Source organism: Elaeis guineensis, chromosome 12 (genome assembly GCF_000442705.2).
Source record: "Elaeis guineensis isolate ETL-2024a chromosome 12, EG11, whole genome shotgun sequence".
NCBI classification, from domain to species: Eukaryota; Viridiplantae; Streptophyta; class Magnoliopsida; order Arecales; family Arecaceae; genus Elaeis; species Elaeis guineensis.
In genome coordinates this window covers 25,790,688-25,934,866 of record NC_026004.2, presented here as the reverse complement: position 1 = coordinate 25,934,866, position 144,179 = coordinate 25,790,688, and the positions used below count along the sequence as shown (strand labels likewise).

At 37.8% G+C, this 144,179-nt stretch overlaps 2 protein-coding genes across 7 annotated transcripts; both read right to left on the bottom strand.

The window, feature by feature from the left end:
- Positions 1-51,089: 51,089 nt before the first annotated feature.
- LOC105054618 (BTB/POZ domain-containing protein At3g05675) lies at positions 51,090-69,585 on the bottom strand. 4 transcript variants are annotated; one of them, XM_019853865.3, is made up of 3 exons: positions 69,271-69,585; positions 66,442-66,511; positions 51,090-52,849 (listed from the first exon to the last, which is right to left on the bottom strand). In XM_019853865.3, exons 1-3 carry the CDS (start codon positions 69,290-69,292, stop codon positions 51,547-51,549), a joined length of 1,395 nt encoding a protein of 464 aa, XP_019709424.1. In that variant the 5' UTR covers positions 69,293-69,585; the 3' UTR covers positions 51,090-51,546. The 4 variants fall into 4 exon arrangements, with proteins under 4 accessions (XP_019709424.1, XP_019709425.1, XP_010934481.1 ...); XM_019853866.3 differs by having other exon boundaries at positions 66,442-66,487; XM_010936179.4 differs by having other exon boundaries at positions 51,090-52,932; positions 69,271-69,583.
- Positions 69,586-93,094: 23,509 nt separating this feature from the next.
- LOC105054620 (uncharacterized) lies at positions 93,095-107,697 on the bottom strand. Of its 3 annotated transcripts, none has more exons than XM_010936180.4 (5): positions 107,352-107,697; positions 102,557-102,762; positions 100,194-100,292; positions 96,616-96,689; positions 93,095-93,436 (listed from the first exon to the last, which is right to left on the bottom strand). In XM_010936180.4, exons 1-5 carry the CDS (start codon positions 107,653-107,655, stop codon positions 93,211-93,213), a joined length of 909 nt encoding a protein of 302 aa, XP_010934482.1. In that variant the 5' UTR covers positions 107,656-107,697; the 3' UTR covers positions 93,095-93,210. The 3 variants fall into 3 exon arrangements, with proteins under 3 accessions (XP_010934482.1, XP_029123289.1, XP_073102880.1); XM_029267456.2 differs by lacking the exon at positions 93,095-93,436 and adding an exon at positions 95,292-95,555; XM_073246779.1 differs by lacking the exon at positions 93,095-93,436 and adding an exon at positions 95,292-95,540.
- Between the last annotated feature and the right edge of the window lie 36,482 nt (positions 107,698-144,179).

Genomic DNA, 144,179 nt, shown 5'->3' with positions numbered 1-144,179 from the left:
TCTTGCAGATTGGACACCAGCTTATCGCCAACATCGAGGCGATGAACAATGCTAGGAAGGAGGCCGTCCAGGCGAAGGAAGGTCGTCTAGTCAAGGCCGCCCGCTTCAAGGAGAAGATCGCTGAAGTCGTGAGTCTCCAAGAGGCACTGCAGAAGGAGGGGCAGACCTCGGCAGACTTGAGGGCCACCCTGGAGGAGGAGAGAAAGAAAGCAGAGGCCGAGGTCTCCAAGTTGAAGGCGCAGATCTCGACCCTAGTCTCGGAGGCAATGGTCCGAGTAGTGGAGGAGTTCAAAACCTCCTCCGAGATGAGGGATCTGAAGGTCGAGTTCGGCCAGGCCGCCTTCATCAAGGGTTTTGAGCTCTGCCAAGAGTAGGTGGTCGGAAAGTTTCTCGAGCTGGACCTTGGCTTCCTGAATGAAGCGTCCGATGATGAAGTCGGGCCTTCTGAAGCTGCTGCCGGTCTTCCTCCAGTCGAGACTTCTTCGACTGCCGCGGCTACCGCGGCTGACCTTCGGGGGGCGCCAAGCTCTCCCACTTCTATCCCAGAGGTCCGAAATCTCTAATTTTGTATTCTCTTTCTTTTTTCTTTGTTGCAATTTTTTCTCATTCTCTTGTACTTAAGAACTATTTAATCAATGAAATCGGATTCTTCTTTACAGAGAGCTCTTTTTTCTTATTCTACATCTTTTTTCTTCTCTTTTATTTTCTTGCACTGATTCGTGTCGTGATGCTCTTGTCTCCCAACAACAGTGCCCTGCCGAAGCTCTTCCCCGACTGAGGAAGAGCCATTCGGAAGCCACTGCGGAGGCTACTTATTTTCGAGACCTCCACAAAAAGGGCTTCATGGACTACACCCGAAGGAAGGCTGACTTCGTGAAGGAGCTTGAGAAACTCCGAAAATGTGCCAGCGACCGATCTTGGACTCAGGCTTCCAAGATCAGCTCCCTTGAGGTTGAGCTGGCGGCTGCACAGGAGAAGATCGGCCAGTTGGAAGGGAGCTCGTCCTGGCTCACAACTCAGGCCGACCACGACCGAGACTGGTCGAAGAAATTCTTCGACCTTCAGAAGTAGCTGCAGGATGTCGAGGCGAACTACAACGCCTACCGAGTCGATTGGTGCGGGCAAGTAGACGACTATCGAAGGAAGCTCAAGATGACGACCGACGAGGTTGCCCGCCTTCAGAGGCAGTTGTCCGAGAGAGTCCAGGCCATTTCTGCACAAGGCTCTGACGAGCTCCGCTCCTTGAGGGAGACCATGGAAGAACTGTCCGTGGCCCTTGGGTAGGAGAAGGTCGAACTGCAGCGACTGAAGATTCAGCTGGCCTACGAGTAGCAGGCGGTCAAGGATGCTGAGGCGGAGTCTGAGGTTCTGAGGAAGAGGCTTCGGGAGTTGGAAGGCGAAAGCTGGTGGTTCCACCAAATGTACCGAGAGATGCTTTTAAGGAAGAAGAAACTGAAAAAAGAAGTCAAAAACTTAAAGCAATCCTCGATGATGGCTGGAACCGAAAGTTCGAAGTCTGAAGAAGCCGAGCTTCCTTAGAGCTTCTTTACCTTTTATTCTATGTATTCTTTTCTTTTCTTGTCGTTTTTCTTTTTTGGCCTTCAAAGGTTTTGTAATGCACACTTTACTAATGAAATGAAAAAAAAAAATTTCATTACCTTGTCCATTCTTACATTAAGTTGTCGTTTACCGAGCTTCTTTTATCTTTTATCTTGTTCAATGTTGACGTTGTTTGAAGGTTCCTGGTCGTCACCGTGTTGATTTGCCCTTTTTGTTCATGATCGAAGGTCTTTTCGAGGCCACTCGAGTTTGACGCTTCCTTTCGATGCTTGACTTTGGAGGCCCGAACTTCTCGTTACCTTGAGGAAGTCTGTTTTCTCCGGCCAGTGTTGGGTTCCCCCTTAGAGATTGAGGGTTTTTGACAAGAGTTTCTTTCCTCGTTGAGATGAGATCCCTTGCGTCATTGGTGTAGTTCATTTTTTCTTTATCTCTGGTATGGCTCGTCGCTTTTCTTTTTTTTTCTTTCCTTTTTTTTTAATGTTTGGGCGAGGGTTTTCCCTCTGCTCCTAACGGGATTGTAGGGGTGTAGAAGAGTCATTGAAGGGGCTCTTCTCCTCATCCGATCTTAAACGACCATATCTTCATTTGTGTCAGGATGTGGTCCTCCTCCTATTTCCGACACAGTCAATTTCAGCTCATGTTAGGATGAGATTTTTCTCCTGTTCCTAACAGAGCTATGGGGGCGCATAAGGGCCATTGCAAGGGCCTCTCCCTCCATCCAGTCTCTAAATAACTGAGCCTTCGACTTTACTCATGTTAGGACGAGGTTCTCCTCCTACTCCTAACATAGCTGTGGGGGCACATAAGGGCCGTTGCAAGGGCCTCTCCCCCGATCCGATCTTTAAATAACCGAACCTTCGACTTTGCTCATGTTAGGACGAGGTTCTCCTCCTGCTCCTAATATGGCTGTGGGGGTGCATAAGGGCCATTGCAAGGGCCTCTCCCCCCATCCAGTCTTTAAATAACTGGACTTTCGACTTTGCTCATGTTAGGACGAGGTTCTCCTCCTGTTTCTAACATGGCTGTGGGGGCGTATAAGGACCGTTGCGAGGGCCTCTCCCCCTATCCGGTCTCTAAATAATCGGACCTTCATTTGTGTCGAGATGAGGTCCTCTTCTTGTTCCTGACACGCTTAATTTTGATTGTCTGAAGGAGCTACTTCCTGTCGTTACAAGCTCATGCCAAAAGAAAAGATATGCAAATATGAAACTTTTATTTAAGACAAAGTTATTGGTAATACACTCGTAGACTTTTCGAGTCCCATGGTCGCGGAAGGTCTGCTCCCTATCGGGGTCCTCCAGAGATGGTGTTGATGATCCCGATTGGAGGTCGATCTTCAGGCTGTTCTTCCCTCCTTGGTGGCTCTGACTGTGGTAGGGCCCTCAGTCGATCTTTCCTACCCTCAGACCGGCGTCGGATGAATCTGTCGAGCTGACCTCATCTGATGAGCTCCTCGATCTCATTTCGGAGCTAAATACACTCCTCCGTGTCGTGGCCGTGGTCACGATGATAGAGGTAGAACTAGTTAGGGTTGCGCTTCCCGGGGTGTGTGCGCATCCTTTCCGACCTTGGCAGCTGCTCCCTGACCTCCATCAGCATTTGGGCTTTTGGAGCATTGAGAGGGACGTAGCTGTGGAACCTTCCTGGGGGAGAGCTCTGCTGAACTCTGTGGTCCGAGCTTCTCTACCTACGAGTCCGGGGGGAGTTCGGACACGCTTGTGTCTGGGGGGAGTTCGAGAACGTGGTCGAGCTTCACTCTGTCCTTTTTCAACTGCGAGCCTGCTGGAGTCACCCGTCTGTCGCTCCTTTGTGGCCTCCTCATCCTTCAGCTTGAAGGCTTCCTCTACTCGGGCATATCCTTCGGCCCGAGCCAGCAGATCAACGAAGTCCCTGGGATACTTTTTTTCAGGAAAAACAGAAGATCGTTCTTTTGAAGATCGCTCTTCAGGGCGGCCATTGCAACTGATTGGTCCAAGTTTCAGACCTCCAATGCAGCGGCATTAAAATGGTTGACGTAAGTTCGGATGGATTCTCCCTCCTTTTACTTGATGTTGATGAGGGACTCCGAACCTCTCCGGGGATGCCGGCTGCTGACGAAATGAGCCACGAACTGGTGGCTCATCTGATCAAAGAAGAAGATAGTACCCGGCTTCAACATCGAGTACCAATTTCTTGCTGCTCCCTTCAAGGTGGATGGGAAAGCTCGGTATAGGATGGCATCTGGTGCATCATGGAGCAGCATCATTGTTCGAAAGGCCTCCAGGTGGTCAACCGGATCTGAGGTCCCATCGTAGCTCTCGAACTGGAGGAGCTTGAAGTTTGGCGGGATTGGTTCCTGCATAATCATTTGAGAGAAAGGAGGGTCAGTACAGATATCCTCACCGTAAGTAGTGGGAGCATGGCGGAGCTCTTCGATCCACCGATTCATCTCTTGGAATCTTTGATCCAGGAGGTCCTCTCGACTGCGAGTCTCGAGGATCTTCTGGTAGAACGGAGGTAGGGACCCTCCGGGGGTGGAATCGTGATCGGACGGAGGGCTCTCCACCTTCTGCTTCCCTTTTCTGGGGAAGACAGGGCGACTGGCCCAAGTGGCCCGTCCGGTTGCCAGATTTCAAACTCCGACAATGCTCTTTCCAGCCGCACATATGCCTGCGGCTGCTGCTGCATGGCCTACACTGCTTCGGTGAGGCCCCTGACCTGCTGAACCAGCAAGTCAAACTGCTCCATACCGACTGCCGTTGCTGGAGGAGGAGCCTGAAAAATTAAAGACGAGGCCAGAGCTTGCGGGTCTCACTGAGATTTGGCCGCGGAGGTCGTGGATCGCCTGGTGGATGCCTTTCGGAGAGGCATCAGGTGGAGATCTGGCAGGAAAAGAAGGAGAAAATATCGAAGAAGATGACCAAAGACAGTCCCGTTGAGTACTCATTTAAGAACAAGGGTACTGCGAAGATACAGCCCCTTCCTCTAGCGTCAATTCTGTTGGTACAGAATTCCACCGACGTCGGAGAAGCTGGAGTCGAGGAGATCGTGTCCGCCGTCGAGACCTGCAAGGAAAGTCTAAATCGGAGTTGGGGGTACTCTGGCAAGATCCTCCGATGCTCAAGTCAGTACTCTGCCTCAACAGAAATGGAGCACTCGAATGAGATTTTAGCAGAGTTTCGAGATAGAGTTTAGAGCTTAAAGAAGAACGTATCTGGAGGTCTCCTTTTTATAGATGGAGAGTATAACTGATTGACAGCGACGTCTGTAACTACCTGGTAGTGGGCCGTTCGGGGCAATGCGGAGTTTGTTACGAAGAGTAGTGGCATCAGAGGATCATTCAGAGCCACGTGGAGTTTGTTATGGAGAGTGGAGTGGTGTCCGTTGTCGCAACTTGCCGAAGAGTGGTGAGGCTACGTGGAATCTGTTACAGAGAGTGGAGTGGTGTCCGTTGTAGCGATGTGCCAGAGAGTTTGGGCCGGACGGCTGAAGCTCAGCTGAAACGTCTGATGGAGCGGACTGGCTCTCTGTCTCAGTAATCTAAGAGAGGCTCGAATGTCTCCGAGGTTGCTGACGAGTCTACTGTTGTCGGATGTCTTGGGCGCTGATGTTGTAGGCAGAAGTCATTTGCTGTAAAAGCTCGAACGGAGATTTTCTGTTGGAGAATTTTTTGTTGAAGAAGTCCGACAGGAGTCCGATTGTTAGAGAAGTCCGTCTGTATTTTGCCTGATGTAGAAGCTCGTCTGAGGACTGTTTGCCAGAGAGGTCCGATTTCAAGAGAAATCTGGCAGAGGGTCGATCGACAGTGGAGTTCGGATGGCGCTGTGGAGGTCCATCTGCTGGAGGAGTCTCGAGGACACTGAGGAAGGTCGAACGTTGGAGGAGTCCGGGATTCAATTCTGTTGTAGAAGTTCGGACGGAGTCCGATACTTGTAGGAGTCTGAAAGGAAGTCGCTTATTGTAGAAGCTCAGACGAAGACCGGTTGCCGTAGAAGCTCGGATGGAGATTTCTTATTGTAGAAGCTCGGAGTAGAGACTCGGCCGATGGAGCCTGTCCGTTGTAGAAGTTCGTCTGTGATCCATCCATTGTAGAAGTTCGGACGGAATCCGACTCTTGTAGGAGCTCAGATGAAGTCCACTTGCAATAGAAGCTCGGAGTAGAGATTCGACTGGTGGAGCCCATCCGTTGTAGGAATTCGTTTAGAATCCATCCGCTGTAGAAGTTCGGCTGGGATCCGGCTCTCGTAGGAGCTCGGATGAAATTTGGAAAGCGATCGACCGTCGTAGAAACTTGGATGGAGTCTGGTTACTGTAGAAGTCCTGCTGTTGGAGAAGCTCGGACATTGACGAAGTCCGGAAGAAGTTCGGAGTAAAGTCATTCGCGGTCGGAAGAAGTCTGGAAGAGATTCGGAGAATAGTCCATCACTGTAGAAAATCGACTGATAGTGAAGCTCAGAAAGCATTTGGAGCAGCCTGGTAGATGAATGGAGGAGCTCATTATCGGAGAAGTCTGGATGGTATTACGGAAGCTCAGACGGTCGGGGGAGTTTAGAAAGACGCCACACAAGATCGGAAGTCAGAAGAGCTCTGGAAAGGTCGGTCTTTTACGAACTTCCGCTGGGGGTATTTTATACCCAACAATTCTTATTGTTAAATGTAGACCCCAGCAACAGTGGGCTGAACCAATTCGTTGAGAAGTTGAACAATATCAACTATTGGTACTGAAAACTGTGCATGCAGGCTTACTTCCAAGGGCAAGATCTTCGGGAGATCATTGCTGGAGTGGATGCGGAGCCAGCTGAAACATCAGATAATGCTGAAGTTCGGCAGAAGTGATGAATAAAGTGCAACAAAGCTTTGTTCGCTTTAAAAGGCTCCATCCATAAGGACTTGATCAATCATGTTCGTGACATAATCGAGTCATCGAAGCAAGTGTGGGAGGCACTCGACAAGTATTCACAAAGAAGAATATAGCGAGACTCCAATTTTTGGAGAATGAACTTGCCAATATCACACAAGATAATATGATAATTGCTCAGTATTTTCTTAAAGTAAAAAATTTTTGTGCAGAGATTTCAACACTAGATCCTAAGGAACCGATTAGTGAAGCTAGAATGCATCGGTTTCTCATTCGAGGCTTAAAGAAGGAGTACATGCTTTTTGTTAATTTTATTCAAGGGTAGGCAACTCAACCTACTATTGTTGAGTTTGAGAGGCTACTTGTCAATCAAGAGGCTCTTATTACTCAAATGGCGGAAATATCTATTTTCGAAAATGATGATGCTTTATTTTCCTAAAATAAGAAGAAAGGGCATATGCAAATGAAAAAAAAAAAAAGAATAATTCTAAAGAGCAAAATAAAAAGTATGATGGTAAGAAATTTTATAAGAAGAAAAAAACTTTATAGTTGTGACAAACTTAGCCATATTAGCAAGTTTTGCAAGTCCAAGGTTGGTGAAGGCAATATAGGCATCTCAAATCAAGATGAAACAAAAGAGAAATATATTTGTGACTGGGATTCATGCCTCTCTACAATTGTCATATAGAAATCTTCCGAGCAAATTCTTACACCCACCAAACAGGAGAGTAAGAAAGAAGCCTTGACTGCCATCAACTACACGAAAGACTAGATTAGCGACTCCAGATGTTCTCACCACCTACCTGGAGATAAAAATTACTTCTCTCCAGCTTTTACAAATATGAAGGCAATGATGCTATTGTCACAGCCGACAATTCCATGCACTCGGTTGAGAAATATCAAGGTAAAGACAGACGGGTCAAATGTAGATGCCATCACAATGAAGAGTGTCTATCATGTGTTGGGTACGACTAAAAATCTTGTTTCAGTCTCGCAAATTTTAAATTCTGGCAAATATGTTCTATTTGGCCCATATGTTGTTAAAGTTCTTAATAATATTAGAGGGCTTGGTGCTGATGTCTTAGTTGAGGGAAGAAGGGTTAAATCCTTATATGTTTTATCGGCTACTAATGCCTATGAAGAAAAGACTAGTCGACAAGACAATGCTTCTTTGTGGCATGCTCGCCGGCCATGTGGTTTATGACAAGTTGAAAGTGATTTCATCCAAAACGATGGTTGAAGGGCTTCCTTTGTTATCTAATATGGTAAGGTACATTGCCTTTCATTTGGACATTCTTATATCAAAACTAGGAAACCTTTGGAGCTTGTTCATTCTGATATGCTACTCCTGTGCAGAACGGCAAGCTATAGTGGTCTTTGATACATGCTAGTTTTTATTGATGATTACTCAAGATTCATATGGGTGTTCTTTATGAAAGATAAATCTGAAGCATTATCTTATATCAAGTTTTTCAAAAAAAAGATGGAGGGGCACGTACTGTTTTGATTTGTGGCACCTAGTAGGATGATCCACCTGAGATGACCTATGAGATCTTGAGACCAAAACAGAAAATCTGATTTCAGACTGGCCAAATGAGGTGTCCCATGAAACTTCCCAATCATAGTGGGATGACTCATATAGGACGACCCATTCTAGACGAGTTCGTAACAGCTAGTTTTCAGTCTGTTTTTGGTGCCTTTAATGCACATTAAACGCTATCCAATGGCTCTAAACCAACTCTAAGACATTCTCAAGGGTAAATGGTGACTATAAATGCTCTCTTGAAGTGAAAAATTATAAGGCTTAAGCAAGCATTTAAGTTCAAATCCGAGAAAAGCTCTATCAGCCCTAAAGAGAGAAATAGAAACATTTAGTTACTTCACCAACTACTCTCCAGCAGCAATCAAAAGTATAATTCATTGAGATTGTTCAGCAAAAGCTTCTTCTCTTTAAGTATTGTATTTCTATTGCATTTATTGTGTTCATTTAAGGAGATTTTGTGCTGAAATTTTTGTACCCTGTTTTTCCTCATATTGTATTCTGATTTTTGAGTTTTGGAGGTTCCAAAACTCGGATAGGTTGATCCAAACTTGAAATCGAAGTGTTGAGGGTTGGTTTGTACCCGAAAAATAAGTATTATTGCTTGGATAACAAGGATCGGAGGTGTCCGACGTGATGTAATCCTTGAAATCCGTTTAGTAGATTGAATTCTCAAGTAAGAACTTGAGAAGTGGATGTAGGTGCAAGGTTGGCTCCGAACCACTATAAATTCTTTGTGTTTGTTTTGCTTACCTCTCTTTACTTATTCTTTGTGCCTTATACTTACAATCTTATCATTTGTGTTTGAATTTATTTTTATTGAATTTAAAATTTCAAAAAAGTCCAATTCACCCCCCCTCTTGGGCTTCATATCTGGATAATAAGTGGTATCAGAGTCTGGTGCTCGAGCCCTTACTTGATTTAACCATCAAGAGCCAAAGATTAATGGTAATCCAATTTGGCACATCTCTAGCTGAGGGGCAATCCACAAACCGACCTTCACTTTTCAATGGATCAAACTAGACCTATTAAAAAGCTCGGATGAGAATTTTCATTCAAACACTTAACTATGATATGTGGAGTATCATAGTAAATGGACCGCACACACCCACTAAATTGATTGATAGCGTGTCTCTCTCTAAGTTGGAAGGTGAATGGGATGAATTTGATAAGAAAATAGCTCAGCGCAATGCTAAAGCCATGAATATTTTATATTGTACTTTGGATGCTAATAAATTTAATCGTATTTTCACATGCAACTCAGCTAAAAAAATTTGGGATAGATTAGAAGTCACACACGAAGGCACAAATCAAGTCAAAGAATCTAAGATCAATATGCTTGTGCACAACTATGAGCTATTTAAAGTGGAACCTGAAGAATCAATAACTAAAATGTTCACTCATTTCACTGACATCATAAATGGTTTAAAAAGTCTTGGCAAATATTATCCTAACAGTGATCTTGTGAGAAAAGTGCTCAGGTCCTTACCAAAATCATGGGAGGCAAAAGTTACTGCAATCTAAGAGGCCAAGGATTTGAATACTCTATCATTGGAGGAGCTGCTTGGATCTCTCATAACTCACGAACTGACCATGAAGTAACACATTGAGGAGAAAATCAGAAGAAAGAGAATCATAGCTCTCAAGTCGACAGCTCAAGAAGAAGAAGACAGAAAAATCAGACAATAGCGAGGAACATGAGGACTTGACCCTGATTACCAGAAAATTTAGATGCTTCATGAGAAGAAAAAGACAAGGGACCAAGAGAAGACCATCAGTAAAAGGAGAGTCAAGCAAAGAAAAGAAAAGAAACAGCCAATCATCTGCTATGAATACAAGAAGTCGAGCCACTTCAGATTAGAATGCCCCTAGCTCAAAAAAAGCCAAAAGAAGTTCAAGAAGAAGAAGACTATGATAGCTATATAAAGCGACAATGATGACTCCATCACTAATCAAGAATCTCATGAAGAAGCCAATCTGTGCCTTATGGCACATGAAAATGAGGTAACATCCGAAACTCAAAATGAATTTACTTATGATGAACTGTTAGAAGCTTTTCATGAACTTTTGAATGATCTAAAAGAATTAGGAACAAAAAATAAAAATTTAAAATCAAGAAACCATGTATTAGCTAAGAAAAAAGAAGTTGATAAGAAAAATAAAAAATTACAACTAAAGAATCAGTCTCTAATAAAAAAAAAGATGAACTTTTTAGTCAAAATAAAATTCTTGTAAAAGAAAATCAAAAACTAAAAGAAGAGGTAACCAAATTAAAACCTATAGTTGACAGATTTATATTAAGTTCAAACAAACTTCAGATGATCATTGACAGTCAAAGAGCTGTATATGACAAAGTCGGACTTGACTATAACACTCTTAGAAAATAAAAATTTTTGAAAAATATTTTTGTCAATGCTTCTATAAGAAAATTGCTAAATATTACTTGTTTTAAATGAGGCAAAGTAAGACATAAAGTTTATTCTTATTTATCAAATAAATTTGATAATAGAAATGTTAAGAAAATATAAATTTTAAAAGGAACCATTGTGACTAACCCCAAAGGACCCAAGTTAGCTTGGGTACCTAAGGTTAAAACTTGATCTCATGTGTGCAGGTGTGTCTTGCATCCCAAGCAACAAAACAGAAGTGGTATCTTGATAGCGGATGCTCAAAATACATGACTGGTGATGAATCTTAATTCAGCACATTGGAAGCCAAAAATGGAGGGATGGTCATCTTTGGAGATAATGAAAAAGAAAAGATCATCGGCATTGGTAACATTGGTATCACTGCCTTCACTTGTATTGAAAATATATTACTTATAGATGGTCTTAAGCATAATCTCTTAAGTATTAGTTAATTATGTGATAAAGGTTACATAATTTTTGAATCATCTATGTGCATTGTAACTAGTCCCTCTGATGTTAGCACTAGATTCATTGGACATAGATATGATAATATATATATGGTTGATTTAGATAATCTCTCCTTACAAAACATGTAATGTCTTATGGCCATGAATGCTAAAATTAATGAGACTAGTTGACTTTGGCACAGTAGACTGGTACATATTAGTATGCATACACTTTTTAAAATCATTAAAAAAAATTTAATTTTTTGTTTGTCAAAAATTAATTTTGATAAAGACAAAATTTGTGACGCTTGTCAATTAGGTAAACAAACAAGAGTTTTCTTTAAATCTAAGAACATTATTTCAACTTCTAAACCTTTAGAGCTCTTATATATAGATTTATTTGATCCTACAAGGACAACTAGTCTAGGAGGAAAAAGATATGATTTTATAATTATTGAAGATTTTTCACGTTTTACTTGAATTTTATTTTTAGCTTCTAAGGATGAAGCATTTTCAGCATTCTCTAAGTTTTGTCAAAAGATTTCGAATAAAAAAGATTTGCCAATTGTTTCTATACGAAGTGATCATGGCACTGAATTTGAAAATAAAGATTTTAAAAAATTTTATGATGAAAAGAATATAGATCATAACTTCTCAGCACCTAAAACACCACAACAAAATAAAATTATTGAAAAAAAAATAGAATCCTAGAAGAAATGACCCGTATCATGCTATATGAAAGCAAACTTCCAAAATATTTTTGGACAGAGATAATTAACACAGCATGTTACATTTTAAACTGTGCTTTAATAAGAGCTATTTTAAAGAAAATACTTTATAAATTATGAAAAGGTAGAAAACCTAATATAGGTTATTTTTATGTTTTTGGTTGTCGGTGTTTTGTTTCGAATAATGGCAAAGATAGCTTAGACAAATTTGATGCTAAATCTAATGAAGCTATCTTTCTTGTCTATTCCACTTCTAGCAAAGTTTTTAAGAGTATTTAATAAAAGAACACTAGTAGTGGAAGAGTCAATTCATATTGTTTTTGATGAAACTAATGATCTTCCATCAAGAAAAAGAGAGGGTGCTGATGATGCAGGTATCATAGAAGATGGAATGAAAGAGCTTATCCTAAATGACTCAAATGAGCAAAATAAAGATCAGTTGGATGAAAAATATGAAGATGAAGGCATTAATGATCAGAATATTCAAGAACAACTTCAAGACACAGGTCATCTTTCAAGAAAATGGAGGTATGTCCACAATCATCCCAAAGAATTAATAATTGGTGATCCGATATAAGGAGTAAGAACTAGATCCTCACTTAGAGATGTTTGTAATTATATAGCTTTTATTTCACATTTAGAACCTAAAATAATAGATGAAGCTAAAAAAGACCATAATTGGATAATTACCATGCAAGAAGAGCTAAACCAATTTGAAAGAAATAATGTATGGACATTAGTTGCTAGACCTAAAAATCATCCCATAATAGGAACTAAATGGGTATATAGGAATAAATTAGATGAAGATAAAAATATAATGAGAAACAAAGCAAGATTAGTTGCTAAAGGATACAAACAACAAGAAAGAATTGATTTTGATGAAATATTTGCTCCTGTTACTAGACTTGAAGCCATAAGAATGCTACTTACTTTTGCTTGTTTTATGAACTTTAAATTGTTTCAAATAGATGTTAAGAGTACTTTTCTAAATAGTTATATTACTGAAGAAGTATATATAGAACAATCTCCAGATTTTGAAAGTCATAAATTTTCAGATCATGTATTTAAGTTAAACAAAGTATTATATAGTTTAAAACAAGCTTGTAGGACTTGGTATGAAAGATTAAGTAAATTCTTATTAGAAAATAGTTTTTCAAGAGGAAAAGATGATACAACTCTATTTATAAAAAGAAAAGATAAAAAAATTTTAGTTATACAGATATATGTTGATGGCATTATATTTGAATCTACTAATGAAGATTGGTACCAAGAGTTTGTCAAGCTCATACAGGGAGAGTTCGAGATGAGCGTAATGAAAAAACTTATCTTCTTTCTCGGACTCCAGATTAAACAAATAAAGGAAGGGATCTCCATCACCCAAAGTAAGTACACAAGAGAACTATTAAAGAAATTTGAAATGGAGAGCCCAAAAATTGTAAGTACACCTATGATCCCTTCCTGTAAATTAGAAAAAGATGAGCATGATAAAAATATTGATTCAAAGCTCTATAGAGGCATGATAGGCTCTTTATTATATCTGATTGCAAGTAAACTTGATATAATGTTCAGTATATACATGTGTGCTAGATTTCAATCTAATCCTAAGGAATCTCACCTAAATGCTGTTAAGAGAATTTTTAGATACTTAAAAGAAATACAAAATCTAGATCTTTGATTTTCAAAATAATCTTCTATAGACTTAATAGGTTACTCAGATACAGACTTTGCTGGATGTAAACTAGATAGGAACAGTACTAGTGAAACTTGTCAATTTTTTAGAGTGAATTTAATCTTTTGATTTAGCAAAAAGCAAAATTCGGTAGCATTGTCTACGGTCGAGATCGAATACATTGCAGCTGGAAGTTGGTGTGCTCAAATCCTGTGGATTAAGCAACAACTCATAGATTTTGGTATTGAACTTAAAAACATCCCCATAAGATGTGATAATACTAGTGCTATCAATTTGATCAAAAATTTAATTCAACACTCTAGATCAAAACACATTGAAATTAGACATCATTTCATAAAAGAACATGTTCAAAATAATGACATAACACTTGAATACATAAATACTGAAAATCAATTAGCTGACATTTTTACCAAAGCAGTTAATGAAAATAAATTTTATGAAATTAGAAGAGAATTGGGTATCTTAGATCCTTCTACCTAATTTTCAAACATAATTTCACTCCCAAAATCTTTCTAAAGTTTTTTTACATCATTATCTAAATTTTGGGAGCCATCTATCTTTTTTTTAAGATTTTTTCAAGATAATTAAAAATTATCAATGCTATTCAGATACATTCTGAGATATTTTTTTATTAAAATACTTGATCAAAAATTATATCAAAATTTATCTGAACTTTTCATGATCATCTCAATTTGATATGACCAATTTCAATTTTTTTTTGAATTTTTTCTCATTTTTAAATCTTTTTTTCATCACTTGAACTTTTTTTGGATAGGACGACCCATGTGGGACGTCCCAATTGATCGGGCAAATAGATTTTATGTGAGCCGACCCATTTTTTATTCCATTAAATAGGCTTTTGGGGTATTTCAAACCCCAAAATCCTTCCTCTCTCTCTCATCCCAAACCTAGGAATCTCATTCTAGATCTCCCAAAAACCCCAAAATCCCATAAAATCATGGATTACTTTCCTCAAATTTTTTGATCTCACGGCTCACTCTCTTAATTTTCTCAAATTCCAAATCCTAACCCACAAAATCTGTGAGAAACTCTCCAAAATCATCTTCTCCTCTTAGTTTCACTTCAATTCATATCCTTCTCCACCCTCTTGACCATTATCCATCCTCTCCTTGGGATATGGCCCCCAAAATAAGGTTACCGCAAAGAAGGAAGTCGGTTAGGTCCTTAGAGGCCGAGAAATGAAAGAAGATATAATTTGATGACTGATCGAGACATCTGTTTGATGCACCATGTAGTCTCTGAGACTCCCCTGAATCTACCTTTTCTGATAATCGATGCCATGAGCGAGGCCTTGAACAAATCCAAAGCTCTCTTGCCATATAGTATGGCTCTCACTGTGATTTTTAGGGAGTTAGGAGTGAGTTTTGAAGGGGAGGTTGTCTGTAGATTGTCATATACTGACACCTACAACAACCACTCCCTTAGGCGCATGGGTTTTGTGAGAATTGATGGCCGTTGGGTCAAGGGACGAGCTGCAGCAGTTGAGGAAGAGGATGATGAGGAGGAGCATGCTGAGCGGGAGGGTCCATCTTCACCACCTGTGCCTAGGTAGAGTCCGGTTGATCAACCCATTTTGGAGCCTGTGATAGGACCCTTAGTCAGAGTACCCCCATCGAGCCGTATTGTGCCATCTTTTAGTTTGGAGGATGATGATATAGGACTATTGGCTGAGAGAGTGACAGGCATTCTATCTGTTCAGTAGCAGTGATTTCAGGATTAGTTTCTTCAGCAGTCTTATCAGTTTCAGCAGCAGATCCTTTAGCTGGTGCAGCAGCAGCAGCAGTATCACTAGGCTCCATCGAGTTCTTTCTCTGATCTTTCCTCAAATTTTTCTATCGTGCCACATATATCTTTACTGATAGAGCTCTTGTCTGATCTGAGTACTAGACTGGAGAGTGTGGAGAGCTCCCTACTCAGGTTCAGTGACAGAATTTTTGATATTGAGAGGGAGATCAGATGGATTTTAGTTTCTCTATCGGGAGGAGCGAGCACATCGACCACTTCCTCACTTCAATTGGATGATTTAGCTCGAGAGATAGAGATACTCTACAGCCAGCTTCGTTCTTCACTTGAGCTAATTCGGACAGACATCAGAGACTCTAAAGACTTCGTATCTGCTGATTTAGATGGGCTCTGACTTACAGTGAGGAAGATCTTGTCCCAACTTGATGCCATTAGGACTCAACTTCAGTCTAGGCCCTCCGCATCCAGTGAGCCAGCCTTTGTTCAGTCCATTGCTTTCCGTCCTCTGACATCTTCCTCTCGAATCAGACCTTTCAGTCGAAAATGAGGCTGATCATGTTTCACCGGTCTTGATCTTGAGCTCGATGCCCATTCTCACTGATTTCGTCATTTTGTATTAGGTTACTTAATTATATTTTGTAGATTGGATGTATGAGAGCTCTATGCTCATGGACATATATTATGACTCTTATAATCTCTCTTTTTGTTGTAATTAATGAATGAGGTTATTATCATGGCTCACTTCTTTTTTCTTGGATGAATGAATGATTGTTTTACTTGAATAAATGCACTATTACTTTAATACCTAACATAGAACCATGAAAAATCTTACTTCCTTTAGTCCATTTTTTTTTTATGATGTCAAAAAGGGGGAGAATGGTTCCATTGCAAAGTAGTGTATTGTCTATCTAAATTTTTTTTTAAATTTAAATACTCTTTTAAATTTTTTGCTCTGATACAGTATTTTGTATTGATACGTCTCTAATTCGTCAATTTTTTTTACTCTGATATATCTATTTTTATCTTTATTTTAATACTATTTAAAAAATTACTCTGATACATCTATTTTTTTTGAGTGCTTTGGTATTTTTGATAATTTTATTTTTGCATGAATACCAAAATATCTCGATACATTTATTTTTGATTTTATAAAATACTCCAAATTTTTTTTTTAATTCTTGGTTTCATCCTTGCTTTGATATCAAAATGAGAAAAAGAGAAAGAAATATTCTTTTTACATTTATTGCTCTAATATTAAAAATAAGGAAGAGAAGAATAAAATTTTTTTATAAACCATCTCTATTTTAATAAGAAAAATTTTACAAATTGAACACTCTTTATATAAGAAGGAAGAAGATCTTTTTTAAAATGATAAAAATGATTATTTTTATCTATTTCATACAAGAATGGAAAGAATTTTAATTGACTAAGAATAATCTTTAAAAAAACTCGGATACCTTCACAAATGAGTTTCCGTAAAATGAATTGAAATATTAAAATTATTAAAAATATGTATCTCATAATTTTTTATTTTTGACATATTCCTACAAGTGCTTCACAAACCCAAATTCTTTGAGCTTTAAAGACTTATTTTATGGACACTCAAATATTTTGTCATCATCAAAAAGAGAAAAATTGTTGCTCCAAGAATTGATTTTGATGATCGCAAACCATTTGAGGAGACTACTAATGTGTTTCTTATCTTTAGAGAATATTTTTATGATATTTCAGGTAGTCCAAAAGATTAGATTTGAAAAGCTTCATCAAGTATGTCAAAATTAAAGTTTCTGTAAGTTGGTGAAGTTTTTGAAACCTTCTGTGAGTGTCCAATTGATTTGAAACCATTTGAGAGTATTTGAAAGTGTTCTAGTAAGTTTCAAACCTTAAATGCATGAAAAATTGGATTGCAACAAAATGGGATGACCCAGATGGTCATCCCTTTTCATTGAGTAGTCGGCACAGAGATGGATCATCCCTTTTCATTGAGTAGTCGACACACACTGTTTTGACTTGTGACATGCAGTGGGACGATCCATTTGGGATGATCCGTGAGATCCTGAGACCAAAATAGAAAGTCTGGTTTTCAGACTGGCCAAATGAGGCATCCCATGGGACTTTTCAATCACAGTGGAATGACTCATATGGGATGATCCATTCTGAATGAGTTCGTAACGACTCATTTTCAGTCTATTTTTGATACATTTAATGCACATTAAACACTCTTTAATAACTCCAAACCAACTCTAAGACATTCTCAAGGGTAAATGGTGACTATAAATGCCCTCTTGAAGTAAAAAATCACAAGATTTAAGCAAGCATTCAAGTTCAAATCGGAGAAAAGCTCTATCAGCCCTAAAGAGAGAAATAGAAGCATTTAATCACTTCACCAACCACTCTCCAGCAGCAATCAAGTATGAAATTCATTGAGGATATTCAGTAAAAGCTTCTTCTTCTTAAATATTATATTCTTATTGCATTTATTGTGTTCATTTAAAGAGATTTTGTGCTAAAATTTTTATACCTTATTTTTTCTCATATTGTATTTTGATTTTTGAGTTTTGAGAGGTTTCAAAACTCGGATAGGTTGATTCGAATCTGAAATTAAAGTATTAAGGATTGGTTTGTATCCAGAAAATAAGTATTCTTGCTTGGACAGTAAGGATCGGAGGTATCCGACGTGGTGTAATCCTTGAAATCTATTTAGTAGATTGAATTCTCAAGTAGAAACTTGGGGAGTGGATGTAGGTGTAAGATTGGCACCGAACCACTATAAATTTTTTGTATTGTTGTGCTTGCCTCTCTTTACTTATTCTTTGTGCCTTATACTTGCAAGCTTATCATTTGTGTTTGAATTTATTTTTATTGAAAATCAATCCTCTCTACTCAAACACTTTAGCACATTATTTTAGTACACTAATCTTTAAAATTTTAAAAAGATCTAATTCACCCCTCCCTCTTGGGCTCTATATCTGGGTAATAGGGGAGCTTCATAAGAGAATAAAATGCTTAAAAATAGATAATAGTGGAGAATATATGTCAATGCAGTTTCATGCATATTGTGAAGAATATGGTATTTGAAGACAAATGTCTTACCCTCGCACTCCATAGCAAAATGATGTAGCTGAGCGTAAGCTACGGTACTTGTCAGAAGTATATCAAAGCTAGATCTATGCGAAGAATCTGTCCAAAGAATTATGGGCCAAAGGCATGCAATGCATGTGTCACGTCATCAGTCGACTTCCTTCTAAAGTTATCAATATGAAGACCCCTTACGAACTCCTCTATAAGTTGAAGCCATTGGTGGCCTACTTTCGGGTCTTTGGCTATACTTGTTATGTGCATGTTTCAGATCAATTGAGAACCAAATTGGGTTCCAAGGCCAAGAAGTGCATCTTTGTAGGGTATGACACACAAAGAAAAGGATGGCGATGCATGGATCCAGAGACACACTAAGTCATCACATCAGGTTATGTTATATTTGATAAAATTTTTTCTTATCATGTACAACCTACACTAACCCTTTTTGCAAATAATAATGAAGAGAATGAAGATTCAAGTCCTCTAGACAATGCACCGGATATTGAGTCAAGAGGGAATGATGATCTTCCAAGTAGGGAGAGCCTAGTTGCAAATGATGAAGAAGCTTCAAGTCAAGAGCAGAGCCATCTCTTAGAAGATCTAAGAGAGTACACAGACAATCAAAAAGGTTTTAGGACTACTACATGGAGAAAGATCATTGTCATATTTGTGAGTATTTCTTTACAAATCCTTATGATGATCATGAGCCAACTTCTTATGAAGAAGCCAAGGGGATTTCAGAATGAAAATCCACTATGAAAGAGGAGATATCAGTACTTCTTAAGAATGAGACTTAGGATTTGATCCCCAGGCTAGAAGAAGTTGAACCTGTTTCTTACAAATGGGTTCATAAAATCAAGCGGAAGGCTGATGGCGGAATTGACAGATATAAGGCAAGACTTGTGGCTCGAGGCTTCACACAAAGTATGGTATAAATTATGAAGAAACTTTTAATCCGATGGCCAAGATGATATCAATCTGAGTTGTTCTATCCCTAGCAGCATCAAAGGGATGGAAGCTATGGCAATTAGATGTAAAAAAATATTTTTCTCTATGAAGAAATTGATCAGAAAATCTATATGGAGCAACCACCAGAATTTGTGGTAAAGGATTCTCAACATTATGTTTGTTGTCTAAAGAAAGCACTTTACGATCTTAAACAAGAACTGAGGGCATGGTTCGATAAGATTGCATAATATTTGAGCTTTTATGGTTATATTCCTTCAAATGATGATACTATCCTCTTTTACAAGAAAAATACAAATATGCATATTATTGTTCTATTGTATGTGGATGACATGATGATTACTGATGATAACGAAAAGGAGATGACAAAGTTAAGGTAGGAGCTTAAAATTCGCTTTGAGATTAAGGACCTTGGTGAACTTTACTATTTTCTTGGGCTATAGATCACTAATTATAAAGATGGCATTTTTGCATCTCAAAAATAGTATGGTCAGAAGATTCTTGAAAAATTCAACATGTTAAATTGCAAGCTAGTAGGTACTCTTATGGAGCAAAATATAAAACTCAAAGTTGATGAAGGAAAGGAGTTAAAGGATGTTCAGGCTTATCAGATGCTTGTTGGAAGCTTACTTTATTTGACTATTATGTGACCAGACATCTTTTTCTTAGTTGGTGTCATAAGTCAGTTTATGTAGAGGTCAAGAAAGCCACATCTTGATGCAGCAAAGAGGATACTTCAATATATAAAGAGTATTAATTCATTTAGCCTTTTGTAACAAAAACAACATTCCTTTTATTTTGATAGGTTTTACAGATGCTGATTGGGTAGGTGATCCTTCAACAAGAAGATCTACCTCAGGCTATGTCTTTAACGGTGGATCAGCAGTAGTTTCTTGGTATAGTAAAAAGTAAGCTACTATTGCACTATCAAGTATGGAGACCGAATATAATGCTGCAACAATAGCAGCACAAGAGTGTAGATGGCTCAAAAGCCTTATTGAAAATATTTCTCCTCTGTTGGATGTAGCGGTAAAGATTGGTTGCAATAATCTTAGTACTCTTTGACTAGCCTCAAATCCTATCTTCCATGCTCGAACAAAGAACATAGAAGTTTACCACCACTTTATAAGGCAGAAAATGCTTCAAGGTGAAGTTGATCTCATGAAGATGGACACTCATGATCAAGTGGGAAATATTTTTACCAAAGCTTTATGCAAATCAAAGTTTGAGAAGTTCAAGGCCATGTTAGGTGTAGTTTCTCAAGTTAGCACAAAGGGGGAGTGTTGAATTTTCTGCTAACTTCTGATTTTTGGTATTCTTGACAATTGGTCTACCAAACTTTTCATTTCATGCATGAATGGTTTCTTTTAATTTTTCCTAGTTGTCCTTTAGTTTTCCTATGTATTTTTTTGTTTTCCTAAATGACTTTTGGTTTTCTTTTTATTAAATGTATGAGAATGTGAAGAGTCATATGGAGTGACTATATATAAGGAGGATTGGCTACGGGTTGGTGTGTGCTAACTACTCAAGTGCTTAGGATCATAAGTTGTAATCATCAAAGTTTAATAGAAGTAATTCTTTTGTAATCCACTTATTCTTTCTCTACTTTTGTGTGTTTTTCCTACTGTGATTCTGGACGTGTAGTCTAGGTGCTACACTGTTGAGAGTGGTGACTTATCATTTCTCTTCAAATGTGTGCCATTTCCTAAGAGTTCACATTCTACTTGTAGAGATTAGAATAGATTAGAGAAATAGTCTCACCCCATAAGAAATCAACAAAAACTCTCTAAAATCTTGCCAAGGCAAATTTCAAGATTGTAACTATAGAAATAATGCGGATTTATGGACAATAAGTAGATACAAAATCCTATTTTTGTGGCTTAGTTATTGCACCCTACGCATAGAGGGAGATACGATATTAATATAAAGCATTATAAGACTTTTTTTTATTTGGCTTTGAAGTCATTAAATATAAAAGCAGATAGACAACAGTTTTGGGTTCTCGTGAGTTTGACCCTCTGCTTTATTATTGGTTAGCAATGGGGGGCTGACGAACGTTTCTTCCACTGTTGTCCAGTTCATCACATTTCCTATGTAAGAACTATCTAACAAGACAGCCGACAGTAACAAATCTATCAGAAAAGTTAAATCTATTGGCAAGCGAGTAGGGATTTGGCAAGTGGAAGTCAACTAGGGAGCAAGTTCTCTACTTGCATGATATCTCACTGGAGCCATGTAAGTGACCATGTATAGGATAGTTCTACTGATGCCATCAGAAGCATTAATAAAAGTAGATTAAAGCAACTGTGGGATCAAGCATATATATATTTTGAGACCTACTTTGATTGCTCCTTTAGAGAGCATGGGTTCTCTACAATTCAAGGCTCCGAGAACAACAGTTATTTTTGGTAGAACAAATGCCACTTGAAATTGCTAGTTACTATTATTTAATAGTTAAGAGTTGTTATTTGTCTTTTTATATATGGGTGTCAATGAAGGTTGATAACTTGCTATATGATTTAAAACTAGGGTTGAAAGTGGATCAAATAATATCCATCCGGATCTATTTTTTTGTATCCGAATCTATTCAAATATGAATAAAAATTCAAGCATTCGATTAGTATCTAATCTTAGACATGGATATAGATAGATAACTTTTCGATCCATATTTGAATAAGTGATTATATTTATAACCCTATTTAGGTATATATAGCACTCATAAATTTTTTAAGAGAAATAAATGGCCATATTAACATACTATTAACTTGATTTATCATCCATGAAGTAATATCTTTGATTTTATGATCTATTATATGCATCTTTATTTTTATGCTTCTAGTCTCTGACTGATATCCGTATCCATTCAATTTTTTTATTCAGAAGTATGGATATGAATTATTGTATCTGATTAACATCCGTATCTATATAAGTATTCATCAAACAAAACAAATATATATATAGATATATTGATATTTAATCCGATTTCAATCTTATTTAAAAATGATCAAAAAAAATAGAGCTTGTGCTTAAAATAGTGCTGAAGGCTTGCGTTAGAATTCTCATCTTATGGTTGTATTCTAATTCAAGTGCACCAAAAGCCTAAGATAGTTCTGTGCATGGGATAATAGGGCAAAAATTAGATTGGATATTAGAATATTCATATCCATATTTATTTTATTTAATGAATATAGATATGGATACGGGTATCAGTTGGATTCAAAAATTTATATTTATATTTATTTTAAATAGAAATAGATATAAATTGAATACTGAAAGTTTGGAAATAAATATGGATATAAGTTGGATAATTATTTATGACTATATAATCAAATATATTATTAAGTCAATGAAAAATCAATTTAATAGCATGTTAATACCATCATTTATTTCTTTTAAATAAGGTTATAAATAAATTTGGATATTCAAAAATGGATCCGATAATTGTCTATTCATATCTATCTATTTTTTATGGATATAGATATAGCATGTATATTAATCAAATACTCAAATTTCTATCCACAACTAGATCGATTCAGATATCAAAGGCTTATGTTGCAAATCATAGTAAACCATATTGAATTTTACACTGACTGACAAGTGTTTTGAAATACCTTGATGACAAAATAATTAAAGACTCGAATATCGATGATTTTGGAAGGAGGGCCAAAACCATTGTTTCATTGCCAAGTAACAATCAATGTGATTCATTTTTTTAAAAATATCAAAATATTACGATATGTTGGTTGATATATCTCAAAATCTCAGCACTACAACAAAATAGGTTATTAATGATGAAAATTTTTTGTCACTGATAATCTATTTTTATCGTTAATAGTTATTAATAACAAAATTTTCATCGCTAATAGTTCGTTGTAAATAATCATATCATTGATAATATTTTATGATGAAAAAAATATTTCATCTCTAATAACGTTTATTTACGATAAATAATTTTTATCGTTAAAATAATTTTGATAAAAAATTTTAATCATAAAAAAAATATTTACGATGAATTATAACATCATTAATAAATAAAAAATTAATAACAATAAAAATATTTTCATCGCTGTTGGATATGAAATGCCCACAGCCGAAGCCCTCAGCGGAACTGACTACTGCACAGCTCCGCCCGGACTCCTACGGGAGCCGGGCTCCGCCGCCGACATCGGCTACTGCACAGCTCCGCCCGGACTCCTACGGGAGCCGGACTCCGCCGCCGACATCGGCTACTGCACAGCTCCGCCCGGACTCCTACGGGAGCCGGGCTCCGCCGCCGACATCGGCTACAGCGCAGCTCCGCCCAGGCTCCTACGGGAGCCGGGCTTCGCCGCCGACATCGACTGCAGCGCAGCTCCGCCTGGACTCCTACGGGAGCCGGGCTCCGCCGCCGACATCGACTGCAGAACGGCTCCGCCCGGGCTCCTACGGGAGCCGGGCTCCGTCCTCAACAACGACTGCTGGTAATCTCCGTCCGGACTCCTACGGGAGCCAGACTTCGCCTTTAACTCTAACTGCAGGGAGACTTCGCCCGTACTCTTATGGAAGCCGGGCTTCATCCTCGACGCCAACAACTGCAGCCGCCAGCAGACTCCGCCCGGACTCCTGCGGGAGCCGGGCTTCGTCCTCGGCTCCAACGACTGCAGACAGATTTAGTCCGGACTTCTACAGAGGCCGAACTCCGACCGCTGCCGAGCCTCGATCAACAGATCCGCGCCCCCTGACAGATCACAATAACAACCATGATTCTGTTCCGCTTCCTGTAGCGGATTCCGCGCGGCTCCATCACCCCCTGCGACGGACCCATTACTCTCTGACAGGCTGTGTCAACGGCCACGATTCTGCTCCGCTCCCTGCGGCAGGTGCTGCACGACTCCACTACTCGCTGACAACTAGCGGCAACGGACGCCGCTCCACTACCTGCAACAGGCCCTACGTGGCAGGCTATGACAATAGCCACGGGTCTACTCCACTACCCTTCGCAATAAATTCTCCTGACCATGGGCGGCCCACGATCAGGCGGTTACAGACGTCGCCATCAAACCGTTACCTCCTCCGCCTATAAAAGGGGGACCCAGATACGTTATTCTCTAAGCTCATTTCTTATCTCAAAACTCTGCTAAATTCTCCGTTCGAGCACTCCATTCTTGTTGAGGCAGAGAACTGACTTGAGCGTCGGAGGGTCTTGCCGGAGCAACCCCACCTCCAGTTTAGACTTCCTTTGCAGGTCCCGGCGGCGACCGTGGCTTCCTCGACTCCAGCTTCTCCGGCGCAAGCAGATTTTTGTACCAACAGGATTGGCGCTAGAGGAAGGGCTGAACCTTCGCAGTACCCTTGTTCTTAAAGGAGCGCTCAACGGATCTGCTTCCGACCATCTTTTTCGGCGCCCAATCCTCCTTCCCTCATCTGATGCCCTCTCACGAGGTCTCTGCACAACTACCTCCGGCTATGATCGCCGATAAAGGGTGGTCGGATGACCGGTCTCTACCGGATTCCGTCAACGTCATCTCGGGGGAATCCCGACGGGGGGCAATCAGCACACCAGCTGCATCCCCCAAGCGACAAAAGATTGAAGAACCCATAGCCTTCACTGAAGAAGACGCCCAGGGAGTCCAATTCCCTCATAACGATGCGGTCGTAGTTTCCTTGAACATAGCGAATTACGACGTCCGTCGCATTCTCGTCGACAATGGAAGTTCGGCCGACATCTTGTTCTACAACGCCTTTTCAAGAATGGCCACTCTTGGCGGTCATCTGAGACCAATTTGCTCCCCTTTGATAGGATTTACCGGTGACTCCGTTCCGATGGAAGGGATGATAGCTCTGACTGTGACCGCAGGTCAGCATCCAAAGCAGTCCAGAGCTCTGATAAATTTCCTGGTGGTAAAGGCGCCATCTGCCTACAATGCAATTCTTGGCCGACCCGGCCTCAACGCCCTCAGAGCTGTTGTTTCAACCTACCATTTGAAATTGAAGTTTCCCACCAGCCAGGGGATCGGAGAGGTCTGGGGAGACCAAGCCCTGGCCAGATATTGCTACAACATCACCTTGCAGAGAAGCGATCGAGCGGACCTCTGTCCGGTCGATGGATTGGATGCGCGCGATGACCTCACTGAAGAGAGGGGCGGTCCAATCGAAGACCTAATACCAATTCCTTTGAATGATGGGAATGCGGAGCATGTGGTGTTAATTGGCTCCAACCTGGAGGAGGAGGTGCGGACGCGTCTTGTGAATTTTCTCCGAAGGAATGCGGACGTTTTCGCATGGGTCCCAGCGGATATGCCGGGGATCGACACAGAAGTCATGGAATATCATCTGGCGGTCGACCCGAAACATCGGCCGACAAAAGAAAAAATCCGGAGTCATGCCCTGGAGAGGCAGAAGGCGATAGCCGAGGAAGTGGATAAGCTTCTCAAGGCCAGATTTATTAAAGAAGTCAATTATCCTGAGTGGATCTCCAATGTTGTTCTGATCAAGAAAGCAAACGGCAAGTGGAGGATGTGTATCGACTTCAAAAAGCTGAATAAGGCTTGTCCAAAGGACAGCTACCCCCTTCCCAGGATCGACCAACTGGTGGACGCTACCTCAGGCCATGAGCTCCTCACTTTTATGGACGCATTCTCCGGCTATAACCAGATTAGAATGGCATCAGAAGATGAAGAAAAGACAGCTTTCATCACTAATCGTGGCCTTTACTGCTACAGGGTCATGCCATTCGGCCTCAAGAACGCAGGCGCAACCTATCAGCGACTGGTGAACAAAATCTTCAAAGAGCAGATCGGCCGAAACATGGAGGTTTACGTGGACGATATGCTTGTAAAAAGCAGGTCTTCCAGAAATCATGTCGCCGACCTCGAGGAAACTTTTGGTGCTCTTCGAAAGTATAGAATGAAGCTGAACCCGATCAAATGTGCTTTTGGGGTAACCTCAGGAAAGTTCCTGGGCTTCATGGTATCGGGGCGCGGGATTGAGGCCAATCCAAAGAAAATTTGCGCCATCCAAGAGATGACCGCCCCAAGGTCGATCAAGGAGGTTCAGTGCCTCACGGGAAGGATTGCAGCTCTTAATCGCTTTGTCGCGAGGTCGGCCGAATGATGTTTGCCCTTCTTCCAAACCCTCAAGCAGCCGAAGAACTTCTGTTGGACCTCTGAATGCCAACAGGCATTCGAAGAATTAAAAGGCTACCTTAGCTCACCCCCACTGCTGGCGAAGTCCGAACCTGGGGAGGAACTATTTTTGTACCTGGCAGTCTCTCCCACAGCCCTCGCAGCTGTCCTTGTCAAAGAAGAAATGAAAGTCCAGCGACCGGTCTACTACATTAGCCGCGCGTTGAGGGATGCCGAGACCAGGTATACTAAATTAGAAAAACTGACCTACGCCTTGATAATTGCAGCTCGGAGACTCCGACCTTACTTTCAAGGGCACACGGTGACGCTACTCACCGATCAACCGATCAAGGCGGTTTTGCACCGAGCTGATACCTCTGGAAGAATGGCAAAATGGGCAATCGAGCTCACAGAATTCGACATCAACTACAAACCTAGACCAGCAATAAAAGCCCAAATATTGGCAGATTTCATAGTAGAATGCACCATCCCAGAGGAGGCTGAACCTGAGCAAAGCAAAGTTGACGACCTGAAGACTCAACCGAACTCCCCCAACGAGGAAGCCAGTTCCTCCAATTGCTTTTGGACCCTCTATGTGGATGGATCTTCCAACATGGCAGGCGCGGGTGCAGGCCTGATCTTGGTCAGCCCAGAGGGAGTCATCGCAGAGTACGCTCTGCGTTTCGGGTTCCCCACAACAAACAATGGAGCGGAATATGAAGCTCTGATTGCAGGATTAAGGATCGCCAAAGAGCTTGAAATAGGTCAACTCCGGGCGCACAGCGATTCCCAACTTGTGGTGGGATAAGTCAGCGGGAGCTATGAAGCGCGGGAGGACAGTATGGCCAAATATCTTGAGAAAGTAAAGGAGTTTACCCCCGCCTTTAGCAGTTTCGACATCAGGCAGATCCCAAGGTCGGAAAATATCAGAGCCGATCTTCTCTCCAAGCTGGCGACATCAGCTCCGGCCGAATTGCCCAAAGACGTCCTCTTTGATGTTCTAAAATATCCGAGTACGGAAGAACCGCGGCCCGTAATGGAAATCGACCACGAGCCCAGCTGGGTCGACCCGCTGATAACCTATCTTAGAGATGGAGTTCTCCCCCAGGACGCGAAAGAGGCCCGGAAGCTCCGAAATCAAGCCTCCCGGTACATCTTTTATGAGGGCAAATTATACAAAAGATCGTACTCCTTGCCCCTCTTAAGGTGTCTCCGGCCCTCAGAAGCTGGCTACGCTTTATGGGAAGTACACGAGGGAGCTTGCGGAAACCATCTGGGAGCCAGATCTTTATCCCACAAGTTACTCCGCCAAGGATACTACTGGCCAACAATGCATCATGATTCGATCGAATATGTCAAAAAGTGTGATCGATGCCAGAGATACGCCAACATCCAGAGACAGCCCACTACCGAGCTCACACCCTTGAGTGCCCCATGGCCTTTTGCACAATGGGGGATGGATATTCTTGGCCCCTTTCCCATGGCATCTGGGCAAAGGAAGTTCCTCCTTGTAGCGATCGACTACTTCACCAAATGGGTCGAGGCCGAGCCACTAGCAAAAATCACAGAAGCAAAAGTACAGGATTTCGTTTGGAAGTCAATTGTGTGCAGGTTCGGTCTACCTAGAACCCTAATCACTGATAACGGACGGCAATTCGCGGGAGCAAGATTCATCGAATTCTGTGAAGATCTAAACATCTCCCACAACTTCACATCAGTAGCCCACCCTCAGGCGAACGGCAAAGCTGAGGTAACTAACAGAACCCTTTTGCAGGGAATTAAGACAAGGCTTGAAAGAGCGAAAGGAACTTGGGCGGACGAGCTTTATCACATGCTATGGGCGTATCGAACTACCCAGAGGTTACCTACAGGGGAGACTCCCTTTGCTTTAGCCTTTGGTACGGAAGCCGTCATCCCAATCGAGCTTAAACTCCCATCGGCACGAGTCGTGGCATTCGACGAACCCCAAAATGCACAAAGTCTCAGAGCCAACCTCGACCTGTTGGAAGAAAGACGGGAGATTGCTCAGGTTCGAATGGCAGCCTACAGACAGAAAGTTGCCCGATATTACAACGCCCGGGTCAAGAACAAAGCCTTTAAAGCAGGAGATTTGGTGCTTCGACGAGCTGCTGTCTCGCAACCTCAGGATCGGGGGAAGCTCGCCCCGAACTGGGAGGGACCCTATGAGGTCAAAGAAGTAGTTCGGCCCGGAACTTACTATCTCAAGGAGCTCGGAGGAGCCGACCTCCCACGACCGTGGAGCTCAGAAAACTTACGGATGTACTACTAGTGACTTCGTTTTAGTCAAAAATCGCATACCCATGTGTCTTTAGACAATTCAAGCAAACTGTGTCAAAAACAAAAAGGCAATCTCATAAAGTCAAAGGCCCGGTTCTTTTAGACCGGATGGGGGGAGAGGCCTTGCAACGCCCATATGTGCCCCCACAGCCCTGTTAGGGACAGGAGGAGAACCTCGCCCTAACTTGAGCAAAGTCGAAGGCCCGGTTCTTTTAGATCGGATGGAGGGAGAGGCCTTGCAACGCCCATATGTGCCCCCACAGCCCTGTTAGGGACAGGAGGAGAACCTCGCCCTAACTTGAGCAAAGTCGAAGGCCCGGTTCTTTTAGACCAGATGGGGGAGAGGCCTTGCAACGCCCATATGTGTCCCCACAGCCCTGTTAGGGACAGGAGGAGAACCTCACCCTAACTTGAGCAAAGTCGAAGGCCCGGTTCTTTTAGACCGGATGGGGGGAGAGGCCTTACAACGCCCTAATGTGCCCCCACAGCCATGTCGGGAACAAGAGGAAAACCTCGTCCTGACACGGGCAAAGTCGAAGACCCGGTTCTTTTAGACCGGATGGGGGAGAGGCCTCACAGTGCCCTAACGCGCCCCCACAAACCAGGCTGGTAACGAGAGGAGAACCTCACGCCGGCTCGAGCAAAATGGAAGGTCCGGACTCCTACGGGAGCCGAGTTCCAACGACAAAAAAAAAAAAGAGAGAAAGAGACTTCACCCGGACTCCTACGGGAGCCGGATTTCGTCCACGACGCCAAAGAAGACTTCACCCGAACTCCTACAGGAGCCGGGCCCCACTGACAACAGCAACTGCCGGTAAGCCTTGTCCGGACTTCAACGGAAACCAGACTTTGCCTATAACTTTGATTACAGAAAAACTTTGCCCTGACTCCTACGAGAGCCGGGCTACTCCAACTTCAAGAGGGATTCTCCGTTCGGGCTCCCACGGGGGCCGAACTTGGCCTCGACTTCAGTGAAGAAAAACTCCAAGCAAAAAAAAAAAAAAAAAAAAGAGGGGGAAGGCAATGGATCGCAACAACGATGATCGAAAAACAAACAGCGCACGAGGACAACGGGAGCTCGGATCCCCGAATTCAAGCCCCGGGAAGGACCCCGGACCCAAATGGCGCCGAGCGAACCTGCAGCCGTTAACGGAGCTACAACTGGGTATCTTCGAACAGCGTAAAAGTTGAAAAGGAGCTCGGCAAATAACAACCCTACGTGAATGAAAGAGGTCATCGATAACCTCGGGACGACGTGAAAAAGAAAAGAAGAAAAGAAGGAAGAAAGAGGAAAGGAAAATGAAGAAGTTCGACAGACAACTATTTAATGCGAGATACAGACGAGGTAACAAAATCTCTTTTTCATTTAACAAGAATATACGTAACAGGACCCGGTGGGTCAGGGAAAAAAGAAAAAGAAGATACACGTCATCGCAAGCCTCGATTCGGGAAGGATGAACCGGAGGCCGCTCCGAGCTGCAAACTCCTCTTCCCGTCTCTGTCCTTCTCAGTCGCATTTTCTAGTACGTGTAACAGCTCTCGCCCCATCTCGCCTCATTCTGTCTCCTAAGTCCCGACCCTAGCGAGAAAAGGGTGGGATGGATCTCCGGGGGCGGTAAGGGCAATGGCGGCAGTAGCGAAGACCTGTTTCAAGAAGAACCGGAGTCACCCTGGAAGCGGTAGCGACGCCAGAGATATGCCTCATCTCCGAATGCCCCACGACAGCCGCCACCCAAGATGCTCCGGCAAGGTCGGCATGCGCTACTTCCACCGCCCCCGCAACAAGTTCTACTGCCCCACCGTCGACGCCGACCGCCTCTGGTCCCTTGGCCCCGACGGCGTCAAGGATCCCGTCATGGCTTATGACGACAGCTCTGCCCTCTTGACCGGTATCGCCCCGCCTTGCTACTCCAAAATTCGCGGACAGAATAACTTCACCGACAGCCCCCGTTATTAAACCCCTGTAGTTGAAGGAATTCTTCCTTGAGCCCCTTTAAAACGACGGAGATTCTCCCCGGCCGCCGTTCTCCTCCTCACCTTCCTCCAAGCCCTAGAAATCCCCTCAAGAACAGATTTCTTCGGGGTAGAGGACATGGTGTAGAAACCCTCAGAGAAGAATTGGAGGGTTGAAGAAGGCGAGGACTGGTGCAAGGGAAGCAAGGCTCCCAGACGAAAGAAAGACGCCAGGATGAAGCCACGAAAGGACTAGGGGGTTTAAATAGCCGACGGATCCCAGCGCAGTTATGGCGGCGGGTATTCCTGGGCCAACTGGTGCGTGCCACGTGTCGCGCTTATCCCCTTCATCGCTATCGAGGGTTGACCGTTCGCAAATTCCCGTGGCACGGCGCTTGGGATCGCGCTCCGATGGGGGTTCCGAAAAGACTCTTCAGGTCACATTCGCCAAAGAGCGGGCTCTGACGTACGCACATTAAATGCCAAAATATCTAAGGGCGGCAATGCACAGGATTTGAAGGGACGGTTTCGACTGCGCCCATTTCTCTCTCCGTACTTCCTTCGTTTGAAATTCAAACTCGGAAGTAGGGGGACTGGTGTTGGATATGAAATGCCCACAGCCGAAGCCCTCAGCGGAACTGACTACTGCACAGCTCCGCCCGGACTCCTACGGGAGCAGGGCTCCGCCGCCGACATCGGCTACTGCACAGCTCCGCCCGGACTCCTACGGGAGCCGGGCTCCGCCGCCGACATCGGCTACTGCACAGCTCCGCTCGGACTCCTACGGGAGCTGGGCTCCGCTGCCGACATCGGCTACAGCGCAGCTCCACCCGGGCTCCTACGGGAGCCGGGCTCCGCCGCCGACATCGACTGCAGCGCAGCTCCGCCCGGACTCCTACGGGAGCCGGGCTCCGCCGCCGACATCGACTGCAGAACGGCTCCGCCCGGGCTCCTACGGGAGCCGGGCTCCGTCCTCAACAACGACTGCTGGTAATCCCCGTCTGGACTCCTACGGGAGCCGGACTTCACCTTTAACTCTAACTGCAGGGAGACTTCGCCCGTACTCTTATGGGAGCCGGGCTTCATCCTCGACGCCAACAACTGCAGCCACCAGCAGACTCCGTCCGGACTCCTGCGGGAGTCGGGCTTCGTCCTCGTCTCCAACGACTGCAGACAGATTTAGTCCGGACTTCTACAGAGGCTGGACTCCGACCGCTGTCGAGCCTCGATCAACAGATCCGCGCCCCCTGACAGATCACAATAACAACCATGATTCTGTTCCGCTTCCTGTAGCGAATTTCGTGCGGCTCCATCACCCCCTGCGACGGACCCATTACTCTCTGACAGGCTGTGTCAACGGCCACGATTCTGCTCCGCTCCCTGCGGCAGGTGCTGCACGACTCCACTACTCGCTGACAACTAGCGGCAACGGACGCCGCTCCACTACCTGCAACAGGCCCTACGTGGCAGGCTATGACAATAGCCACGGGTCTACTCCACTACCCTTCGCAATAAATTCTCCTGACCATGGGCGGCCCACGATCAGGCGGTTACAGACGTCGCCATCAAACCGTTACCTCCTCCGCCTATAAAAGGGGGACCCAGATACGTTATTCTCTAAGCTCATTTCTTATCTCAAAACTCTGCTAAATTCTCCGTTCGAGCACTCTATTCTTGTTGAGGCAGAGAACTGACTTGAGCGTCGGAGGGTCTTGTCGGAGCAACCCCACCTCCGGTTTAGACTTCCTTTGCAGGTCCCGGCGGCGACCGTGGCTTCCTCGACTCCAGTTTCTCCGGCGCAAGTAGATTTTTGCACCAACAATCGCTATTAATTTAATTAAAATTTTTTGAAATAAAATTTTTAAAAACTTTTAGCGATGAAAAATTTGCATCATAAATAATAATAATTTTTGCAACAAAAATTTTTCATCACTATTAATTTAATAATAAATTTTTTAAAAAATTAAATTTAAATAATATTAGCGACATAAAACTTATATCGTAAATACGATAATTTTTGATAAAAATTTTTATCATTAATAATTATTTACGATGAATAAATTTTCATCACTATTAATTTTATATAAAATTTTAATAATTTTATATTTATTAAAAAATTAAATTATTATACTAAAATATTTTTGGCGATCAATATTTTGTCAGAAATAATTTCATTACATTTAATTTAAATATATATTTTTTTAAAAAATTATTTATGAATATATATTTTTAATTTATATTTACAATATCTTTTATAAATTAAAAATAAAAAATTTACACAATAATCTTATAAATAAATTTTATTATTTTATTATATTAAATTAAAATTATAAAAAATTTAAAATAAAAATAAAAAATTACATGAAAAAGTAATCAAATGTCGGTATCTGGAGAATGAGATGGGGAAGGAGAGTACTCGAAAGAGCTCGGACCGGCCTACTGCTACCTCATCAGCTATATCGTCTGCTCTATCTGCACCATCCACTCTATCATCTGGATCTGGAGCTGCTGATACTCATCGACGCATGCAACCAACTCCTGAGCTCGCTACTCAACCCACTGTCAATCCTCGACAGTCTGTCTCTGCACCTCCATCAGTCGAGCCTCGTAGATAGATTGGATGTCAGTCCTAAACGAGCGTGAGGATGAGGGAGCAGTGATCCCATATCCTAGATCCCTAACATAACTGGATCTCATACTAAGCACTTGATCATAGATCTCGTCATCTGTGGATACGATCGAGCCCTCGGAATAGGCTGGGATCTCATGTCTGTCATACGGTCTTAAAAATTAAAGTTATAGCTATTTTAATTTTATAATTAAAATCAGACTGTGAATGAAAAAATAATTGAGAAATCTTACAAAGAGCTCCTGACTCCTCATCGTCTATTCCCCTGAACATCACTGGTGGATCTGCTGGTAAATATCGATCCTACCAAGAAGCTCGCCACTCTCAGCATCTCTCTGTAATTTAAGAATAATTAATTAAAAAAATTTTAAATAACTTAAAAATTATATGCTAATTAAAAATTAAAAATTATCTACCATGTACTCCATGTGACAAGCGAATGACCTTGAACCCCTACAATATGGTACGATCTGTCTCGCTCGATTCGCGACGTTCTGGACACATCTTCTCTGTATAGTTACCAGTCAAATTAGTAGATAATAAATTTAATTTAAAAATAAATGATTCAATCATTAAATTCTAAAAAAAGAAGAAGTTTGGATGTGTAACCTGATAAGCCGAATCTTTGTAATGCCGGCATATGACAGTCCAATCATCCATAGTGATACTGTCATAGGGCTGCTGCCATACTGCCTCCTCCCCATGATCCTGCACCATATGATACCAATGCTGATGCATGTGATAGCGATAATCCTTGAAACGCAACGATAAATGAGTGTCCACGGCTCACCGCACACGATCCTCCTCAAAATCAATGATGTCGAATACACCCTATCAATAACAAATATTAGAAGAATACTATACAAATTAAATATTCATAATATAATTTATTTTACCTATAAGTGGGTGTAGAAAATCTCTCTCTAAGCCGATAGAATGTGACGCCAATCGAAAAGCGTCATGGGGGCATAGCTACAGCATATAATGCCCAGCTCAGTCTGCCATGGCTCGCACCATCCCTTAATGAGCTTGGTGTAGTCGAGTGGTATCTCGATATGGAGACGCTGTCCTGGATGCTCGCATCTCCAATGCTCTAGAGCGAGATTCTTTGATGGACCTCACTCTCACCTCACTACCGATGAAGACTGACCTGAAATAATAATAAATAAATCATTAGTATGATAGCTATTAAAATAAAAGAATCAAATTTTATTATATAAAAAGTATAATAATATCACTCGAATCCATCTCACTCAGACCTGCCTCACTGGGACCTGCCAGTGCAGGACCCTTTGGCAATGGAGCCGGTGCGGCAACGGAGATCGATGAAGGTGCCTCAACCTCTGGGGTAGACTGTGAACGCGACCGTCGTCGTTTGTCTCCTGGTGCCATATCTATAATTTTTTATATATAAATGAATATAATATTGAATAATATAATAAAAAATAAATTACATTCTATTGAATATAATTATATCCATACCATTATTGCAAGAGAAGATTGAACGAAGAATATAGATCTACTCATCAATATTCGTATCTTCCTCGATGTGTAGATCCTCCTTCGAATCACAATAATCAATATATGTGTTGTCTTCTATCTCATCATTATTTATGAACTGATCGTCGCCCTCCGACTCATCAAGATTAAATACAAAATCAGTTTCAACTTCGTTGGACGGTAGATCAGCTCTATTCAAAAGCACCGTTACAAGTTCTTCATCAATAAAAAGCTCAGCTAATATTTGTTCTTCTTACTAAAAAACTTTCTCTTTATGTAAATCCGAATTTTCATCCATCTCTAATTGGGTTAGTATGTCATATATACCTCTAGGTGTTATTTTTTATATAACATGCCAATTACCTCGATACTTTAGATCCTTCAAATATATTACTTGTTTCGTTTGAGTTGCTAATATATACGGCTCATTCTGATACCATGTTCGTGCAAAATTTACACTAATAAAATGTGAATCGATATGAATATCAATCTTTTTATTACTAATATCCCATCATTCACACTAAAACAAGAATACAGAATTACTAGACCTATACTTCAATTCTACGATATCTATCAGTACAACATAATATTCAATCTCTTCTTCTCTTTCATATCCTATTGTAGCAACCTCACTATTCTGGGTCTATCGTTGCATCTCAAACTTTCTTGTGTAAAATCTCATTCCTCCAATGATACAGGATATATAGTAATTAATCTTTCGATCGAAACCACATGCTAAATCGTACAACTCATCAATCGCACCCACTTCTTTATTGAAATACTTATATTTCATCTACACCATAATATAAAAAATTATGTTGGTTCAAATAATATTATTTATAATTAAATAAATAATGTATTACTAATACAACTTACAAGATCACCAAATCATTTTATAAATTTTCTCCTATGTCGATCATCAGCATTCGTATTATTCTCTCTGTATAGTATACTCTTGTGCTCACTGCAACAAGTTATGATTTTTAATTTTACATCAACATAAAAAAATTACTTAGAATATTAAACAGTATGCTAAGATGGTACTTACTCAATGAAATCTTCAATTTCTTTATAATTATTTAGAACGTAAAAGTATGCTTTGGATAGCTCATTCACGTCCATAAATTCATATCTCCTTGCATCAAGAGGTCAAACTATTTATTTAAATATAGACAATGTCGATTCATTGTCAACCCATTCACAATCTACGTTACGATTTGTACGATTGAATCTTGTTTCGATATCATCAAAATATATCAAGCAGAATGTGATACACTCCGTAGCTACATATGCTTCTGCTATAGACCCTTTAGGTCTTGCTTTATTACGCACATACTTTTTTAAGGTACACAAGAATCTATAAATAAAAATAAATTTAAATTTTAAAAATTTATTTATATCTTATAATTGATATGATAAAATACGTATAATTTTTTTACCTTTCAATAGGATACATCCATTGATAATGTACTGGTTCGACTAAAAGAGCTTCTTTTGGAAGATGAACAGCCAGATGCACCATAACATCAAAAAATGATGGTGAAAAATTTTTTTGACTTACAAAAAATGAGTACGATATCATTCTCAGATCTCTCAAGTAAGTTAATCTTCAATTTTCGACAACACAGTTCTTGGAAGAGCACTTCCAGCTCAATCAATGCAGTTGGAACATGACTACCCAAATAGCCATGCATGATCACAGGAAGTAAACGTTGCATCATCACATAGGAGTCATGACTTTTCATGCCAGAGATATTACCGTCATTGTTTTCAACACACCGTGATATGTTTGAAGCGTATGCATCAAAAAAATTTATGATTTTGAACTATTCATAGAAATTCTTCTTTTCCTCACCAAATAGCGAATAACATGCAGGTGGCATAAAAAATCTCTTACCTCGACGAACTAAATGCAACTCCGATCAGATTCTCATTTCTTGTAAATCAAGGCAAGCTATTGCACCATCTTTTATTTTTTCTGAAATATTCAATACAGTACCGATGATATTATCACAAATATTTTTCTCAATGTGCATTACATCCAGATTATGATGAAGTAGTAGCTGCTTCCAATATGGTAGTTCGAAAAAGATACTTCGCTCCGTCCAATTCAGCTCAGCTTCAGTACACTTCCACTTGCGAGTACCCAATATTTTTTTAAATTAGACGTTTTCAATAACTTTTAGTTGTTCTAAAATTTTTGCTCCACTTAACTCCATAGGTGACAGATGTCGGTCGGACTGACCATCAAAATATTGATTATAATGGGTCCTCCAAGAATGATTACCAGAGAGAAACCGTCGATGACCCATGAAGCATATTTTCCATCCGTGCTTTAAATGTAAGGAGGATGCATCCCTATTGCATATTGAACATGTCAGATATCCTTTGGTGCTCCATCCAAATAAGTTTTCATATGCAGAAAAATTATTTATAGTCCATAGAATCGAAGCATGCAACTTAAAATTACTTCGTCTCATAAAATCATATGTCTGTACCCCATTTTCTCATAGCTCTTTCAGATCATCGATTAAAGGTCGCAGATATACATCAATTTCATTACCTGATGCTTTTGAACCCGAAATCAATAGTGACATAAAAATAAATAGTTCTTTCATGCACTTCTAAGGTGACACATTATATACAACTAGCATCATAGGCCACATGCTGTAAGAGGTACTCAGATTGCCAAAGGGATTAAATCCATCTGTCGCTAGACCAAGTCAGATATTGCGTAGGTCACTTGCAAAGTACGGATGCTTTACATCGAAGTCTTTCCATACTAAAGAGTCAGCCGGGTGGCTAAGTATGTTCTCCTCCAGAACCTGCTACTCATAATGCCATCTCATTTCTTCAGCTGTTTTTGTAAACATATACAACCTTTGAAGTCTTGGAATCAATGAAAAATATCTCAAAATCTTTTAAGGTATCTTCTTTGCTTTTCTATTATTGATTTTATATCTAGGCTCACCGCATTTCAGATATTCAGTTGCCTGTTTGTTATCTTGATAAAATAATATATAGTCACTTTTGCAGGCATATATAAAAATATAACCAAGTCCCAATTCTCGCATGTATATTTTTTCTTCAGAATATAATTTCGGAAGTCTCTCTCCATCAGGAAGAGCTATTTTAATCAATATCAAAATTTGATCAAATAACTTCTGACTCCATCGGTTCACAATTTTAATATGAAGTAATTTTATCAAAAATTCTAATTTAAAAAATTTTATACAATTTGGATAAAGTGGCTCTCGTGCATCTCTTATAAGCTTTACAAACTGTTCAGAAGTTCCTTCTACCTGAAACTGGATATTATGTTTATGATCAGAATTACTTTTAGATGTAGAAGTACTCATGCGTACATTTGAACAAATATCCTGATATAAATCATCTAATAATTCTCCTATACTACTATGTTCGACAAGTCTAGCAACATCACTATCATCTTCAGTATTGTCATCATCGCGCACCACTTCATTCAGATAACCCTCCCCATGTCATATCCAACAAGTATACTTCTTATCCATACCATAATGTAGCAGATGCTCCTCAACAAGTGTTATATGACGATATACCATATTGACACATTTCTTGCATGGATACTTTATTCGACTATCACTGTCAGTCTTATGCCGTGCAAACTCAATAAAATCTTGAACTTCTTTTTAATATTCAGGCAAAAAAATACCTCTAGCATTCATCCAACTTTTGTTGATATCTATCTAACAACAAACAGAAAATCATTAACAACAAAAAAGTTCAGTGGTATTCATCCGAACTGGATCCCGATCCGAATTTTGGATTGAATCGCAATCCAAATTTCAGCCAAAATCCCGATCCGGATCCAGACACGGATCATTTTATACAAAACAGCATATATTAAAAAATATAGACTAAACAGTAAAATAGAAAATATCATTCCATCAATTTAATGAAGTAAAAATGCATGATCCTATCCATTTCAAATCATTACTAACAGGTATGGTCCTATCCCTTTCAGAAAAGTAATAATCTTATTATTGTTATTAGTGGATATTTCATCTCATTATTGTGAAAATTTCAGCAGCATCTCTCCATTGTTCTTCAAATGTATGATGTAAATATGGTGCCTACGCATCCTATCCACCATATATCCAGAGAACAGTGGATAGATAACTATTGAATATCACATAATGGAACAAAATATCAACTATTAATGATAATAAGATTATTACTTTTTCAAAAAACTCAAATACGGGACATCTAAGAGTCGATCTCGATGAAGATCAACTCTTAAATGAAAATCTATGGCTCAATACAATTTAATTACCATCTCTGAACATACATTCGAAGATGAACTTCTAATTTATCAAAAAAAAGTAACTCTGTATTGAAATTTTTTCATCAAAAATTTTAATAGAGTTTTCTCTAAAATAAAAATACTTTTTAAATTTAATTATAATAAATAAAAGCATACAAAATAGTATATAAAATAATTAAATTATAATAAGTAACAGCAATGTACATTGTGTTAGTAGAACAAAAAATAATTAATTAAATAATTAAATAATTTCAACTGTAATACTAAAAAATTTATGCAATAAATATAATTAATCAAATAATTAAATAATTTTATTAATCAAATAAATTTCTCCCCAGCCCCATCTCCATCGACCACCAGCCACCCCCTCCTCGACCCCGTCTCCGCCCGCTGACACCCTCTCCGGCCCCATCTCCCCCGACCGCCTGACACCCCCTCCCCGACCCCATCTCCCCTGACCACCGGCTGCCCTCTCCCCGACCCCATCTCCCCTGGCCGTCGACCCCATCTTCGTCGGTCGACACCCTCCCCGGCCCCGTCTTCGGTGGCCGTCGGTCGCCCCCTCCCAGACCCAATCTCTGCCGACCGACACCCTCTCCGACCCCATCTCCCTAGGCCGTCGGTCGCCCCCTCCCCGACCCCATCTCCGCCGACCGACACCCTCCCTAGCCCCATCTCCCCCGGTCCCCCCCTCCTCGGCCCCGTCTTCGTCGGTCGACACCCTCACCGGCCCATCTCCCCAAGCCGCCAGCGGCCCTGTCCCCGGTCCCGTCTCCGCCGGCCGCCCCCTCCCCGGCCCTGTCTCCACCGGCCGACACACTCCCTGCCCCATCTCCGTCGCTGCCGGCCACCCCCTCCCCAGCCTCGTCTTCTCTTTTTTTTTTTTTTTCTTTTTTCACCTTTTTTTCTTTCTTTTTTTCCATTTTTTTCTTTTCTTTTTTTCTTTTCCCGCCCTCCTTTTTCTCTTCCCTTCCTCCCTCCCCACCACCCCCTCCCCGCCGCCGCCCCCTCCCTGAGCCCATCTCCGCCAGCCACCCCCTCCCCAGCCCCATCTCCGTCGGCCGCCGGCCGCCCCCTCTCGAGCCCATCCCCCACTGGCCACATCCTGCCCCAAAACCTCCTCAGCCCCCATCTCCGGCCCCAGACCCCATCACCACCGGCCCCATCTCAGTCACCGCCGGCCCCGTCTCCGCCACCGTCGGTCAACCACTCTCCGACCCCTCGATGGCCCGATCAACACCAAAAAAAAAAGAAAAAATCTTGAAATCGTTACCTCTGACGGATGCAGACGGTGGGAAGCCACGGCGGCGGAGGGGAAGTGACGACGGCGGAGGGGAAGCGACAGTGACGGCGATGGACGGCGGACGCAGCAGCGGGAAGCAACGGCAGGAAGAAGGGGGAGAGCAGAGAGGGGGAGGGGGGACAAGGAGATTTCACACGAAACGGAGGGGAGAAGAAAGATTTTGCGCAAAAAGACATGATGTGACGTGAACTATTAGCGACAAAAAAATTTACCGCTAATAACATTATTAGTGATGAAAACTAAATTTTCATCGCTAATAATTCAAAAAAAAATTTCCTTGGTAAAAAAAATTTCCCACCAAAAAAATTATTTACGATGAAAAAAAATATTTCATCATTAATAACTCTATTAACGACAGAAAATAATTTTTGTCGCAAATAATTCCCACCAAAAAAGAAATTTCCATTTTTGCACTAAAAAAATTTTTTCATCGAAAAGAAATTATTTGCGATGAAAAATGTTGCATCGTTAATTAGGTTATTAGTGACGAAAAAAAAATTTCATCGCTAATAATTCCTGATGAAAAAAATTATCCCAATTTTTCAAAAGATTTGCGACAAAAATGTGATATTTCATCATTAATTATCTTATTAGCAATGAAAAATAATTTTCATCACTAATTATTTTCCATAAAAAAAATTTGGATGGACATTATTTTACTATTTATATATATATATATATATATATATATATATATATATATACTTAAAAAATAATCTATTATATGATCTAGAATCCGCACACAATGCAGAGGCTCAAAATTAGTTAATAAATATATTGGATCTCAATCAAGTTTTCGCCGATCTCTATTTTTGAATTTTTTTTAAATAAACGGTAATAATAAATAATATTTATTGTAGTTGAGCATATGCACAGAGGATATTATTTTTGTAATTTGAAAAAGATATGTGATTTCATATGGTACAATTTTTTCTCTTCCTCAAGCAAGAATAAACTAAAAAAGATATTAATTTATTTTTATATATTTATTTTTATATTAAATCTAAGTTTCAAGTCTTTTTTCACTAAGTTATGCAACACATATCCACCCTATACAGTTCATATTCTATTAGTTTTATTTTTTTGTTACTAAAACTTATTTCATTTAATACTATGAAAATTATGCTTTAATAGTATCAACTGTGGTTTGAGTTAAGAGTATTTGATTATTTGAATAGAACTCATTTCAATTCTTATCAGTCCAAGTCATTCTAAGTATTTTTGAATTTGGATCCTCAAGTTGGGAACTGACTTTGGTCCTTTGAGATAACCAAATGCTCAAAATTACTTTTCATATCTTCTAATTAAACTTAAAATAATTTATGGATAACTATATATTTTAAAAAATACTAATTTATTATAAAAAATTATGATAAATATTATTATTTTGTATGATATTAATTATGCTCTATTTTTTCTTTCTTTATTAGAGTAACTTAGATAGAGATTCCATAATTAATATCATTTATCATAAAAGATATCTTACTATTTAGATATGATCAATCAATATTATAAATTTTGAACTTGATGAACATTATACCTATTATGCAGACTTAATTACATCATCATGCAAATGACTTATACAATTACTAAAAAGTTTAGAAGAGCTTTTGTTTAAAAAAGTTTAGAAGGACTAGTTTGGTATATATTCGAGAATCTTTGGATAACTCTTTTGTGAATCATGTTTTAACATATAAAGATCCAGTATCATCTCCTTTCTATATTTTTGGACAGATATAAGATCTTTGTACTTTATGATCTCTGATTAGTCCATAGAACCAACAACCTATATAAAATTAAGTAATAAAATAGATTCAAAGAAACTTAAAGGCGAAAAGTATTGTCGTAAATAATTTTTATATTTTTAATTTTTTTTTAAAAAAATATTGATGATCAAAATATTTTTATCTCAAATAATTGACTATTTATAATGAAAATAATTTTTTCATGCGCTAATAATCCATAATTTTTTGAATTTTTAAATTTTTTTATTTTTTTAATATATTAGCGATAAAAATTTTTATCGTAAATACATGAGTATTTATGATGAAAAGATAATTTCTGTCATCAATACTTAATTATTTATGATGTAATATTCATCATCGTTAATAATTTATATTTTTTAAATTTTTAAAATTTTTTTATTTTTTTTAAATATTAGCAAAAAAAATTTTATCGTAAATAGTGAGTATTTACAATGCAAAGTGGATATTCATCACAAATATATAATGATTTACGATGTAAAATTTTCATTGCTAATAATCTATAGTTTTTGAATTTTTAAATTTTTTTATTTTTTTATATATTAGTGATGAAAATTTTTTATCATAAATCACTATGTATTTATGATGAAAATTTACTTTTCATCATAAATACTCAATTATTTATGACGTAATATTTTTATCATAAATAATCTATAATTTTTAAATTTTAAATTTTTAAATTTTTTAATATTTTTTTAAATATTAGTGATGAATATTTTTCATCATAAATAAGATCTATTTGTGATGAAAATTTTATTTTTATCATCAATACTCTAGTATTTATGATGTAACATTTTTATCATAAATAATCTATAATTTTTAAATTTTTAAAATTTTTTATTTTTTAAATATTAATGATGAAAATGTTTCATCATAAATAAGAAGGTATTTGTGATGGATAATTAGTTTTCATCGGTAATACTCAATTATTTATGATAAAAAAAATTTATCATAAATAATATTTACTTTTTAAATTTTTTTATTTTTCTTTAAATATTAGTGATGAAAATTTTTAGTCATAAATAATATATATTTGTGATGAAAAATGAGTTTTTATTGTAAACACTTATATTATTTATTACGACACTATATTCATCACTAATTTTAAAAATTTAAAATTAAAATAAATACTTTATTATTTATGATGAAAATAATCATCATAAATAATATGTATTTATAATAAATTTTATTTTTATTATAAATATAGATTTATTTATGATAAAAAAAATTATCATAAATATTTTATTATTAATGATGAATAAAATTTTTTATCATAAATAGTTTTATTTATGATGAAATATTATTCCATCATAAATAAATTCATCACAAAAATATTCTTTTCTTATAGTATAGCCAAGATAAAAATTTGATGTATAATTTTTTTTAATAATATTTATGTATGGTATATACAAATTATGAAATCATAAATATCAAATAATAAAAAAATATAAAATAATTAATATTTATATATTACTTAATAAATATAATATTATTTAATTAATTATATAACAAATTTAAATGATTTATAAAATAAAATTATCCTCAACATAAATTAAAATTAAACTAATTATTAATACTTAATTTATATACAATATAATATTGGTAAATGTATTCTTATGAGTTACCTTATATATACCAAAATAGCAAAAATATGATATATTGTATTGATAGTTCTTGAAAAATTTGAAGTTGATTAAATTAAGAAATGCTCATTGAGATACATATATGTAATATTTTTAGTTTATATAATAATTTGAATATACTCAAATTTGCTATGATTTTAAAGTATTTAATTAGGACATATTATAGGCTAAATAAAATCATTTTAATTCAAGATTATTAGTTTACATTATGAAGTGTTAGAAAAAGTTGAATTTTCATTCACTTTTTGGTATAAACACAAATATGTGCAGTTACTTAATAAAGTACAAGATCTAAATAATTATGAATTGACTATGCATAAACTTTTTTATACTAATTATGAATTATTGTATCATATACTTATATGAGAAAATAATTTATTCTATGAATAATTAAATAAACTATTTTTTAATCTCAGTCGAGATATCACGATATTGAATTATATATGTCATTTATCTTGACCAAGATATCAATTAAGAAAGCTTTGGAGAGATTTAAAAAATAAATAATACTTTATTTGATTGATTGATATGAAAAAAATATCAATAATAATATCATTGTCTTGGCTTAATTTTAACTGATATTTTTACCGACCTGGCAAAATATCTCACATTATATGCCAATATTATCTTGGTGGATATATCTGATTTTATTGATTTATATTGGTTGAAATTTTTAGGACCAATACTTTTAATTTCTCGCATTGGAATATATCTAGTTCTAAGATAAACCAAGATCTCAACTGAGAAGGAAACTTATCTTAAAGCAAACTTTGAAAGAAAAAGAAATACTTTTAAACCCTTAAAGATAAATTAAAATGTCTAAACTATCGATCATACTATTTCTTATTAGTCTAATTATTTACCAATCTAATTAATTATTTACACCATATCCTAACATCCAAGATAATTGTACAAGTACTTAGGCGAAGCATCTAGAAATTGAAGCTTTGACGTCATCTGGTCTTCTAATTAAAGCACAAGCCAAGTAGTTGAAAAGTAGATTAACAAATATGGCACCCTTAACTCCTTTTAGTATAACAAATCGGGTAAGCTCGAGAATGGTCCAACATGCAACTGATATAATACTCCACAAGCTAAATAACAAGAGCATCAATGGAGATACACTGGATAACCATCAAAGATGGGCCAAACAAGGACTAGCTTATCTATGTTAAGTATAAATCTGTTCAAGTATGATGATTTATGGTCTTCCCTTATCGGCCTTGCAGAGGGATCATAATTCGATGTAGGAACTAATGGTTATCAGAACGTAGGGAGTGGAGGATGGATTAAATAGTTACTAAAATTATTGTAAAGTGAAAGTCCAAAAGGAAATCAATAGAGTAATTGCAGCTAAAGTGGTCATTGCACTAAGGCAACTTATGGAGCGATGCATGGCATCTTCAATTTTAATAGTGGAATAGATTAAAGGACTTATTGCTCTTATTGAGAGTGAAGACTATACACCATAATATGCATTGATACATATTGTGGAAAGATTAAATGACCATATTATAAGGACGTAGTCCATTGACCACCTAGTTTTTTTTTATATGAATTTTAAAGCATACCTCGTCAAAAAGGGGAACTCACATATAGGGCACATAAGGCTGAAGAAGGGGACTCCCAATGAGAGTCTACCTCTTCTTCCTAATTTTCATTGAAAATCGAATCCTAAGTCTCATCGGAGCACCAAACCTCATCTATAAAAGGAACCTCTTTCGCCCTTAAGCATCTCGCCTCTCATCGCGATCCACCATCAGCAAAATCTCTAAAGTTTTCATTGATTTTTCATTGAGATCTTTTGGTGAGCCATCGAGTATCTCACCAAAGACGAGGTAAAGGCCTCTAAATTCTCTTCTCCATCCTTTCTTGGTCCCTAGCTATTATTGCCACCTTAGATTGCCATTGGTGGTCGCCACATTTCATGATAGACTGAGCCTTCCTTTTCTTTCTTCTTTTTTGTCATCCCAACTACTATCACCAGATATGGCCTTGCTCAAACTTATTATTGAGGTTCGAAACTATCCCCACTGATGCCAAGGAATCGTCGCTCATGGGGGTCACTATCATGGGAGGTGGCCCACCTAAATTTTTCCCTCATTCCTCTATTTTTTCCCCATGAAGAAAGAGAAAATGAAAAAAAGAGGAGAAGAAAAGAGAACAAAGAAAAGGAAAAAAAGAAAAGAAAGAAAAAAAAAGAGAAGAAAAAGAAAAGGAGAGAGAGTTTCTCTCTCTTCCGTCTCTCTCCCTTCCATCTCCTCATGTGCTTTCCTTAGTTTCTCTCTATAATGTACTCTTTCTCTCTCTAATCTTTTTCTTTCTCTCTCTAGAGATCTTTTAAATTAGTGGAGGGTCCAAATATCTAGATAAATCCAAATTAATTGGTTGACTAGAGGAGGGGTCTTAGACATATAATGTTTAAATATTTTTCATAATTTTTTTCATCCATGATCATCTATAATTGATCTTGATTATGTAGAGGTGCAATTATCTACACAAAGTGTCGAGACGGAATACCTTGACCATGAGTTCATGGATTGAGGGATTTATCAATTATTATTGTTGAGTCTAAAATCGGTGGAGGGTGAGGGTCCTTTTATATGATCACCTATATATATATATTTTGTATTATGCATGCTGATTTCTAATTTTATAGATTTTTTATTATATTTGTATAACATGTTGACTATTTTGGTTATGAGAATAAAACATCAAATGCTTGAAATTGAGCAAAAAATATAACATAAAATTATTGAATGATATATTGATTATGTAAGAGAATTTAGACTAGTAATGATGTGGATTGCCGATCATAGACCGAATTGTGGCATCCTGAATTGCTAGTTATTGACTGGATCATGACATACTAATTTGCCACTATAGGCCGAAATATGGATATCTTGATTTACCATTGCAGGTTGAAGTGTAGATATTATGGTTTCCACCGAAACATGATTTATGGTTTGCCAGTTACTGGTCGAAATGTGACCACGATTAGTCCAAAACTGAAAGATGATTATTGGTTTGGATTATGATATAATGAAACATGAATTATAAGTTACAGGAACCCACTGATGATAATTATGATGGTTTAATTTTGTGATAATACATGATTTGTAACATATGTTTATATAATTATTGAGTTATATTAGATGCTTGACATGAGACATTCATGATTTATGATTTCTCTTTTTGATATTGCTTACTTATTATTATGAATTATATTATTATATTAGTATAAGTATAATAAAATTTTTACTGGACTGTAAAACTCATACCCCTGATTTTCTCTTTCCTTTCAGAATTATAGGATACATACTCGTAAAGTGATAAAGTCATTTTACAGGCCTTTCATGATCTCTAGGACTTGTCCTAGGGTTCATGTGACCGTGTCATGCAGTCGATCCAAATGATAGGTTTGGGGCATGACACATACTTACGGTAGATGAATTTGATCCCTAATTGCCATGACAAGAGGATACTGAGGTCCACAAGATATCTCTCTCAAACTTTGGCTGACCAAGAGGATGAGACTGGACATTATCCTATGAAATCCTCAAGATTTACAAACTGAGGTCAAGAGGAAATTAACTTATAAATGGATATAGGAGCAAATTTGACTTGACAGGTAATTATCAATGATGTTTCAATCAACATTAGACCGGTATTTGAGCCCGATATAGGTTTTAGCCATCTTGATCTGCAAATAGTTAGGAGAAGTGTTACTAGAATCATGCTGATATTGATCCATTTTTTTACAGTCTAGTGGTAGTAAATGGAGGAAAATAATTCAACCAGCTTACGGTGCAACCTATCTTTATTCCAAGGGATGGGGGGCAACCATCTCTAAGGAAACCACTACATCCTTTTTATCCCCAACTATGTATGCTAAATTTATATCTCAGTGGAGAATTGGTTATATTATTAGGCACCTTCTCCTCCGAATCAATCATATCCACCATATCTATATATTTAGGGGTAAGCACAGTAATAGATCTTATCTCTATCAGATTCTCTATGGTTTATACATGCTTATCATATTCGAGTTTCTCCTCTACTAGACCCTTTGTGGCTTGTATATGTTATTTATGTTCATATTTCTTTAGAGGGGAATCTATTAACCTCCTTAGTGAAGCAAATGATGGATTTACAAGATCATAGCTAGCATTTGTTTCAAATTGGCTAAACTAGATGACTACCAAGTCTAAAATTAGATTGATGGATATGATACCAAATACATCCCATCACTCTTATGATCATTGACTAATATAATGTGGAGGCATTATTTATTACACTTCCAGACTAACATTGTGATTGATCAAAAGGGTGGAACAAATTGATGGTATAAGTTAAAACACTAGACAAAAAGGATACAAGCCGATACACCAAGGGTACACACCAAATAATTAATGTATAAACTAAGAGGGATGGAAGCTATCAGCCTAATGTGAGCTAGTTAATGAAAAAAGGCTAAAGATTATGGTTAGTCAATGGGTGTAACTATCTATGACATGAAAGGGGTAGGTATACTATCCAAAAAGTAAGAAGAATGATGAAACTACCTATTATGCATGATAATAGTAGGCCATATAGTATATAATAGCAAGGATATGTGTCAAAACCAAGTAGTGGCATGCATCCATACATGAAAGTAATAGTGTATATGGTTTACAATAGCAAAGACAAATGTTTAGGTCAAGTTGTGATACCTAGCCTAATAGTTAATGTAAGCTACTTATAAATATCAAATTATAATTCAATAAAAATGAACCTTTGGCCAATCAATAAAACTAGTTTCTCTCACTTTTATCTTTAAATTTTTTGGTTTTAGTTTTTCAGTAAGACTCCTAATTTAAGAGTGGTGTTAGAGTACTTCTATCATATCTTTGGCTACATTCTTTCCTTCTATTCAATAGATAGTGAGATGATAGCTAAAGTCCTTAAAGATCGGGACACCAAGACCCATATTGCTTTCTTTCTATTTGTCTTTCTTTTCTAACTAGAGATGTCAGTAGCATATCCATGCATTCACATGTACCAATTTAAAATGGGAGTGTGTATGGTTCAATTCTCCATGGTGAAGAGAGGAGCACGAACAATCTAAGCACATACCAGTGTCAAAGTTTTAAAACTTTGGCCTCTTGTAGAGAAAAATCTTCTTGAGATAATAAGGGAAGATGGAGGAGAGGAATCTAGGCATGTTGAACTTGAAGATAGGGCTAAGTATCTAAAGACCAAAAGGCTCTTGAATTAATACATGAAGATCTACATATTATAAAATCCCCAAAATGCTCAAGCTATTCTTGCTTCTAGCAGGGGAGGGCATGAAGCAAACCAATAACTTATCTTATTGTAAAACAAGAGCAAGTTCACAATAGCCCAGTACAGATGAGGAGATTTCATAAGATGAGTTGCTGAGGGAGATGAAGGTTGAAAACAAACTTCCAAGGCTTTGTAAAGACCTTTACATTGTACTGTAGTGTACTCTAATAGAATTCTAACTAATTAAGATATCTGAAGGAGTAACCTAATCAAAGGAGTGAATTGTCTGGTGATGATATGTGATTAAACCTTGGAAGAGATGTATCAATGAGAAACCTTTGGAGAGTGCAGAATCCTGAAAAAAGGGGATTCAAACCAAAAGGGTCTTAAACTAAGTACTTAGGCAAAGCATCTAGGACTTTGATATCTTCTTGGTCTTGCCCAAGGAGCACATATACTAAGTAGCCAAGAAACAAATTGACGAATATGGCACTTTCAATTCTATTAAGAAGAATATACCAATTAGACTTTAGAATGATTCAACATGGGACCTATATAACATTCTACAGACCAAATAAGAAGAGCATCGATCATGATAGAGTTGGATAACCATCAAAGATAGACTGAATAAGGACTAGCTGTGTCAAGTTTAAGGCCAAACTAGTATGGGGATCTATGGGGTTCTCTTGTTGGCCTTGTAAAGTGATCATGATATGATATAAATCTGATGGTTATTAAGAAATAGAGTAGAAGGTGGTTAACTCTAATTATTAAACCTACCAAAAAAGTAAAAGGCTAGATGTGGATAGATGTCAATACAAGAGATGGATGATTAGTAGACCGGTTATAACCATATATAAATAGTTTAATGTAGCTCCAGGAAAAGGCACTTTGGCTAATTAAACATATATTGTTATCTTTCTCTATTTTTGCATTATTACTACGTTTAGCTTCACCTCGTTTCAGTTATCTGAGTTTATCCATAGTTTCTAATATAGAACTATAACCCTTCTTATAACCCACCTCCTCTTTGGGCAAATAATATTACAATGGTAGAAGTTTTTGAAGTTCAACACATCAAGACCTACATTACCAATCTTTCACCCTTTCTTCCTCCGAAATATTCTCCCGAGCAAAGAATCCCACAGCCAACAACTTCATGAGATCTTTTTGGCACATGATAAAATTATTATAAGCATCTCAGTATCTCTTCAACAAAAATGTAATATATAGTAAAAATTTTGAAAACTTTTAATTGCTCTAACGATGAAAGGTACATCAATTTTTTGCCTAAATGTTAACACAATATACTTAGTTTCAGATATGATCCAATTTACATGCCTACCTTCCAAAACCAAGCGCAGCCCTTAGGCCTTAAGCTTCCTACCCTTTTTTTATTTTTTTTTAAGTACTAAAAGTGCTTATAAAAATAATAACCTATAATATATTTATCATCCCATTAAAATCACATATGTGCAACAATTATAACAATAATTAACTAAGGTTATAAATACGTCAAACATAAACAAACAATACAAAAGAGGAAAAATAGGATAGGGCTTTAATCACCAATCCCGAGCCCATTCCGTTTATTAAATTGGTCTACAAGTCAAGCCCGACCTGAGCCACAGGCTTTAAAATCTTGGCCCAAGTAACACAAAATGCTTTTAACTTAGGTGGGCCGAGAAACCTCCCAAGCCCATGAATAGGTCTAATTCTAAACCACCTTGTAGCCAATCATGCAAGGAGAAATACTTTGTGTACCACGAGTAGTGTAAAAAATTCAACGTGGAGTGCACCATTTTGTCTGATTGATCCACGTAGTCACTACTTTTCAATGCGCATTTAATGTCTGCAAATCGATTTTTTTATTTAAAAATTTTGTATAACAAAAATATTCCAATCCTTTAGAAAAAAGTCTGACATCCTGTGACATATTATAACCCATAATATTATGATATGGCCCATGATATTATAATATGAAAAAAATATTTTTATCTAACCACTTTTCAACATACATTTAATACTTATAGATCGACTTTTTCATTTGAAAATTTTGAATGATAAAAATGATCCTGTTCTTTGAAAAAAAATTATAACATCCTATACATATTATGACATCCTGCATTATATTATGATATTCTATGGACAAAAATTATAATTTTCTGAACACAAGATATCATAATATAGACTTAGGATATCATAATTTTACTATACAACAAGAATATTTTAATCATACAAAATTGTAAACGAAAAAATCGATCTACAAACATTAAATGCACGTTAGAAAACAATGACTATATAAACCAATCGAACAAAATGACGTGCTCCACGTCAGATTTTCTATACCGCCCGGTGCACAAAGAATTTGCCAGCAAGATTACATGGAACGAGTAATATTTGAAAAAGCAATCCATCTCCCTCGCTACATAACACACAAGTGAGAAACTTGCTTAAGGCACAAAAATCCAACCCCCAAGAGAGCAGATGAAGCAACAAGTAGTTCCCCTATCAAAATCCATGCTTAGTTGAAGAAGTTTGCAATCAAATTATAGAAGAGATTCTGCAGTCTGAACCATGTGCTCCAGACTCAGGCTGTCTCCGCAATGCGCAATTCTTAAGCAGTACCATTTACCTTAAAATATTAAATTAACAAAAAAAAAAGAAGCATGATTGATCTAGACAACAAAGGCTATCGTCTGCTGCAACTTACAACAATGACAATTCAACCAAAATCACCCACTGATACAAGATTAAGAAATGGACTCATCAGAGGGTGATGGTCGCGTTGTCTATTGCATTGAAACCCGCCAGCAGCCTCCTCTTTGCTGATTTGGTCCGGTAACACCATACTTCAAATGCCTCACTCAGATCAGGATATTTCAACTGCTCGTCCCTCTGCATCCAATCCATAAGTATCTCTGCTTGATCACTTGATGGCAAGGCAAGCACCAGCGAGTTGATAGCCCCTTCAATGTTCTGGCACAGATCGCTGTCCATCTTGTAAGGAAATGCTTCATTATCAGCACTCTTTGAATCCAGCAAGGGCTTCAACTTCCTAATATAAGGAAGCCATGTCCTGAGGAACTGGACTCTGGATAGTGCTGGAAGAACCACATTCCCAAACCCAATGGCATCCAAAGCCTTCCCTGTCACTTCCATCATCTTCACTTTGACCGCCCACAAGCCAGAGCTGTATTTCTCATCTGGAACGGTTGCAAGCACATGATCAGAGATGCAAGCCCAGCCGGAAACGAAATCCTTCATCATTTCCATTTTTGGGAGTATGTTACACATCCACTCAAGATCCAATAGGCTCTGCAAGACTCTCTGCTCCGCTGCCTCTGGTGACTGATCATACTCTGAGGGCAGCAAACTAAGTCCCTTCTCAAAAGTGGTAAACATCTTGGCAAGGCCCGCTCTTGCCTCGTACTTCACATCTTCATCGACTGCTATTAATGGAGTCTCTTCATCTTCCAGAAGCATGTACTCTACTTGTTCCTGAGCGGAAGACTTCAGTTCATCTGTGAATGGAGGAAATGAATTTTCAATAGTTGTAGCCAAGCGAACTGCAGAGATGAAAACACTCTTAGTGGCATTGATGTTGACAGGTTGCATCCGGGCCAATATAGGCATGGCTTCTGGACCTAAGGTTGGAACAACTTCTAAAATTTCCTCCTCTTCCTTTTCATCCCAGGGCACAGCCTCCAAGTACTGGATGCAGCTCTTGGTGATTGTTTCACATTGAAGAGCCATGGAAGCTTGGAGAACACCAAGGGCAGATTTTACAGAATCCCATGAGTCTGAAACTGACTCTTCAGAGAGGTATATAAGCTTCAAGAGCTTAACATAGTGATCAGACTCTGATCCTGGGCAGTGTACTTCTATGCAGTTATTAGATTCAGTTCTTGGATCACTAGGATGCTTACAAAGCCAGTTTGCAAAGAACTTGCTCCTTTTTGTTAAAATGAACGAGTGGCAATGGAACCACTCAGGCCTCCCATCTCTATTTCTCAAGCGAACAGTGACATCACTTGTGGTCTGATCACCAAACTTGCATGTCCCAGCTGCCCTGGCTTGGTCCATATGGTTATGTAAAGTCTAATGAGATTCATGCTTTATATAGACAATAAGTCTCCAGATGATGCTATAAATCTGCAATGAAAATGTGAACTCAGCTGCTAACTATGAAATTTTAACAAATTTTAATGTGGCACAGCATGAAAATAGTATGAACTAAAGATGTAATTTCTCGGATTTCCAATATACCCATACCACGAAACTATTCAATGTCAATAAAACCAACTAGATGAGTTTTTGACTACCTTATTCTTTTCTACTCTTTCTTTGGAGAAATTTGTGGTGCAATACCTGCATATACCTTGGTAGCTTTTTAATCTTCCAATGTATATCCAATTTTCTTGAAACTTCATATCCAGAAGGGGTACTAACTATTGTATCTTGAAATAACAACTCAGATAGACATGATACTGAAAACTTGATACTTCATCATTAAATGATGCTTCTTAAAAACTTCAATTTATTAGGGAAAAATGTGCCACACTTATTAGTTGATAGAACTCAAAATGGATCGGAACACCACAATCATTTACAATAACTGAGTTGTTTTATTTAAGGTTTTAAATACCGGTACTGAGCCTTGTGCTGGTTTTGTCCTAGAACTGTATGGTACTGATACTATTATATTACATATTGTATAATATATAAATGTATTATATAAATGCATATAATATGCAAATATATTGTATATATTAATGTATTTGAGTGCTGGGAATTGATGGCCATGCAGCATCTTCTACAACTTTTTAGTAAACCCACATGTATAAAAAGAGCAAATGTAGCATCTAAATAAGAATCCTTACACTGAAGTATTAGGAGTTTATTAGCACCATTTTAGATAAAATGTTTTAATGTTATACCATCTTCCTTAATGAGCCTTAAAGTTCTAGCAATGTCAGGATACAATAGAAATCATAAACTCTTAAGATTCAAGAAATAACTCACTATGTAAATGCCACTATTTCCCTCTGCCTAAAATCAAATATTTTGTTCTTGAGTTGGGAAGCTGACTTTTTATTCTAATGGAATTTGAACTTTTAGGTACTTTTATGGAACTAAAAATCAAACGCAAGGGTAGTTCTCTATTCACATACAATACCTTAAGTAAACTGAAACCAGACAATCCAAGAAGCCTACATAGGTAACCAACCTATTATACATATGAATAGGGGCAAAAATTGTAAGCCGAGAAGAAGGAAAAAAAGACGGGGTGTTTGAGAAGTGTGCAGGTCCTTTTATATAGGAAAGCTTGGAGAAGATATAGTGGATTTAATTTGCATCATAATGCAAGCAATCTTTCCCCACACCTTTGAATTTAGTATTTGCTTTAACTGTAGGTGCTTTGAGCCTTGTAGTCATTTTTAAAGTTTATGTTCTTGAAATTCGTCTGATAACTAATTTCTACTTATGGTTTCTTCTGTATTGTCTTTACCATACATCTTGAATTCGAGTCTTAGTGTATGTTTTAAAACTTCGTAGCCAATTCCAAGCTAAGTTATTGTTTTGAAACTCTAAAACCTAGTCAATTTTGGAATCTCAAGTTTCTTTTATTTTTTCTGAACCTTTTAGTCAATTTTGAGCTTTCATGACACCTTAAAGCTCTAGCTGTATCTTGTAAATCATCAGTTTCACTCAAACTTTGGTCTCTACTCAATTTTTATGAAGTTTTTGAAACATGTAATTAGTTAGCAAGATCTAATTAATTCTTCTGGAAACCTTGGACACTGTTAGTCCAAAATTAGGTTTCAATTTCCAATTTTCTAGTTGAAAATATCTAAAATCATATGATTCCAGTTGATATTTTTGAAACTTGTATTTATGCATCCTAAACTTAAACAGTTTTAATACAACTTTTCTGACATATCATTATATTGGCATGCTTACACTCATTGGAGTTTTTCATGATAGCATATATGGATTTTTATTTAATTTTGAATAGTTATCCTACTTGATAGATATATCTGGACCTTGCCAAGTGGCGTATTTGACCTCATTGGAGTTATCAACAAGAATAACAAACATGGACCTTCTTGGTGGTATATATGTGGCCTCATCTAAGATATTATGATAAACAGAAATAGACCTTGGCTAGGTGGTACGAGCAGACCTTGAGGATATGAGTGGCCTGATCCATATTATTGGTAAGTATATATATGGTGTCACCTTCATTAGCAATAAGAACACAAGTGGCATTAAGGGCACAAGTGAACTTTGTAAGGAAATGTAATCTTATGTGAATTATTTCAACCATTTTCTAAAATCGTGTTCTCTAGTCCCTTTTATAGCATCTCATTCCTTATTGAAAGTTTTGATTTTGGCATTTCACTATAAAATGGTTCCAACAAAACTTCAATTAAACTTTCCAATGAATTTGATTTATGTGCTGCATCTTGAAAGTCATTTGTTTTTAATGAAATCTTAAATTCTTCTGACCATATTAAAGTTACTTATTTAGCTGTATAGCTCAATCCAACTATTATAGAACACAAGGTTTTAAATACCAATGGGAGGGTGAAGCATCCCATCATCTCGATTGTTTGGATGGACTGTCTTGAGTATCGGGATGAGAATTTGGAAATGGATTAGGATCAGACAAGACGTCCATCATCTCGAGTATCACTGGGCATCCTGTTCTATGAAAAAAATCGGACAACCTTAATGCATGATATTCAAAACCTTGATAGAACATTTTCAGAATGCCTAGTGTTGGTGCAGAATTCCGTCGAAGTCGGAGAAGCTGGAGCTGGGATGACCGCGGCCGCCGCCGGGACCTGCAAAGAAAGTCTAAAGGTGCTCCGGCAAGACCCTCCAACGCTCAAGTCAGTACTCTGCTTCAACAGAAATAGAGTGCTCGAGCGAAAATTTTGGCAGAGTTTCGAGATAGAGTTACCAGCTTAGAGGAGAACGTGTCTGGGGGTTCCTTATTTATAGACGGAGGGTGTAACTGACCGACCGTGACGTCTGTAACCGTCTGGTAGTGGACCGCTCAGAGCCGCGTGGAGTTTGTTACGGAGAGTAGTGGCGTCAAGGGTCGTTCAGGGCCACGTGGAGCTTGTTGCGGAGAGTGGAGTAGTGTCCGTTGTCAGGACTTGCCAGAGAGTGGTGCAGCTGCATGAAATCCGTTGCAGGGAGTGGAGCAGGAGGGCGGCTCTTGTCGCGACTCGTCAGAGAGTGGTGGAGCTGCATGGAATCCATTGCAAGGAGTGGAGTAGGAGGGCGGCTCTTGTCGCGACTCGTCAGAGAGTGGTGGAGCTGCATGGAATCCGTTGCAGGGAGTGGAGTAGGAGGGCGGCTCTTGTCGTGACTTGTCAGAGAGCTCGGATCCGTCGGCTGGAGCTCGGCTGGGACATCTGATGGAGCGGAATGGCTCTCTATTGTTGGTCTGGGAGAAGCTCGGATGTCCCCGAGTCTACTGTTGTCGGGTACCTTAAGCGCTGATACTACAGGTGGGAGTCACCTGCTGTAGAAGCTCGGGTAAAGACTTTTCGTTGGCGAAGTCCGGTAGGAATCCGATTGTTAGAGAAGTCCGTTTGGGATTCGCCCGATGTGGAAACTCACCTGAGGATGATCCGTTGGGGAAGTTCGGTTTTATGAAGGATCTGGTGGAGGGTCGGCCGGTGATGGACTTCGGATGGCGTTGGGAAGGTTCGGCAGACATCGGAGGCGATCGATCGTTGTAGGAATCCAGCTGCTGGAGTCCGATCGTCGTAGAAGCTCATCCAATACCCAACCGCTATGGAAGTTCGATCGAAGTCTGGTTCTTGTAGAAGGCTGAAAGAAGACCGCTTATTGTAGAAGCTCGATCGAAGGTCAGTTGTCGTGGGAGCTCGAAGTAGCGACCTGGCCGATGAGTCCTGTCCCATTGTAGAAGCTCGGTCGAAGATCGGTTGTCACAGGATCCGACTACGAAGAAGCTCGGCTGAAGTCTACCTGTAATGAAAGTTCGGAAGGAATATGTTTACAGCAGAGGCTCGGATGGGATTTGCTTACAGTAGGGATCCGAGGTAGGCTGTCTGCTGTAAGGGTTCGGAGTAGACTGCTCGCAGCAGGAGTTCGGGGCAGACCACTCGTAGTAGAAATTCGGAGTAGACCGCTCGCGGTAGAAGTTCGGCTATCGCAGGAGCTCGGCTGGAATCCTTAAGGTGGTCGACCGTCGTAGAAACGTGGAAGGAGCCTGGCTACTGTAGAAATCTCGTTGTCGGAGAAGCTCGGATGCTGACGAAGCCCGGAAAAAGTTCAGTGGTAGTCGATTGCTGTAGAAGGACGGCTAACAACGAGGCTCAGAGGGCCTTTGGGGCGGCCCGATGGGTGAACACTGAGGCCCATCGTCGATGAAGTCCGAACGGCCGAGGGAGTTCGGAGAGGCGTCACGTACAAGGTCGGGAGCCGGAGGAGCCCCGAAGGATCAGTCCTCTGCAGACTTCGGTCGGGGGGCACTTTATACCCAACACCAGTCCCCCTACTTCCGAGTTCGGATTCCGAACGAAGTACAGAGAATTTCTCACGGCCGAAGCTGCTCTCCTTGATTTCGGTACTCAACGGTCGCCAGATATTTCGACGCTCGGTACGCTGGTACTGGAGCCTTTTCGAAAAAAGTTTCTTCTTTTTGGGATTTGCGCTGGGGCATGGCTCTAGGTACGGCACAATAATTTTGTCAGCTGCCAGCCGTTTTCAACAGCCTGTCAAAGTGAGTGGGACATGCAGTAGGTACAGACCGATCAGAGGAGATCCGCAATCATAACCGCTCTAGGTCCTATTGCCTATTTAAACACGTCTTCCTCCTTAGGGGTTTCACCCTGCCTGAGAGAGTCCTTCGGTCCTTTCTTCTTCCCCGAGAGCTCCAGCCTCCTCTAGCGTCCTTCTCGACCTTAGGCGTCCTCCGGGTCTTCCATCGTCCTTGCCGCCCTCCCGCACTCCCCAGGCCAACCTAGGTTAGTCCTGGAACTTCTCGCTGTTTTTCTGTTTTTTTTTTTCGTGCCCTGTTCGTTTAGCTTCCTTAAGGGCCTGTTCGCTATTTTTCTGATTTTTTCGAAATTTTGTAGCTTTCGTTCGATCCAAAATGTCTTCCGATATCTCCTTTTCTAGTAGTTCTAGGAGTTCATCAGCTCCAGTTCCCCAAAGTCCTGGTATCGCAGCCGAACCTGTAGCCAGGACTGAACCCTGTCTGGCCTTTGCGCCGGACACCATCCCCGGCTCCTTGACTCTGAATGAACTCTCACTGATAAGGATTCAGTATGGAGTTCCTCCGGAGTACGAGCTGGAGCTTCTCGGACCGTCTGATCGGGCTAGCGCCCCTCCTCCCGATCGCTTCTGTCTGTACCAGGAGGCCTTCCGTGTCGGACTTCGACTTCCGCTGCCATCCTTTGTCGTTGCTCTCTTCCGTTTTCTGAATATTTCTCTAGTTTCCGTCGTGCCGAACTCCTTTAGGTTTTTGATAGGGTTTCTTTCTCTTTGTAGTTTAGCTGAAGTTCGGCCGACTCTTTCTTTGTTTAGGAACTTCTACACCTTCAAGCGCCATCCCTCGACAAAGAATTGATGGTACTTCTCCCCCCAGTTCGGTAAGAAGGGGTTGCTGAAGGGCGCCCCCTCTTCTGTCTATAACTGGAAGGAGAAGTTCCTCTATGTCCGATGCCTGACCTTGGAGCTAGGACTAACCTCGTGGGGCTCCCTGAGGGATTCCGTCCATCGGGCTCCTACCCTGGAAAGGGATGACCTTGAGGCCTCCAAAAAACTCGAGGCCTATCAGGCCCCCCTCCTCCCCGACCTTCTGAGGGAACAACTTTTGTTCAACGTCGGCCTGAGCCCTCTTGATCCTGCCGGTACCGATTCATCATTTCATTCATTCATTTTTTTTTCTTTTTCACCTCCGAGCCGTGTTGATTTCCTTTTATCGCAAACATGGACGCAAGCGTGGCTCGGAGGCTAGCTCAGGGTCTCAAGACCCACAAGAGGAAAGATGCCTCGACTTCGGGGTCGGTGAAGAGAGCCAGGACAGAAAGAACAAGCTCGGCCGCACCTGCTCCGGTGGCTGTCGCCGTCGAAGTCCCTTCCGATGCCGAACCCGCAGTCCCCCGAGCCCTTTCAAGGAGCCCCCCGATCGAGGATCCCGCTCCCGAGGTTCATTCCGAGAGGATACCTGGGGTTGAAGGGAGGAAGAGGAAGAAGACCCTGGCCCGGAGGAGCCGCAGTCGCAAGATCGCCGTTGAGGGGGCCAGTGACTCCGAGGAGGACCTTGGGGACAATCCCTTTAACAACAGGGACTTAATAAAGAGGCTGGTCGAAGGGTGCATTCTGCCCGAGGTCGTTGAAAGGATCGTCCTCGCCGATCCCGAGCTGCGGGTCTGGGACTCCCTGGGATCCTTCCTCGAAGTAGGTTAACTCACCCTTTTTCCTCCTTGCCTCTTTATTCGACTTATTCTTCAGCCTTTATATTGACTCCCCGACCTTTCGTGCAGATCGGGCACCAGCTGGTCGCCAACGTCGAGGCGGTGAAGATCGCCAAGAGGGAGGCAGTTCGGGCGGAGGAGGGCCGCCTAGCTGGGGCCGCTCGCCTCGAGGAGAAGATCGCCGAGGTCCTTAGTCTCCAGGAGGCACTGGAAAAGAAGGGACAAACTTCATCCGATCTGAGGACCGCCTTGGAGGAGAGAGGAAAGACTGAGGCCGAAATCTCTGGACTGAGGGCGCAGGTTTCCGAGTTGAAGGCGCAGGCTTCCGAGCTGAAGGCGCAGGTTTTCGAGCTGAAAGTGCGGATTCCGTCCCTGACTTCGGAGGCAGGGGCCCGAGCAGTGGAGGAGTTCAAAGCCTCCTCCGAGATGGAGGATCTAAAGATCCAGTTCGATCAGGACGCCTTCATCAAGAGTTTCGAACTCTGTCAAGAGAAGGTGGCTGGGAGGTTTCCCGAGTTGGATTTCGACTTCCTGAACGAGGCGTCCGATGATGAAGCCGGACCATCCGAAGCCGCTGCCGGTCCTCCTCCAGTCGGGACCTCGTCGACCGCCGCGATCGCCGCTGACGATCTTCCGGGAACGCCGAGCCCCTCTACTTCTGCCCCAGAGGTCCGAAACCTCTAGCTTTGTATTTCTCCTTTGTGGTGATATATATATTTCTTTTGTTCTCTTGTACTTGAAACTTATTTGATCAATGAAGCTGGATTCGTCTTTACGGAGGGTCCCTCCCCCCTTTTCGTATTCTTTTCCTTCTTTTTGTCCTCTTGCATTGATTTGAGTCGTGGCGCTTTTATCTTCCAACGACAGTGTCCTGCCGAAGCTCTTCCCCTGCCGAAGGGTATTCCCATGAAGTCGATGATACGAGACCTCCAAAGGAAAGTTCGTCGGTTGACAGGAAAATTTAAGAAGCTAGAAGACGAACGCCACCGACTGAGGAAGAGCCACTCGAAAGTTACTGCGGAGGCTATTCGCCTTCAAAACCTCCACAAAAAGGGGCTCATGGAATTCACCCGGAAGAAGGCCGACTTCGTGACGGAGCTCGAGGAACTCCGGAAGCGTGCCAGCGATCGATCTTGGGCTCAGGCTTCCAAGATCATCTCTCTCGAGGCCGAGCTGGCGGCTGCACGGGAGAAGATCGGCCAGCTGGAAGGAAGCTCGTCATGGCTCACAGTCCAAGCCAACCGCGACCGAGACTGATCGAAGTTCTCCGACCTTCAGAAGCAGCTGCAGGACGCTGAGGCGAACTATAACACCTACCGAGTCGGCTGGAGTGGGCAGGTAGAGGACTACCGAAGGAAGCTCCAGACGGCGACCGACGAAGTAGCCCACCTTCGGAGGCAGTTGTCCGGGAGAGTCCAGCCTGCCTCTGCACAAGCCTCCGATGAGCTCTGCTCCTTGAGGAAGACTATGGCAGAATTGTTTGTGGCCCTTGGACGGGGGGAGGCCGAACTGCAGCGGCTGAAGATTCAACTAGTCCACGAGCAGCAAGCGGTCAAGGATGCCGAGGCAGAGTCCGAGATTCTGAGGAGGAGGCTTCGAGAGTCAGAGGACGAGCGCCGGCGGTTTCACCGGATGTTCCAGGATATGCTGCTGAAAAAAAGAAAACTAGAAGAGGAAGTCGAAGATTTAAGGCAATCCATAGCAAGGGCCGAAACCGAGAGCTCGAAGTCGGAAGAAACTGGGCTTTCCTAGAGCCTCTTCTTCTTCTTTTTCTTTTTCTTTTTTTTTGGCCTTTAAGGCTTTGTAATGCATACTTCACCAATGAAATGTGAATGAAATCGTTTATTACCTCGCCCATTCTGGTATTGAATGGTTGCTTACCAAACTCCATTTGTCTTCCATCTTGTTTGGCGTCGACGTAGTTTGTAATCCCTTGCTGATTCTTGCGTTGATTCGTCGTTCACCGAACTTCTTCTGTCTTCCGTCTTGTTCGTTGCCAACGTAGTTTGAAGGTTCTTAGTTGCCACCGTGTCGATTTGTCCTTAGGGACTAGAGATTTTCGACAAGAATTTTCTCTCTCGTCGGGACGAGGTCCCTTGTGCCTTTGATGTGGTTCGTTTTTCGCCCATCGCCGGTGTAGTTCGTCGTCTTTTCTTTTCGTCTCCCTTTTTCTTCTGTGTTTGAGTGAGGGTCTTCCCTCCACTCTTGACGGGACCGTGAGAGTATGGAGGAGCCATTGAGGAAGCTTTCCTCCTTGTCGATCAACCGAGTCTTTGTTTGCGTCGGGACGAGGTCCTCCCCTCGTTCTCGACAGTCGGTTTCAGCTCGTGTCAGGACGAGGTTCTCCTCCTGTTCCTGACAAGGCTGTGGGGGCACATAAGGACCGTTGTGAGGGCCTCTCCCCCCACCGGTCTTTAGGAAACCGGACCTTTGACTTTGCTCATGATAGGACGAGGTTCTCCTCCTGTTCCTAACAAGGCTGTGGGGGCACATAAGGACCGTTGTAAGAGCCTCTCACCCCATCCGATCTTTAGGAAACCGGGCCTTTGACTTTGCTCATGTTAGGACGAGGTTCTCCTCTTGTTCCTAACAAAGCTGTGGGGGCACATAAGGGCCGTTGTAAGGGCCTCTCCCCCCATCCGATCTTTAGGAAACCGGGCCTTCGACTTTACTCATGTTAGGATGAGGTTCTCCTCCTGTTCCTAACAAGGCTGTGGGGGCACATAAGGGCCGTTGTAAGGGCCTCTCCCCCCATCCGATCTTTAAAAAACCGGGCCTTCGACTTTGCTCATGTTAGGACGAGGTTCTCCTCCTGTTCCTAACAAGACTGTGGGGGCACATAAGGACCGTTGTAAGGGCCTCTCCCCCCATCCGGTCTTTAGAAAACTGGACCTTCGACTTTGCTCATGTTAGGACGAGGTTCTCCTCCTGTTCCTAACACGCTTAGTTTCGTTTGTATGGGGGAGTTATCTCCCGTCGTTGTAAGCTCATACCAAAAGAAAGAATGCACAAATATGAAGAGAATTTTCATTCAGGGCAAAGTTGTTGGTAATACATTCGTAGATTTTTCAAATTCTATAACCGCGGAAGGTCTGCTCCTCGCCGGGATCCCCCCGAGACGGAGTTGATAATCCCAATCGGAGGCCGATCTTCTGGTTGCTCCTCCCTCCTTGGCGGTTCCGGCTGCGGCGGGGCCCTAGGCCGATCTTCTCTTCCTTCAGGTCGGCGTCGAATGAATCTGTCGAGCCAATCCCATCTGATGAGCTCGTCGATCTCGTCTCGGAGTTGAATACACTCCTCCGTATCGTGGCCGTGGTTATGATGATAGAGGCAGAATTTGTTCGGGTTGCATTTTTCGGGGTGCAAGCACATCCTCTCCGGCCTTGGGAGCTGCTCCCTGACCTCCATCAGCACTTGAGTTTTCGATGCGTTGAGAGGGGCGTAGCTGTGGAATCTCCCGGGAGAAGAGCCTCGCCGAACTCGACGGTCCGGGCTTCTCTGTTTACGAGCTCGGGGAGGAGTCTGGGCACGCCCGTGCCCGGGAGGAGTTCGAGAGCGTGGCCGAGCTTCACTCGGCCCTTTTCCAGCTACGGACTTGCTCGAGTCTCCCGCCTGCCGCTCTCTCGCGATCTCCTCGTCCTTCATCTTGAAGGCTTCTTCTGCTCGGGCATATCCTTCGGCTCGAGCCAGCAAATCGACGAAATCCCTGAGATACTTCTTTTCCAAGGAGAACAGAAGGTCGTTCTTCTAGAGGCCGCCCTTCAGAGCGGCCATCGTGACCGATTGGTCCAAGTTCCGGACCTCCAATGCAGCGACGTTAAAACGGTTGATATAAGCCCGGATGGATTCTCCCTCCCTTTGCTTGATGTTGATGAGGGACTTCGAACCTCTCCGGGAACGCCGGCTACTAACAAAATGAGCCGCGAACTGGTTGCTCATCTGATCAAAGAAAAAGATGGTACCCGACTTCAACACCGAGTACCAGTTCCTTGCTGCTCCCTTCAGGGTGGATGGAAAAGCTCGGCACAGAATGGCGTCTGGCGCGCCATGGAGCAGCATCATCGTCCGAAAGACTTCCAGGTGGTCGACCGGCTCTGAGGTCCCGTCATAGCTTTCGAATTGGGGGAGCTTGAAGTTTGACGGGATCGGTTCCTGCATGATCATTTGAGAAAAAAGAGGGTCAGTACAGATGTCCTCACCATAAGCAGGGGGAGCGTGGCGGAGTTCTTCAATCCGCCGGTTCATCTCTTGGAGCCTTCGATCCAGGAAGTCCTCGCGACTGCGGGTCTCGAAGGTCTTCGGACAGAATGGAGGTAGAGATCCTCCAGGAGTAGAATCGTGATTGGACTGAGGGCTCTCCACCCTTGGGTTTGCCTTTCCGGGAAAGACGGGGCGACTGGCCCAAGTGGCCCGCCCTACCATCGGATTTTGGAATTCCGACGACGCTCTCTCCAACCGCACCGACGCCTGTGGCTGTTGTTGCTGTTGCATGGCCTGCACCGCTTCAGTGAGGCCCCTGACCTGCTGAACCAGTAGGTCGAATTGCTTCGCTCCGACCGCCGTTGCCGGAGGAGGAGGGGCCTGGGAAACTGGAGGTGAAGCCGGAGCCTGAGATCTGGCCGCGGAGGCCGTAGATCGCCTGGTGGACGCTCTGCGGGGAGGCATCAGGTGAGGATCTAGTAGAAGGAGAAGAGAATGTCGGAGAAGATGACCGGAATCGATCCCGTTGAGCACTCCTTTAAGAACAAAGGTACTGCAAAGACACAGGACCCTTCCTCTAGCGCCAATTCTGTTGGTGCAGAATTCCGTCGAAGTCGGAGAAGCTGGAGCTGGGATGACCGCGGCCGTCGTCGGGACTTGCAAAGAAAGTCTAAACCAGAGTTGGGGGTGCTCCGGCAAAACCCTCCGACGCTCAAGTCAGTACTCTGCTTCAACAGAAATGGAGTGCTCGAGCGAAAATTTCGGCAGAATTTCGAGATAGAGTTACCAGCTTAGAGGAGAACGTGTCTGGGGGTTCCTTATTTATAGATGGAGGGTGTAACTGACCGACCACGACGTCTGTAACCGTCTGGTAGTGGACCGCTCAGAGCCGCGTGGAGTTTGTTACGGAGAGTAGTGGCGTCAGGGGTCGTTCAGGGCCACGTGGAGCTTGTTGCGGAGAGTGGAGTGGTGTCCGTTGTCGGGACTTGCCAGAGAGTGGTGCAGCTGCATGAAATCCGTTGCAGGGAGTGGAGCAGGAGGGCGGCTCTTGTCGCGACTCGTCAGAGAGTAGTGGAGCTGCATGAAATCCATTACAGGGAGTGGAGCAGGAGGGCGGCTCTTGTCGCGACTCGTCAGAGAGTGGTGGAGCTGCATGAAATCCGTTGCAGGGAGTGGAGCAGGAGGGCGGCTCTTGTCGCGACTCGTCAGAGAGTGGTGGAGCTGCATGAAATCCGTTGCAGGGAGCTCGGATCCGTCGGCTGGGAGCTCGACTGGGATATCTGATGGAGCGGAATGGCTCTCTATTGTTGGTCTGGGAGAAGCTCGGATATCCCCGAGTCTACTGTTGTCGGGTACCTTAAGCGCTGATACTATAGGTGGGAGTCACCTGCTGTAGAAGCTCGGGTAGAGACTTTCCGTTGACGAAGCCCGGTAGGAATCCGATTGCTAGAGAAGTCCGTCTGGGATTCGTCCGATGTGGAAACTCGCTTGAGGATGATCCGTTGGGGAAGTTCGGTTTTATGAAGGATCTGGTAGAAGGTCGGCTGGTGATGGACTTCGGATGGCGTTGGAGAGGTTCGGCAGATATCGAAGGCGATCGATCGTTGTAGGAATCCAGCTGCTGGAGCCCGATCGTCGTAGAAGCTCATCCAATACCCAATCGCTATGGAAATTCGGTCGAAGTCTGATTCTTGTAGAAGGCTGAAAGGAGACCACTTATTGTAGAAACTCGATCGAAGGTCAGTTGTCGTGGGAGCTCAGAGTAGCGACCTGGCCGATGAGTCCTGTCCCATTGTAGAAGCTCGATCGAAGATCGGTTGTCGCGGGACCCGACTACGAAGAAGCTCGGCTGAAGTCTACCTGTAATGGAAGTTCGGAAGGAATATGTTTACAGCAGAGGCTCGAATGGGATTTGCTTACAGTAGGGATTCGAGGTAGGCCGTCCGCTGTAAGGGTTCAGAGTAGACTGCTCGCAGCAGGAGTTCGGGGCAGACCACTCATAGTGGAAGTTCGGAGTAGGCCGCTCGCGGTAGAAGTTTGGCTATCGCAGGAGCTCGGCTGGAATCCTGAAGGCGGTCGACCACCGTAGAAACGTGGAAGGAGCCTGGTTACTATAGAAATCTCGTTATCGGGGAAGCTCGGATGCTGACGAAGCCCGAAAGAAGTTCGGGGGTAGTTGATTGCTGTAGAAGGACGGCTAACAGCGAGGCTCAGAGGGCCTTTAGGGCGGCCCGATGGGTGAACACTGAGGCCCATCGTCGAAGAAGTCCGGACGGCCGAGGGAGTTCGGAGAGGCGTCACGTACAAGGTCGGGAGCCGGAGGAGCCCCGAAGGATCAGTCCTCTGCAGACTTCGGTCGGGGGGGCACTTTATACCCAACACCTAGTGATGGCTGTAGTGGACCTTTCGAGAGTAAGTGGACTCCATGTTTTGTGATTGCTTTTGGATCTAGTGATTATTGAAGCAGAAACAATGTAGTTGCATGTGAAGTAATGCTGCTTTGTAAGTATTAAAGGAATAGTATTATGCATGATAGGCTAAGTTCAAATTTCAGATTTGAATTTTATTTAAGATTTATGGTATGTGATACTCTTTTAGTTAACTCTGTGACTGTATAGTTTGTTTAAGGATGGCTCAATCATATACTGACTTTGCAGCCAAAGTAACTAATATGATATTTGCTTCTTGAATTTCAAATAAGTTTGAATCTTGGGTTGTGGCACATTTAAGAACACACTTTCCAAGTTTGCAATTTAAAATGTTGACAAAGTTTTTTCCTTAAATTTATCTTCAAAAACCATAATCAACAATTACTAATAACTAACACTATTTTTATGCCAGAACCATGCATTAACACACCAAAGATAACTAAATGATTTTGTTTAGAAAAATAAGAATTCTCAAGGAGAACTACTTCCTTCAATTTATGCTGTACCAATTATGATAGTTTGATATGGGCATACATTCAAAACTATAATTAGGGCATCTTCAATATTACCTGGCTTCCATATCCATCCAAGAAAATTGTAAGTTAACTTCTGTACCTGTGTTGCATGCCCCGTTAGCCCCTTAAAAACCCACAATGCAAAAGTTCAGATATTTTTAAGCTAAGAGAAACTAAAGAATGGAGACAATAAAGTCTAATGATGTTAAAAGCATAAAGTGACAGCCAAGAAAAAGAAAATGAGTAAAGGAGTTATTTTATTTTAGTTATCCTTATGTTAATTTCAGTTCCATTAATATAGTTTAACTTTTTAACAGATTTTCCTTATGATATTGGTAACATTATATTTTGTATGAATCAATCCTTGCCTGGCTTGCTACCTTACCAAATTAGAGTCTTTGTTATGCATTAAAATCAACCCTTGCATCAATGTCCACAAATATTAGCTTTCTTCCTTTGTTTTAAAATCTTTTGTTTCTTTCAGTTCAATGGTTTTCTAAATCAGTAAAAAGGTAGCATTCATCATAGAAACCTATACTTGCATGAATTAAAAACTAAATCAGTAAAAGGTGGTATCTCTGACACTGCCTAATGCCAATGAGGGTAAACATTTATGGAGATGGTTTGCTTCAAGGGTCTTCTCAATCAACTCCTGTATATCTTTGTACCATGGTGGAAGAATCATTTGCCTAATTGCTCCATTACTTTGGAAAAGTTGCTGCCCAAAGACAATTAAAATTTTTGTGACGTTGGCACTTAGGTATGGAGGAGAGGTTTTAATTAGAAGTGATGGAACGAAGTTTTGCTCTTGCCAAGAGGAAATTGTAGACCACCTCCACTTGCAAAAGTCAGCTATGCATAGAAATGTCCTAAACATCCTCGATACAACATTTTTTGGCCTCCAAATTCTGGTTTTTGGATTTTCTATCATGTTCTTCTTTTTAATCTAAGTGCTACTTTTTTTTTTGCAAGAAAGAATGTGGGGCATCAAATTAACTATCCCAATCATCATTGTATGTGCATACTGAAGTTAGACATGAATATTCATCACATAAATCACAAAATTTACAATCTAAAATACATAGAAACAACAAAGAAAGATATAATTCCCATTTTTAAGCTTATTTAAGAAAAATCAACTCAATAACATCTCAATGTATTCTATCTATGCATAAGATTTTTGACAACCAAAAAGATGCCACCGGTCATAACTTTTCTTGTTCCCATTTTTCCTATTCCTTTACCAAAAGCCTTAAACACAAAGTATCCAATTATCTATAGTCTTGAACTAAATCATAAGGATGCATTCTGGTAACTTATATCATACAAAGCTCTTACTTTTGTGGTGCCTTGAGATCTAGCAAACATATAGGACAGGATTCCTCTTTTGTGAGAAATTATGAAATTAAACACATACTCGTCAATTATTTATGTAAGTGAAGTTGGCAAAACATTTAGCGGCTTCAGCCAGAAATCGGCAAAATTAAAAAGGTCCCCCTATTTTAATAACAATAACATTGGTAAGCCAATCACCACTATTGTTTTAGTATTCTTTAAGAGTTTAACAAAAAAACACATAATTTATCATCCTAGTGTCTTCTGTAACAATAATTGACGTCAATGCCCTTAAGTTGTAAATGCAATAGCAAATGAACAACTTTGTACTTCATGATTCATATTTGTGACCACTTTTTATGATCTCCAAAGCTTCACAAATTTACTGGTATACTCCTTTTCCGATATACCATCGATTGTTTTTAATGTATTAAATCAAGAGCTACATTGTCTTGGTGAGACGAACTGATTGATTACTAGTAAGTTAGCATTAACATCCATAAGTATTCGTCAATTACATCTCAGATAGAAAACCAAAACAAATGCTGCTTTTTAACCTTCTTTACATTACAATATAAAACTTAATCTACTATACAGTTAACAAGAACTTTTTTTTTTTTTTTTTGCTGTTTTTTCTTTCATCTTGTTTCTTTGCTCTTCTCATATCAGACACTTAAACTTGCATCCAATTCCAATTCTAATATCAATGACTACTCAACACTAGCATGTGTACCTAATGCAACTAGGTTTGGGGAAGTTTAATGGAATTTGAGTTATACAACTCATATTTCCATATTGCATTATATGGAAATGTCTCTCAACATGTGCAATAAACTTGTGATCATACTCATCATCCTGGTTCAATCTTTAGATTCTAGTGTTCAGTAGACATTGTTAGTAAAAGAATTTCTTGATTTCACTAGTAAATAACCCTCATTTAATCTCTTAAGCCAAATTTATCTGCTGCCCTAATATTCCATATATCAACATGACTCTTAAAGAAACATTTTTAAATGATGGGCTCAATCGTACCCCTTAGGAAATTCAATCAAAAACAAACAATCAGCAATCAATCAAATCATCATCCAAATTCCTCATTCTAATCATATACACCGCAGCCACTAGAGAACTCCACCATATGACCTCCATAAGAAACTTCAGTCGCAATCATTTACTTCCTCTAAGCTATTTTTTATAAAAAAAATCTAATATTCTCCCAAATCGAAAAACATTCAAACCTTTCATTCCACTGATCCAGAGCAATAAATTCAGAGTCGCCTCCAGAAACAACTTTTGCACCTCATGTCAACCCAAAGCAGCACCAATCACCCAATCCTAGTTATCAAATCACAACTTCTTATCTACCCAAATATCAATACCCCAAAATTTTCTTCTTGCTATCATTAATAGCTCGAAACCGAAAATTATAAAACACCTCATAACCAGCTAGAGATGGGGAAAAAAGATTCTTTTAATAGGGGAATAGAAAAATAGATTCTAAGAAATAAATCGATCAACAAAACCAAAGAAGGATTAGAGGATTCATACCACAGAAAGATAGGCTCCTCATTCCAAAGAAATCGGTGGACCGATCGAAAGAAATATGGAAAAACTGGCACCTTTTTCTCCTCCCTTCTCCCCAACCCCGATTCACTCGCTGAGAGACTGAGAAACAAAAGGGAAAGAAGAAAAGACCACCCACAAGAAGGAAGATAGAAATGAGGCCAATGGAGATCAGACCGTCCAAATTTGCTTGTTTTCTTCCGCTCTCTGCGTTAATTTCTGGGGATAGAGACAGAGAGGGAAAAAAGAGAGACCCTTTAAGAGTTTTAAACCTTGAGTCAGAGACCCCTGACAAATGATTGGTGGAGCAAAAAGGCCTACTTCTACTTTAAGGTCGGTTCCATTTATATGGATTTGTCTTGATTTTGATCAGTCAGTGGAGATTTAGTGGGGAACACATTAGAGGGGGTGGTCTATCTGATGTCCCTGTTGTCCTCTTCTTGGGCCAAGGGTTGCTAATACACTGAACGAAGGTGTCGGTGAACTCATGAGATGTGTGGTAGGTGATGGAGATGGGGTTTCTACGTGGAAGCCAGGTGGACAAAAGGGGCATGGGGAGTCATTTGGTTGTCGTTTATCTAGAGGGGGAGGGAGAAGCGGTTGTTTCTCTGATATTTTAATTCAAGTTGGCCCTTTTTCCTTCTGGGAATTGATCCAACTGGGTCTACAAGTGGTAATTAGATAAGGCCCTCTTGGCTAGCTTGCAGATTTTTCTTTTCTTTTTTTTTTTTGCTAAAAGTGGTATAGCAGTCATCTTTAAAATATGTTCTTGAGATCATGGTCCTCTATGCTTCATGGGGGCATGGAGAGGGAGATGCCACTTGCGCTCAAAAATACTGCATTCGAGGCACACTGAAATGTGCACTCCAGAATATACACACACTTTGAACATCTAAATTTGGTTTGTATACAGCAGCTCTTTACCGCTTTAGATAAGTGATGGGGTTGCGCTTAAAACAGCGTAACTTCTCGCTTCATTTGGTGATTATACTAATGTTTGCTATTATTTTTTTTTAAAGAAAAAAAATAGTACGATCGATCCTCGGACAGATCGAGCTAGACGACTGCCTCAGGCTCCTAAATTTTTTAGGCCCCTAATTTTTTTTTTTCAGTAAACCAAACGTCATTCTCCTAATGGCTCCCAACGACTTTTCAGCTCTAATCGTCCTGCACCAAAGATATTCAAAAGATCAAAGATCTGTTTAAAGATCTATTTAAAAGCCTTGATCTTCTATTAATATTTTCTCACAAAATCATCATAAAAATTTCTTTAATTTCTCTATGTTCTGTTGTTCACCGATGGTTCTTCTTTACTTTGGGCATCAAAATCAGATCAAAATCTGTCAAAAAGCCAAGTAAATCTCTTCAATTCTCCTCCTTCAATCTGCTATAGATTTTAAGCTTGAGTTTTTACCGATTTATTGTCAGAAAAATTCTTGAAATCTTAGTTGAGCAAGTTCTCTTGTTTTTTTTTTTTTGGATCTTTCCGGTACTATTGGGCCGCCGTCGGTCATCGGAGCCTGTGGTTGTCATCGTCCAGTCATCGGGCACCACCCCTTTAATTGTGGGTGGTGTTGGTCAGGGAGGAGGATCTCCCTTGCTGTCTTGCCTCAGGAATAAGGGGACAAAAAGTTTTTTGTTCTGTTGAAGAAAAGAGAGAAGTCCTTTCTCCTCTATTTTACCGTGGAAGAAAAAGAAGGAAAAAAAAAGTTTTACCATGGAAGAAGAAGAAGAAAAAAAAAAAAGAAAAGATGGTACATACAATAAAAAAAAAAAAGATAGTCCACACAATATAATTGCATATTTGCATGGATTTGTTTGTTGCGACATAATAGGGGAAGCATAGTATTTTTTTTTATAATGGATGTGCTGTATGTTTTGTTGTAGCATACAAATCTCTTCAGTTTTTCACTTTGCTATGGTTCAAGTCTTTTATAATTATTTGTATAATTATTTTTAAAGTAGTTGATTAATTATCATATTTTATTTTTCAAATTTAAATTTTTATTACAATTACAGTAATTTTTGCTTAAATTTTGTTCCATCAAAAAAGCCTTCAAGCAAGTTCTATTATTCTATTAAAAGGCTTTAAATCAGGTTCCATTATTCCAAACTTCAGATTTATTGATTACTAATTTCAGCTAATATTTATTATTTTATTTCTAAAAATGATGTCTAGAAAATATCCTCGGGTCATGAAAAATTTAAGAAAAAAGAAAATAAGAACAATTGACTCAATCATTAAAACAAGGTCTTGATAAATTTATTATAAGTAAAAAAAGCGATGTAGTTGAGAATTCAAATAATATTGCTAGTGAATTTATCAATGAAAATATAAATATTACTTGTAAATTGGATAATAATAATATTATTATTAATAATGATAATAATACTTGTTGCCCGCTATGCAACCCAAGAGGGGGGGTGAATTAAATTTTTAAAAATTTAAAAATTAACTTACAACTATGAGGATTATTTAACAATGAGCAGGATAAATGTGGAGAGTAAAATTTATGCAAGGTGTAGAAGTTGGATGCAAGAATGCAAGAAAATAAGAAAATTTAAAAGGAGAACAAGTAAGCATAACACAAACAAAAAGATTTATAGTGGTTCGGTGTCAATCTTGCTCCACTCCCTAAGCTCCTACTTGGGAATTCAAATCCACTAAACCGTATTCAATCCGAATACAATGTCAGAACCTCCGACTCTAGCTATTCCAAGCTAGAACACTTATTTTTCGGGTACAAGCCAACCCAATACAATCTGATTCAAGGTTCGGATCAACATTTTCACGTTTTGGAACCCTTCCAAAACAAAATATCAACTCAAAATAGAGTATAGCAATTAATCACATAAAAATACAGATGTAGCTTCTTTAATGAACAAATAAAGCTTTAAATACACTTTACATAATAAGAATGAAGCTCTTCTAATTTTTTTCAAGGTGGTTGAAGACTTGAATGAGCTCTTGAGGGATTGGTGAACTTGAAAAGCTTCTTGAACTTTTAAGAGGACTCTTGCTTAGGGTTGAAATAAATACTTGAAGAATCTTTTCAAAACCTTATTTATTCCCTCCTTTAAGTGCCTTTTATAACTTCAAATAATGGTGGAGAGTAATCTGGACTGAAATAGAGCCGTTGGAGCATATTAAATGGGCATTAAATGCAGCCAAAACGAGCTGAAAACTAGCCGTTGCGGAATTTTTCTGTCACAGAGGTCGACTCATGCTCATGAGTCGACTCATGGGGTCGACTTCTGTGGCACAGAATAGAAAATGACTGTTCTGTAATTTTGGCCTACACAGCAGCAGAGCCCGACTCATAGGGTTGACTCATACTCAGGGGTCGACTCATGGAGTCGACTCACAGAGTGTGCCAGCCAAAGAATTCAGCGTGTCGTTCAGCCCCTTTTGCCATGAGCCGACTCATGGGGTCGACTCAAATATATAAACATGATTTTCTTTCAAAATACATATTCAAAAATATTAAAATTACCTCCAATAGATTACAAATCTTGTGTTCTTGCTCTTGAGGCTTCAAAATCAGAACTTGATAAAATTATGATTTTGCCCCTGAAATACAATAAATCTTTTTTCAATTCAAAATCATTAGTAACCCCCTCAAATGTTTTGTAATCATCAAAATCAATTTAAGGAGCAACAATCTCCTCCTTTTTGATGATAACAAAATACTTGAGCAAAAGTATATATAAAGCATTGAATATGAATTTCAAATTTATGAAGATGCATCACTTCAATATCATAGCCAAGTATTTGAAAGAAATACATCAGAAACAGTTTGAAGATCAATTTGAAATTTGCTTATAAATTCATTTGCTTTGAAAATTAGATAAAAAAAGAACTGACGATTTTGGTTCTTTGACACATTTGCTTAATAATTTTATTTATTACTAATTTCTTTATTACTTATTGCTCATTTTTTTATTACCTATTGCTCAAATTCGATTTTGATTCTCTACTCCTCCTTTTTGATAGCATCAATTAAGATTCTCTACTCCTCCTTTTAAGGGATCTTGAAAGGATAAATTTTCTTTACTCTTCCTTTTTGATAGCATCAATTAAGATCTTAAAGAATTTTAAGGAAAGAGAAAAGAAAAGAAAGATGACAAAAAGGATATATTTTCTTTACTCCCCCTTTTGATAGCATATTTTACTTCTTTAGCCCCCTTCTTTGATTGCTTATTTCTCTACTCCCCCTCAACATAGCAAACATAAAGGATATATCAATTTGCTCATCTAGAAGATATTGCAATTCATAGTATTTCTCAGCACTAATATGAGTTATTTTCATATCTCATAATTAAAACAAATCAATTCGATTACATTCATAGACATTCATTGAAAGTCAAAGCACGCGCGCGCGCGCGCGCACACACACACACACACATATATATATATATATATATATATATATATATATATATATATATATATATTATTATATATATATATATATATATTCAAAAGTGACTAAATACAAAAGGTGTCCGAATACACATGAGTCAACTCAAAATACAAAAGTCATGGATAGAAACTATCCAAGAGTTAATTAGCCAACAAATACAAGGCCCATAAGATAGATCCTAAACATAGGAGACAAACTAATCTAGATCTAATAGATGTCATGGCTAGAGGGATCAGAATCTGAAGAATCAGAAATGGGGCGAGGAGATGTAGGATCAAGTCCACGAGCACGACCTCGACCACATCTGTCTCGGCCACAGATAGAGATACCAGCACGAGTAGAGGGGTGAGAGGATCCTAGAGCCTGAGAAGTTACAGACTGTGCAATAAGGAAAAGTCTGATGGTGTCTAAAAGATCTAAGGCTCTCGATACAGACTGCATCAGGATACTGAATTGAATAGAAGCATTCTCACTGGAGCCCCTGATCTTTCTCCTCAAGAAGTCGAAGCCACTCTCTAAAACTTCTCGAAGTCTAGCCGCCTCTGCAGATAGGTCTGAGACCTCTGTGATATCCTCATGCAGCTGAAGATGGGCTAAAGCTAATACTTACCCCTGCAAATCTAATACTCTGCCTATCAATCTCAAAATATATCCCTCAAGCTGCTCAATACGTACCGACTGAGCAGTGAGCATCTGAAAAATAGTAGAAATGTGAGAGATCAGAGTCTGATCTAAGTCATCTTGGGATGTCGATCTCTGTGCAAAGACTGAAGTGGCAAACTACTGAGATAGAATGGAGGCTACATGCTGGGACATCATCTCAATCTGATCATCTGCTAGTCTAAACTCTGAAGGATGTACCTTACTCTCTGACTGTGGAACTGAAGCATGCCTCCTCACAGACTTTGAAGTACCAGCCTCGTGATCAGATATAAACTAAATATCTGGAGATGCTCTGTGATCACGAAGAGGTGAAGACGGTCCCTCCTCCTCTGCTCTATCTTCTGCTCTCTCCTCAACACCCTTTGTCCAACCGCCATCAGTCTTAGAAAAATCCATGCGATGTAGTGTGTGGCAGTTGATGGTGTCAGAATGGGATAGTCTAGCAACTGCCTCCCCCTCAAAACTGACTCCGAACCTCCTAAAAATTAAGGTGAGTGCCATACCAAAAGGCAAGTGAGCCTTAGACCTGTTCAGGATCTCTCTCATGGCCTCAAACATCAATGCTGGAAGGTTCATAGGGGTTTGGGTGATCACATGGTACATAATGCAAATGTCCCTACTAGATAGAAGGTTGTGTCTACCACTCCTAGGGACAAACAGTTTGGTTACCAAGTGATGTAACAGCCTCATCTCAACAGAAAGAATTTTTACTTCCAATTTATTTAGACTTTCAGTATAAGTTCTCCCTAAGATAACATTAATTCTTTCTTCTTTAATTGGGAGCTCCATATTAGTATAGCCTTCACAAGGCAAATACAGTATCTGTCCCAAATGTACTGGATCAAGAATAACATCAACACCTTTTACTGTAGATTTCACTGTTCTATTGCAATAGCTCAAATTTAAGTAAAATTTTCTGACTAGATCGACATAAGTATTTTTCTTTAAAGAGCAGTAAAATTTCCATCTTTGATTCTTAATCTTCGATCCAATAGTGAACCCTTCTTTTTCAAAAAACTTGAAATCAATATTTTTTTCGAATTTCACTTTTTGGTCAGAGAGAGATACCTTGCTTGGGCTGATTGGGGACTGAGTGGAAGCTGAAGCAGGATCTGGAGCAGGGATTGGAGCAGGAGAGGGCTCGGCTGCTAATCTCTTTCTGCGCACACTCTCTTCCAACCTGCGAACAAATTTTCTCCTCTGTGAAAGCTTCATTTTGGGAGCCATTTGCACAAGAAGGACTTGCACGGAGCTTTGAAGACTAAATGTGAGGGAGAGAGAAAAAGATTTTAGTGGAAAGGCAAAGATTTTGGAGAGGTGATGTGCCGATTTGGAGAAGACTGATAGAATCTAGGGCAAGCTCGAACTACCCAAATGAAGAAGGAAGAGGAGAGGAACTTGGTTCCTAAACAGGCGATTTGAAGAGTGAAAATCGATGGGAGGAGACATTTGAGAGAAATCTTTGGTTTGAGGGAGAAGAGATGGAAAGCTTTTAGTTCGATGGGAGGAAGAAAACGAAGGGCTGAGTCGGCTCAAGAAAAAATTTCTAATAAGAAGAGAGCGCCCGAAAGGTTTTGACAAAATTGCAAGTTTATCTTAGGGTCGACCCTGGGGGTCGACTCATGGCACAGAAAAATTCAAAAGAATGATAAGATAATTTCAAAAAAATTTGAAACTCTGAGAGAAGGATGTTTACCCAAATATTGATCATGTGAATGATAGTTTTGAGCTTTTGAGCTCTTAAGAAAAATGAGAATTGAGCTCAATAGATTTGGTTCAATGAATTTTTGACATTAAGAATTTAGAATCAGAGAGATACTTAAGCTGATGGATCAAGGATTCCTAGTTCTCTCCTAATTTCATAAAATCTATCTTCACTTAAGGCTTTGGTAAATATGTCAGTCAATTATTTTTCAATACAAACATAATCAAGAATTATATCTTTATTTTGGACATGTTCTCTTATGAAATGATACCTAATTTCAATATGTTTTGATCTAGAATGTTGAATTAGATTTTTAGTTAGATTTATAGTACTGGTGTTATCACATCTTATGGGAGTTTCATCGAGTTTGATGCCAAAGTCTTCAAGTTGTTGCTTAGTCTACAAGATTTGAGCACAACAACTTCCGACTATAATATATTCAGCCTCGACAAGTTCTTCATTCCAAATCTTTTGAGTAGTTCTTTTGTGTACTTGCTTTGGATGATGGAGATTTTTTTTTTTGTTTGTTTGATTTGGAGTCTGAGGAAGAATGTAAGTTCTCCCATCATACTCATCTCGAACTCCCCCTGCATGAGCTTAGCAAAATTTTGACAAAGAGTTTCATTAGTAGACCTAAAAATAATGTCATCAACATATATTTGTATAACTAATATATCATTTTAATTTCTTTTAATGAAAAAGATTGTGTCTACATTTCCTCTTGAAAAATCATTATTAAGCAGAAATTTGCTTAGCCTTTCATACCAAGCCCTAGGTGCTTATTTCAAATTATATAATACTTCGTTAATTTAAAAATATGATTAGAAAAAGTATGATTTTCAAAACTTGGAGGTTGTTCTACATAAACTTCTTCAATAATATATCTATTTAGAAAAGTACTTTTGACATCCATTTGGAATAATTTAAAATTCATAAAGCAAGCATATGCAAGTAGAAGTCTAATTACTTCTAATCTAGCAACAAGTGCAAAGATCTCATCAAAATCAATTCTTTCTTCTTGATTATAATCTTTTGCAACTAATCTCGCTTTATTTCTTATCACATTTCCATGTTCATCCAATTTATTCCTATATACCTATTTTGTGCCAATTATTGAATAATTTTTAGGTCTTGAAACTAAAGTCCATACATTATTTCTTTCAAATTGATTAAGTTCTTCTTGCATTGCATTTATTCAATTATAATCTTTTTCAGCTTCATCTATGATTTTAGGTTCAAGATGAGAGACAAAAGTAAAATGATTGAATGCATCTCTAAGTGAAGAGCGAGTTTTTACACCATGTGTAGGATCACCAATGATTAGTTTCTTGGGGTGATTGTGATCATACCTCCATTCTTTGGGTAGATCATTTGTACTTAAAGGTTGTTCTTATTGTTCTTCACCTTCCTCATCCTGTTTGTCTTCATATTCTTCATCATCTTGAATGGTTGAGTCTTTTAGAGTGATCTCCTTCATCACTTCTATAAGAGGATCTGCATCATCAATACCTTCATTTTTTCTTGAAGGAAGATCATTAGTTTCATCAAAAACAACATGTATTGATTCCTCTACTATTAAAATTCTTTTGTTGAAAACTCTAAAAGCTTTGTTATAAGAGGAGTAATCAAAAAAAATCGCTTCATCGGATTTAACATCAAATTTTTCTAGTCTTTCTTTACCATTATTCAAAATAAAATATCGACAATCAAAAATATGAAAATATGCAATGTTTGGTTTTCTTTCTTTCCAAAGCTCATAAGGAGTTTTCTTTAAAATTGATCTAATTAAAACATGGTTTAATATGTAACATACCGTGTTAATTGCTTCCGCCCAAAAATATCTTGGAAGGTTGCTTTCACATAGCATGGTACGGGCCATTTTTTTAAGGGTTCTATTTTTTCTTTCTACTACCCCATTTTGTTGGGGTGTCCTAGGTGCTGAAAAATTATGGTCAATACCTTTTTCATCATAAAATTTTTTAAAATCTTGATTTTCAAATTCGATTCTATGATCACTTCAAATATTTTGAATTGAAAAATCTTTTTCATCTGTGACTTTTCAATAAAATTTTAAGAAAATATGAAAAGTTTCATCCTTATATGCCAAAAAAAAGATCCATGTAAAATGAGAGAAATCATCAATAATTATAAAATTATATCATTTTCCACCTAGATTAGTAGTTATAGTGGGTCCAAATAAATCCATGTGTAATAGTTCTAATGGCCTAGAAGTTAAAATAATATTTTTAGATTTGAATGAGACTCGTGTTTGTTTATCCATTTGGCATGCATCACAAATTCTATCTTTTTTAAAATTTAATTTGGGTAAGTCGATAACCAGTTTCATTTTAATAAGTTTTGAAAGTGAATGCATGCTAATATGTGCAAGCCTACGATGCCAAAGCCAACTAGTCTCATTAATCTTCGCATTCCAGGCTACTAGGCATTTCATGTTTATTTTGGAAAGATCATTCAAATCTACCATATAAACATTACCATGTCTATGCCCAACAAATTTAATACTTTTATTAATAGGACTAGTTACTATGCAAACTGAAGATTCAAAAATAACTTTGTATCCTTTATCATAAAATTGACTGATGCTTAATAAATTATGTTTTAAATCATCTACTAATAAAATATTTTCAATATACTTGAAGGGAGTGATACCAATGTTACCTATACCAATGATCTTTCTTTTGTCATTATCTCCAAAGGTAACCATCCCTCCATTTTTAGCATCAAGTGTGATGAATTGGGATTCATCACCAGTCATGTTTCTTGAGCATCTGCTATCAAGATACCATCTCCGGTTTGCTCCTTGGGATGCAAGACGCATCTATACACAAGAATCAAATTTTGACTTTAGGTACCCAAGTTTTTTTGGATCCTTTTAGGTTAGTCATAATAGTTCCTTTTGGAATCCATATTTTCTTTACATTGAAATTTTCAGATTTATTGGAAAAACATAAATAGGATTTATGTCCTACTTTACCACATTTAAAGCAAATTATATTTGAAAACTTGTTGTACGATGAGTTTATAAAGATATTTTTTAAAAATTTTTATTTTTTTAAAGGGTTATATCCAAGATCGGCTTTATCATAAATGGCCTTTTGATTGTCAAGTATCATGTGAAGCTTATTTGAACTTAAAGTGAACTTCTCAACTATTGATTTTAACTTGACAATCTCAATTTTTAAGTTCAGATTTTCTTGAGACAGGATTGATTTTTTATTTGAAATATTCTCATTTTCTTTTAGTAAAAATTGATTCTTTGATTTTAATTCTTTGTTCTTTACCCCTAGCTTCTTTAGTTCATCAATTAGATCATAAAATGCTTCATGAAGTTCATCAAAGATAAAGTCAATAGGGATTTCAGTATTTACCTCATTTTCATGTGCCATAAGGCATAAGTTGGCTTGTTCATTTGAGTCTTCTTCTTCGAAGCTTGACTCATCACTTCCTCTCCATGTAGCCATCATGCCTTTCTTCTTGTACTTCTTGGAACCCTTCTTCAGTTGTAGGCATTCAGACCTAAAGTATCCTGATTTCTTGCATTCATAACAAATAAGGGGTTGTTCCTTATCCTTCTCTTTGCTATGTTCTCCTTTTGTAGGTGGCCTCTTCCTCATTCCTTGTCTTCTTTTGTTCAAAAACTTCTTAAACCTTCTAGTAATGAGGGCCATTTCTTCATCCTGCTCTTCATTTTCTGTATCATCAGATTCTTCATCAGGTTGAACAGTGGATTTGAGGGTGATTATCCTCTTCTTTTTGACATCTTCTTCTTGGTATTGTTTCATACTTAGCTCATGTGTCATCAGCGATCCTAGAAGCTCCTCCAAGGGTAGGATATTCAGATCTTTGGCTTCTTGGATTGCGGTCACTTTGACCTCCCAAGTCCTTGGTAAAGACCTAAGAATCTTTCTCACGAGATCACTATTAGAATAAGACTTACCAAGACTTTTTAGACCATTAATAATATCAGTAAAATGAGTAAATATTTCAGTTATTGATTCATCATGCTCCATTTTAAAAGTTCATATTTATGCACAAGCATATTAATTTTTGATTCATTCACTTGATTAGTTCCTTTATGAGTTATTTCTAATCTATCCCATATTTTTTTAGCTGACATGCATGTTGAAATACGATTAAATTCATTAGTATCTAGAGCACAATACAAAACATTCATGACTTTAGCATTTAGTTGAGCCATTTTCTTATCAATCTCATCCCATTCTTTTTTGGATTTGGTTGATTTCACACCATCAATTATTCTAGTGGGTGTGTGTGGTCCATTTACTATGATACTCCACATATCATAGTCAAGTACTTGAATAAAGACTTTTATCCGAGCTTTTCAATAGATATAGTTTGATCCATTGAAAAGTGGAGGTCGGTTGGTGGACTACCCCTCGGCTAGTGAAGCACCAACTTGAGTTGCCATAGATCTTTAGCTCTTTGATGGTTAAATCAAAGTAGGGCTAAAGCATCGAGCTCTGATACCACTTGTTGCCCAGCTATGCAACTCAAGAGGGAGGGATGAATTGGATTTTTAAAAATTTAAAAATTAACTTACAACTATGAGGATTATTTAACAATGAGCAGGATAAATGTGGAGAGTGAAATTTATGCAACGTGTAGAAGTTGGATGCAAGAATGCAAGAAGATAAGAAAATTTAAAAGGAGAACAAGTAAGTACAATACAAACAAAAATATTTATAGTGGTTCGGTGCCAACCTTGCACCTACGTCCACTCCCCAAGCTCCTACTTGGGAATTCAAATCCACTAAACTGTATTCAACCCGAATACAACGTCGAAACCTCCGACTCTAGCTATTCCAAGCTAGAATACTTATTTTTCGAGTACAAGCCAATCCAATACAATCCGATTCAAGGTTCGGATCAACCTTTCCACATTTTGAAACCTTTTCAAAATAAAATATCAACTCAAAATAGAGTATAGTAGTTAATCACACAGAAATACAGATGTAGCTCCTTTAATGAGCAAATAAAGCTTTAAATATATTTTACACAATAAGAACGAGGCTCTTCTGATTTTTCTCAAAGTGGTTGAAGACTTGAATGAGCTCTTGAGGGGTTGGTGAACTTGAAATAAAAGCTTCTTGAACTTTTAAGGGGCCTCTTGCTTACGGTTGAAATGAATGCTTGAAGAATCTTTTCAAAATTTTATTTATTTTCTCCTTTAAGTGTCTTTTATAACTTCAAATAATGGTGGAGAGTAATCTGGACTGAAATAGAGCCATTGGAGCACATTAAATGGGCATTAAATGCAGCCAAAACAAGTTGAAAACTAGTCATTGCAGAATTTTTCTATCACAGGAGTCGACTCATGGGGTCGACTTCTGTGGTGCGAAATAGAAAATGACTGTTCTATAATTTTGGCCTACACAGCAGCAGAGGTCGACTCATAGGGTTGACTCATGCTCAGAGATCAACTCATGGGGTCGACTCACAGAGTATGCCAGCCAAAGAATTCAGCGTGCCATTCAGCCCCTTTTGCCATGAGTCGACTCATGGGGTCGACTCAAATATATAAACATGATTTTTTTTTAAAATACATATTCAAAAATATTAAAATTACCTCCAATAGATTATAAATCTTATGTTCTTGCTCTTGAGGCTTCCGAATCAGAACTTGATAAAATTATGATTTTGCCTCTGAAATACAATAAATTTTTTTCTAAGCCAAAATTATTAGTAACCCCCTCAAATGCTTTGTAATCATCAAAATCAATTCAAGGAGCAGCAATACTAATGATAATACTAATGGTACAGATGATCTCATTAGTGGTGATAAAAATTTAATGAATGAAAAATCAAGTGATTCAAATATTTTTGACATTTATAATCCTAGAATATGAGATAGTCTTGATACAAATTTTAGTGATTTACTAATTAAAAATGATCCCAAAAAAGATATTAATATAAAATTTTCTCTTGATCAATATAATAGATATTTTTTTAACATATTACGATAGAACTTTACTAAATGGAGAGCAATATGACTGAAAATGATTAGTGTATTCAAAAGAGTTAGATAAATTATTTTATTTTTATTGTAAGCTATTTAAATCAAATTATAGAAGTTAATTAGCAAATGATGGCTCTAGAGATTGAAAATACCTTAGTGAAAGATTTAAAGCTCATGAAACTAGTAATGATCACATTCATAATATGACCACTTAGATTGATTTACAGAATAGATTTTAAAAAAATCAAACAATTGATAAACATATTCAAGAGCTAATTAATAAAGAGAAGGAACATTGAAAACAAGTATTATTAAGAATAGTAGCTGCCATTAAATTTCTTGCTCAAAATTTTCTAGCTTTTCATAGAACAAATAAAAAGATTTATCAAAATAGTAATGATAATTTTTTATGATTAATTGAAATGATTTCTATTTTTGATCCAATTATGCAAGAACATCTTAGACGTATTCAAAATAATGAAATTCAATATCATTATCTTAGTCATAAAATTCAAGATAAGTTAGCAATTACATTAGCATCTAATATAAAAAATTTAATAATTAAAATAATTAAAGAAGTATTATTCAATTATACTTGATTGTACTCCAGATGTAAGTTACCAAGAATAAATATCTTTGATCATACGATGTGTGAATATTTCAAAAAGACCAATAACAGTAGAAAAATATTTTTTTAAAATTTTTAAAAGTAGATAATACATCAGGTTTAGGTCTTTTTAATGAATTACAATCTATTATAAAAATTTTTGATTTAAATATTGATGATATAAGAGGACAAGGATACGACAATAGATCTAATATGAAAGAAAAAAATTAAGGAGTATAAAAAAGATTATTAGAAATAAATTTTAGAGTATTTTATATATCATATACTTGTCATAGTCTTAACTTAATATTTTATAATATGGCTTCATCTTATAGTAAAACTAATTTTTTTTTGGTGTGATACAATGTATATATAATACATTTGGTGGTTCTATAAAGAGATAAAAAATTTTACTTGATAATATACTTAATTTAATATTAAAGCAATTATCACAAACACATTGAAAAACTCACATTGAAAGCATCAAAGCAATAAGATTTCAAACTCCACAAATAAGAGAAGTTTTATATCAATTAGCTAAAATTTGTAAGGATCTAAAAACAAAGAGTGAAACTGAATCTTTAGCAACACACAAGCTAGAAAATTTTAAATTTTTATTAGAAATAATTATTTGGTATGATATAGTATTTACTATTAATTTAGTTAGTAAAAATTTATAATCTAAGGATATGCGTATAGATGTTGCTATTAATCAGTTAAAAGGATTAGTTTCGTTTCTTGAAAAATATAGAGAAACTGACTTTACTTCTGCCATGATTTTAGCTAATAAAATTATAAATGAGATGAAAATTGATCCTATATTTCGTATAAAATATCAAGTAAAAAAAAAAAGATAATTTGATAAAAATATTAATGTAGATATTGAATAATCACCAGAAGAATCATTTAGAGTTAATTATTTTTTATATTTAGTAGATCAAGCTATCTTTTCATTAAAATATAGGTTTGAATAATTTTAATTATATGAAAATAATTTTAGATTTTTATTTGATTTCAAAATATTAATTTTATTGGATGAAGAAAGTTTGAAAAAATCTTACTTAATCTTCAAAATATTTTAACAAATGGTGCTCATTATGATCTTAATGGGATTGATTTATTTTTAAAATTAAAAATTCTAAAAGTAATTATGCCAAAAAAAAAATACTGCTATGGATATACTTAATTATATTAATAAAATAAATAATTATCCAAATGCATCAATTGCATATAGAATATTATTGACAATATCTGTCACTGTTGTCTCTGCTGAAAGAAGTTTCTCAAAATTAAAATTATTAAAATCATATTTATGATCAACAGTGTTACAAGAAAGATTAAATGGTTTAGCTATGTTATCTATTGAGGAAGAATTATTGTCAAATATTGGTTACAAAAAAATTATAAAAAAATTTATATTACAAAATGCACGTAGATTAATTTTTCAATGATAATTAATATTTAAAATATGTTAATTTTTAATAGAAAAGATCTCTTTTTTTATTTGGCCCCAGGTCTAAAAAATGTCAGGATCAGCCCTAAGAAATAGTTTGCATGTCCTTGGTAGATTCGCGCAAATGCATAGATATGCCATCTACATCAAGAATCAAAAAGAAGAAAAGATAAAAGATTGATAATATAGATCATGATATCTTGAGTTTCAAGAACTTTTAGCATGTTACACTACTTATTATGAAGAGAAAGAGGTAGGTTGTGGCTGGGCTATAATTCTATATTATAACTCTAGATAAACTAGGGTAAAGCAAAGCAACTAAAGCAAGAAAATTAAAGAAATTTGGAATGATGCATTAAAAATAAAGATAAACATGATAACATGTGTTTTATTAGCTAAAGGATTCTTTCCTCGAAGTTATATCCCACTGTTTATACATATTATAAATGGTTTAATAACTGCTTATCTCTAATGTCGACATCTACCTATATCTACTTCTCTAACAGTTTTAGTAATTAGTGCTAACTGTTGCTGCTCCTGTCCAACCAGGGGGGTGACGTGGTGCACGTGATGCAGCATGGAGTCATCAGGCTGGAGTAGAGGACATCGGGTACCTGCAAAGAAAGTTCATACATCGGAGAAACTGATAGGGGGTTCTCTGATGGGGACTCTCTGACGATCAAGTCAGTATCGAAGTTGAAGAGGTAGAACAGTATGAGGTTGGCAGCGAGAGCTTGAGAGAGATGAAAAGAGAGAAACCCTTCTTGTATTGTTCTAGGCCCCCTTTTATGAGGAGAGGCCTGTTGGGTGTTAGGTCGCCGCTCGTCAGAGAAGTAGCCGTAGAAGGCTAAAATAGTGGGTATCAACCGATCCTAACAGGATCAGCCATCCATGAGTAGAAAAAGGCTACCAACATCGTTGTTTGCCAGATTGGGAGCTCCGCTCACTAGAGATCCTTCGGAGCTTCAACAGGACTCACTAAGGGCTATGATGGAGATCGAGTAAAATCGATGGTCGTCTGACGATGTGGATCTCGTCAAGCCATCGATCTTGCTTGGGTGATCGGATTGGGACCAAAGCTTGTGGAGCTGCAAGAGGGGCCTTGTGCTGCTATCAGGTTGTGCGGTCTAGGTAGCTAGATGTGGTGCTACATGCCTGCCACAACTTTATATATTAGACATGTCATCGAGCGGACAAAATATGATCCAGCACTTACCCCCCACTCTCCAATTCGAGGCATCCGTGCTGAGGAGTAGATCGTTGGTTGGATCTTAGGATGACATATCAGAGCATACTTCTTTATTTTTTGAAGCTTCGTCGATACAGCTGGGGCAATCGAGCTTACCTTTGGATGTTGTTCAGCTTGAAGGGGATGCAGGTAAGTTTAAGAACGTTGTCGATCGACTTCAAATAGTTGATAGAATGGCCCTTCGATCAGTGTTCGCAGTCATCGAGCGCTCATGGGTCTGACAACCGAGCGCTTCTAGGTACTTTGGTTGTAGCCCTAGAGGTGATCATGGAGTTCATTGTAGCAGAGTCTTTGTCGGCTTTGAGCTGGCTTCTTCCACCTTAGATTAAGTCGAGGTGACCTCGGATCTAGTCAAAAATTTTTCTGATAACTTCGGGGTCGTCGGAAGTACTCATGGGCCTTGATTCATTAGCTTTCGAGGATTTTCTTTTGCAGATTACTGTTGCTTCAGTTGGGGTCTATCCGATCCGATGACTTTCGATGGGTGAGCCCGAGATCCTTTTAGGATAAATTTAGGAAGCTTCGACGACAAACTTTGTCATAGTCAAGGCAGACTGGTGGGTTTGCTCATTGGAAATCCAAGCGTCCGTCTGTGGGATGCCTTGAGACCTCATCTACCATAATGGCAAACAAGATTTTTCAGGAAAGATTTGTCTCAAGCCAATCCTGGGTTGCCACATGGTGGATCGAAGGTAGTCTCGAAGTGTTTCACCGAATGCTCCTTGGTAATGGGAGTGCAAAGTTAATGACTGCGATAATTAGCATCTTGAAGCCAGACACATGGCGCGACTCGATTGCTAGATGGTTAGGCATGCGCTGCCTGAAACTTGTATAAATAGGGTGCTGCCATTCATGGTAGATGCGTTTGTCAAAGAGATTCCAATCTCTCCTTTGATAACTCATTATAATAGAGCCATTTTCATGATCCGTGAAATATACTGTGAAAAGGACAGTGGCGAAGGAGAGGCCTCCACCAAAGAAGCAGAAGGCCGCATCACCTGAGCCATCGTCGATTCCTCCAAGGGCCCTTGGTGAGGGGTACTCCACCTCCATGGGGACGGCCTACCAAGGAACCTTCGTTGAGGCCTTCGAGGAGGTCAGGCTCCACTACATCACAAAGTATAAGGCCTCCGAGGCCTTCAGGGAGGAGATCTTGGATGTCTTAGTTGCTAGTTTCATCTAGAGGTTCGAGGACTGTAAGACTCAGCGGAAGCAGATGATACCGAAGTTGGACCTGTGCTACCTCCATCCTGAAAATAGCGATGAGGAGGTCAGAACATTTTTCTCGAATGAGAATTAGGCCATCTTCGTCGTTTTCTTTATTTCTACTTTTTCTTCTTATTTTTCTCTTTTTTTTATTTTGTAAGATGCCTCTTTGGTACCATTTTTGTAATTATTAAATGAAATGAAAGAGGAGCTTTTCATATGTACCTCTCTCATGGATGTATTCTTCATTATGATGGTGGTTTTCTCGGAAGCTTCTAGTGCAATGTGATCTTGGAATCATCAGGTTGCTGTCTTCAAGATGTACCTGATTTTCATCGTTGGGGGTTTCTGTAGATTGCTAGGTTCCTCTAGAAAATCATAACTTATCTTTAGGCTATCGTTGGGAGCCTCCATCAATGGGGAGTCCCGTTTCAACTCTAGATAGCCTCCCACCTTGGGCACCATGCTGACCTATGTCCTAGGCTCTCGATGTCTAGATTGGGGTGCCTCCAAGGGTTCAATTGATTGATCCATTTGTTCATGTTCGGTATTAGGACCTGAACAATTTTTCATGCTGTTCGAAATAGCGTCGAGCACTTTTTTCTCCACTCTCTTGGGGGATCCATGTTAGAACTGGGTCTTCTTCCAAGGACTGACTGCCAGTAAGCCATACTTTTTAGATACTTGATGCTGAATGCATGTCTGTAGACGGTGACGCATTGAAAGGGATGAATGATATCTCGATCCTTGATGGCATGGCTATCGAGTCCTCTCTCCCGATGATATGTGTTTCATGTTAACGAGGTTGTTAGATGTGTCAGGAGGTGGTTCTCCTATAAATAGAGCCTCCTATTGCTTGTAATCGAAACCATTTGACTTTATTTTCGAGATGTCGTCTTTTCGATTGTCGGAGTACCATCATTGTTTGTTCATGCTAAGTGTAGCCCCCTTGAGTCCCTGCATTTATCCAGAAGTTCGCCTCAAGGTAGCACACTAGAGGCGAGCGCATCGAGCGGTGCCTTACATTGGCTTGGGAGATACTGAAAATTTCTGCGAAAGTTCGGTGGGGGTCACCAGAGATGCTCTTGGTGTCATTCCCTGGGAGGGCTTCGACCTTTCTTCAGGGGGACTCTAGAGTGGTCCATGATTTTTTCCCTCATCACTGCACCCATCGGTCTATGGCAGTAGCCATCGGGGTTGGCTTAGGATGCCACCCCACGAGAGGTTCCTAGTCTGCTCCTAGAGCCGCCTGGCCCTCTCCAGTGGCCGCACGGTCTTTCATCCCTCTGGAGAAGTGTGTCATGAAGGCGAGCGCACTACGATGAGCCATGAGGCTGACAATGTCGAGTCTTGTAGTTTCCATGGTGCCGACCTGATGGGGAGCTCTGGCTATGGTAGGGCTCATTTCCTACATTTCTTTCATTGTAACGAACTTCATCTAGTCGAAGTCACCTTTGTAGCGAGTCTTTTTCCTTAATAAGATGCTAATTCTGTTACTTGTATCTTTTGCAATCATCCAATATCATCGCAAAACTTTGATCTGGGATGTCTTAGAATTTGCTTGAAGCCATTCCCACCATTTGGAGGTTGCATGAGGCTTCTCGCAGTCTTTGATTTTGTCCCAATGGTGTGGCCTCAGATCCGATGCGGCCAACTGCCATTAAAAGTTATCGATACATAGGCTTCGGGTCTAACTATCTCCTTCAAGCAATCTGATGTTTTCTTGATCATAGTTTGCATAGTGTGCTTGAACATTCAAGTCAGTTCGGGAGTAGTGCTTTTTGGTTGGGAGGCATCAGCTTCGATGTGGGTGTTGTGGCGGCCTGACGCTCATAGCCCACGTGATGTTTTTCGATCCCGATCTCTCGCTTCGATGACTTGGGTTCGACGTTTGGCTCTGACCCATTGTTTATGCAGTTTGTCATTGAGGCAGTGTGGAGGATTCTTCCCCTCTTATGTTTGAGAGCGATCTTCTCCTCCTTCACTAGGAGCTCTATGATCATTGTCGTAGAGTTTTCTTTGTTGCCATTCTTCCTCCCTTCCCCTTTCTGATGATTTTGTTTTGCCTCCCTCAGCTTGAGCATGTCTTCGAGCTTGGGTTAAGAGGTCAGCTTAATCTTCCAAGAAGTTTTTATCTAGGGAGAAAACTAGACACTCGTATTTAAGTCTTTGTCGCTCTGTCATCATGGTGATGGACTCATCAAGGTGTGGGACCTCGGGTATGGCAGCATTAAGATGCACCACGTGATCGCTTGATGGCTTGTCCTCTCTCTATTGCATGGAAAAGGGGCCATCGTTGATCCTCGATCAGGCTCAGGCTTCGAGGACATCTAGGGTGTCGATCGTGTCGCAACTGATGACTCGTTCCATCTGGCCTTTCCGGTGTACCCCGAGAGTTTTGAAAAGTTTTTTTTGAAAAGCTGCTACACAAATTCCCAAGGATGCCATGCTTTTATTGCCACGTGCCTTGGAAATGAAGGCTCTGCAGGGGTGCAGGATATGAATTTCTAATCGATGATTGAGGCGGTCTTTGTGACCACTCCCTAGCCGACACTTATCGCTGGTCAATAGGGGTTGTTGAGGGATGCTCGACTTTGGCCCTCTTTATAGAGGGGACCTTCCATCACCCTGGGATAAAGACTATTTATAGTCCTCCATGGCACGATGGAGTGATTCTTCTTGTTGTTGGGGAGCAGCAGACGTTTCTTTCATAGATAGGGAAGCCTGTCTTCCTGGTGGGGTTTCTGGTTCCTCTAGTTGGGCTGTCGCCAGCCATTCAGGGAAAGTGCACCACTACACGGATCTTAGCTTGACATGGAGGTATTGAAAATTGCCATCTCATTGGAAGAGAACTCGAACCTGTGGCCTGGGAGATTTCTCCTATGCAGCATCCGAATGAGGGGTCTTCGACCTTTCGATGGGGCACCTCCTCTCCCCTCGCTAAGATGGCTTCATTGACGGTCTCTGGTGGGGCATCCGTGGAGTACGTACTCTCGAGAAGGATGGCCATCTGGCTGTCGATATATCCACTGAAGAGACTGCGACCTTCATCAGTAGTAGGATCCTCACATAGGGATCCTCAATGGCCTGTTGGCATAGCTCAGACCAATCGGTGTGGCTTGTCGACGAAGTCATCGGTGTCATTCCTCTTTGTGGTTTCTCCCTTTAGCCATCATTTTTCTAACATAAATCTAGCTTGCAAGGAATAAAAATTCTTCATTTATTTCTTTCATTTTTCGTTACACACCTTCTTTTCAATTTCTGCATTGTCGTTATCATCGTGCTTCATCCAGCACTTGGGAAGTTTCCAGCTTATCTATTCGCGGATGGCTCATGCATATGTAGGCCTAGGACAACATCGTTTCATTGCGATGATGCGCTCCCCCGATTTACCCACTGATAAGCTGGGACATCAGGTGAGGTTGGTGGTGATCTTCACGATCGACGATGCTCTCACTTTACTTATTTTAGGCCAAAGAGGGGCATCGGACCGATGTCGGAGGTAATTCTTGCGGTCGATGATGCTCTCGCTTCACTTATCTTAGGATAAGGAGGGGCATCGGATCGATATCAGAGGTGATCCTCACAGTCGATGATGCCCTCGCTTCACTAGCCTTGGGGTGAGGGGCATCAGGCCAATATCAGTGGCAATCCTCACAATCGACAATGCTCTCGCTTCACTTGCCTTGAGACAAAGAGGGGCATCGAATTAATGTCGAAGGCATTTCTTGCAGTCGATGATGCTCTCGCCTCTCTTGTCTTGGGGCAAGGAGGAGCATCGGACCAATGTCAGAGGCAATCCTCACAATCAACAATGCTCTCACTTCACTTGTCTTAAGGCAAAAGGGGGCATCGAACTGATGTCAGAGGTGCACTGTAGCCGTGGGAGTGTGGCTTCAGATCTTAGGGACCCACAGTGGTCAGGAAGGCTGGCCTCTGTGGGTGTGGTGTGTGCACGCTTCCGCATGCAACCTTGCTTGCCTGAGAGTCCTACTCTTTTCCCATTGGTGCACCATTCCACCTGTTTCGATCCTCCTGGTTACCTTAAAGGACGGTGGATGTCCCGAGGGGGTTCGACTGACAGTATTTTGAACCGATTTGAGGTTCGGCTTGCTTGAAGTTTCTCGAGAGAGTAGAGACTGGGTCTTGGGGCTAAAGCCATCTTTCTACTGATGGCTAGCTCCCTAAAACTTGCCGATCTGCCTTCCCAATTCTTGGACCTTCCTCTCGAGCCTACTCTTGCATCAAAAGTAATGTTGATGTGTGGAGGTTGTTGGGGTGGAGTCCTCCCTGGGGGACTTCAGTGATCGATCTTATTGACAATCTCCCTGGGAGCTTTGAGGATGTCGGGGCAAATGGTGCAAAGCTGGGTCAGCTGACGGCGATTGCCGGCATGGAGTCTGGGCTTTGTCTGTGAACCTCTGCCCTCGCTCAACTTGCTTTGCTTAGATCCAGCAACCCCGCTAGAATGAAGTCATCGGTGGAGCTTATGTTGTTTTTGCACCATGGGGCCGCAGCTACTATGCAGCGGTCGTGAGCATTCGGATTTGCTCTGTCAGAGCAGTGATGAGGTCTAGACAAATGATAGTAGGCTGTTGAGGAGCTTGCCTCCCGACTTTCTATCTGTTTGGAGTTGCTACAAGGCAAGGACCGCTGGCATGACATGATGAGGTGGTTCCGTCACTCGACTCTTGCTGCTTCTTTCTAAAAAATGGGGCAGTGTGTGCACAGCCCTTCCTCTAGCACCAATCTATTACTACTCCTCTTCGATTAGAAGGGTAAGGTGGCATGTGTGGTATAGTGCGAAGTGGTCAAGCTGGAGTAGGAGACGTTGGATGTGGTTATTGGATACCTGAAAGAAAAGTCTGTGCTGGAGAAACCGATGGGGGGTTCTCCGGTGGGGGACCCTCCGACAGTCAAGTCAGTATCGGAGTCAGAGAGGGAAAACAATATGAGGTTGGCGGAGAGAGCCTAGAAGAAAGGGAAAGAGAGGAACCCCCTGTGTATTGATCCGAGCTTTTTTTTATGAGGAGAGGCCTGTCCAGTGTCAGGTTGTCGCTCGTCAAAGAAGTGACCATTAGAAGACCAGAGTAGTGGGCGTCAGCCAGTCCTGACAGGATCAACCATCCGCAAGTGAGAAAAGACTACCAACGTTGTCATTTGTCAAATCGAGATGCTCCACGTGCTAATGACCTTCGAAGCTTCGGTGGGACTCACTGAGGGCTAGGGTGGAGATCAAGTAAAGTCGATGATCGTCCGATGATGTGGATCTCGCCAAGCCGCCGACCTTGCTTGGGTGATCAGACTGGGACCGAAGCCTGTGGAGTTGCAAGAGGGGCCTACGCCGCTACCCAGGCTGTGCGATCTAGGTGGCTAGGTTGCGGTGCCACATGCCTGCCATGTATTTGTATATTGGATATGTTATCGGGCTGACAAAATATAGCCCAACATTAACTGTTTACTCTCCGGATTTCAAAAACTATTTGATCTCATACTACATCATGATCTCCCTGGTAAGCCGGTAGAAGAATCTCACGGATCGCCATACTTGATCGAACTCAAACTCATGACAGCCAGTCTTTGTTCAGCCCATATATGACTTCTTTATAGCCTATCCTGGTCAATGCTCTATTTACTGGGCCTATGGGGTATCATAAAGATCCCATGTTATCTCCAAACTTTAATTACTCTGTTTCCCTAGATTGAATCAGAGAGTGTCAACGCTTCGATCACTAAGTTGCCTTCCCAGTTCATCAATTCAAGAAATTTGGTTTGAAACCTCTTCATCATTATCTTGTCATGGCCTTGCCACATGGCTGAGTATACTTGTACCCTTTGAATGCCATCATTAGCTAAAATGTAGCGTAGACAATTAAATATGGGGTTCTCCAAGCAATGACTCAATTTGCCCGAGAACTTGAGCTCCGGCTGGCTGAGGTTGGATGAATAAGGTGAGGAATAGCTAAGCAAAAACAGAACACTTATCCTCTTGTAGGCACACTGATATCTGCATCAGAAACTTCTGTGCAGGCATCATCTCATGCGAAGGCTGTTGCATGGGAATCCCTGATTCGGGTTTGGAAATGCATATAACCATAAGGCAGGGGGAAATTCTATTAGCGCGCCCTATGAAAAATTCCAATAGTTCTAAAAAGGGAAGTTGAAGAAGTCTCCGTTCTTTCTGTTTTTATATCTAGTCTATTATTAAATGCAGACTCCCGAGCAGTGTGTGCGCATCTGCCAAGGGTGTTTCCATATCTATAATGGGTGCAGCACACACGGCAAATTCTAATCTAACATTACTATTAGTCCTGCATCTACATTAGCAGTGGTCCATGAAAATGTACTACAGTTTCTTTTTTTCTATATTTTATAGCAATCTCTTTAAGGAGTTGAAACGTAGCAAACCTGTGTTGAAGAACTTGCATGCATAATCCTCTCACAGTGCACAAATTTTGAAAATTCTATGTTATTGTACCAACAGAAGTGGATGAACAAAAAAGCTTGGGTGAAAAAAGAGTTCTCTCACATTAGGGAATTGTGATTCAGATAAAGGTATTGATTAGTGTACAAGAAATCTTAAGACGATAATGACACATATAGCAGGCCAAAACCCTCCATTAGAATAGCTCCAAGGACTCTATAACACGTCGCGCTTGGATGTGCAATGCAGTCTGCCTCTGCTCTGGGTCTAGGGTTGATCCAAACTGGCTTGCTGCCCATATTAGAGATGCACACTTCTCACCTAAAAGTCGCCTTACATCATCATGTATGTTTGCCAAGGGAGAGTTTTCCATCCCATTTACATGCCCAATGAGTATCAGTAGGAACTCTCCACATTTTAACCTACAGAAGGAATAAACACTTTGAGCAATATGATGCATGTGAGCATGCTTTAGGACAGATACTGAGGTTTACACTGACCGTCCCCAAGTGGAAGGAAAACAGAAAAATCATAAGTCTTTCAGAGAAAAAGTTTATGAAAATTTTGAATGACTGAATAGAAGTAGCACTTGAGCTTCCAATGGAACCTGGTAAATTTCTTAAGAGTGAAAAATTTTCAGCTATTGATTCAGAAAAAAGAAAAATGTTCAGCTATTTTGGAACAGCACAAGGAATCCAAGAAAATCTTAGTTTCAGACATCCTCCTACTTCGCAACAGAATAGATAACTGGCAAATATCATCAACTATGAGAGCACCAAGCATCACATGCATTCAGATTATGATTCCAGAAGACCAACTCCTCAAATGAAAACCAAAACAACAACAACAACAAGTCAACAACAGCAATCGGGTAAAGCTCTTGTAACTTTATAGTCTAATATGCATGTGATGTCAGGTTAACGAGATGCCATGGACCCCGTACTAGCCTAAAGAGGCAATTCTGTAATTCTATCTAGAGATGAAGAAAGTGAAAAGGCCAGTAAGTAATCATGATGAAAGGTATCACACTTCCATCTGACAACCAAAACCATCAACATCCAAATCTTTGATTGTACCACCCAAAAAGCAATGCTTATATATGATCATCATTCCAAGATAATATGCATGTGCTTAGAAGCATGACCTTGTATATTGTGGTACTGAATTCATTCTTCAACCATGTCCCTGCTCCCATTCTTGCTACCACTACATATGCCATTTCTGCACCATAAGCAGTGGAGAATCTCTCTCTCTCTCTCTCTCTCTCTCTCTCTCTCTCTCACACACACACACACACACACACACACAGAGCATGCATTCATTTACTACTATATATTTAACCTCTTTGCAATCACAGTCACCTGAAAACATTAGGTTTATAATAATGTTATAGTTAACAAGAAAATGAAGATCTTTCATTATCAGATATCCTCTGCTGCTTCCTGCAAATTAGAATCGTTACCCTATTAATCTCAGGTGGTTCTATCCATTGTTCTTGAACACATATCTGACAGGGTAGAAAGAAGTACCTTTGGTAATTGTTACTTGGAAGTATGAAACTTCCAAAAAGTACTATAATATTAATGCCTTGCTAATTTACTTGCCTCACAAGAATGTCTAAAAACTGGAATAAATTTGATGCTGAGCCTAACTGAATTTGCTGCCTCTATGAAACCCCTAACATGTTGGGGACTTTGGGGTGACTAAGGCAAATATAGATCGTTTGCAATTAAGATCATATGAATCCACTAATTCAGCATCAAGATACGGCTTCTATAAAGCTTGCTAATTAATATAAGACATCCTGGTTCAATGAAAGCATTGCAATTGAGCAAGAATAGCAGCCTGATCAATAATAAAATGGTGAAAAAATAACTAAATGTTATGCTTGAAACCTCTCAAGATATTATGAAGAGAATTTGGCAAGATGGAGCAGTGAGACCCAAATAGGTCAAAGGAGTGAAAGGATATAAAGATTGGAGAAGAGGGGAGGGAGAGCAAACTTGAGAGAGAGAGAGAGAGAGAGAGGGAGAGAGTGCACAAGATGAAAATGGAACAAAGGAAAAACAAATGCCCAATATTGCTAAGACAACAGGCAAAAACAGAGTGGAGAAAGGGTAAGGTCATATAAGTCCATGCATACCCAATACACAAGCACAGAAATGCGACATGAACAAATGAGAAAAACAGAATCAACAAGAGAACAGACTATCACCTTAACTCTTGGAACTGATGAGAATGTAAAACAGACGACACCAATATTCACCAATTGAAATGGAGAACATCAACAACCTACCACAATCCTTTCAGATCCAATACCTAAGATTTACAAAGAGGGGAAAGGGAACCACAAAGCATGAGAGTTCTGCATATTTGAGCACTTTTCGACATTTAATAATTTGTTGATGACATAAGCTGATATCAATACTAAAACAAGGATCTTTAAATTAATTTTTAAATCCCAATACCCAACAATTGGATCAGGCACCAATCCATGAAGCTCCTACATATGGCTTGATATGGTCTCTGTTACCAAGACAGCTGAAGAGAAATGTCAGATGTGAAAGGATTGTACAATGCTGGCAACCATAACAAACATGCGCAACAAGAAGCGGTCATCATAATGCTGACAACACCAAATAGAATAAGAGAAACAATTTATATAAAGAGTACAGATGATGATAGTAGTCAAGATAAAGTACACCAGTAATGTACATTTACAAGGGATAATAACAGTAAAAATTCTAAACTGACCGTACTACATCATTGTTAAATTACCTATATTTGACAAAAAAACCAAAGAGGACTCCCAATTAGGATTGATGATCCCAGGATGCTGCACAGTTTTATCTAAAATGTTGATTACAGTCTAAAATTTTGTTGAATTACGATGCAGAGACTACTTTGAAGCATATAATTTGGCATATGAAGTTAGGTCACAAGCAGTTTATTGGAGAATTTCTAGAACTTACTGAAAGTCACCCTTAAAAGAATTCCAAAAAGTATAAGACCTAGACAATTTATACTTTCCCATTACAAAACCTAATGATCAGGTGATTCAGCTTCAATTTTTCTCCTTGCACAATCTTGAGGAAACATCTAAATTTTTGTCAAACCATACAACTTTCACTAGTTTTGTGGATTAATAGCTCAGGTAGTGGAGAAAAGCCTAAACATGAGAATATGGCCAAAAGCCACTTTGACCATCAAAGACTTTTAAGATGTCCAAGGGAAGACTAAAAGGAGTGGTCTAGGAGCAATGTTTACATATGGTATACAGAGTTAACTTCTCCACATCTACTGGAATGTTTTAACTATTCTATATTTGACTGAAATCTTTCCTACGTCAAGTGCCGGTCTCGATCAGGAGCTCAAAACTGAGCCTTAGAAAGACATCTGCTTGATTTTACCTATCAAGGCATCAAGAAATCCTCCAATTTAACAGGGAAGAAAAAAACCAAATGAGAAGAAGTTGTACTTCCAAAGATAACTCCTAAAATTTTATACAAATAGAGTAAAGTGAAAAAACAAGCTACCTGTAACAACTAAGAAGAAGAACATGGAGAAAAGACCATGAAGCTCAACAGGTCAAGAAACTAACCTTATATTTTCACCTCCTTGTTCATCTTTTATGAGTTCTGTAACCTTTTCAATGCCACGGCATTCCTCAAAAACCTTAAAAAAAATAAAAATCACATCAATAAGATGGGGAGACGAAAAACAAGGAAAAGCTATGCCAACCAAAATCAGATATGCTGACAATACATACACTAAAGAAAATAACGTTTGACTTCTTTTTTCTTTTTTCAACCATTAGTTCTGCACCTTGTCGTGCAAGTGTTTTACGTACCGCATCATGTTGTACCAGTCGACGCCAAGCCATACCATATAGCATAATAGGGAACCGGTACAATAATAAGGACTCAATATGGTACAATACCCATACATGCTATGGGTGCTTTTTCCTATTTACCAATACCACCTTTACCATGCATTGATACAGGAGCATCCAATGCCATACCGTATGGTAAGATACCAGCATGGAATCCAGTGCCATGACGTAAAACATTGATTATAAATATACATATATCTCTGTGTAAGATGCATTCATCCATCCATTCACTCAATCTCCTCTCCACATGATCATCTCTAAGGTCTGACAACAAAGGATTATTGATACTTTGATAGCTTATCCATTAGCGCCATTTCAGGCCCTTAATTTTTTTCAAAATCAGCATATTCAAGTGAAAAAAAGAATTTGGTCAATTTCCACTAAAAAAGAGATCAAAGAGCTATTTGCTAAAGGAATATATTTTAGAAGATATTGGTGATCAAAATTTTATGTCCAAGTTTGCTAATTTTATCTAGATGTAATATTCTAAAGTAATCTATCATCAAAAACACTTAAGTCTTTTTCTACTCATTGCAGCTTCTCAAAACATTCCACACAAAAGCAACTTACTAATATTTCGAAGTCGAGGTTTCAGATCTTGCAGTATGCCCCTTAGCATTCATGTATCAGTAAGGTAAGAGATCCAAAACAGCCATGTATGTGGTTACAGTTCGCCAGACAAGACAATACCCCCTACAACATGGGGCACAGTACAGGGTGAACCATGGTCATAATCATTCAAACCAGACTGAGACCAAGCTGGCCAAGGGGCTGGGTCACGAGGTCACTGGTCCAACATTCAAACAGGGTTTACATTAAAAATATATTTAACATTTTAAAATATATGATATATAATTAATAAAATTAAATATGCAAAACAATTCATAAATTTTTTATTTTAAATGTCGCTCTGTAGATTAGATGGTTCAACATTTTAGGTATTAACTCTTTACTCACACTATAAACAGAAACTAGACCAGCCAGAGGTCTGATCCAGGTTTAACAATTATCACTAGGGTTGCTATAGTATAGCATAGTAAGGTCAAGTTTTAATCCTTGTCCAAAATACAAATATAGCATTAGCAAAAAATCTCAAAGGGTCCGTTTCGTTGGGGGTAATATGGCATGAAAAAATAAATCCTATGTCCGATTATCATGTTTGGTATGAAAAATGGAAGAGAGAGATGGTAAAAAAAATTGATGGGCCCCGTGTTTATTTTCCGAAGAGAGCAAGTAAAACAAATATCATGGGGGATTTGTATTTAATAAATTCCTAAATGGTAGTAATCCATACTTGACAAAAATACCCTCAATAAAGCTGCATATGTAATCATTGAATTTGTTCTAATATCTTTCTAAATTCATTCAATAAAGAAATTTTGTAAAAAAAAATTAAGATAGAGATAGCATTATGTAAAGGGCTATGTGATTATAGTCATTATATAAAAACTAATTAGAGATGTCAGTGTTATCCTGACATTAAAAAATTATTTTATATTGAAGGGTATATTTATAATTTTGGCCATATTCCTATATAGATTTACCTCCAACCAAACATAGTAATCTTTTTCCAGTGTCAGTTTCTGAAGTAATTTTTCCACCAACTAAACATAGTAAAAGTTATTTTCCTCTGCAATCATTTTCTCAAATAAATGCTTTCAAAAATTGTTAGATTACCCCGTAATCCGGCGTACCCCAACCAAACGGACCCAAAGAGGTTCCCATGATATTCTAAATATGCAGGTATTTAAGTCAAAAATTTTCAAACACATATAGCCTAAAATCATATGTAAGAACAACAATAGCATAAAGAATAGCACTCTAACCCAATGAGAAAAAGATGCATGATGGGGGCAATGACCTCCACCAAGAAATGGCCAAGGCCTCAAAAGCCTTTCAGAAAACAAGCTTGACCTTGTTAATTACTCCACATAAAAGCATAACTCAAATTTAAACTGAAATACTTACATATGTACGACAATAGGGTAGAAACTACATTTCCCTAAAAAAATAAAATGCTAGTTTTGCATTGTTTGGCATCAAAACAGGAACTTGCACAATATGATGCACTAGTATAAGTGCCACAAAACACCAAAGTAATATAGTTCAAAAAGGGGAAAACTCTCCAAATTCAAGACATCTGATTATGATCATTCCTCCAAAAGAAGATACATCCAAAACCATTAATTGAAGCAACAGAATTAAGATCCAACTTGGGCTCTAGTATTTTATAAATCTTACAAATCAAAGTGCAAGATCCGTGATTTTCATTCAAAGTCGACCACACTGAGCATAGTTGCAATCAGTGTTTGTTGTACTGCCCATACAGAGCGTACTGTACCATACCAATACTATACCAGTATAGCGTACCATGTCGTACCAACATTGACATACCATACCAAATCATGTACTTGACATACCATACCAAATCATGTACTGACACTATAATAGAATGGTACTGGTATGGGATCCGATACCGATATGGCGAACCTTGGTTGCAATAGTTAATATATCTGATACGAGTACGTTGTTCAAGTTCTATAGTTGTTTTATATAATAATTTTGGTTAACATAAGCACCAGATATTTTGAACTTGAGGCATTATGCATCTAGAATTATATCATCAACATGAACCTGGATATTCAAAAACATTGGCAGGTATGCTTTATTTGAGAAAATTAATTTTTATATTCAAACAGCTGATGGTACACATTAGGTTTTAAAATCAATAATCATGTCTACATCAGATGACACTTGGGACAGTGTGCGAGTCTTACTATGTAGTATGTATTATGCCTCACAATGCAAATGTGCAACCCATCAATAGCTGTACATGAGGAAAGATTAGATAAAACTTATTTCTAACTATTTCTGATACCTTCTATACATGCATAATGATATATAGATTAAATCAAATTGTTAAGAAATGTATATCATATGCCATGAACCCACTTGGGTTTGCATTTCTATAATAGAGGAAAATGTTCAACCACAATGATGGCTCCAAACCAGAATTAGTATCATGACAAATAAACATATTTTAAAATTAACGTTTACTTGTCTCAACTCTCAATAGACGGCACCAGATATCACCATCAATACATAGCACCAGATATCACCGTGAATCATAGCAAACCAATCAAAACATAATGATACTGTGGATATCAACCAGTACTGAAACTCTTCAACATATGATATCCATATGTAGACAATTTTCTACTGCACTAATGAAGTTGTTGCATGTTATGTATTTCACAGCAAGGAAAAGATATAGACAAATATCGTACCATCTGGTTGGATGAACAATCCAACATTAATGCTAATAGGGCATCCAAGCATGCCTCTTGTTCAAGCACTCCTCGAGTGGACAATATATTTATGAGTACCTACATCAACAAAGCTAATTTCAGCCTCATATTAGCTACATGGTATAACTTGAATTTATAGCATCTTTAGGAACAATTTCAATCAGAAGATATTAATACAAAGCAAAAAAAAAATAAAGAAATAAATACAAGCATCTGTTAGTCAATTTGTTAATTCCAGAATTTGTAATATCAACAAAGAAAAATCTCCTTATAACTAATAAGGAAGCATGATGAAAGCATGTAAACATATAATAGGAGCTATACCATGCTCCCCTAGGACAATAAATAAGAACATGTTGGTTATTGCGCATTAAGAAATCAATGGATTTGGTTACCAATCTGAGATATGTGATACCAAACCAAGTTCACCACTGATCTTTTTTTCACAATTATTTCCAATAAGTTCTAAGCAAATCAGTAAATCATTTATAGTCAATATCAAATTATTGCAAGCATCAAATTAGAAAACATTTCTGGGTAAACAGAATCTTTTAAAAGAACATTACAATTGCACTGATTATTAATCAAGGTTCCTGAATATTAGATGGGGGCATGATACCATGAAGATGGTTGTTTCTAGGTGTGAACATGTCCTTCAATTGATCAGATAGCAAGTTTATTTCAAAGTTAATGAGTATCTAAGTCCACATTTTATGCTTTCTTCATGATAAAAGAATAAGATGGATAAAAGACAGAACAGCAAGAAATAATGAAAAATAAGACAACTTTATAGCACGAACAAGCATGTCTCAGATAAGCTAACTGATAGCGGTGGCATAACAACTTTAAACAAGCATATGTCAGTAAGTGTTATTTTTTGTGAAAAAAAAAAAGACAGACAAATAAAAGTGCAATGAATCTGAGATAGAAAAAACAACAGTCAAAGGATTAAAGAAGCTAGAACATTTGTTAACAGCATTCATATCAGGAGTCCTCATGAATGCAACCACAACAAGCGTACACCAACTAATTCAAATATTTTGCCAGATAATTTTTTGATTGCATACTGTCAGTGGTAGTCATGCAATGATTTATAAGGTCCTGTTTGGAATAGCAGTTGGTAGTAGAGCTTGTGTCAAAAGAGCTTTGGAAATTAAACTTTTAGCATAAAAGCTGTTTGCTACTTGGTAACTATATTTCTAAAGTATTGTGAAACTTTAACATCTGCTAGGTAGTCGAACTAAGAAAGTGATTCTAATATGAAGAATTGTTATTATAAAGTATTCTTAATTTACAAAGTATTTATTTTACATAGTATAATGTTAGAATAGTATAACACTGTAATTAAATATATAGTATAATATTATAGGAATAAATAGTATTATAGTATTAAAATATAATTATTGTGATATAATGATGATAGCAATGTAGTATTGTCCTAATATTAGTATAATATAACATAATATAACATAATATAATATAATATATAATAATAATATAATATGATATAACATAACATAACATAACATAACATAGTGTAATGTATCTATTATTAGTTTATAGTATAATATAATACAATATTTTGATACAAAGAATCACAATTATTATTATTAGTACATATAAATATATTGTTACATAGTATAGTATTATCACACTATATGAACATGATATTATTATTTCAGTATAATATTATAATATTATTTTCATATTAGGATATAGTGTAAAGTTCAGAGCTATTTTGGTCACATAGATAGCTTCCTGATAGGCTTCAGAAAACACCATTGGGAGGCTCCAAATTAGAGCTTTTGCAAGTACAGATTTTTTTAGCTTCTATGAGGACCAGAAAGTTGTTTTAGGATTTCTGCTAAACACTCATATATTGCCTAGAAGTGCTTTTTGGGTTCCAGAAAGTGTTTTTGGCTTCCACAAAAGCAATCCCAAATGAGGCCTAAGAAATACCTGCATAGCAAAAATAACCAGTGATAAATCTTATGTCGGATGCTCAAGTACATAAAGTTGGCCATAGTTATCACAATACAGGTCATAACTGACTAAATTTTATGTGATATTTGTGTCAAATATTCATACAATAGAAGATTATCAATGTAGCATATATTATTGCAAGTGAGCCTAAGGGTAAGGCTATGTACATTTGACCTTCCTCAGACCCTGCAATAGCAGGAGCTTTGTGCACTGGCCTGCCTTTTTTAATGTAGCATGCATTATTAACTGAATCATCAAACATTCCACAATGCAATCATGAAGAGATTGACAAAATATTGAAGCCTTCTAACTCAATGACAGGGAAAAAAAATACTAGCTTGTAAGAGTATAATCTGTACCTTTATCGCCTTGTGTTTGTAGGCCAAAGATGCACTCCCACTATGGAGTAGACAACAACCTTCCAAAACTCTAAGAGCAAGGGCAACTTCAGAGTCTGTTGCAGGACCAATTATCTTCATAGGCTCCACTCCAAATATATGATCCAAAGTAACAACAGGATTGTCTTTGCTTTGCCGCAAAGTATTCTGAAATAGAACAGGAATTACTGTTACAAAACATAAGATCCCGTGTCAGTAAAACTGCATCTTGGAGAGAGATCATATGCAGAAATAATGAATAAAGTTCGATATAAAACAAATTGCACCGTTCTTAAAAAATTGCCCAATTACAAGCCCCCAATATATGCATGGTTGTGTAATGAATGTTATGAAAAGCTCCACTCATTCCCAATAACTTATATTGTTTACATTGTTCATATAAGCTACTTACATGCTGGCACATTTTAAACATGCAAGTGTCATTCATCACACACAAACCAGGTCACGCCGATAAGGTTTAAGGTTAGAGAAACATCAGCTTGCTTCTTTTTGGCCACTTGCTCTTGTGAAGGTTGAATCTGCTAAAAATCAACCAATATGCAACTGTTCAAGCCAAGGACAACATCAATTGTCATACAAGTATTTGCGATTATATACAAAGGTATTCAACAATGACAGATCTAAAAAGTTCAAATATATACACCATATGTTTTGTCCTAACAATTATATCGAGTTTTAATAGAAATTTATACAATTTTTATTCAATTCAAAATTTATTTTGGTGCCGGCTTTACTAATCCTACCTTAGAATACATTCTAAATTTTCTCTTCATCCTAAAATACCAAAAGCATCCTTAACTCTCTCGTCTTAAATTTAAATAATAGACCATATAATCATGCACATTTAGGAAAAACAGATGCTCTAAATTGTGCCTGTCTTTGTATCGAATAGGTATTAGATAGTGATGCTTGTCCAGTACTTCTAGGATAGGAGTTTGATACTTGAGTACCCTAGTTTTCAAAATCAAGTAGGTGCTCCAGATACTTCTCAGATAAGTTCAAAATACTTCCTTGGTACAGGGGGAGGGCATCTTCCTTCTTTTTTTTTTTAATCAAATTTAATTTTTAATGATGAGTGATCAATTTTGGAGATTTTGATATTGATATTACAGTATACGGATTGGAGTCTACCAATTTGCATGATGACTAAATGATAAGTTTGTGGAAGCTGATGCTATTGTATAGAATATGGAATGTTATTTTGATAGTTCCCCATGCTTTATGGATGCTTCTTTACATACATATGCAAAATGTGTATGTATGTATGTGTGTGTGTGTATTCATTAATGTATCATAGTCATATCATATCTTATCTTTTCAAGATTTGGTGTCAACTTGTCCATATCTTGTCGTACTCATATCCTGTATTAGTGTCCTTGCTTATAGATGCAAATAAACTACTAAGCAAGGTTGGCTATACAAGTACCGGCATCTTTATTGGTCGTCCGGCTGTACAGTATGGTACAATACTAGTACCATGCCCTTCTGGTTCATTGCCCACCTTTTTTATTTTCAAATTTTGAACTGAAATCAGCATACAGTTTGCCAACTTCACTTCAAAATTCCAAAATTAAAGGAAAAAAATAAGAGAGGGAGAGAGAGAGGGAGAAGGGGATAGAGAGGGAGACAGGGAGGAGAGGGAGGGAGGGGGGAGAGAGAAGGAACACTGAAGAGGGGAGATGGTGTAGCACCTCAAGACGGAGCCCCTCCGGATGTGGTTGAGAGAGAGAGAGAGGGGATATAGGAGAGGGGGATGCCAGAGCACCTCTGCTTAGAGCCCTTCTGGACACGATTGACAGAGAGAGGAAGAGAGGGAGGGACGAAGGGAGGAACCTACCATCCCAGCATTGACAGCATTCAAGAGAGACGAATATCGAGAGGGCCTAGGGTTTCATTAGGGAGAACCTTTGAGAGAGGCATTGGAGGCTTTGAGAGAGGCATAGGGCATTTCAAAAGAGGGTGATTGGGACATTAAATAGGCCAAACCAACCCGACAGGCTGAACTATTTCGGGCCTATGTTGGTCTGATTTGGTATAGGCCAAGCAGCCAAGTTCGAGTTGGTTTGGCAAACCTTGCCACTAAGTATCTTAGATGTAGAAAATGGTTTATTAAGACAATGAGACATATTTGTTCATTAGCACCCTTCTTTTCAACATGTTCATTCACCAAGAAGAGGTTACATGTTGGAATCCTCAGAAACTTGGATGATACCACTTCTAGAAAGAACAACTACTTCAGATTACATGCCATCTCCATATTAGGTAATTGTATTTATCAAATACACTTAGAATGTGATCTGGTCACTGTTTTAAATATCCTACTTTCCAAAATCAAAAAAAGGTCTCCTTTACTACCTTAAGATGCCACCACAATAACTTTAGCTATGTGAGGGAAGGCTATCCTTTTCCGATTGTTGACCATTTAATGATGAATAATTCATTTTGGAGTTTGTGATGTTGATACTACCACATGGAGCACAGATGGCAGTTTTATGGATTAGATAAAAACTATGCAATGGATTTTGTGCATGGACTTTTTGCATATTGATTTATTATATAACATATGGACTATGTTATTCTCATAATTAACTATATAGATGCACCTTTTACACATATGTAAAAGATATACTTATTCATTGGCATATCATAACCATATGCATCCCATCTCTCAAGATTTGTGATATTAGCATATCCATAACATGTCGAATTTGTATCTTATATCCATGTTCCATGCTTCAAAGTAGTACCCCCACCATTAGTTTTCTTAAAAACTTAACTAAGTCCAGATTTCTTTCTGTAACATCAGCTATTTGATCTAATTTACTGTTAGTATGGTTTAATTATATGATCAAATTCTCTAAATGGTGCAATATACATGTTTAAAACATGTTTATCAACCATTGGAGAATGTCTTCTTGGTAGGTCATAAAATGCTAAATGTATTTGGATGGCCCAAATTAAGTTTAGTTGTCAAAATCAGTCTCTTTCTCACTAAAAAGCATATAGGCATAATGCTTTTCTCTTGTCCTTTCTTTTTTTTTTTTTTGAAAAGAAAGAGTCTTATGATACCTTAGGGCTTAGTTTGCAGTTTTCTTCAGGCTATGTCATGCATAATTTATGTTAGTTATGCCTAGTGTCACCACATCATGATATCATGACATACTGTGTTAACCCCAAACAATACTTCATTTTTTGGTGGAACTAGATAAGACTAATACACAAAAATGCGCAGCAATGAAATTGTTTGCTGATGAGCTTTATACTCGAAATGATATTAATCTTCTTCCTCCAATATATTCTTTATGGCACAATTGCAACGTTGGTTTTGCAAAGGCCATGGACAAATCTCTCCTATCACCAGCAGTGATGAAGCAAAAGCTCCTAGGCATGGGTGAGAATGATGGAGAACTGATAAGTGGAAACTAGGAAGCAAGGAGTCCCTTCATGTTTTCCATTTAGTTCAATAACCTAGAGTTTATGGATAATGCTGTGTATGGGTGGTAGGTTTCTCCAACAATTAGGTTCTATGCTGAAGTTGCAATTCGATTTTAAAATAGTGGGATTATGTGGTAGCATCATTAGCTTTTGTTTTTGGTCTTTTTTTTGTTTGAATGGATTCCTTTGTCTGTAAATTAGGAAATTCCAGTCCAACTATGGTTCTTTTCTTCCAAATTTCATCTATATCAACTAGTATATGTTAAGATATTACTTTCTTAGTAAAGTTGACTTTATGCAATATAGGTCCAGTGGGCTGTATGCCAGCAGACAAATCTAACCAAGTGGCAAGCATATGATTCAAGCTGACTCTTACTTGACTTTTAAAGCTAAATGATCCACGGGCTGTTGCCAATCCATCCATCATGGCTCCAATACCATGTTTGCCTTTAGCACTTGATGCGCCAATCTTTCTTTTACAACAGAGAACATCATAGTATGAACACCCAAAATCCTATTGCTTTTATTGATACGTAATATATTCTCAAAATAGTAATAAAACTACTTAAGATCTATGTATCTAAATGAAAAGATAGGGGGACTTCTTCTAAAAGAGGGGGTAAATACTCTCCTTTTGTCTCACAAAAAAGAAAAAGTCAAAAAGTTCCACATTTTAAACCTCCAATAATCCTTAATTCTCTCTATTTCTTTTTATGCAAAATCACCCGTCACTTCTTGATTATCTTCTGAAATTAGTCCAGAGTTCTTTCTTCAACATGAAAATTGGAAGAATTTGCTGGATGTTCCCATACATAACAGAGCACATTAGTATCTCCTAAATTAACAACAACCATGCTCCTTCATCTTGTAATAACTAATGGGCATTCATGGACTCCATCCATATCCAAAAATGATTCAACATTGAGATCTCCCAATCTTGCATCTCCTAGTCAAGATCCAAACTTTCACACGTTACCTTCATGCAAGTCGTCAATCCAACTTCTTCCTATCATCACTCCTCAATCTGTACACTACTGTCACCCTCCTGCTCCGTGCCATGATCTTTAATTCTCCTCCATCTCTTGACATCCAATTCACCATACATGACCATATTAGAACCAATTCACTCCATAATTGTCACATAGACCATTTCAACTCCTCTCAATCTTGTACCGTAAAACGTATCACAAATCATTTTTACATTATCTAGAAACTAATCAAAGATAATCAACGGAGAAAAGGAATCAAAGATTGAAACCCTAGAATTGCCCACACAAAGGAGAGAGACTGATAGACATAGAAAGATTGAAAAATAGAAGACCTTGCAGCTCGGGAAAGGTTTGCGAGTGACGGAAGAGGCGGATGGAGGCGTCGGAGTCGCCGACAGATCGGAGGAATTTGAGGAGATTCCGGAGGCCTCGGATGCGGAGGAAAGAGAAGTCAGCCATGGCGTCCCGGAGGCCGGAACGGAGGGCCAGCGTCACCTCCCGGTACATTCGCCGCCTGTTGAGGGAGGCGACAAGCTCCCCTACCTGACCATCCCCGGGCGGCGGCGAGGGCGGCGGAAGGCCGGACCCCGACGCCTCGTCGCGGCCGCGGCCCACCGTCTCCTTCTTCAGGTTCATAGCGTTGGCCAGCTCCACGAGAGACCCGGCTTCGTCGTCGGTGCTTTTAGCTTAAAGAATTGGGAATTTTGCATTTTTTGACCAATTTTTGTTATTTTCCGTTTTCTCAAACAAGGGCCCACCTCTTTTCTTTTGGTAATCAAGGGCCCACCTTTTAAAATTTACTGATGCTTATATGTTCTCTAATCCAAGTTTCACTGCCTTCATTGCGTATAGTCTCTCTATGCTTTTGTTGTGTTATTTGGATGGTAATTAGGGATAAGTAATCAAATTACACGAATCATTCTGAAAGAGAAAAGACTTAATTCCTCTCGCCCATGGCCCCTCAATAGAGGAGTATATATAAATATCCACATATGTTATGGTGTTATCTCGTCCTTAATTTTTTATCTATATATTTGAGTAATCTATTATCTCTTTTATATGATTAAAATAAAAGCTTAGTTTATACCATACTCTCCATTGTCTGCGTTAATGTCCATGACACTATTAATATTATCTTTATTTAGATAAATAGAGCTCTCATATTTATTCGATTTTTATTATCTATTCTACTATTTATTTTATATATATATATATATATATATATATATATATATATATATATATATATATATATATAAATGGAAGTACAACTTGTACCAAGCTCTTTACTTGTCGTTCTCATATTAATAATATCATTAATATATTTTTTTATTTTTTATAATAAATAAGATTTTTTGTGTATATATATATATATATTATTTTATTATTTATTCTATTCTATTATCTATTATTATCTACAATATTATCTTTTCTATTATATCTATATCTATTTTATATTATATTTCAGAAAATAGTTAGAAAAAAAGAAAGAAAATTATAGTGCACGTATTTTATAGGTTATACACTAGTATATATATCTAAATGGAGGTTTATCTAGTACTAAGTGCATCCATTCATCATATGAATGCTTGTAATAATAGTGTTATTAATATAGTTCTTTATTTTGGATGATAAGCAGAACTTTTATATCTATTATGTTCTAGTATATTACCTTTTTTATTATATCTATCCTATATTTAATGTCAAGAACCATCGGAAAATAAGGAGAAAAACTACACCCTGGGCATCAAATGGCTTATGCACTACTTTTATTTGATTTTAAGAGCTGTCTATAGAAAAAGAAAAACAAATATCGTTTGACATCTTTAATATTGAATGGAATAATATATAAATTGTAAATTCAAATCCCATGCTAGTCAAAATTTAATAATTCTTATCTGATGAACTATTTTTAAAGAAACTAGCATCCAAGGTTTTATTTCAATGAAGATATCAGTTTTTATTAATGTGAGATAATGAACCATACAATAATTTATATCCAGACTTCTTTTATTATACCAACATAAACTAATATAGTATCTTGACATTTCATCTCATATGATTTTAAAATATCTATCAATTTTTGAAATGAGTTTTCATAATATTAAATTAATCTTTTAATTATTATTATACTTAAGCTGATATCTCAAATGATAGTGAGTCTATACAAACTGAGATCTCAATAATTTGATTTCTAAATGTTGACTAAGACTTTAGAATATTTGAATCCTTGTCCTTTTATCCTAACCTTTTATTTTGACTAAGGGAAAAATGAGATCTTGGTCAATTCTCTTTTGGCACTGAAATGAAATGGCCAATATCCTAGATCTTAAAAACTTTGATAACAAAGATTTTTATTTTATATTTATTTTATTTTATTGAGAAAGTTTAGTTCCTTAAATGCCTTCATGTCTCTATGTCCAGCAAACAAAAAGAATATATATATATCAGGATGAGGAGATGGTTGAAAAGATGATAATTTTTAGAATATATATATCAGACTCTGATACCAACTACGACAGGATCGTAAAAGGAGGTAAATGACAGAAAAAAACTATTAAAATAATTGAAAAAGATGAATAGTAAAAATAAAAAAAGATAAACAGTATATAATAGATTGAAGCTGAATGGTAAAAATAAAGAAGATAGAAGTATGTAAGAGCTTGAAATAGATAATTATATTAAATTACAAAATAATAACTTGATTAATAGATAATTATATTAAATAATAAAATAATAACTAAATTGAAGAATAAGACTTCAATACCCTAGGACAACCTTATATCAGGATGTGAAGATTATTGAAATTGCAATAATCATACTTGGAATTAAATTAATTGAAGACCACAAATAAATCTTACTATTGATAGCATGAAATTTTTACAAGACAATTATCCAACCACTTCTAGAGATCTTCTCGCAGAATCTGGTTGGAATGCTTCAGATACGAGGATGATTTTCAGAGATAGGATTGGTTTTAGATTTTTGGATATAAGAGTGGTTTTTGGATACAAAATTGATTTTTGGATACAAGATTTTTTGTTGGAAGAGAGCCTTAAGAGAGGCTAAGGCTTTTAAAAGTGAATTTCAAGACCTATCTTTTTCTTTAGAACTCTTCTCTTCTTATAGGCTTCAGTCTGCTTCGGATTTCAAATTCATTTGAATCCATTGTCTCCTTTTATTTGGCTAATTGTTATCTTTTGAGAGAATCCGATGGAGTTTTAGTCCTTGGTTCTCACAAGCCTAACAAAGTCTAACTTTGCTTTAGTCCTTGATATCCTCGGTCGGTGATGCCTTTATCCTTGTTGTCCTTGGTCGGTGATGCCTTTATCCTTGTTGTCCTTGATCGATGATGCCTTTATTAGTGCTTTTGTCCTTACTATTTCCTTTTGTTGACAGCGTGATTGTTCTTTGCTGCTTTTGATGCCTTTTTCCAATGTTGGTAGTGGAGTCTTTTGTAGATTTTAGGTGCTAGTAGTAGTGGAATCCAATGCTGAGATATTATTACGTATTTTGGTATTACGGTGATGTACTATCAAAATACTCTTCTTCATGGCTCGGTGTAGACAAACTCTTAATACTTTTAGAATCAGCTGCTTCTTCTTCTTCCTCTTCATCTTCTAGTTCGGATAATATTTCCAGAAGAAGTTTTTTATATTTTAATTTGGGCTTGATGGCTGCTAATTTTAAACTTATGATGGATTTGTGCTACAGAAATTTTACTATTTATAGTTCTAAAGTTGTAGAATGCTGCGGATTTTTGGAAAACCATTCTAGAACTTTGGCTTTAGTAGCTTTTTCTAGGTTGAATTCCTACCATCATTTAACTTTGAATTTTCTTCCCAATGTATGCGGCAATGGATGATTTTGAATGAAAATGTACTCCCAACTTAATATCCAAGCTAGCATGAACTTGGAATAAAAGTTGAGTAATGTTGAAAATTTTTTTATCTTCATTGGATAAAGAGGATTTTTGCTGGAAGATTTCAAAGCCTTCCAGGGCCTCAAGAGGAAAGATCTTAAGGATGGAACCATAATAGTCCTACCAATAAGAGAATCAATATGAAAACTGATAATTGACTCTAGCTTTGAAGTAAAATAGCCAGGAGGGTCTTTAAATTTGGTTTTGGAATAAAAAGGCAAAACATCAAGTATTTTGGTAGTCCCAGTAATTAAAACATTAGGGAAAGAATTCTTAAGAAAATTTTTCAAAATTGCTAGGGTTATCACCCCATTTTGATGGAGTTAGAACTTGAAGGATCTGAATGGTTGAGTGGATGATTTCCAAGGGATTGGATTTATCCTTATAGTGTTTGATTCCAATTGAATATGTATCAACTAAAATAAACTCATAAAAATTTTGGGATTTTTTTGAATCTTTTGGTTAAAAGATAGAATACAAGTAGAATATTATAAATTCTTATAAATCACAGTATACACACACACACACATATATATATACATACACACACACACACACACACACACACACACACACACACACACACATATACATACATACATACATACATACATACATACATACATACATACATACATACATACATACATACATACATATATATATATGTATATATACATACATACATACATACATACATACATACATATATATATATATATATACACACACACACACACACACACATATATATATATATACATATATATGTACACACACACATATATATATCTATACACACACACACACATATGTATACATATATACACATATATACATATATATACATACATACATACATACATACATACATACATACATATATATACACACACACACACACATATATACACACACACACACACACATATATATATATGTGTGTGTGTGTGTGTCTCTCTCTCTCTCTCTATATATATATATATATGTGTGTGTGTGTGTATTCACATTGATCCTTTATATCATGTGCACTGCACATATGTTGAATATTTTTAATATATATATATATATATATACAAATATATATATGTGTGTATATGTATGTATATATGTGTGTGTATATATATATGTGTGTGTGCGTACGCGCGCGCGTATATATATGTATATATGTGTGTGTGTGTGCATTCACATTGATCCTTTATATCATGTGCGCTACACATATGTTGAATATTTTTAAATAGTTGGAGAGAATTTTGTAAAATCTTTATCCCTTCATGAAACCTAGAGCAAAGAGAAGGGTTGTTCTTTGATGATCGGTATTTTCCCTTTCAAGTGTCATAAAGTAACATATAGGATAATTTTGAGGCACTTGGACTTGTCCATGAGATGCTCTCAAAGGGGTTTAATGACAGGTTAATCATTCCTGCTTGGATGTAGGTGGTGGTGGTGAGGGAGATCAGATAGCTAGAGTTGGTCAAGTAGAGAGAGGTTGGTGTATAGATAATGATAAGGGAGGAGTGGGTGGGGCATGCAGCAAAGAAGATGGTTATATAAAAGAAAAAGAAGATAGAAATACTAGCTAGAAGATGTTGTAGTGATCCACTCTCATATGGTGACACATGTACTAGAATTTATTTTATAATTTTTTTATTTAGAAAAGGTTAACTAGAGAAGGCTATCCATAATCTTGCCTATTTCACAACCATGAATGTGTTTGGATCCTCTCTAGTGCATTACTTACACCAAATACTCTAATAAGTAGTTAAATTATTGACATATAGTAGATAGTTTTGTTGACTCTTTTTTTTTTAATAGGAAATAAAGGAAGTAAGAAACTTCCCCCAATTTATTATAAAATGTTAAAAAAATATAATGATATTTTACAAAAGAATATAGGAAAAAAATATAAACTAAGTAACTAGAGAAGGGAAGACAATCTGATAGAAAGAGCCTTGTGACTTTGAAATGATTTGGCCAAACATAAGTTATACCATATCGAGAAGGACTGAAAGATTTTATGACGAGTAGAAAAAGTTAAAGATTTCCACTATATTAGAGCTATGAACAATTGATCTTATTCTTTCCTTATGATAGACTATTTTTTTTTTCTTTCCTATGATTACTATTGTTGGTGCAAAAATCTACTTGCGCCGGAGAAGCTGGAGTCGGAGAAGTCGCGGTTGCCGTCGAGACCTGCAAAGGAAGTCTAAACCGGAGGTGGGGTTGCTCCGGCAAGATCCTCCGACGCTCAAGTCAGTTCTCTGCCTCAACAAGAATGGAGTGCTCAAACGGAGAATTTAGCAGAGTTTTTAGATGAAAGATTAGAGCTTATAGAATAACGTATCTGGGGTCCCCTTTTATAGGCGAAGGGGGCAGTAGCTTGATAGCGACGTCTGTAACCGTCTGGCAGTGGGCTGCCCTGGGTCAGGCGGAGTTTACTGCGAAGAGTAGTGGAGTGGACCCGTGGCTATCACCGGGGTGTGCCACGTGGAGTTTGCCACGGGGAGTGGGGCGGCGTATGTTGTCGCGATTCACCAGCAGATGGGAGAATCGCGCAGTATCCGTCGCAGGAAGTGGAGCAGGATCGTGGCCGTTATTGTGGCCTGTCAGGGAGTAGTGGAGCCGCGCGGGACCCGTCGTAGGGAGTGGAGTAGTGCTGTGACCGTTACTGCGGCCTGTCAGGGAGTGATGGAGCTGCGTAGGGTCCGCCACAGGGAGTGGAGCAATGTTGTCCGTTACTGTGGCCCGCCAGGGGGTCCAGACTTGTCGGTCGAAGTTCGGTTGGAGTCGGTAGCGAGGTCCGATATCCGTAGGAGTTTGGGCGAGGTCTACCTGCAGTTGAAGTTAAAGGCGAAGCCCGGCTCCCGTAGGGGGCCGGGCAGAGTCTTCCTGCAATTAAAGTTAAAGGCGAAGTCCGGCCCCCGTAGGAGTCCGGACAAGGCTTACCGGCAGCTGATGTTGAGGACGGAGCCCGACTCCCGTAGGAGTCCAGGCGGAGTCTACTTGAGCAGATTCTGCTGAGGACTTCGGCACGAAGTCTGTCTGCAGCCGTTGGAGTCGAGGACGAAGTCTGGCTCACGTAGGAGTCCGGGCGGAGTCTTCCTGCAATTAAAGTTAAAGGCGAAGTCCGGCCCCCGTAGGAGTCCAGACAAGGCTTACCGGCAGCTGATGTTGAGGACGGAGCCCGGCTCCCGTAGGAGTCCGGGCGGAGTCTACTTGCGGTTGAAGTTGTTGGCGGAGTCCGGCTCCCGTAGGAGTCCGGACGAAGTCTGTCTGCAGCCGTTGGAGTCGAGGACGAAGTCCGGCTCCCGTAGGAGTCCGGGCGGAGTCTTCCTGCAATTAAAGTTAAAGGCAAAGTCCGGCTCCCGTAGGAGTCCGGACGAATCTTACCGACGGTTGACGTTGGCGACGGAGCCCGGCTCCCGTAGGAGTCCGGGCGGAGTCTACTTGCAGTTGAAGTTGTTGGCGGAGTCCGGCTCCCGTAGGAGTCCGGACGAAGTCTGTCTGCAGCCGTTGGCGTTGGCGACGAAGCCCGGCTCCCGTAGGAGTCCGGGCGGACCTCCTGGAGCTGATCCTGCTGAGGACTTCGGCTGTGGATATTTTATACCCAACAACTATAAAATCCAAAGATTATATGGCAAAATCTAAATAAAGACATGATAAAATAGGCAACCAAATAGCTTGAGTAAATAAGCATTTGATGAAGAGATATGAGGCTGTCTCGGAATGTGCACCATATACCAAACGATCATTGCTGATTCTCCATTCTTTCTTATCCAATATTTCCCCTATGTGAAGTTGGTTCATCAAGATTGATGAATCTACAGTAAGCTTATACAGGAATCAGAAGAGCTTAAAGGACAGATAGTAAAAAATAAATCCACAAGTTGATCCATCTATGTTGATTTAGAGATAGAAGAGGGCTAAAAATTTTGATTTTCCAATTTCACTCTTTGCAACTCCAATAAGTTGCACTCAAAAAATTTTGCTTCATGACTTTAAGATAAAGATCATAAAAAATAGAAGCAAAAGGTACAGAACTAATCATGCATCTTCTCAAAATCTAAATATTATATTATTATCTAGTTCGAAGGTAGTGTGGTTCCCAAAGGCATCTAAATCTTTATAAATTTCCAAAAAAGGAGAAGCTTTAGATGGTTTTCTCCTAATCCACATGCCAAACTTGCTCATCATTCCTAAAGTAGTATGCTGTATTAATTTGTTTATTCCATGAAGTCTCTTCCAAAGAAAATCTAATTAGATTTTTAAACAATTTTCAAGTCCATTTCACCATAAGTGAAAGATTTTGATTTTTTATTTTTTTCAGATGCCTAAGCCATCCTATTCCTTATCCCGACACACTAAATTCTAATTGATAAAAATAATAAAATCCACTAATACTCTCCTTATCTTTCTAGGGGAATGGTATTTCAAGTAGGGGTGGCAATCGGGTTGGGTTGGGTCAGATACGGGTCGGGTCAGATATGGGTCGGGTCAGAAAACATCAAACTTGAATCTGACTTGCTTATTAAATAGGTCAGATTTCAAACCTGAACCTAACCCATTTAATAAATAGGTCATCCAACCTGACCCATTTAACCTGTTTATTAAACAGTTAACCTGTTTATCCGACCCGATTCAACCCGTTTAATCTATTTATCATTTAACCTGTTTAACCGATCCGACATAATCCATTTAACCTGTTTATCATTTAACCTATTTAATAGATAAACAAAAGGCCAGTATTGCACATTACATAAGGATTACTAAAATAGCTTCTCAAGCATGCACAATATACAAGGATTAGTATTGCACATTACATAAGGATTACTAAAACAGCTTCTCAAGTATGCACAATATACAAGGATTAGAAACCCACTTTTTGGGATCAGTTCGTTCAACAGATAGTTTTCGGGTGTTCATAAATTACAACATAGTTGGAGGTACAAGATTGCTTCTAGATCCAGGATGAGCAAAATCATTACTGATAGAAGCTTGAGCTGTAGCAGCACAAACACCTATGGTTCTCTGAGTCAGGTTCTATACACTCTGCTGCATAATGATTCTCTGAACCAAAGCTTTCAGATTTATGCCTTGCAGACATCAAATGGGTTTCATTGAATGATGCCTTCTGGAGCTTTTCTTCTTTATAAGAGCAATTGTCTAGTTCATAAATAAATATTCAGACTATGAGTGAGAAATAACTAAATGCGTATCCATAATAAATGAGATGCATATCATTATAGCCATTCAGACATTCAGCATAAAAAACAGAAATAAAAAAAATTCCAAAATATTAGAAATCAGCACCTTATACCCTGAATTACAGTATCAGAAAAATCGACCATTGAACCCATAAATCAGAGCAAAATCAAGAAGGACTAAAATCTCTAATTTAAACCAGCCGAACAAAGACCAAATCACTATGAGATCCCAGGAACCCTAACGTAAATCTAAGAAAAAACCAGCAAATCGATGTATAAATGAGACAATATATAAATGACACATGCAAGATACTATTTATTAAATAAAATATAGGTAAACAATGATCATCTGAGAGCGAGATCGAACATCCATAGGTTAGTGCCATTGAACCCATAAATCGAAGCAAAATCAAGAAGAAAAAAAGAAATGACTACTATCAAGGACTAAAACCCCTAGTTTAAACCAGCCGACTAAAGAGGATTCCAAATAATAGACCAAATCACTATAAAATCCCAAAAATCATAACGTAAATCTAAGAAAAAAATTTTCGGATCTAGATCGAACACCAACCCTAGAGATTGGAAGGGAATACCTAAGCTTCGAACCAGCAAAATCTCGCGATTCCTCTGAGCTTGCCATCATCGTGATGTCGCGTGTCACAATGGCTAAAGATGGAGGCTAGATCCCGACTGGCGCTCCCGTGATGAGGGAAGATCGGGGAGGAGCAGCATCTAAAGGAGGAGATTGAGGAGAAAGAGGGGGACAATACTTAAACTTTGGACCAGTGAAATCTAACAATTCCTCTAAGTTCCTTTCAGCACGATCGTGAATGAAGAAAAGCCAGTAGTAGACGGCCACATATTGCTGACGGTAGGAAAGACGGTGGGGGATCCTCGATCGAGATGAGAGATGGAATGAAAATCCTAGAGGAGGGATGGAATGGAAACCCTAAAGGAGGGAAGGTGAATAGCTGTGAGCCTGGGAAGCGAAACCGATCGAATGGCAAAGGATATAACTAGTTAGCCGATTACCTTGAGTCCCTGACCTACTTAACCAGTTAACCCTAAGGCTGAGCCGCTTAAGGATATAAGTAACAGGTTAAATGAGTTATAACCCGACCTGACCTGATCCGATTCGACCCATTTATTAAACGGGTTAAATGGGTCAGTGATCTAAAATCTGAATCCGATCCGATTATTAAATGGGTTAAACAGGTAGACTCGTTTACGATCCGAACCCATTTAATCCAAACCCAAACTTGTTTAATACGGGTCGAATGCGGATTGGGTTGGCAGATCGGATTGACTTTTGCCACCCCTAATTTAAAGTAATCAATCCTATTAAAAATCAATTTTGGAAGCTTAAAGATAGACACATTGAAAGGGAAGAGCAGCCAATACCATATTGCTAAGGAAAAGCCAACCAACCATCAATAACAGTTTATCCTTTCAAGAGACAAGTCTCCTACTCATCTTCTTTAATTAGAGATGATCAATATTGTTTAAGTAGCTTCTTATTATAAAATGGTAGCTAAAGATAGGTAAAAAATAATTTTCCTTTCTTACCATTATGGTGACAAAGAGTTCTATTTTAGTCTCTTCCATGTCAACAAAAATTACTGAGCTCTTGTGAAAATTTATTTTTCATCAAAAAGCCTCTTCAAATGCAAGTAGAATGGCCTAAACAACAATAATACTTTCTTTTTTTCCCACACACAAAAGATGTTAGTCATCTGCAAAAAGCAAACTTCTTAAATTAAGAAAACACGGTAAGTCCCTTATGCATTCAATAAGCCAAAAATTCTCAACATGCTTGAGTAATCTAGAGAATCTTTGTGATTGAAATAAATAAATTAGGAGAGAGTGGGCCACTTTACTTTAATTTTTCTCATTTTTTTTTGCATTTGATCCACTTGCTAGGTATACCATCAAGCAACAAAGCCATTGATGTAAAAGAAAGAAGGGAATGAAGCCAACTACACCACCTTGTGAGAAATCCTCTACCAATCAATAGAGAGAAAAGGAAGTCCTAGTTAACTCTATCATAAGCTTTTTCAAAATCAAGCTTACATAAAACTGCAAAAGCCTTTGATCTCTTACAACAAGCAAGCATCTCATGTTTACTTTTGAAGTTTTCAAGTAATGATCTATCTTTAATAAACATGGACTAAGATTCATCTACTAGAATTGGAAGAAATTTTGTAAGTACAAAAATTAGAACTTTGATAATAATCTAGTAAAGACTGTTAATATGAGTGATATGATGCCGATCCTAAATCAAGAATAAGCTATGTTTTGGAATAAGAGTCACATAGTCAAAATTGATTCTATATAGATCTAGTGTGCCATTATGAAAGTCTTTAAGAAAGGTCATGATATCATCTTTCAACAAATTCTAGTACCTCTAAAAGAAGCAAAATAAAAACCTATTTGATCCACAAGCCTTCAAGCTACCTATAGAAAAAAATTGCACTTTTAATTTTATCATTTGAGAAATCATTAACCGAGGATCCTAGATCAACTAAAGGGTTATGATAAAGATGATTCTCATTGACAGACGAATTTGTAGTTCGAGAGGAGCCAAAGAGAGCAGCAATAAGGTAATGTTATCATTATTCAAGTATTTTAAACCATTATCCTCTAATGATGATATGTAATTTCTTCTTCTCCTCTTAGAGGTTACCTTGTGAAAAAAGGCTATATTTTCTTGAGCTAAGTAATGCTAAATCTTTGCCTCCAATAGAATTCTTCTGTTTCATAAATATCATGCAAGGATTGCTTCAATATCTTTATGATTTTCAATTTTAGAGGTGACAAATCCAACACCTCTTTTTGTTTTATCAAACACATTGATCTAATGAATCAACTTCTTTTTGCTTTCTTTGATGACATTCACCCTTTGATCATTTTTTGAGAGATACATGGAGCTTTCAAAGATTGTTAACCCACCTGATTGCCATATTTTGACATCTTTGAATTTGTTTGTTAGTACCAATCACAATATTATCCAACCCTTTCTCTTTCATCCACCAATTTTAAAATCTAAAAAATCATCGATGTAAGAATTTGACATCATAATCAAGTACAATTGTAACATTATCTAAGATAGGAGTAGGCAAGGCTCTTCGTATGGAGATTGGAAATAGATCATTCCATTCTAATGAAAATAAAAACTTATCCCATCTCACCAAAGAAGGATGGTCTCTCCTATTAAATCACGTAAAGTCATGACCTTTGAGATCAATATCCACTAATTGAAGAAAAGATATTAAATCCATGAAAGCAAGAGTATCTCTCACAAATTGAATTATCTCTTCTATCAAAGAAAAATTTCATGATATTGAAATCTCCACCAATAAGCCAATTAGGTTCTGTGAATGAACATTGGATAATTCTTGGAAGAAAACCACTTTATTATTTCTATCTTTAAGCCTATGTACAGATGTAATGATCAAATTCTTTTTTAAATATGTCCATAAGAGTTTTACTCTCATAGAATACTTTAATATAGAGGGTTTAATATGATAGAAGTGTAATGGCTCTCACCCTAATAGAATATCACTAATCAAGCCATCAACATCAAGAAATACCCAATCAACTATTCTGGCTCCACGAACAGAATGAAGATTAGTAGGCTAGGGGGATACGAGCTTGGATTCTTGAATTAATAGGGTATCACAATTAGAGTCTATTACCACATCCTTTTTCATGCATCTTTTAATAGGATTAGCCAATTCTCTTATATTCCAAGTCAACACAACCATGCTAGAAAGGAATCAACATGATATAGACAACCAAGACTCTTTTAATTCATTGTTACTGCCTTCTCCTTCTCTTTGGCTAAAACAGATTTTATTACATATTCAGCTCTCTTTTTAGAAATATTAAAGCCACAAATCTTCCCCCATTCCATTAGCAGCTCTCGAGGAACATCATTCAATGGTAGAAAAGTATTAGAAGGTCTTTCTACTTCTTTAGATTCTTTTTCTTTCTTCTAGGAGAAATGAGCTTTGCAATAGCTATTTTAATAGCACCTATAACTTTAAGACGAGCACTTCCCTTTGGGTCTTCAAGTTCTGATTATTAGCCATGGTTTCCTATGTTTCTTGGAATCCTATAACCTGAGGTGCTAGAGAGGATGCAAAGGAGCAGGTAAATTGGGACAAGGCCACTATGTCATTGAAGACCTGAGTGATCTAGATAGTTTTGATTGGATCAAAAATTTCTAACTCTTGTTTCTGGTTGAATGAGTTAACATGAGAGATTGATGCTCATCGTTCACATGATTACAAAAAGAAAAACACCTCATGCATGGACATGAGTAGAAGGCTCAAAATTTTGGGCCTCTTCACATGCATGGATAGGAGATCTTGCTTTAGGTGAGGTGTGATTGAAAGAAAATATTGGAGATGGCCTTGATTCATCAGGAATCTCTACTTCATTTGGAAAAGAAGTTTTTAGAAAAGAAGACACTTCTCTCTCATGGATTGAAGGAGTTTCAGCCCAAGAAGAAAATCTTAAAGATGTCTCATGTGCAAGAATATGGGACTCCATGTGCACAAGAATAAGGGATGTCAAACTTGGTAAGATGGGATTGGAAACATCTCTAGGGGATGCCGGCTTTTGTGCATTTTTTGGAGAGCCCTCGTGTGCATGAGGAGTTTTAATTTGGGACTCTATATGCACAATAATATGGGACACCAAACTTGATAAGATCAAATATAAAGAATCTCTTAGGGATGTCGGCCTTTGTGCGATCACGTGATGGATTAAAGAATCTCTTAGGAGTTCATATATGCACAGTTTGGATTTTACGATCACCACTGTACAAACGATTAAAATAGTAACAAAGATCATTTATCTAAAAGATTATTATATAATCGGATACCGTTTGACCCTTTGATCACTCATTTTTATTTAACGGTCCAAATCATTCTGTGCTAAATTGATCATATTAATGATATCCGATTGAAGTAAAATTTTGATAGTATACTATAAATATCATTAAGATTATCATTACAAATTTTCAGACTCATCGATTGTCTCTATCTATCAGATCATCATACGATTGTTCGTGACCGTCGAAATCGAATTTTATTGATCGACATGGCTAGAGCTATCGGATCGAGATGATCTATTGTGATGATATTCTAACGATAATTATTTAGATAATGAATGATAAAGATGAACTTTAAATTCTAAAATTATATCATATTCAAAAAAATAGAAAAAAATTATATTCGATTATAAAATATATATACGATCGATTTTTTTGTTGTAAAATATTAAAAAATTTATGATCAAAAAATTGATTATAAAATATGTAAATTATTTTTTTAATTTATAAAATATTTTTATTATAAATAATCTACTATTTATTTTTTTTTATTTTTGATTTTTCATCGATTATTTATGATAAATTTTTTTGTCATAAATAATCAGTATTTATGATGCAAATTAAATTTTATATCATAAATATTTAATTATTTACAATGCAAATTTTATGTCATAAATAATCTACTATTTATTTTTTTAAAATTTTTGCTTTCTCATTGATTATTTTGTGATACAAATTTTATGTCATAAATAATTTAATATTTGCAATGCAAAATTCATTTCCATTGTAAAATAATTTTTTATGAAAAAAATTTTTTAGATGAAAAAATTTTTAGAGGGAAATTTTTTTTTTGATGAGAATTATTAGCGATGTAAATGATATTTTACGTCGTTAATAATGTTATTAGCAATGAAAATTTGATTTTCATCACAAAAAATTAGTTTTTTATGAATCTTTTTTTTGGTTAAATTTTTTTAAAGGAAAAAAATTTTAAGAAAAAATTTGATAAAAATTATTAGCGATGGAAATTAAATATCCGTCGCTAATAATTGCATCGCTAAAAGTCCTATAAAAATCTTCCGTCACTTCCGTCTGCTTCTCTTGCTTCTCGCAAAACCCTCTCCTTTCTACCTCTCTCTCCCCCTCCTACGCTTCCATTGACTGCGGAGCTTCCTCTCTATCATCATCGCCATCGTCGGGCTTCCTCTCTGGGCATCACCACCGCCTTCCTCTCTGGGCATCGCCACCACCGCCGCCACCGCCGACTTTAAGGTAAACCCCTTTTTTTCGGCTCTGCAAGGAAGGGAGGAGTGGGAGAGTTGGGGGGTGCGAGTGGAGCGATCCACGAGGGTGGGGGTGAAGCGAGGTGGGGTGGAGGATGGGGGGTGGGGGTTGCGGGGGGTGGGGGGCACGAGCGGAGCGGGCTCAGGGGATGGGGGTGATGCTAGGTGGGGTGAAGGACAAGGAGGTGGGGGCCACAAGTTATGGGGGCGGAGGGGCACCACATTGGGTGGGAGGCAGTGGTGACGGGCCGGGATGCTGCGGTGGTGGTGGGGGGGGAGGTGTGGCATGCGGGAGAAGAAAAAAGAAAAAAAATAAAAAAAATTATATTTTAAAAAATAATAATTTAATAATAATAATAATAATAAGTATTAAAAAATAATAATAATAAATAAAATAAAATATTTAAAAATATTTAAAAATAAATTATTTTTTATAATAAAAATAGATAAATATAATTTTTTTAAAAAATAATTTAATACTTTTGCTTGTTATAATTTAATGCTTTTGCTTGTTTAGTCTCTATGTTTTATTATGATTATGATTTAATGTTTAAACTAGGATGAGCCAAATTCGAGATCCGGATCGGGATCTGATCTGGATCTGGTCCAGTTCGACTCGAATCTGGATCGGAATCCAGATTGAGATCTGATTCGAGATTTGGGTCGGGATCTGATTTGAGATCCGATCCAAATCTGGATCATGATCCGAATCAGATTGAGGTCGAGATCCAGTCCAGATCCGGGTCAGGATCCGATTTGGATCTGGGTATATCTCTCTATGTTTATAGGGAGATGCATGGTAGTGATTTAATGCATACATGGTAGTAGAATATTAGCAATAAGAAGATCGGTATTCATATCGATCCATACTTTATTATAGGCATATATGACATACCAATGTGATTAGAGATTGACGAAAATTTAGATCTACATGAAGAGAAAGCTTTTTAAGAGGAAGAACAAACATTAATTGAGCTCCTTATTGATGAAAAACTTGTGACAACTCCTTTGAATAGAGCTGATCTGCCACCTAACAAAGTTGAAGCTGATTTTGTATTTAATCTTGATGATTTGAAGGGCGACGATCAGTTTATAAGTGATGATGAGATAGAAGATGATACATTAGTCGATTATTGTGATTCAGATAAGGACCTACAAATCGAGGAGGATACATATATTGATGAGTAGATCTATATTCTTTGTTTAATCTTCTCTTGCAATAATAGTATGCAATACAATTATATTCATTAGTATTTATGTATTTTTTACTATTATTATTTATTATTATATTCATTTATATGTCAAGTTAGTTATATGCATGGTTTTAGCATTGTAGGTAAGGCACCAGAAAAGAGACGACCACATCCAAGTTTCCAGCCTCCCCCTGAGGATGAGCCTTCCCCCATTTCCATTACTGCACCATCAGAGCCACCAAAGAGTGCTGCAGAGGTAGGTCTGAATGGTATTTTAATATTTTTTATATAATAAAATTTAATTTTAATTGTATCTGTTAGGTCTATAGACAGCTATCATACTAATAATTTATTCATTATTGTTTCAGGCCATTCGGTGCAAGTGGTGAGGCGAGGGTGAGGTTCGTCGAAGAACCTCACCCTGGAGCATTGGAGACGTGAGCATAAGGGGCAGTGTCTTCGTATCGAGATTCCGTCCGGCTTCACTACGCCCATTAGGGGATGGTGTGACCATAGCGGACTGAGCTGGGCATCATATGCCGTAGCTATGCCCTTGTAATGCTCTTTGATTGGTATCACGTTACACTGACTCAAATGGAGGTCTTCTATAGCCACTTACAGATAAAATAATATTTAGTGAAATATTTAATTAGTATTGTATTCTTATAATATTTGTTATTGACAGGCTATATTTGATATTGTTGATTTTGAGCATAATTACGTGCGACGAGCTGTGGATGATCACCTATGCTTATGTTTCAAGAATTACCATCATCGCATTCATTGCCACTGGTACACTGTAGTGCAGGACCAGCGTGTGGAGGCAGTGTGGCAGTAGCTATATGATAGCATCAATATCGAGGACTGGGCTGTCAATGCCATAGGTATGAGGACTTGACATATCAGGTTAAGCATCTAATTTTTTTAGAGTTTAATAATTAAATTATTTATTCTTAAATTCAGTTAATTACTTACTAATTTGACTGTTAACTGTACAGGATCGATGTGCCCGAAATACCATCAATTGGATGAGACAGACTGTCTCGCACTATGGGGGTTCGAGGCCATTCGCTCACCATATAGAGCAGATGGTAAGTAGTTTTTATTTAACATATTTTAACTCTTTAACCATTTAAATTTTTTTTTATTAATTATTCTCAAATTGCAGAGAGATATAGAGATTGGTGAGCTTCTTAATAGGATAGAGATTTACTAGCGAACCCACCAGCAACGATCATGAAAGTGGACGATGAGGAACCAAGGGCTTTATGTAAGTTTTTTCAATTATTTTTCATTGGTATTTTAATTTTTAGTATAAACTTAAAATAGCTATAACTTTAATTTTCAGGATCGTATGATACAGATGAGATCCCAACCTACTCCCTAAGGGCTCGTCTGCACCACAGATGAGGAGATCTATGATCAAGTGCTTGGTACGAGATCCTGTTATGTTAGGAGACTAAGGTATGGGATCAAAGCTCCCCCATTCTCACACTCGTCCAGGGCTAATAGCCATGCTGCCTGTGATATTCGATCGGTGGAGATACAGAGATAAGCTGCTGAGGATCGATAGTAGACTGCTGAGGATCGATAGTGAGCTGATGAGTTGGCTACACACATCGACTCCTACCAGTCATTTCAGATGTAGATGATGGAGTAGATGATGCAAATGAAGTAGATGAGGCAGCAGTAGGTCGGTCTGTCGTGCTCCATCCATTCTTCTTCAGATGCTGATGCTTGATGGTCAGTGGCTTGTTTATGTATTTTTTATTTTTATTTTAGATCTCTTATAATTATTAAATTTATTTTTTATAATTATATTTTAATATAATGAAATGATCAAATTTATTTGTAGGTTTATTGTGTGAATTTTTTATTTCAATTTTATAAAATATAAATATTAAATATTAAATATATAAATTAAAAAATATATTTATAATTTTTTTAAAAAAATATTATATTTTAGTTAGTAATGGAATTATTTGCGATGAAATATCCATCGCAAATAACATCATTTGTGACATATGATTTTCATCCTAAATAATTTATTTTTTTAAATCTAAAAATACTTTTTAAAGTTATTTGTGATGAAAAATTTTTATTGTAAATAATACTTGTTTGTGATGAAAATATTTATGATGCAAATTTTTCATCGCAAAAAGTTAATTTATTGTATTTTTTAAAAAATATTAAATTTATTTATTAAATTATTTACAATAAAAATTTTTATCGTAAATAATTTTATTTATGATGAAAATAATTTTTATCATAGAATCATCTATTTATGATGAAAATTTTTTCATCATAAATAATTTAAAAAATAAAATAAATTTTTTTTGATGAAAATTTTTCATCATAAAAAATATATTTTTAGCGATGAAAATTTTATTTTCATTGTAAAATATTATCTGCGATCTTATTTTTAGTAATAAAATATTAGCGACGAAATTTACATTGTAAATAAGTATTTACGATGAAAATTTAGTATTTGCGATACTTTTTGTGCATCGCAAATATCCTTTTCTATTGTAGTCAAAACTTAAGGCAATTCTGGAAAAGAAAAAATAGGCACAGAATCAAAACTTTGACATTCTAACTTGAAACAATTCTTATAGTGGTTATAAGATACCATCCCTAAGTAATAACTTCTAAGACTCATTTGGTACATGAGAAGTGGAGAGGGGAAAGGTAAGTTTTGAGAAATGGAGAGGGGGGCTCTTGCTTGATTAAAGTTTTAAGAAAAGAGAGAATGAAAAACTCTTTTTCTATAGGAAGACACTTTTCATATTTCATGAGAAGTAGAAATTCATGGAGAAGATGGATTTTGAAGCTTTCCATAGGATGAGAGTGATTGTGTTTTTTTTCTTTCTAAAAATATTTTTTTAAGATCTATGATTAAGATTTTATAAAATATCAATGAATAGTTTGGATGAAATATCATTTAAATATTATAATAATATTATCCTAATATATATATGAATATAATATAATACTTTTATTAATACTAATATAGTATTTATATTGATATATTAATATTTATATTACTATAATATTAATATTTATATTAGTATTATATTAATATAATAAATTATTATGATCTAATGTTATATTATAATATTAATATTATATTTATATTAATATAAATATAATATTATTATTGATAAAGTTTAGGAGCAAAAATGTGTGGTTTTATATCCATTAAGGATATAATAAGTATTCTACACAATTTTTTTAAAAAAATAGATATTCAACCAAATATAAATATTCTATATTAAAAAACTTTCTTGTGGTCAACCAAATATATCAAAATTCTATTCTTAAAAAATAAATTTTCAGAAAGTTACTTTTTGAGAAGAAAAATCCTTTCCGTGAACTAAATAAGTCTCTAGTAACATTCTTCGTAAAGTACTACAATATTATGAATCTTTTAAAATATTTTTTAAAAGTATTATACAGAATATTTATAATAATATTTTTTTTTTGAGTTTCACTAAAATGCGGTTGCTATAGGCTAGTTTTGTTATAGTGAAGTGATTGAGACCTATCGCGAAAGCGAGAACAAAAGTTAGATATGAGGCCATGATCATAGGAGGAGACTAAAGTCAAATAAGATCACTAGAAATATGATTAGATATAGATGTCATTATTAGAAGAAAATCTGAATTACACCCAACGTTTTGACAATTTAATGATGATGGCACAATTGATAGAGCAAGGTCGCCATGCAACTTCTCAACTGAAACATTAGCTCCCTCGACGCCTCGACACTTATTCTCGTTACCAGCTACAAGATCTTCTTTGTTGCCTATTGTCGGCCACTTCACCTCTTTTTGACCAACCCAACAATGAATGTCCCACACCTTTGAAATGAAACCAAACAGGATCACTCCTGTACTCCCTATGGATGTGCCTTGCCACACCATATTGAAAATATAAATCTCTACCAAAGGGCGCCAGATATTTGAAACTCATAAAGGCTTAAATACCAAGCAAAAGAAGATAGGACCAAGGATTTGATCAATACGGATCTCTTTTTCATTGAAAAGCCTATGCCAAGAATGAGATTGATGATGCATCATCGGGTAGCCAAGCTCTTTCCCAAAAACATATGTAGAGGATGACTTTATACTCTTTTGCCCACCAATTGCCAGTTGAAAACCCAATGAAATTATGTTAGCTTCGGCTGGATACCATAATTGCTTCTTCCAGCAACCTGACAAAGATTCTCACTCTGGGTTGTCTCCAATTCCTTGGCCACCCACAGACACCCTATTGGACACCTCTCCACTCCATTTTTTTCAATTTATGGGTTTAGTAATTTGATATTCTAAAGTAAGCCAAAGAAAAAGAACAAAATTTATTGACAGTCTTCTTTTTTCTTTCCTAATTAGGTTTGTTGGACTCTCAATACTACCCTTAAATTGGGCACTGAAAAGGATAATGGCGCTAACCAATGTGCCAACATAATACTTTATTCTATTTGTTTCACATTAATTTACCCTATTGCTTTCTCTTCCTCTTTACCCTTTGCTTATCCCTTTACTTGATCTCCTTAGTGCACTTTATAAAGGCTCCAAAGAGATTGATAACATAATCATTGTCCTAATAAGTCCATCTCTTCTAATTTGTTATCTCTTTTGCTTCTTCCATCTTCCCTCCTCTCTATCCATCTTCTATTTCATTTAAAACTATTGCTTCTTTAATTCTTCTCCTCTTTTCACTTTAATTGGCTTATGTTTGCTCTTCTCTCTATCTAATTCACTTTGGCCACCTCTCTAGAAATTCCATATACAAACTTCACCAAAACATAAACTCCTGAGGGAATATATGTATACTTTTGTGTTGCTTGGAATTTCCTAAATCTCATTGTTATTTGTTTTAAAAAAAATGAATTTCTATCTTTAATTGTCACTATCGCATGTTGTTTCTTCTCTTATTTGCTTATTTTATTTAGATTGGAGTCATTCTTGGACCACGCTCATATCTCAGCTCTCTAGTTCAAAATCAAGAAAGTCCATTGAACCATGGATGACAACGAACAGCACCTTGCTATCACTTTTTGGTGTTTTTTCTTTTCTCATAACTAAGGCTGACCAATCCATCTAGTTACATTGTTCTTGTTGAAAATTATCCCAATATAATAGTTGCTATAATGGAAAATTGGATGTCTAGTCACTATTTCTTCTTTCAATTCTAATAATATTAGCAAGCCTGTATGCTGGCTTATTTTTCCTCTTAATATATATGGTTAACCTTATACGAGATATACTGAAGTTGCACGAAAATATCTTGACTTCAGGTTGGATCACCCAAGGGACTCGCTTAGCCCTCCCTAAGATGGAGATTAGGTGGAGTAAATCATTTTCGATGATGATACATACATCTTATCTTTTGGTACAATTTAGTAATTCTTGTAAGGTCTATGTGTCCACAAAAAAGTTCTTGCTGCTAATACCAAAGTACATGCATACAAACAAAAACATTCATCAATCCTAAACATCCCTATTGGTTCATATTTGGATGGTCCGACCCATCCATATCGATTTTAACCTAATAAATTATTGAGTTTCTAACTTCACCAATATCAAGTTAGGTACAGCTCAATGTTGTTGTTTCTTTTTATAGTTTATCACCATTTTGAAGATCATTTCTAATCATCTCATTATGAATATTTCTCCTACCGATAAAGATCCTGATTTTTCCACTTTTACTATAAAATATTTGCGAAAAAAACCAAAGAAACTATTTATCTCTCATAGGAGTAATTAATAACAATCCAATGCATCCTCCAATTACTACAAAATCATTCTAGAGTGATGACACTCAAACAAAAAAAAGGAATAATAGTCTCAAGATGAGTATTACAAATAGAGCAAAGATTATTTAGTCTAAATCTCATATTAGATAGGAGTGTGGGCAAACACCCCCATATCATCTTTGAAATGAAAGTTTTGACTCTAGGGCCACTTGCATGTTCTATAGATTTTGCTAATCATTCCATTTTTATCGTAGTTATCGTTTATCCGATCTCTTGGATGCTAGGACATATTCAACCTTAATAGCTTCATTGGTGTCTTTGGTCCTTGCACATTTGGCTCTTTTACCAAATTTAGAAATAAAAATTTAGAACACTTGTTCTGCTAAGATGGGACCAAAACAAACTTGCTTCAATTGCATGTATACTCTCTATTTGAAATAAGTTGCTGCCTAATATGGCTAATAAAATCCATGTTAATCAAAACAAGCTTGTAGTGGCATTTTCTAATTCAATTCCAAGATGCTATATACTACAAATAGGAAAAGCATCACCAACATGGAAGAGCATTCTATCTATTCGATCTTGATTTTTCTCTAGTATAAAGTTCACACTCAAAAATGGTAAACAAATAGCTTTCTGGCATGATCAATGGATGGCAGATAAGCCTCTAAAAGAATGGTTTCCAACTCTCTTGCTCCGATAGTGAAAGCCGATGCTACCATCTTGGAAAATTTAACTCCATAGAGCTACAATTAGGCATCAGAGTAACATTGAATCACAAAGGTAGAGAAGAACTTTACAGTCTAAAAGAAATACTTAAAGATATATATATTAATAAGGAAAAAGACAAGATCAAGTCTAAATGGTGGCTAGCAAAAAGATTCTTAAACAAAAACTATTACAAATTTTTTAGCAATGGAGGAATCGTCTGAAAGTTTACTCAAGTAAACTCAAAAATGCCATTATCAAAGAAAATAAAGGTATTCAACTAGTTGGTATTCAATAACCTGATACTAACTGCTGAAAACATGAAGAAGAGAACATGGAAGTCGATGAAAAAGTGCATCTTACATGGTGAGGCAGAAGAAACTATGAGCATTTATTCTTAGATTATGCATCTAGCATAATCATATGGCAACAAGTCACATTAAAACTTCCCTAGGCATTGACATTGGAAACAATTCAAATCTTATAAACCACATGGAGGAAAAGAGCAAAGCTAAAGAACACTGAAATAGCTTGGGATTGTCTGATAGTGATATCATGTTGGTGCATCTGAAAGAAAAGAAACTTCTGAATGTTTAGATAGATAGCGAGCTCCCCATGGCGAACATTCAATAAAATATTACACTTACGACAAAGTTGGACATCAACATATGAAGAAAAATTGAAACCAAGTATTTCAGAGCTGGTTCAATTGTTGGAGAGTAAAACAAGATCACAGAGAGCTTGCTAAAGTAACAAACAAGATGGCAATGATATCAACTGAAGCTTGCTGGTACACTTATATTTTGTTCTGTTTTGTTTCAGCTTCTCCTTCTGAATAGTAGTAAAGGATTATTAAAACCTTTTTGCTCTTATAACCGGAATCGACTTACTTTTGGTCAAGATGATCTGGTCATATAAATCCTCATCCTCAACACTTAATCATTGTACATAAACTTCCATCAATGAAATTTGGATGGTAACCAACTCCCTCTCTTCACCAAAAAAAAAGGCCATCCTTGCATTATTATCGATACCCTTGGAGTAAATGATACCATCCTTAATTATGTGAGACATAATCCAAAGAGTTCTCCACTAGCAGGAGTCTCTTCTTAAATTCCCTTCTTCTAAGGATCAAACATACTATGTTTCATAATGATGTATGACCCCTAGGGGAATCTCTTTGGCTTGGAGATCTAGATCCACCTGAGCTCTACTAACTTCTCATTAGCAGCAGTAGTAGTATTGAGATCTTGGACTCTATGACATTGTAGCTTTAGTGCAACCTAGGATGCAAACCATCCAAGGAGTACAAGAGGTGATCCTTCTTAGACATATTGATAATGCCAACATTAGCCTTGTAAATTCTTTGACATGGTCTTTGATGGACCTCATGTGCTTAAGTTATCATAGGCCACTTGCATGCCAAGGACTCCACATTCTAAGGAAATAATTGGGCCTTGATTTCTCTTTTAATTCCTCCCACAATTCAATGTGCAAAGGTCATTCTTAGGGGGAGTGATCTTGGTTTTAAACTCCTCAATATCCTCCTCATAACTCTGAAGCTTCTTTTATTGCCTTAAGATAAAGTGAAGTGTGATGGCCCGATCCATTGGGCCAACCCATCACTAATCAGCCCAGGTCCCCACCTACAAAAAAAGAAAGAAAGAAAAGAAAGGAGTTGGGAAGAAGACTCCTGATAGAAGTCAGGAGTCTTCTTCCTCAATGACTGCCCATGAGAGTCAGATTCATAGAGGCAGTTGGAGGCTTGCCTTCGCCTTTAAAAGTTCACCCTCTTTCCTTCAAGACTGTACCGCATGCATCGCTCCTCCTTTCTCCCTCTTTCTTCCTTCTTGAGATGACCAATTCCTAGCTTTATGCCCATCAGAATTTGATACTGGAGAAGCTTGTTGGAGCCAAGGTAAGGCTTCCGCCTTCCTCCCCTTCACTTCATCTTCCTCTCATAGTCTTAAATCATCTACCATTGGCCTCAAGTTCGCCAGAAAATGACCAAGAAGAAAGTTTCACCCCTTGTTTGTGGCCATTTTCTCTTCCCTTTTCCAACCATCTCCACCGCCAGCATTCTTCACCGAGTGCCTCGACCACTCCTGTATGTCAACCTTTAGCCAGAGCCTGAGCCCCAGCCACCAACGAGTGGGTTGGGACCCAAGAATGATTGAGCAAAGGGCCTTGGTTTAGCCTTGTTTTCAATGCCTTTTTGCTGTCCGGCCACTTGTCACTGGTCGTTCCTTGCTCGACCGCCATCAGGCAGTTGGTTGGCTGTATCATCATGCTTCATCAGACTATGACCATAGCTGCAATCCACTCTCTTGTTCTTCCCCTATTTTGGCAAAAAAAAAAAAAAGGGAAGAAGAAGAAAGCAAAAGGAGGAAAAGAAGAAGAGAGAGAAGAGGGCACATTTCTCTTGGTTTCCTCTATGTACATTCTCTCTTCCCACTTTAAGTTGACTCAAAGTTCTCTCTCTTTGCCATGGATCCAAGTTGACCCCGCGAGGAAGCCCTTAATCATGTTAGTACCTAGCACTATGAGAAAAAAAATTTATTAGTGATCGTTAATTATTATCGCTAATAGTCAGTTTGTCATCGCTAATGATATTAGCGACGGTGCATCGTCACTAAAATTCTGACAGAAATAATCTGATCGCTAATTAACATTATTAGCAATGGTAAATCTGCCATTGCTAATAAAGATAAATAGTAACAGTATTAGCGACAAAGCTCTGTTACTAATAATTTTAATTTTTTTTAATTGAACTGTTAAAAAACTATTAGTGATAGCGATTTTGTCGCTACTACTATCACTAATAATTTTTAATTAAAATTTAAAAAACTATTAGTGATGGCAGTTTGCGTTGCTAATGCCATCGCTAATAGTTTTTAATTTTTTTTAAAAATTATAATTAAATATCTTAAAATCTGCTTTAATCACAGTAACAAGCAATAATATTTTCTAAAATCTGTTATAAATAAGATAATAATTATGCAATATAATCATAAATATAAAATTAATTATATTATATTAAAAATATAAATTATATAATTTTACATACAAATACTACTTTACAAGTATCAAAATTACATACATATCAAAAAAAAAAATATACGATCCTCCTCATCATCCTCCTCATCTTTCTCCTACTCCTATACATCCTCTCCAGCAGCTGGTGGATGAGAGTCGGATGTTCCAGTATCCTATAATAAAAAAAATAAAATATTATTAATACGGAGATGTATATTTTGATATACTACTCCAATTCTCGAATAGATTATCCTACATGTTCCATTTGATGATACAGAGGTATATACACTACTACAAGAAAATAGTGATTTTATGATAGATTTTTCGATTGAATTTTTCTGTTGAAATTTGCAATCGATTTTGCGATCGATTTTACGATCTAAATTTTTTACGATCGATTTTATGATCGATTATTAAAAAAAATTAATATAGCCATTGAAAAATATCAATCACAAAATCGATCAAAAAATTAAAATTTTACGATCCATTTTGTGATCGATAATAAAAAAATTAATATAACAACCAAAAAATTGATTACAAAATTAAAATTTCATGATCCATTTTGCAATCAAAAGGTTGAATATAAAAATAAATTATAAAATATTAATTTCCTATAGATTTACAACCATAAATTTGATCGTAATAACTTTTAATTATTTAATTTAATTTTTAAATAAATTAGTGATTGATTTTTTGATTGCAAAATAGATTTATTATTTTGCAATTGAAAAATTGAGTACAAGCTTTTCATTTTTTTATTTCTATTAAAAATTTTGTAATCAAAAAATTGATCATAAAATTCTTGACTTATTTTCTAATCTATAAACAAGTTTGCGATCAATTTTTTGATTATAATTTTTTTTAATATTTTATAATCAAAAAATCAATCATAAAATATTTTAATTATTTTTTTAATTTAAATATATTTACAATCAATTTTTTATTACAAAATATTAAAAAAATTACAATCAAAAAATTGATTGCAAAATACTTGAATTATTTTTTTAATCTATAAATAAATTTGTGATCGATTTTTTGATCGTAAATTTTTTTAATATTTTGCAACCAAAAAATGTATCACAAAATATTTTTTTAATTTAAATATATTTTCTATCAAATTTTTGATTATAAAATATTAAAAAAATTATGATAAAAAAATTGATCATAAAATATTTAAATTATTTTTTAAATCTATAAATAATTTTACGATCAATTTTTCGATCATAAAATTAATATTTCAATCAAAAAATCGATCGTAAATATATTTTGTAATCGAATATTTTTTTTTATTTTTTTTTAAATATAGCATAAATTTGAAATTTAAAAGTCATCTTCACTGTTCATTATATAAATAATTATCGTTAGAGTATCATCACAAAAGACTATCTTAATTCGGTAGCTATAGCTATATCGATTAACAAAATTCGATTTCGATGGTCACGAATGACCGTATGATGATCTGTTAGATTGAGACTATCGATGGATTCGAAAACTTATAACAATGATCTCGATGTTATTTGTAGTACACTATCAAAATTTTATTTTAACTGGACATCATTATCATGATTAATTTAGTACAAGATGATTTGGACAGTTAAATAAAAAATAAATGATCAAAAGGCCAAACGACGTTCAATTATAAAGTAATTTTTTAGATAAATGATCTTTGCTACTACTTTGATTATTTGTATGGTGATAATTATAAAATTAAAATCATACGTATATGAATCATCTATATTAAGCAGACCTTATAAAAGTACAAGTATAATTACATAAGAACTTTAAGAATGAGTATAAAGACACATATAGTTTTAGATAGTTCATATATGTACCATTTGAATTTTATGATCACCACCATACAAATGATTAAAAATAGTAGCAGAGATCATTTATCTAAAAAATTATCTTATCATCGGATGCTATTTGGCCTTTCGATCACTCATTTTTTATTTAACGATCCAAATTATTTCATGCTAAATTATCCATGATAATGATATCCGATTGAAATAAAATTTTGATAGTGTGCTACAAATATCATCGAGATGATTGTTACAAATTTTTAAATCAATCGATGGTCTTTATTTATCAGATCATTATATGATTGTTCGTGACTGTCGAAATCAAATTTTATTGATCCATGTAGCTAGGGCTACCGGATCGAAATGATCTTTTATGATGATATTCTAATGATAATTATGTAGATAATGAATAGTGAAGCTAGATTTTAAATTTTAAAATTATACCATATTCAAAAAAAATAAAAAAAAATTATATTTATTTATAAAATATATTTATGATCGATGTTTTAGTTGTAAAATATTAAAAAAATTTATGATTGAAAAATCAATCATAAAATTTTTAAATTATTTTTTTAATCTATAAATAAATTTGCGATCGATTTTTTGATCGTAAGATTTTTTTAATATTTTAACTTATTTATAGATTAAAAAATAGCATAAAAATTTTGTAACTGACTTTTCGATTGTAAAATTTATTATTTATAAAATATTAAAAAAATTTAAACTAAAAAATCAATCATAAAATTTTTAAATTATTTTTTTAATTTATAAATATGTTTGCGATTGATTTTTTAGTTATAAAATATTAATTTTGTGATCAAAAAATTGATCATAAAGTTTTTGAATTATTTTTATTCTATAATTAAGTTTACAATCAATTTTTTGATTATAATTTTTTTTTAATATTTTGTAACCAAAAAATTATTCATAAATTTAAATTTTGAGAAAAAAATAATTGACGCAACCGATTTCTTTTTTATAACCTACCTTCTTCTCCTCCCCTCTCTGGCCTTTTCCCCTTTTCTCGTCCTCAGTGCCTGAAGCCCCTCTTCCTCTCTCCAACGATCGCCCGTGATGGCCTCTCCTCGTCGGCTCACCCACGACAGCACCCCCTCTCCTCCCCAGCGACCATCTGCAATCGCTTCCCCTCCCCTTTGGCCTCTCCTCGTTGGCCCACCTGCGACAGCCCCCTCTTCCCTCTCAGCGATCGCCCGCGACGGCCTCCCCTAGCCGGCCCATCTGCGATGACCCCCCTCCCCTCTCCGATGCCCAAACCCCCTCGTCCCCTCCCCGACTCACCCATGATGGCCCACCCTCCCCTCCATGGCGATCACCCACGACGGCCTCCCCTCATCGGCCCTCCCACGACGGCCCCCTCCCCTTCCCAATGACTGCTCGCAACAACCTCCCCTCGTCGGCCCGCTCGCGACGGCCTCCCCTCCCCTCCGACCTCCCCTCGTCGGCTCGCCTGTGAGGGCCCTCTCTCCCCTCCCTAACGGTCGCCCGCGATGGCCTCTCCTCACTGACCTACCTGTGACGGCCTCCCCTCCCCTCCCCGATGCCCGAACCCCCTCTTCCTCATCCGCGACGGCCCGCCCTCCCCTCCCTGGCAACCACCTGCGACGGCCTCCCTTCGCCAGCCCACCCGCGACGGCCCCCCTCCCCTCTCCAGTGACTGCCCGCGACGGCCTCCCCTTGCCTGCCTGCCAGTGATGGCCCCCCTCCTCTTCAATCTCCCCATGCCGGCCTGCCCGCGATGGCCCCCTCCCCTCCTTTGGGCCCGCATGCGACGGCCTCCCCTCACCGTGAGCCCCGAGAAATGGGTGGAAAATACCCTCGGTCCGCAGTGGACTGCGAGAAACCAAGGGGAACCAGTCCTGGTCCACGCCTCGCTCCATGGACCATGTCAGTCAAATTTTATTTTAAATAATAATACAAAAAATAAAATATATAAAAAATAAAAATAATATAATATAAAAATAATATAAAAATAAAAAAAATAAAATTAAAAATTTTATGATTGATTTTGTGACTGATTTTAAAAATTAAAATATTATAAAAAATAAATTATGATTGATTTTGTGATCAATTTTTAATTAAAAAAATTAAAAATAATTAGTGATTGATTTTACCATTGATTTCATAAATAAAAGAATATTTTAACAAAATTAGCAATCGATAAATTAATAAAAAAATAAAAATAATTAATGATCGATTTTGTGATCAATTTTATTAATAAAAAAATTAAAAAAAAATTAATGACTAATTTTATAATCAATTTATTAATAAAAAATATTTTAATAAATTAAGCAACCAATTTTATGATTGATTTTACTAATAAAAAATTCAAAAATAATTAGTGATCAATTTTATGATCGATTTTATTAATAAAAAATATTTTAATAAAATTAGCGATCAATTTTATGATCGATATGTTAATTTAAAAAATTAAAAATAATTAATGATCGATGTTGTGATTTATTTTATTAATTAAAAAAATTTAAAAATAATTAGTGATTGATTTATTAATAAAAATATTTTAATAAATTTAGTGACTGATTTGGTGATCGATTTTAGCGATCGATTTTGGGATCAATTTTGCAATCAATTTTAAAAAATAAAATATTAAAAAATTTAAATTATTTTTTTATTTTTAGTCACTAAATCAGTTGCAAAATTTTGTGATCGATTTAAATCGGTCGCAAAGTTTTGCAATCAAGATTTTTGTAATCGATTAAAATCAATCAGAAAATAAATTAGCAATCGATTTTTATTATTTTGCAATCGATTTTTTGATCGCTAAATCTCTATTTTCTTGTAGTGACCTCTGTCCCATCTTTTAGATGGTTAGATTGAATTTTTATCTTCTATATCTTTTTTCTAAACTCAAGCCTAAGCACATGAAGCTTTTAAATATAAAAATCTAAAATAAATAAAAAAATTATTAATAGACTTACCTGCTGTGATAGCTATGACAATAAGCCCAACTGATATACAGATGGAGATCCCAGAGAATCTCAACGACTGTATCACGGATGTCATCTCGAAAGCTTTGAGGTCGCTAGCTCCAAAGCCTCTACATTACCTCCTCCACATGTGCGTCAGCTCACGTCTAGATCGTCGAGCCCTGAGAGGAGGATGCCGATGAAGATCCTCAAGCTGGTGGAGGGTCGAAGCTGTGGCTGAATCCTATGACCCAGCTCCTACTCACTCCTCCGGTGGCTCTGAGCTATCCCTCGAGATCAAAGAGGGGCAGAGAGGATGGGTCCTTGCTGTACCATGATATGAGATACTCCATATAATCCACCTATGCATTTTAAAAATTTATTAATCCATATATATCAGTATATATAAAAACTTAATAAATAATATTTTAAGTTATTATCACGATCTTTCGAGAATGAGGATCTAAGTAATCATCAGTCCACCTAGATTAGTGTGTGGCCTCCTATATCTGCAACTGTCCAGGTGCATGATCTAGTGCATGATCTAGCTGTCATATCTATAATAAATAAATAATAAAATTAAATTAATTAATATATATATATGATTAATTCAATATGAAATTAATTTAAGGATAAAATTTTTATCAATCTGTCGGCCACAACATGTGTGCCAATGGAGCCGCCAGTGTACTTGATCAGATGCTACTAGATAGATCGATACTATCATGCCCTCTACTACCTATCAGAGTACTCCTCAGTACTCCATTGGTCGCAAAGGGCCTCCCATATATTCTCCCGTATCTAATGATCTGTGTAAGACTTTTAGTCCGATAGTGACTCAGAACTAGAGTGCTCTATGACAGACTGCTGAAGGCTGTATAGCCCATCTTGGAACCTCTGCATGGCCACCTCCTCGAAGGTTCGACAGCCTGCCTCTTCATCCTGAAGAGTCTCGAATCGATAGTACCCCTGCAAGTAGAAGCAATCGTGTATTAATAAATAGAATATAAATCTATCATAAATTTAAAAGTTAAATATCTTTAACTTACCAGAAATATCTTTCAAGCTGCATCACGAGCCCTCGATGGCCAACTGGAGAACTCGTTCACCACACGAGACACTCCAGGCTCTACAAATGTGCTGTAAAATTTATTTTGAACAATAAATGTTTGACTCTAAAATGGCTAAAATTTAAATATATTTAGTGAAGATATATAGTACTTATATACGGCTCTAAACATGGATAAGCTCTCTATCCTTCGATCGAGTTGGAGGTACCATGAGCCGAGCAGGTCCTTTATCATGCCTCTAACTCTGAGAGCCGAACGCTGCTCTATGTGACTATAGGGTCTCTAGTGACCCCATATCGTTCGAATCTGAGAGTCTCAAGACATCATAAAGAATATTATATTAGATAATAAAAGATAAAATAATATAAAGAAGAATATCTAAAGTATTAGAGTTTACCACGTGGTACGTGTGGCGCAGAAGCATGTAAGTTGGCGGCATGAGAGCTCTCTCCTCCAGAGTTCTCTCCTCGACTGTGATGGCTTTGGCTTCGGAAAGACATAATCTATAATCTCTAAAAATAAAAATAACTATGTATCATATTGGATTAATTATGTACCAAAATAAAATAACTATGTATTATATTTATTAACTGTATATTATGATACCTTAATTTTATACCAGCAGACCAACACATTATCATGTACTGCTAGATGAGAATCATTTTTCTGTTGATACATTGCAGATGCTAACTAACAATCTTACATAACATCTTTTCTTGGACAGTTTTCTCAGCATATTATGCACATCTGGCTACTTTTCATGCTCGATATTATGTAGAGTCTAATCTCTCTAATGGAGGATCGATATTGGTTGGCGGGTCTAGCATCTTGGTATCTTTTAGATGTTTAGCATCCTTCAGATCGGTGGCAATACAAGACAAGTATTTAAAACGAGTCAAAGGTGCAAAAGTTCATCGCAAGCACAGAGCACTATTCATCGGTCTCTTCAGATATTTGGTACCCTTTGGATTCTTCATTTGATTCTTCCTCTTTTTTTACTTCTTCATCTTCTTCCTCTTCTTCCCTTTCTTGAATAGGATTGTCTTTTAAAATAAACTCAAAATTATCTACCTCCTCATGTTGGCCATCATGTAGGAGAAAATCTAGAGCATCCAACTCTGCATCTATGAAAGACCGATGAACTCCAAATATTTCATCTTCTTGAAAGTATTTTGATAAATGAGATTCTTCTTCTTCTTCGAGTGCATAATGAATGGCCCGAGACTTAATTTTGCATACAGCCCATCATTCTTTTCTTCCTAACTCGCTTAATGGAAATGGAGTATAATACACTTGTACAGCTTGTTGGACTCGCACAAAGAGATCATTGACATATGCTTTTGATCCATATTTGATTTCAATAAGCCCGTGTTGTGGATCAACTTTTATACAATTATCGATATCAAATCATCGGCACTTAAACAGAATGATACTATTACCTCCACGATAGGTCAACTTGATCACTTCTTCGAAAATTTCATAGTAGTCACTCTCTGCCTCTGTCCACTAGCTGCCCTTTATACATACATCGCTGTTCATTGTACTATTATAATATCCATATTGCTACATATAAAATTTAAAAAATATTTACGTTACCACCATTATAATATGTCATGTATTTTGTTGGCCCGTAACCTAATGGTCTTATCTTCCTAGATATGGATTCACCCCCTTGCATGACCTGTATATTATAAAATGAATAAATTATAAGAAATTAAACTAAATAAAATGGCAATGGTCATTTATTAGTTGATAGAATCAATTTGCAAAATTCTGTGAGTGCTGAGTGGAGATTTCTTTCTTACTTATCATCGTGATGGAACCAATTTTGGTAATATTTTTCTTTAGTTCTTCCTACATGGCTGAAGATGTGTGAGGAGAACTAAAAAAAATACTTTTCAAAATTTTTTTCGAACACTTAACATATCATTTGATTACTATAATTACCTATAAAATTAACTGTAATTTTCAAACTGAACAGTCAATTGATCAATATACATAATTCTCCAATCCATACAAAAATATATAAATGTATGGATGCTGTAGAATATGTACATTAATCAAAAGATGGGTCTATCGTTATATGCAATACAATACTTTTAAAATTTTTAAAATATTGGGTTTCTAAGTAAAGGACATCATTGCAAATGGAGATGGTTGGAATGTGTATCCTATGCATGCGGACTTGAAGCATTCCAGATGACTAGACTGTGCGAGCACACCAACATGGCATCTAGGTAAATCTCATCTTGGAGGTTTCAAAGTATTGAGCAGGATTGCAAATAGGGTTGGAAACGGGCCAGGGTGGGCCTAGCCACATCCCTCCTTGAGTCTGGTCCGAAACTTTTTTCAAACTTTGGGCTGGATCTAGGACCTAGAGTCCAATCATCGAGCTGCTCTGACCGCCATCAGATTAGATGAGTAGGCTAGAATCGATCCGACAGTGGTCCGATCTTGAGCCCCTGCCGTTGAAGGTAGTAGGGCTACTCTCACCGAAGAGCTTCCCAAAGTAGTTCCACCTTCCGAGAATAATAGTAGTTTAAATAATATTAATAATAATATTATTAATAATATTATTTAAATTAATAATATTATTAATTTAAATATTATTAATATTTAAATTAATAATATTTAAATTAATAATATTTAAATTTAAATATTATTAATTTAAAATTAATCATATAAATATAATTTTAAATTTTTAAAAACTTAAAAAGATAGGAATGGGTTGTGGCGACGGTGCCGGAGCCATCGCCGTCGCCATCGCTAAAAATCATTGCCGGCTTTGACGGTGGCGTGGGTCCGATAGTGGGTCAGCAGTGGGTTCGGTGCGGGTCCGACGGTGGGTCGACGGTGCGACGCTCTGACGACTGGGTGTCGGAAGGGGGGAGGGGTGGAGGGAAGGGGGGAGGCGGCAGTGGGTTTGGTCCGATAAGGGGAGGGGCGGGGGGAGAAGGGGGAGGTGGCGGAGGGCTCGATCCGACAAAGGGAGGGGTAGTCCGACAATGGAGGAGGTGGTGGGGGCCCTAATCCGGTGAGAGGAGGGCGATCCGATAAGGGGAGGGCTCGAAAACATGCAATCCGATAAGGGGGCACTAGATCAAAGGTGGGGAAAATGGCACGTGGGGCTGGGGGGAGGACGTTGGGGTCTTTGGCAGCATGGCGGGGGAGAAGGGGGATCAAAAACAGGGCGGAAGAGGGGAGGTGTAGGGTGATCCAACAAGGGGAGGACTCGAGAGCACAAGATCCAATGAGGGAACGTTGGATCGGAGGCGGAGACAGCGGTGCAGGAGCTGGGAGGAGGAGGTCGGGGGTTCTGATAGTGGGGCAGGGAAGAAGGGGGACCGAAGGTGGGGGAGGAGGGGGGATGCAGGGGGGAGCGGGGCAGCAGTCGAGGACCTAGGGGGTTATTTAAGGTAGACTATTAGCGACGGCTAGCTTTCATCGCTAAAGCCATCGCTAATAGATATTTTTGAAATTTAAATTTATAGTGATAGCTTTGTCATCGCTAATAAGTGTCTAAGCCATCGCTAATAAGTTTGCAGGGCGGGAGAGAAAATCTGGGGGAGAAATTTAGGGTTATCACTAATAAGGTAAATGCATCGCTAATAATCCTAGAAATAAATCTAAAAAAATAAAATTACTTAGTTATTAAAGATGGCAAAATACCATCACTAATAAGATAAACTCATCACTAATAATCTTAGAACCATATTAAAAAAAATAAAATTACTTGGTTATTAGCGACGACAAAATACCGTTGCTAATAAGATAACTTCGTTGCTAATAATTCTAGAACTAAATTAAAAAAAATAATATTACTTCTTATTAGAGATAACTTGCCATCGCTAAAAGTCAAAATTACCATCGCTAATAATTTTTTTTTTATGATGGCAAATTTGTTGGTTGCCATTCGCTGTCGGTAAAAATTGTTATTAGTAATGGCAAAATTACCATTGCTTATAGCCATCGGTAATAAAGTATTTTCTTGTAGTGTGGGTTGCATGCTAACCCCATACTGGCCCTTATCGAGTACGTCTGGAATTTGGACTAAAGTGGGAAGCCGAGCATAATTGCTTGGCCTGCATTGTGCTTCCTTCACCTTACTTCGGATTTGAAAACATATATCCTATAGTACCCAAATTGCATCATTTTGTCCAATATTAATCCAATCTTAGTTCTCGAGTTTTGAAGATGTTGATGATGGATTTTAATGGCTTTGAATATGTTTAGATGATTCGCACAACTGAACTATGAAGGTTCAAAGTGGAAGAGATAAATAATCTTGACACTCCTTACTAATTTTTAAATTATAATTAAAAATTTAAAAAATATAAAAAAAATTTGATATTGATGTTCTTATATTTTCTTAAATTAAGCATCAAGCATATAATATTATGCAAATCATGTGTTGTCATGACAATTATGGTTTCAATGAGATTTCAATGTTAATGGCATGTTTATGAACTATAAACTCTATATTTATAAAATCTATATTTTTGTTATGAAAAATAATTGCACGATTGTTCCATTGCTAATGATTTATGAACTTTATATAGAAATTAAATATCTTTCAACCTATTTATAATATAAAAACATATGTGTTTAAAAATTATAACTTAAGAAATATGACTTTGGACTCTTCGATAGTTATATACGGTCCTCATCAGTGGGTTATAGATGTTGGCATATAGCCCTCACCAGCAAGTTATAATATCTTGGCATATGGCCCTCGTCAGTGAATTATAATAGCTCAATATACATCCCCGTTAGTAGGTTATAGTAGTTGGTATGATATTGATTATGACTCTATCGGGGATATAAGATGACTTTAGCATTTAATTTGAGAGAGTTATTATGAATTATGATGTGGTAAAATGATAAATAATTTATGACTTTATTTGTAAAGCTAGTATGATTTTTGATTTTATAATGACCCTATTTATATAATATGTATGATTTATGCATATGCAAAAGCATGATTGATTTATGATGATGCCATTATTATGAAATATTATATTCTCTAATGATTGTTATCTTCTCTAAATGATTTATTGATATATGTTCAAACTTATGCTTGATGTAGCAAGATAGTATAAGGTTTATTTATTGAGCTATGTAGCTAATATCTCTTGATTTTTCTTTTTTCATATGAAATAGGTCACTTAGAATGAAGGATGGTTCAGGCTTCAAATTCATGCTAGCAAGCTTTACTATCACCAAAGAAATTCTACCATAAAATCACCAAGCTTGCTACCACAAATCCTTCGTTCTTAGTAATTTTATTCATCTAAAAAAAATTTAGAGATATAGGCTACACAACTTAAAAAGTAAATATTATACTATCTTATTTGATCAAGTATAAGTTTGAACATGCATCATTTAATCATTTAGAAGAGATAACT

Bases quoted from the DNA above. Each gene is read 5' to 3' on its own strand.
- LOC105054618 (XM_019853865.3), bottom strand. From the start codon at position 69,292: ATGAGGAGCCTATCTTTCTGTG. The intron at 66,512-69,270 runs GTATGAATCCTC...TGGGTTTTTAAG, and splicing joins GAGGAGCCTATCTTTCTGTG to GGGCTAACGGGGCATGCAAC. The intron at 52,850-66,441 runs GTAATATTGAAG...GGACCAAGCCAG, and splicing joins TGGATGGATATGGAAGCCAG to GGCAGCTGGGACATGCAAGT.
- LOC105054620 (XM_010936180.4), bottom strand. From the start codon at position 107,655: ATGAACCTGAAGAAGGAGACGGTGGGCCGCGGCCGCGACGAGGCGTCG. The intron at 102,763-107,351 runs GTCTTCTATTTT...GTTTTGTAACAG, and splicing joins AACCTTTCCCGAGCTGCAAG to TAATTCCTGTTCTATTTCAG. The intron at 100,293-102,556 runs GTACAGATTATA...TTGTTGATGTAG, and splicing joins ACAAACACAAGGCGATAAAG to GTACTCATAAATATATTGTC.